The 144179-nt window shown below is 34.5% G+C and overlaps 8 protein-coding genes, 1 long non-coding RNA gene and 1 pseudogene across 9 annotated transcripts; 3 read left to right on the forward strand and 7 right to left on the reverse strand.

Annotated features, from left to right (window-relative positions):
• Positions 1–10238: 10238 nt before the first annotated feature.
• Positions 10239–14505, reverse strand: LOC126708689 (uncharacterized). Its single transcript, XM_050408556.1, has one exon. It carries the CDS (start codon positions 14302–14304, stop codon positions 10474–10476), a length of 3831 nt encoding a protein of 1276 aa, XP_050264513.1. The 5' UTR covers positions 14305–14505; the 3' UTR covers positions 10239–10473.
• Positions 14506–24625: 10120 nt separating this feature from the next.
• Positions 24626–30045, forward strand: LOC126708691 (probable apyrase 7). The gene is made up of 4 exons (XM_050408557.1): positions 24626–24902; positions 25095–27177; positions 28560–28884; positions 29645–30045. The coding sequence occupies exons 2-3, from the start codon at positions 25179–25181 to the stop codon at positions 28859–28861; spliced, it is 2301 nt and encodes a 766-aa protein (XP_050264514.1). The 5' UTR covers positions 24626–24902; positions 25095–25178; the 3' UTR covers positions 28862–28884; positions 29645–30045.
• Positions 30046–33216: 3171 nt separating this feature from the next.
• LOC126709436 (uncharacterized) lies at positions 33217–34394 on the reverse strand. The gene is made up of 3 exons (XR_007649393.1): positions 34290–34394; positions 33613–33705; positions 33217–33481 (listed from the first exon to the last, which is right to left on the reverse strand). It is a non-coding gene; the product is annotated as an uncharacterized LOC126709436 (long non-coding RNA).
• Positions 34395–41489: 7095 nt separating this feature from the next.
• On the reverse strand, positions 41490–44894 carry LOC126708664 (probable carotenoid cleavage dioxygenase 4, chloroplastic). Its single transcript, XM_050408518.1, has 2 exons — positions 43344–44894; positions 41490–42238 (listed from the first exon to the last, which is right to left on the reverse strand). Exons 1-2 carry the CDS (start codon positions 44720–44722, stop codon positions 41809–41811), a joined length of 1809 nt encoding a protein of 602 aa, XP_050264475.1. The 5' UTR covers positions 44723–44894; the 3' UTR covers positions 41490–41808.
• An 11708-nt stretch (positions 44895–56602) lies between these two features.
• LOC126709564 (pentatricopeptide repeat-containing protein At1g31790) lies at positions 56603–61358 on the reverse strand. The gene is made up of 2 exons (XM_050409857.1): positions 59596–61358; positions 56603–57041 (listed from the first exon to the last, which is right to left on the reverse strand). Exon 1 carries the CDS (start codon positions 60909–60911, stop codon positions 59604–59606), a length of 1308 nt encoding a protein of 435 aa, XP_050265814.1. The 5' UTR covers positions 60912–61358; the 3' UTR covers positions 56603–57041; positions 59596–59603.
• Positions 61359–64104: 2746 nt separating this feature from the next.
• On the reverse strand, positions 64105–67380 carry LOC126709899 (pentatricopeptide repeat-containing protein At4g19220, mitochondrial). Its single transcript, XM_050410268.1, has one exon. It carries the CDS (start codon positions 67157–67159, stop codon positions 64337–64339), a length of 2823 nt encoding a protein of 940 aa, XP_050266225.1. The 5' UTR covers positions 67160–67380; the 3' UTR covers positions 64105–64336.
• A 2801-nt stretch (positions 67381–70181) lies between these two features.
• On the reverse strand, positions 70182–89255 carry LOC126710603 (arabinosyltransferase XEG113). Its single transcript, XM_050411151.1, has 13 exons — positions 88804–89255; positions 87090–87374; positions 86733–86938; positions 85950–86055; positions 84866–85122; positions 84091–84226; positions 79736–79830; positions 79520–79573; positions 75771–75884; positions 73194–73292; positions 72983–73102; positions 70788–70874; positions 70182–70669 (listed from the first exon to the last, which is right to left on the reverse strand). Exons 1-13 carry the CDS (start codon positions 88994–88996, stop codon positions 70502–70504), a joined length of 1920 nt encoding a protein of 639 aa, XP_050267108.1. The 5' UTR covers positions 88997–89255; the 3' UTR covers positions 70182–70501.
• A 2470-nt stretch (positions 89256–91725) lies between these two features.
• Positions 91726–92484, reverse strand: LOC126708508 (UDP-glucuronate 4-epimerase 3-like; annotated as a pseudogene).
• An 11390-nt stretch (positions 92485–103874) lies between these two features.
• Positions 103875–105744, forward strand: LOC126709539 (probable receptor-like protein kinase At1g49730). Its single transcript, XM_050409827.1, is given in 4 exon segments — positions 103875–104164; positions 104203–104465; positions 104936–105162; positions 105165–105744. Coding segments are annotated over 4 exon segments (1083 nt in total). The 5' UTR covers positions 103875–104015; the 3' UTR covers positions 105609–105744.
• A 28857-nt stretch (positions 105745–134601) lies between these two features.
• LOC126709100 (abscisic acid 8'-hydroxylase CYP707A2) lies at positions 134602–137503 on the forward strand. The gene is made up of 7 exons (XM_050409187.1): positions 134602–134990; positions 135104–135422; positions 135662–136048; positions 136199–136373; positions 136485–136591; positions 136685–136803; positions 136940–137503. The coding sequence occupies exons 1-7, from the start codon at positions 134791–134793 to the stop codon at positions 137070–137072; spliced, it is 1440 nt and encodes a 479-aa protein (XP_050265144.1). The 5' UTR covers positions 134602–134790; the 3' UTR covers positions 137073–137503.
• Positions 137504–144179: the final 6676 nt, after the last annotated feature.

Genomic DNA, 144179 nt, shown 5'->3' on the forward strand with positions numbered 1-144179 from the left:
ACGACAAGAGATTTTATTAGTTGAGCAAACCGGATATATATACCTATAAACATTTTCAGCAGTTTGAACCTTTTGAACTGATTTTGGAGCCACCGCAACTGCACTTTGCTATCGATTGCAATAAAGATTCTTCTTTCAAATTGATTAACAATGAGATGAGCACAGGTGAAATATCAATCCCAAGAAAGCAAGCATCTCCAGTAAGGGGCGTAAAATATCAAAAAGATTATTTGGCATAATTACTTCTAATATCTTTTCAAGAAAAAAAAAAAAAAAAAAAAAAAAAAAAAAAAAAAAAAAGATCACAGTAACGGATAAACAATAATAGGTGAATAGTGATAGATGAATAGTAAAAAGTGAAATTTTCCACTTTTGACTCCAATTTTTGGGGAATCATACGGAGAATATGTAGAGATAATTGTTGTCCTTTTGTGCCAAATAATACCAAATGAGCACCATTATTAGGAATCTTCAGAGGCATCGTATTGGTGGAAAACAGGCTTTTAGCAATGGTAAATATTGAAGTGTTTTGGCCGTTGTGCAGGCCAGACAAATAGGAGAATCAATACCAATCTTCCGCCAAATCCGGGGTATCTTCAAACAATTCTAGATTGTAAGGGTTTTCAACAACATATTTTCAAAAATATTGTAGCATTTTGGTCTTTGTGCAAGCCAAACAAACAAGGGAATCAATAGTAGCAATAATAGTAGCCTAGGGAAGCTACTCATCAATCAATGGAATGAGCATCGGATGGATAACCATCATAAGCATCTGATGAGAATGCAAATTGTCATATTTTTCTCCCTTAATGTTTAGTCTTTTATATTTATTTGGTGCCTAAATGTGCTCATTACTCTTATATTTTGATTTAGGATGCAAATGGAGGCGTTGAGTGGAAAACGTAGCTAATTGGGTGATTCTGGACAGCTTTGACATCGCTTCGTAATCTGGGAATAACTCTTTCATCCAAGCTCCGATTGAAATGATTCAAGATGCTATGGAACGCCAAGACAAAGCTCTACAACTTTCATGTTTTGAGTTTTGAGATATACGGGCTGCATCAAGGTCGAAATCGGGCTTGAATTTGCTGCACCTGCACTGCTGACGTTCTGGAATGTTCCTTTGCCTGCAATTCTAATACGCAGATCTGATGAGGTTTATTTTTGAAAGCTTCAAGATCTGGTGCACGAAATTTCCAGCTGAAAAAACACCACTTTCCTAGTTATATTAGGACTTTGTTTTAATTTTAATATTTTTCCTTAATTAGTTAAATTTGGATATTATTATTGATAATATTTTTAGGAGATTTTGTAGGCTTCGGAAAGGGGGAATTAACGTGTAAAAGGGGGAGGAGAAATCAGAATTGGACACACGCGCCTCTCTCTCCCCTCTTTTTTGATTTTTTCCTTTGAGTTTTTATCATGGCCCTACTTAGCTAAACTTTTATACTTGGTCGAAGAGAACTAAAGCCTAGGAATCAATAAAATTGTGAGATCTAATTTGTTTTTATTGTTCAATTTATGCTTTGAATATCGGATGTTCGTCTATGCCTATTTTCATGATTGTCTCATTTAATTACTAGGAGGCCTACTAGTTTATTATTCGTTGCAATTTACTGCTAGGTTAGATATTAAATCCGTAATTGTTTGATCTCTCTAACTTGTGAAGCAACCAAGATTTAATGATTTGCTGTGTTAGAAATTATTAGATCTAAGGAAGAATGCTCAACTAAATTAAATTTAACCGCTTGTGCTTGTGTTGTTTAGTTTCATCGATCTCTCTAATTCTTAAGACTGCTACTAGATTAAACCTTTAGCGCTTGTCTTGGGTTGTTTAGTAGTTAGGGTTTATTAGATCGCTTATTTTCTAATTAACTACGACTAAGGAGAGATAGGAAAATTGTTCCAATGGTGAATATTCAAAGTGTGAATTGATATATACTTGCATCGATGATCAGTTGTAAAATTCCGATGGTGAATGTTGACTTAGACCAAGGTTTGTTCTTTTTATTAATTTCGATACTTTAATTTGAATTGTTCCTTAGTTGTTTTTTTTTTTTTTTTTTCCTTAAAATTGTTTTCATTATACTCCATCCCCTCCCCCCTCCTTGTTCACGTAGCATAAAATTAGGCTAGATACTCTCCGTGGGAATGATCCTTACTCGCACTACTACATATATTTTTAGGAGTATAGGTTTTATTTTTGGTTGCCTGCAACAGCACACCAGGATCTCTTGGAGAATCACATTCATGTTCGTGATGAACAGCATACTGGTTGCAAAATCCACAATATAAAATTGGCTCATAAACAGGACTTTTTCCTGGTGTAAGGAACTTTCTTGCATCATCATGACCAGTTCATTCTAAATGGCGGGCTGCAGAGATATAAGGTTTAATACCAGTTTCTTCAAAGCTTATAGTTGATTTTAGTTTTTTACTAGTTTCATCTTTTATCAAATTTTTCTTAAACTTATCCAAATATTCTTTTTGTAATTCAGAGTTTTGAATTTGATTTATCAATTGAATTATTAATTTTTCATTCTCTTCACTCTTAGTGAGAGTATTAACAAATTTAATAACATTACAACAGGAATCTCTACAACCAATTTTAATATTAGGTGAATCAGAAATAGATTGATAGCAAGAATCAGAAGAAGAAGAAAAATCATCTTCCAAAGAATCAAACGATTCGTTTGATTCAAGGATTCTGAATAATTCTTTTTTATTTTTATCATCAATATTTAACATGTTAAACTTGTTTTTCAACTTACCAGGTGTTGAGGACAAATTTTTCACACCACATGGCTTCATTTCATTGCGACTCACACCACATCAATATTATCATAGATTTTGGGAGAATCTATTTTAAAGCCCAAAAGAGTCCTTATTCACAAAAATGATGCTGAAGCCCATAGTCCAAAACTCATGGCGATATAATCTCATCAAAGCCCATAGTTCGAGCTCATGGCACAACATCTCATTTTTGGCTCATGATCCAAGCTCATGAGTCTCATCAGGGGAATTTTGGGAGTTGTGGTTTGGAGAGCCAAGAAGTATGTTCAGTAAAGTTCCAGTGGTTCAAAGTTGATAAAGGAAAGCATGTTGCTTGGCGTGTATTCCCCAATTCCCTGAACTCTGACGGGTCAGTGTGCAATAGGTAACATTTGGGTAAACCTCTCATATCATATAACACTTAAAATGATAAAACTCCTCATGCTCTTTATATAAAAATTAATATCCATCATATAATATAAGTTTAAGGATGTAATTATAGTATTTCATATAAATTATATTATTATCATCTAAATCAATTCCAAGCACATGGCTAAATATATATTAATATCTCATATCTAGCATTAAATGCTCTCTTTACTCTCCAAGATTTGGTTAAAATGCAAAAGGACCATGATTACATCTCTAAAACTTCACCAAATATTTTCCAAAAGGGAAAACTTAGCTGAAAACACCAAAAACGGCTCCAGCGAAAGCTGCAACAGCTTCTGCAGAAGCTGAAACAGCTCCAGCGGAAGCTGCAAACAGCTTCTGCAGAAGCTGTAATAGCTCCAACTAAGCTGCAGAAGCTCTAGTAGGTTGACACATGTCCTAAAAATGACATCACTTGCTCATTAATGCCTAATCTCAACAGTTTGCTGTCATACCCAAAGAAATAGAAGGATCTCATAAAGATTATTTTACCATTTTTAGCTCAGCCATGAATTTAATGCTAAGTATTGTCCTCCAAGCAAAGGATGTCATCCACATGACATCATCCAGCTGTGTCACCAGCATTAAGTCTCAAACTTTCTTCTTTTGGTTAAAAAACAAAAGACCATTTACTTTGTCAAAGACCTTTCCTCATTTGCTATTTTTTCCTTTAACTAAGTTCTGATCTAGTTACAAAGCTTGGCTCTATATAAAGAGGGCCAAGCTACACACTTAAGGAGGATTGATCCCTCTCTTATCTCCCATAATCTGAAACTCTCTTCATTTTGCTGCCATATCTCCATATTTTTCATCTCTCTTACAAAGTCCTTCTTCATAAATAACAACACAACACACATGTTACAAAACATACCATTATCCATTACCCATCTTTCTCACACTCCATTATTCTGAAACTTCATCATTTTTGTTACCCAAAACACATCTCCATCTCATTCTTTATTTCTCATACACAATATCCCTTCTTAGAAAGCAACATAATCAATGTCATAACACAAAAAACAACTCCAGCAACAGCTCTTGCTACATTTAAGCTTCATATTATTTATCTCACACTTCCATATATTTTCCAAACACATTCCCCACAAAATACCCATACATACTTCTCATACATCTTTAAATTCCCTGTCTCTTAAAGTGTATATATATATATATATAAGATCCATGTCCAACAAAGTATTTACATATAATTCTCATACATATTACAAACACCATATCTCACAATATATACATATTTCTTACCATCTCCACACATCTTAAAATATATCAAACACTCTTTCAAGAACTTATTACTAAAAGTCATTTCTTATGAAATGCAAAAACTTATAAAAATCAAAAGTCCTTCTTATGGAAGGCAATATCACTTATATTTGACTAAAAACTAAAAGAGTATTACATGGGGAAAGTCATTTAAGTGTATGATGAAAGGGGATAAACTTAACCAACCTATGCACACGGCTGGACATACAATCTCTCCCTCCAGTTGCACCAATTTTTCCCCTTCAATCATGAAGTCACCATGGAAGGACTCATAATATCATATTGTATCGCTGGACTAATTCTATCACGCTGCTGAAATGTCTAAGTCCACTGCTGTCCTACGGCTGGAGCCCCAAACTATGAAGATAAGTCATTATATTTTCCCCTCAAACTTATATTATTAAGTATATTTTATTCATTGTCATCATACCACTCGACTAATGTTATTTTGCTGCTGGACTCCTTTTCTCATGCTGCTGAAATGCTAAGTCCACTGATGTTACGGTTGGAGCTGCAAAATATGAAGATAAGTCATTATATTTTATCTTCAAATTTATATTATTAAATATATTTTATTCATTATCATTTTACCGCTGGATGCAAGTCATTTTAATATCATCTCACTATCTAATAATCATGAATTCACTAATACTTCATTAATGAACATACATATTAATAAATCAATGAACTACCATTGGACATATATTATTTGGAAATGAATTACCCTTGGACATATATTATTTGGACATGGACCATTGCCGGACATACCTTATCATGTTGAACACGAACCTTGAACCGCAACTAAACATGGACTATTGGACTCATCCCCTTGTTGGACATTGGATACCTAATTAAACACTTTCTAATATTGGACATCACTTAATAAACATAATAATAACGTATCAACTCACTATTTAATCAAGTTATCATGCTAAGCATATTATTTATTTATCGACACCAGGTTTTTGCTTACAGTCTTTACTAAAGTGTCCAGGTTTTCCACAGTTAAAGCATTTACCTTTACCTGACCTTTGTGTATCATATTTTTTAGAAACATTTTTCTTCTTAGCATAGAAATCATTAGGTTTAATAAAATTGGTTTTGTATTTTTTATATTTTTTTATGACCATAACTTTTATCATGTTTTTTACCCTTTTGTTTGGAAGGGGTAATAGGGGGCAAACCATATTATTTACAAAAATTACTCATTTCATATTTAGCTTTTCTTTTATTATTTAATTAGTGTTTTAACAGTTTTTCATCATTGCACATATTAATACCAAGTTTTTTAATAGTGCTTAAAATATCACCATAAGTTAAATTATCTTAATCAATAGAATTATTTTTACCCATTAACTCTTGTTTTACCTTATGAGCAAAGATAGAAGGCAGACCGTCAATAAAATTTTCTTTCCAATAAGACTTGTGGTAATCTTTCCGGAGCATCACTCTGGAAATAAAAACATCTTGATACCATCTGTAATCAAACATAGTAGGACATCTCAAATTATTCAAATAATCAGAAACTCGAGATGAAATATTAGATGGAGTACCAACAAAATGTTTTAGAATAGTATGGATCAGGGTATTAACACCATCAGGAATACCGTGACCAATACTTTCATCAAAAATAGACAAACCTTCATCATTCTTTTTAACAGCATATTTAATAGAGTCTCTGGATTCTTTTGTGAGATAAGAATCCCACCATCCACGAAGAGTACCAGAAAAACCAGTAACAAGTAAATTAACAATTTTAGGTTGATCAAGATCATTGTTATTTTGATAAGCAATACCAACCATAGAAATATGACCCATTTTATTAATGATTTCTTGTTCAGACAAACCATCAATATTCCATTCATAAAGCTTATCAACAGAAACAAAAAATTGTGTTTGAAAAAATCTTTCTTCAAACTTCATATCAGGAGGAGTGGGTTTTGAATACCAGTTCTTTGTAAAAGACATGGGTTTGGAATTTCCAACAAATCTTTTTATTTCTAGTAGATCATCATCAAAAATCTTTTTAGCAGAAACAAAAGATATAGTATCAGAATCTGTATCAGAAACAATTTCTTTTTCATTTCTTGAAATAGTGCAAGCTGTACTTCTAGAAGTACCCTCAGTTTTAACTTTTAAATTAGAAAGTATTTTTTCAACAATTTCAAGAGTTTTAGACTTAGAAGTTTTGAAATTCACTTTTTCTCTTTGACTGGGTAAATCAATCAAAAGTTTCTCAGTTTTGACAAAAACAAATTTTTCAGAAACAGGTCTTTCAACAGAAACAGTTTTTTCAACAATTTTTTCTTCAATATGATCAAACTGTTGACCAATAACATGTAAGGCGGAAGCACAGTTGCACAGTAATAATATATGTTGAAAATAATATGAAAGCAAAGTAAAACCAGCCAAGAAGGTAGTATTGCAAATATAATCAAAGTAATTTAAAAGTAGTAGTAAGGCGATAGAACCAGCCAAGCAATATATATGAAAGCAATAAAAATTTAGAACCGTCCAAGATGGCGGTAGCAATAAGTAGTATAATGAACAGAAAACTGAAAATACTTGCTATTGAAAGTAGAACAAACACTTACAGTAGTAATAGTAGTTACAAGATCTCAACAGTATAGGTTAACAGTTACAATGCTTGAACTAGTCCTAGTTACAAGGATTGTAGGAAAATAGTGGTAATGGAAACAATGAATTTTCTTTCTAAGAAGGCTTCTAAGGGAAGAAGTTCTAAGGCAAGAAAATTCTGAAGAAAAACTTAAGGGATAACCCCCCTTAAATAGGCAAAATTCAGAGTGAACAGTATCATGAATAGTAACAAGTGAACCGTAACGGATGAACAGTAACATGTGAATAGTGACAGATGAATAGTAAAAAGTGAATTTTTCCACTTTTGACTCCAATTTTTGAGGAATCATACAGAGGATATGTAGAGATAATTGTTATCCTTTTGTGCCAACCACAACTAAAAAGAAAAGTATTATGAAAAAGAAGTGTTATATCCACAATAATTTTCACAACACTTTCATAACAAATCAAAAGTAGTAAATTGTTATTGGTTCTAATTTAAACTTACCAATAAAACTATTTTTTTACCCACCAATAACAACTTGTAGTAATCTACTACTTATAATTTGTTGTGAAAATGTCATGGATATAACATTTTTTTGTGTGAAAAATGTTAAGACATCTTGATGTCGTCACAATATTTTCAAAACTGTTGAACTGTCAATTCTTTACAAGTTAAAATAAAACATAACAAAATTATAAAGGTATTTTGAAAATATTGCGTCATTCTGTTGTGTTTTTAGAAATTTTTTGTTGGTTTAATCAATTTTGTTAAACCAAAATTCACTATTCCACATACAATTTTCTTGGGTTGACTTTTTGTATATTTTTTTCTTTACACACCATTTTAAGTAAAAACACATAGTTTTACACACAAAAACTTAGGGAAAAAAAACACTTTTCATCCTTTATGTTTGAGGTAGTTTACAATTATTCCTTAAACTTTAAAATCAAGCAATTTTTTCCTTAATATTTTGAAAAATAGCAAATATGTCATATTGTTATTTTCTCAATTATACCCTAATGATAACTTATAATTCTTAAAATATTTTATTGTGTAATGTCTAAATTACTCCCGCTAAATTTTAACATCCCAAAAATTTTCTTTACATATTTTGAGTTTTAAATGGTAGAAATTTTTAGAAAGTTGGAATGATGATATAAAATACTTTATTTGTTATTTAAAGAATGTTGATTTTCTAGGTTTAATTTTTCAAAACTTATAATTTATCTAATGAAAAATTCCTTGACATGTCTTTTGTTATCTTATCTTTTTTTTATTTTTTATAATTTATTAGCAAAACTAAGTTGTTTATCGTTGGAAGATAATGATATTCCTTATCATTCTTAGAAGTTTTTAGAGAGTAGATATATTGCTTTTAGCAAATAGGGACTAAAAAACTATTATATTAAAATAAATATTTGTGTTAAATAGCTACTCTAACTTTATGGTTGATCCAAATTCTTATATAAATAAGATTAACTTTTTACGATATAATTATCAAAATTTTTAAAATTAATGTCTTTTTTGATTTATGTAAATCTCTATATACTTTAAAAATCAAATGATTTATATTTTTGTCTTGTGATACAAATAAAATTTAGAATTGACCTTAATCACTACTTTTTTTCCATAGCAAGCATATGCCTTGCACGTGCTGTCCTAACTAGTATTCATAGAAATATACCAATGACTTTCTTATAGAAATCAGGTCCTCATCTTTGTAAGTGTTCATGGGGATGAACAAGATTCACCATTGAATAAACCACAAACAATGCACCACTGATCATTTGATTATTGATGCTAATGTGACGGGTTTTTGGCATGTGATCTAACTTCAAAGAAAATAAAATTGTATTAGACAAGCTCCAACTTTTAGAGAAACCTAACTTCAAGCATCTAACCTTAATAGAAAATCTGGATTCACATCAACAACAACACCAAAGATTATTGACAAATGCCAAAAAACGAAAGATTCAAACAGTTGCCTTTTTCACATTTATCAACAACTAGCGTGTTTGGTCTGCGAAATCATGGGGCCAAATAGACAAGTTATGCTCTTACAAAGACCTCATTCAGGCCAAAGCTTTATATACAAAATTTTCTTTTCCCCCTTCTAGACCCCCTTCCTATAGAGCACCACACAGCTAAAACAATACAGTGATGCACCATAAATGATACCACCGTTTATCCATCAACAAGAAGCAACAGCATAAGCTAATAGAGAAATGCCAGGCAAACAATCATTCTAATAAACACCTTACAGGCAATCCTTCAAAAGGTCAATCATATGGACTATGCTTTATCAATTTGAACTTCCATTAACAATTTTACACAAATTCAGTGAAGCAGCGACATCAAATTCATGAAATTACTAATTACAATATGTGCTACTACTTAATTACAATATGCTTGGACTCGCAGTTTGGTAAAAAAAAAAAAACTATAGATTCAAGAATCTTGACAGTTCAATCAGGACAAAGAAAGGAATTTCTTTCTTTATGATAGTAGCACATAATATAGCCAACTAAACTTCAGTGGTGCATGAATCACTTCTAAAATTAGTTATCCTATGAGAGAGAGTAACAATGACACATAAATATAAGAGTAAACAGCATACAAATGATGAAAGCAATTAAAGCATAACTTGTTATAGCAGATTTTTTTTATTTTTTATTTTAAAGAGCTATAACAGAAATAATGTAAACCTGGCTAACTTTTCTTCCCTTTGTGATATACAATTTAGAGCTTCAGACCAGGTTAACCACATGGAATCCTAGTCCAATATCCACAAATATGCAGTGTATCCAGCCTGTAAAAATACAGAGAACCCCAAATAGATTTCTAGAAAAGAAACAAGAACCAAAAGTATATATTTGAAACAAAAAGAAATAGAAACTGCAATTAAAATCCAATGCTAACTCCCAATTTATTAATCCAACTCTTACTGAAACAGAAACCTTAACCCTAACTCCCAAATGATTAATCTCTCTGTCTCTCTCTCAGACCTTAACTTTACAAGGTCTTTCTCTAAATTCAATGAGGTTGCAGATTGTTGATACTAGATTCTAATACCACACACACACACACAAAAACAAACAACACCACCACCACCATCACTACCACAGAAAGGAAATCTAAGAGTGAGTATAGAAAAACATACTTCAAACGCAAGAAGTAACATGAGAAGTATGAGAATCAATAACAATTAGTTGGAATACTCCTACATACATAACAGATAATTTAAGAAGCAAACGAGGTGGAAGTACCCACAGAGACATAATAGAGAGTCAATATAGTTTAATTAACATAATGATTTAAAGAAACTACATCAGCCAGGAGAAGTAAATTGCCTATCATGATAACATCGGTCCCGATGTGATCTGCTCTCTAAGGTACAATGAAGCTGCACTTTAGACAAACATCATTAACTCAGGCCTACTGTATACGTTGTTCTGCTCGTCCTCCAGTGTAGGATAAGCCGCCACAAGCGCATCTTGTGCTCCAATATATAGTGAGTTATAAATCTTCCAGTAGACCTCCCTAACCTTACGGGCAGGATGGAATAGCCCTTGGAGGCAGTAATTTAGAACAACAGCAGCACCCAAGGCCACCCTCATTCCTTCAATGGCTTCCATGACAGCATTAATCACGTGAGGGGAAGTCTCAAATATGTTTGGCCACACGTAGTTCAGCAAATGGACTAAAGCATCCTCACAACCCAAACCAGCAACCCCCAAAGCCATATGCTTGACGGCAGAAGCTGCAGTCTGCCTGTGCACCAAATCCCTATCCATGAGGGCATCTTCAAGTAATGGGGTCACAGCATAGATGTAGTCTTTTCCCATTTCACCAATGTACTCAAATAGAAAAGAGAGGGATTTCAAGACACCATTCTGCACATTAAGCTCTGGTACACGATACTCATTCATCAAGGCTGGCAGCACCGTAAAGGGAGAGCAGGTTTCTGCAACTATGGCAATTGCCACAGTTGTGCACACACGGTTCTGCCGCTCTTGCACCTTGAGATTATTCAACAGGGTAGCCAGGACATCTTGTGGTCCAATGGCTTTGGCAATGTATCCGAAGGTGTTCACCGTGGCTCGCCGAATACCCTTCTTGTGGGCTTTAAGCATCTCAAGAAGCTCAAAGCAAATCCTCATCCACTCCCTCGCCGGAACAAACTCAGCACCGCGGTCAGCAATTCGTCCAACAAGGTCAATGCAGTTCTCCTGGACTTTCTCATGCCTATTCTTCAAAATTGGTGTCAATCTAGGAAGCAAATCCTTTATAGGAGGAGTCATCTTTGTCATACCAATAACATTGACAATTGCTTTCAGAGCTCCCAGAATCGATCCCAGAACTTCAGGATATTCTTCTCCCAGATACTCATACAAGACAACACCAAGATGACCCATCAGTTGTTCCTCTTGACACTGCTTCATGACAACAGCGATCCTTGAAATGAGATCAGCTGCTTGCTGTCTCACCTTTGCACTCTTGTTATTCAACCGCCATTTAATGGTACCACAAATCTGGGGTAGGTAAGGCTTCACTCTCTGCCCAAGTGCATTCACAACTGCACCAAACCCATTAAGCATAACATTGGCATCATCACTGGTCTGCTCTTGGAAGGCGTAAAGGATTCCATCAATAAGAAGCTCCTCTAACCGAGCATCAATATCAGATGCACCCAAGTTTGTAACCACTTTTTCTATGGTTTCCATAACCATTCGTCTGTAAGGTTCACTCTCATCTTTAAGATCCTCAACAATTCTCCCTACTATATCGGCAACACCAGTTTTATTTGCAATCTCCACCGTTGTGTCCACAAGTTGCCTATAGTTTCTCCTATCCAAAGCCATCCTCCTGACCCAGAAATTCCTAAAGAATTCAGGAAGTATATCACTGCGAATGTAATCAGCCTCCACACCCTCTGTACTCACACACTGCTTCACCACCTTCAGAACAATCTTCTTCATTTCTTCATCTGGTGACTGGAACTCACGAATCAGAATGACCATCACCTCCTTAGTATAGTAACTTGCATACAGCGCATCCATAAGCGGAATAATAAAACCAATTGCCTTCAAGAATGCAGCCAACACTTTCCCACGGTGAGACCTGATCCCCTTCCACAAAGGCTTCAACACCGAGTCAAAGCTCTCAATACCATATGGGGCAGCAGCCTCAGCAAGAGCAGCCAAAGACAACGCAGTGATTGTCCTCACCTTCTGATTCTCATCAAGCAAACCATGCTCTATGATTTCCACGAGGGACCTCAGATGAGGAAGCACGGCACAACCAATCAAAATGGCAATCTGCTGAACAATCTTAATCCCAGTGTGCCTAGCTTGCCACGATTTCTTACTTTGACAGACAGCCTTCAAGAAGGGCAAGAGAGCAGGAATCCCAAGAGCAGAAGCAACCACACTGAAAGCTCTTGCAGTGGTGTTCCTAACATATTCATCTATATTATCAATATCCGGGCGCATAGCAGCAATCATAGTAGCCAAACCAGCAGCTTTACTAAGATTAGAAATAATCTCTCTACCCTCGACACGCGCATAGTAATCCTCATCAATTAATAAAGGCTCAATCACAACAAGAATCTTATGAACATAAGGGCGTACCAATTCATCAAGTTTGTAAAGCACTCTGTCAATAACCTTCACCAAAAGATGCCTCTCCTGGTCCTCCAAAGTGGGCTGCATAAGCAATGGCAGAATCCGGTTAAACAACGGGCCAGCCCCAAACTCTCTTGCCTTATCGGTAAGCTGCCTCAATGCCGTTTTTCTCTGCGGTGGTGTCCCATTCTTAACCTTAAGCAGAAGCTTCATAATCTTCCTCTCTTTCAGCTCGTCAGAAGTCATTTTCTCTTCCTCCTCCTCATTCAACAATGCCCCAAAGTACTGGTAATCCTCAGGCTTCATGAATGGCAACCCACCAGGCGCTTCCTTGGGCACATCAAACTGCTGCCCACGATTCTCCTCCGGAATGGCATACAGAGGAGTCCCCATCGGGGTTGGTGTAGCAAGCAGCTTCCTCGCCGGAGTCCTAATTGGCACATAGGATGCCGGCGGGTCCAAAATCTTATACCCATCTTGCGGAAACATTGCATCCAACTCCTCATCTGTCAACGGCCTATTCCTGTCCTCAATATCCTTCTCCCACCTCAACAAATTATACTGCTCCGGCGTGATTGCTCCACGCAAATTAATTGCCCCGGGAGTCGGGGTTGCAAGATCAAGCCCGCCAACCGGAGTAACACCGGGCGTAACTGCAGCCGGCGTAGCCCCAGCCATTGGGGTTGCACTGCCCATAGTAGCAGGCGTTTCATCCCACCTCGACCTCTGCTTTTTTGGCGTCGGCGTGGCAAGACCCGATAGCTTTGGTGTGGCATCCCAAGTCATACCTGCCGGTGTTGCCCCCGGGGTAACACCGCCTGCAGCCGGTGTTGCATCCGAATCCACCACTCTCCCCGGCGTCGGAGTCTCATCCCACCTATTCCTCCTCCCCACGGAAGCAGACGGCGTAGCATCGCCTAATCTCCCGGGAGTCGGCGTCGCATCCCACCGCCCGGGAGTGGTATCCGGCAAGTCCCAATCCGACGTAGATGCAGTCTTGGCCTTCTTAGCAGCACCGGCACCGCCATCATCCTGCGATTGGTCCCACCGGTTCCTTCTCTTGGGCGCCGCCGCCGCCGCCGCAGAAGAATCCGCAGGCGGCTTTTCGGGGGCGGTTTCCTCTTCCTCTTGCTGCTGCTTCTTCTTCTTAGCGATGAGTTTCAAAGTCTCCTCCTTCTCTCTCTTCAACGCCTCCTCTCTCATGACATCGGCGTAAGTCCTAACCAAAGGGTCCGGAGTCTTCTCGCCGGCGGCGAAAGCGTCGTGTCTCTCCGGCGAGATGACGCGATTCAATCTCCGCTTCCGATAATCGTCCTCGCGGTCGATGATTCGCTGTGGCTTCTTGAAGCCCGAAACGTCGTCGTTCTCGTCGGAACCCCTGGGCATCTCTTTGAGGAGGGATTTGGGAGCAGTATAGGAGGCCAATTTGCGAGCGACCTCGTTGTCCATGAGGGAATCGAGGTTGTCCTCGTCCTCGTTGACGGGGATGGAGGTGACGTAGGAGTCGCGGTCGTTTCCGCCGTAGAGATCGGTGTCGAAGGTGAGGGAATTCATGGAGGCTAATTGCTGCTCCATTTTCCTCCGCTCCTCCTGAGTCTTGGCGATCTCTGGGTCCATTTCTTTGGACTGAGATGAAAGCTAGGGCTAAGCGAGAGAATGAAGAAAATTAGGGTTTTAGAGACTGAGGTAGTGAGGTTATTGTGTTTGTTGGGATTTCGAATTGGATTTTGGATTTGGAAGAAAGAAACCGTACGTAACCCTAGGTCGGTCTAAACTCTAGAGAAGAGAGACTAGAAACCGTCTGTAAATTTCTTTTTTTTTTTTTTAAGAAAAGATAAATCAATTTTAATGTATAGTACATGGCAAAACGGGCCGAAATTCACTGACCCAACTTGAACCCGATTATTTTGATTCAATCCAAACATACTCGTTTTGACTTGATTGGAACCCGCCCGTTTTGCCTGGCTCAAACCCGATTTTCTTGGCCCAAATTAAATATGAGCCAACTTGTTGTTTGCCCATTTTTTACGAGCCCACCCAACCTGACCTAACCCGTAGCCCATCCATTTTTTAACCTTTTTTCCCTAAAAAATATTTAAAATTACATGGCAAGGTGTGCTATTTATTAAAAAAAGTAAATAGTTAAATGAAAGCGAGGAAAAAAAAAAAAAAAAAAAAAAAACAACAACAACAACAACAACAAAAGGGAAGCTGAAGCCTAAAGCATCTAGTGTCCATTGTCTATACAGACTACACTACTAAGCAGCACTAACTACTAACTACTAAGCTCTACTTCTAATTGTAACATTCATTAACTAAGACTACTAACTACTATGAAACTAGGTTCTACTTCAAAGACTACTAAAAGTTCTTATAAAAAAAAAAAAAGTACTAAAAGTTGGTTATATAGATTTGAAGGTATTTTAATTTATCAATAGAGTTATAGAAATTATACATTTTTAACACTTTATTGATAAGGTTTGATTTGTTTTCATTATAAACTTAAGTTATATTAAGATATTGTATTGTAAATGAAGATACTGATGAATTTGGCCAACTTGAACTACAATTCGCAAGTATAAACATTTGTAGTGCTGAAGTACTACCAATGTTGAGTAGATTGAGATATGATTCTTATAAAATATTTACTTGTTCTTTTTTACTTAAATTGTTATGTTTATTTTTAAAGGTTTTTTTTTTTATATTTACTTTATCTTTCTATATAATCTAACTATATTATTATTTTCGATACAACGGGAATTTGTGCACTTAAGAAGGCTGATAACTTGATATAGTCCATGACATTTAGTTTTGTATATATATATATATATATTGGATCTGAAGTATGTAAATAATTTTAGTTATGCTCAAAAGTCAAAACTGTCTGAATTGCAAGGATATGGAAATCTTTGTGTTTTTTGGTTTGTTTGTTTTTTTCCCTTTACACGTGTAATAGTAAATTAGTAACAAATAATCTAATTTGATTCATTCTCTCTACAAAATTGGCACTTATTTGTTTTTTTTTTTTAATGTGAAAAATATGGGCCTAATCAACCCGCCGGACCCTTCCCGACCCATTTTCAATCCTTTTAAAATGTCCCATAACCCAAATGACCCAACTCGAATCTGACTGAATGTCATATATATGTATTTTATAGGAATTTACACTCATATTAAAATCACTTGTGACTTTTTTTTAAGGAAATATTTTTAGGAAAAACTTGTTTTTATGGAAATAATGTCTAAGGACACCATTAATTGTACCCATAATTAAATTCAATTTAATCAAACAAATTAATTTTTTCTAACTGAATGATGAACATGAATGCTATTGAAATTTAGAGATTTCTTTTGAAAAAAAGTTTAAATTTTAATTTCTTAATTTCATGTGAGCTCATAGTTTTATTGTTTTTTAAACCTTTTTAAAAATTTTTTTTTTTGAGAAAAAAAATGGGGTGTTTATGGTTATATTAAACCCCCGAGTAAAGCAGACACGCTTAGGGATGTGATGCCCACCAACGGACTCCTGCTGGTAGCGGGAATCGAACATGAGCATGTTAGGCAGAGCGAACGAACCATACCCAGCTGAGCCAAGCCCCTGTTGGCTTTAAAGCTAAATTTTAGTTATGGATATCTCATTTATTCTTTTACTCTAATCTCTATATATTAAGAGGATTCAGAAAATTAGTTATGACTTCAGAAAATGTCAAAAATACCCCTAATTTAATTAAATAATCTTTATTCTTAAAAAAATAAAAATGGGGTTAAAATTGTAATTCAACAAAATTTAAAAAAAAACCACCAAAGAAACTTTTTTCCTAAAAATTAGCACACTCTCTATTTAAATATATCTCACGTACATTTGATGCATTTCTTTTTAAAAACTAGCAAACACTAAATCAGCGATTTACTCCATTTCAAATCTTAAATTTTAGTTTCTTAAAAATTCCTTCCTATGTAACCTTACTGACAATAGATAAATTCAAATTGAAAAATTACATTAAACTTAAAATAATAAAAAAAGCCTTATCCCACGTGCAAAGTGCGTGTGATGAGGCTAGTTAGTATTATGATCGTGAACGGTTTATTCAAAAATCATATATAAATTAAAAAATATATTTCAAATTTCTTCAAGCTTAGATAATAGAGTTTTATATAAACTAGTATGTAGCATCGTGCTACCGCACGGGAATGGATATATTATTAATCATGAGTTTATTCATATTTAAAAGGCTCAGTTAAGTCTAAATTCATATTATTAACCAGAAAATTTCATTAACAAAACTTAGCAGTATATATATTTTACATAGAAAGATTAACCTTGGTGACAATGTTTATCCAAAAGATCCATTCACGCTTTTGAATCTTCAATCTCTACTGGTGATTGAAATTTTCGCAGCTTAAAAAATTTAAAATTAAAAAAAAAAAAATCCTCAGAGTTGTACTCATTTTGTAGTTTTACGATGGGTCATTTTATAACATGATGCGCATTTGTGTGAAGAAAAAACCTCTGAAGTTCCATGGCTGATAAAAGAAATTCTCTTCAATCTCTTTTTATAGAGAGAGGGGTTTGTGCGTATTTTTATACATCCTTCATAGTTGTATTATCACGAAGCAGGTCCAATGGATTTAGATTTGTACTACCGATTCCCAAAGCATGAGTGTTTAATGTGTTATTAATTTCATCTTATTGGTTTCTACACATGACAGCAAAATTAAAAATAATTAGATTGTACACATGTATAGTAAAATTGGACTCCAATTTTAGATTCTAATTGAACAATTAGAATGATAATATATGATAGTAACAACAATAGGAAAATTCAAATAAAATTTCGAATTAAATTGTAACAATCTGAATAAAAAATTCTAGTAGAAAGACAGGGTGGAGTGATCCACTCCAAGAAGGCGACCAAACTTGTGTAAATATAGAATAATAAATCTCTCTCCTGAAAATTTACATTATTCATAACCTTTACCTTCACTGAACATTTTAAAAACATAGTGACTCACATCTGCCATCTAGACATCTACAGCTGGGTCCTCTCCAATTCGCGTGAGATTCCATTGATCACTAAGTTCCTTTGCAGCCTGTAAAAAGTATCATCCATTGGTCCACAGCAATGCTTTCTTCATTGTTATAAGTGCCAAACCTGAACAAAAAGTCAAATATAAGGATAGTGAATTTTAGGCATAATGTGCATCTAATCACATATTAGCAATTTATAACAAATGTAAAGATGCAAACTTTGTAAGTGAATAGTAAACAAAACTCAGTGTCAGAACTAAGAAGAAAACACTTTAATCCGAAACTCAGTGCAAATGTAAAGATGCAAACTTTGTAAGCAATTTATAACAAAGATGCAAACTCTGACTTTGCTATCTTTTTGGAAATTATGCAATGTACCCAAACCAAGTTCTTATCACCGATATTAATCTCTTTGGTTTTCACGTTTGACTAAAAAATCAAGAAAAAACTTAATTAGCACAGTAACTCACTTGACCCGATATATAGAAGTGGTTTTAATGAGAATGAGCTCACATACATTTAACCACATGATGCAAAATTCAACTTCAATTTCAGATTCTAGACACATGGCACAAAATTAGAGTTCTAATTCGGAATTCAATTTCACACTCTCTCTACTTCACCTATTATTTTATATATAGATTAAACTAGGCTTTAAGTCTTACTTATTGAAGTAAGCTCAAATGTAATAATGTATTAAGTCATGCTCACAAATATTCTCAAATTAGAGAAAATACACTACGTATCTGGTATATATTTCCTCTCGCTCACATGGAGGTGTAGGGTCCTCCTCCATGTGAGAGGAGGGATACATGCACTGGAAGCATGGTATACCTCATCCTCAAATTGACATTGAAAAATTTTTAAAATGTATATTGTGGTGAGCCCATGTGTGAGATAGTAGACTAATTTAAGAATGTTGTGAAATTTTTTATGCCACTAACTTTATTGAATAATGTGTTGTTTAAAAATTTTGTGAGTGTAAGACTTGATTTAAATATATATTTTTAGACTGGTATATATAATATATAATATATAATATTATATGTATATGAATATATTTATTTATATAGATTTATATTAGATTTTATAAATAAGTTACCTCCCATGAGGGTATCTGAGTGATGGAATCCTTAATTTAGACAATGACATTCAATCTAGCATTTTATATTTTTATCGGTCCATAGGATTTCTGGGTGTTTCATTGATTATTATATGAAAAAAAATTATAATAAATCCATAAATTACAAATCACTGATTATATATGTCTAAAAAAAATCAATTTCATAATAAGCTGGACATTTGGGCTCCAAAAGTCTCTTGGGCTCATTGAAACTTATCAAAAAAATAATAATAAAACATTTGATTGAAGAGTTTGATTTTTTGAGTTTGGACTAATCTCTTTTTCTTGTTAGCAGGCAAATGAAGTTGTGAAGGCAAATGGTTTAGCTAGCATAGTTAAGGGAGTGCACAGATCAGGTTAGGCAGGTGGAGAGGGCAATATATTTAACCAACCCACCAATCTATAAATCCACTAATCCAGTTAGAACTAGCTTATTTAAAAATTTAAGAAACTAAATTAATTATACAAAAAAATGAAATTAATAGTATTAATAATTGAGGGCTAAATTAAACATTAAGTTATAATTAAAAGACTTAATAGAGTCTATTTGGCATCAATTTTAGCTTTTATATATAGCTTTTTTAAAACCTCAATTTTTTACTAGCATTTTCTTACTTTTTCAAATTTTTTCAAGGCCAGTAGCTTTAGCATCATTGGGCTTGGTCTGAGAAGTATGAAAGCCCAACTATCAACTTATTTGACCCAAGTAAGCCTAAGCAAAATGTGAGATTAAACCAAAGAGTCCTTTAAGTTGAGGGAGACGCTCGGACAAGGACCGCATAAAGAAAGCAAGATGAAGACTACCTAGGGCCAAAGCATATGATTCGAAGAAGACAATAGTGACTAGTGTGAATAAGGATAAAGGGAAACTTCCTAGAAAAGCTCTCATCACCTCTACATTGAATGCACTGCACTAACCATGCCTACTGCATTAATGATTGAATGACACCTAAGCAGTGCCAACACAGCCTGTAACCTACTCAACATGGCCTCAAAAAGAAGGATTGGACAAGTATCCTAAGATCAACAACCCTCCATATGGAAGGCCAGGATCAACAGGAACACTATAAAGGAGAAGAGATCCCCAGTGAATAAGGATCAAGTTCAAAACATTAGGTAGAAAACTACTTACTTTTGTAATCCTATATAGGCTCCTCGACTATTCCAAGGAAGATAAATTTAACTCATTATCTTGAATAACCTGTTTAAACCCAATCCTTCTAACTTTATTCTTTACTTTCTTTTTTTAACATAATCTATCATTTAGGAGACCAAGTTTTGGTCCGTGAACTCATTTCTACAAATTAATTATAATGGGCCTTAATCCAAACTCAATCTTCCTTTGAGCCTTGGATTTCTACCCCATACAGGTGATATAAACAGTACACATGATATTATGTAGCCAGAGTGTAAACGTTGAAAATATGGGATGAGCCAAAAAAAATTTATTTAGAGTATAGATTTTTGTTTGGGTGTGTATTTTTAAAAATTTTTTTTTATATACCATGGTTTTTTTTAAAAACACAATTACCGTGATGTTTGAGTTGTAGGATATACGACATATGCTGATATGTTTAAGAGGCGTTTGAATAGTTTTAAAAAATGCTTTTTTTTTTTTTTCTAAAATATATCCAGGTTCAACTTTTGTCCTTGAAATTTAAATATATTTGTAGTTTCATCCATAAAATAGGGGACAGTTACATAAAAGTACCCAAAGTTTATATATTATTTTAGATCGGAGTTCAAAATTTGAATTTTGGCCATTAGAATCCCAATTATGAAGCAATTGTTTCAATTTGATATCCCTATCCATCTATGTCACTAAATATTGTTATTTTATGTGGTAACTAAATAGAGAAAAATGGAAGATTGTTCATAAAACTTTGTGTTTCACTTAGGTAAACAACTTCAATCTTTCCTAAAAAAAAATTTCAATTTTTGGGAATCACCTTCTCACTTTATGCAAAACTTTTTCTTTCTAAATGAAGCTTTCTCTCTTTACTCTCTTTATTCAATAGTTATTGTGGGGGCAGAGAATTCGCGGGCCAGGCCCACTCTGCATTAGGGCCCAGGGCCCAAGCCGAGGAGAGCCATTGCCGAGGACGACCTCATGCTCGGCACCTCACGAAATGTCTGAAGAAAGGGGCAAACTGAATGTAGGGGTAGGGCAAGGGAAAAAGCTGCCAACATCATAATACAAAACCCTGTATCTGACAAGTCCATACTCTAAACCATACCCTTTAACTTTCCCAACGACCCCAAACCACTCTAGGTATGGGTTGACAGGACAGGTCTGCACCCCAGAAAAGTGAAACTTACACGTGGACTCTAAAGGGGGAAACAAACACTAGTATAAAAAGAAAAACCCCCCAGAAGAAAAAGAGGACTCCCTCCCCCGGTAAAAGGGAGAAAGGGAAGGATATAAGGTTCCTTGGACAGCGTCCAAGGACTGAAGTCCTACAACCCGTACTAATGGAGGGCTTAGCTAGTCAAGCCAGGCCCGCCCATATAAGGACTTCCATAGACGCCACGATTAAACCGTCCGCCTGTGCCCAAGGTCATGCCTTTCAAGCTCACTCTCTACAAATCATATTGTTGGGGCCCTTTGCATGCGAGCCCAACGTCACTCATGGGTTGTTAAATAAATCGTGTCCCTATAATTGGCGCCGTCTGTGGGGAGGCTTGCGCGTTGGCTCAAGCAGCGGCGGAGTTGAGCCTTTGTCAAGCAAGGGTCTACGAGGGTGCCTTCATTTTCAGCGACATGTTGTTGTTGTTCTAACATAAGTTCCCACTAGGAGCTATGCCTGGCAGTGCCAAGGGCACGGGCAATTCTAGGGGCTTCCAACATCAAGCTAACCCCACCCACCTGGGTCAAGGGGCTAACCTTTGGAAATTAAATCAATAAATAAGTAAAAAAAAAAATAATACAAGTTTTGGACAGAATCAAGGCCTTGTATGGTCCTCGGACTCAAGCCTCTGGGGAAACCAACTACTTAGAAGAAAACTACAAGTTTTGGACAGAACCAAGGCCTTGTATGGTCCTCGGACTCAGTCTCTGGGGAAACCAACTACTTAGAAGAAAACTACAAGTTTTGGACAGAACCAAGGCCTTGTATGGTCCTCGGACTCAAGCCTCTGGGGAAACCAACTACTTAGAAGAAAACTACAAGTTTTGGACAGAACCAAGGCCTTGTATGGTCCTCGGACTCAAGCCTCTGGGGAAACCAACTACTTAGAAGAGACAATACGGGGTTTGGACACAACCTGGACGTTAGATGGCCTTTAGAATCTACCCCGAGAAAGAATTCCCCATTTGATAGTTGGGCTAATCCCAGGACTGCATGGATTCCCCACCCTACCCTTGGATTCTTAGTACCAAGGGAATTGGTGCAACTGCAATATAGGGCCATACGTTGTCAAAACATAGTTAAAGTCCCTCGCTGCTCGGCTACCCTCTCGGATGAAACATTTAGTATTTATCGTTCTCGGACGGTCGCCGCGCATGCATTACGGGGCATTAAGCCGTTATCTCAATTGGTAAGGTTCTGTTTCAAGGTTTCCTGCTTTAAGCATCACTAAAGGAAGGTACATACATAGCGCACCCGTTCACAAAGTAGTTGCTGCCGAAAGGAAAAGTATTTACAAAGAAATAAATTCATCTTTTATTAAGACAAAGAAATAGTACAGCGTACAATGAAAAACTGGAATAAGCTTATACTAAAGCTAACTACATAAGCGAAAAGAAAGATACAAGAGAATAAAGAGAAAGCCAAGGAAGAAGTGCAGAAGAGAGGTTGGCTGCTGTTCCAAGACGTTGTTCAAGGAAACCATTCCTCAACACTTTTACATGCCTATAACTCAGGCAGCCAAAGAGCCCAACTCGGGGCTTGCACCGTTGAAGAAAAGGCGCAGAGAGCCCGACTTCGGGCTAGCGCAGCTGAAAAAAAGGTGCAGGGAACCCAACTTGAGGCCAGCACTGTTGAAGAAAAGGTGCAGGCAGCCGGAAGTTGGTGGGCCTCCACGTAACCACGCCTGCGATATAGCAGACGACGCTGATGGCGGAAAACTTTACTTCTAACGCACCAAGAATCTGGTGCGACCAGTACCTGCTTCTGATTTTGACTAAAAGAAGGAGAAATACCATTTCCCCCTTTGTCAAAACGGAAGATTTTCTTGAATCTGTGCCTCCCTTGCCCAGACCACGCTACCTTGAGTCTCGGAAGGACCCGGCGCCTCTGTGGCGGATGGAGTTCCTTTACCCCTGTCCGTGTCTCAAACATATTGCACAAAGGGCGTATAGCACTGAAGACGAAAACTGTGATTATAACTGAAGGGTTATGATTTTGAAGAGAATCGAAGGGTTTGTGTGTAAGGAAAATAACCTCTTATCCTACTTATATAAGAGGTAAGGTGGGGGCATTCAATTCACGCAGCTTTCCAAGGAATGCTACGGACAAGGTAAAGTTGGCTCAATTTCCAATGCCATTCGCAACCGTGGGATCTGAAGATTCTCGTGAAGGCGCGCCTTGAGTATTGAAGCGTCAAAGGACTCCACGTGAGTGGGTAAAGGAATGCCTCTAATATGGCACGTCTCCCATATAAATGGAAAAACACAAATCTTAGTAGAGTACAGGATCTGAACAAGCTATGATGTAAGCCCAACATTACCAAAACCCTCCTCCCCAACTAAAAGTCGGGCAGCAGGATTTTGAGGGGCTATTGTGGGGGCAGAGAATTCGCGGGCCAGGCCCACTCTGCATTAAGGCCCAGGGCCCAAGCCGAGGAGAGCCATTGCCGAGGACGACCTCATGCTCGGCACCTCACGAAATGTTTGAAGAAAGGGGCAAACTGAATGTAGGGGCAGGGCAAGGGAAAAAGCTGCCAACATCATAATACAAAACCCTGTATCTGACAAGTCCATACTCTAAACCATACCCTTTAACTTTCCTAACGACCCCAAACCACTCTAGGTATGGGTTGATAGGACAGGTCTGCACTCTAGAAAAGTGAAACTTACACATGGACTCTAAAGGGGGAAACAAACACTAGTATAAAAAGAAAAACCCCCCAGAAGAAAAAGAGGACTCCCTCCCCCGGTAAAAGGGAGAAAGGGAAGGATATAAGGTTCCTTGGACAGCGTCCAAGGACTGAAGTCCTACAACCCGTACTAATAGAGGGCTTAGCTAGTCAAGCCAGGCCCGCCCATATAAGGACTTCCATAGACGCCACGATTAAACCGTCCGCTTGTGCCCAAGGTCATGCCTTTCAAGCCCACTCTCTACAAATCATATTGTTGGGGCCCTTTGCATGCGAGCCCAACGTCACTCATGGGCTGTTAAATAAATCGTATCCCTACAGTTATCAAAACTTATTTATGTATAAACTTTAAGTAAAACACATTGTTTAATTAATAATTTCCCACCTTTGGCTACTCCATTACTGCCCAAAATAAACACCCCCCCCCCCCCCCCCAAAAAAAAATGCAGATAGAATAGAAGTAAATTTAAATTGAAATGTGTCCATAAATTTGGGACTTTAGACATAATCAGAAACAGAAAATAGAATTGATAACTTTTACATAAATTTTCCAAATATTTAAATATATCAAACATGTTATTTTGTTTATTTCATCTAAAATTTATTCAAGAGAAGAAAATGAATTATATATAATTTATAAATAAAGGGAACAGAAATGTATTTGAGGAAAATGTGGGGAATGAAAAGAAATAGATAGATAAAAAAAAAAAACGTAAATAGAAAGTAGAAACGGAACGGTTCCAAGTCAGTACTAAGGAATTTACAAATGAGGGTCTTTTCTTTCTATCATTCTCTTGCTGTCGAAAAAGACCATTTCATGTCAGACTCATTGTTTGTTGGATCTGAATCTCTCTCTCTCTCTCTCTAAACAAACACATACAAATACCCAAAAATCATAGTCTTTCAACAACTTACCTACTCATTACAACTTAGTACTTACAAAGAAGATCAAGAGTTTTGTAATTCCTACAACACAACAAATTGTTAATCAAAGCAAAGAACGAAGACCCATTCTCCTCCACCCAGGTAACCCTAATTTTATTTTGAAAATTATTTCAATTTAGTTATTATAATTTCTGATCTGTTTTTGGGTTTTTCTTTTTTTCATTTCTTGCACTATAAATTTCAAAAAAAAAAAAAAAAATGCCACTCTCTGATCTTTACTTTTGTGTTTGTTAATGTTTTAATTTGTGGGTGTTTTTATTTATATTTGATCAGGATTGTAGAAAATGTGTGTTGCAATCACAAATACAAACCATAGGCCAAGAAGTTAAAGATAGAAACCTCAAAAAACAATCTAAGATGTTGGGTAGAATTGCTGATGTTGTAACAAGTCATTTGTCGGGGCAACAGTCATCATCATCATCGATGGCAGCCACGTCTTCTTCTTCTTCTTCATCGTCGAGTAGTGTTGCCTATATGTATGCTCAGATGCCTTTTAGTCATAACAAGAACAACCTCAGATTATCTTCGTCTCTCCAGGATTTAACAGCTTATCGTCCGCTTGATAATAATGATGTTGCCACTGCGAATGGTGATAATAGGGCTGCTGCCCATATAAAGTATCCCCATTTGTTGCATAGAGACAATGCTGCTGTCGCGAGTTTTTCAAAGGAGAAGGGAGTGGGAGGAGGAACCCCGTCCAAGCGTAGCAAGTTTTTGCGGCTTTTCATGCTCATTTTGTGCTTAGTCTTGTTGGGTGTTTTAATTTATATGATTTCTGTTTATGTTTATTCGTATTGGTCTCGAGGGGAATCGAAGTTTTATGTTGTGCTCGATTGTGGAAGTACTGGAACTAGAGTTTATGTGTATCAGGCATCTTTTGATCACAACAATGCAGGCACGCTTCCTATTGCATTGAAATCGTTTACGGAAGGTATTCGTAAGAAGCCTAGCTCGCAGATTGGACGGGCTTACGATAGAATGGAGACTGAGCCTGGGTTTCATAAGTTAGTGCACAATGTGACTGGCTTGAACGGTGCAATTAAACCGCTTATTCGGTGGGCAGAGAAGCAAATCCCCAGGAATGCACATAAGTCCACCTCTCTCTTCCTTTATGCTACAGCAGGGGTTCGCAGGCTGCCCAAAGCTGATTCAGAATGGCTTCTAGACAAGGCACGGTCCATACTGAAAACTTCACCCTTCCAGTGTGAGAAAAACTGTGTTAAAATTATCAGTGGGGCAGAGGAGGCTTATTTTGGATGGATAGCACTTAATCATCGCACGGGTACATTAGGGGTCACGCCAAAAAAACCAACATTTGGTGCACTTGACTTGGGCGGCTCATCATTGCAGGTTACATATGAGAGCAAGGGACCTGTACATAACGAGAATAGCTTAAAACTTAGAATAGGAGCTGTTAATCATCATCTCACTGCCTATTCTCTTGCGGGTTATGGTTTGAATGATGCATTTGACAAGTCTGTGGTTCAACTTTTTAAGAGGCTTCCGGAAGTCACTAAGGGAGATCTAGTTAACAAGAAAATAGAAATAAAGCATCCTTGCTTGCATTCTGGGTACAGGGAGCAATACATCTGCTCTCAGTGTGCTTCGCATTACAAGGAAACTGGGAGCCCTGTGATTGCAGGGAAAAATTTGGGTAAAGGAGGAAAGTCAGGCATTGCCGTGCAACTTGTTGGTGCTCCAAACTGGGATGAATGTAGTGCGCTGGCAAAAGTTGCTGTTAATTTGTCTGAATGGTCAAATAAAAATCCAGGCATTGACTGTAATTTGCAGCCTTGTGCTCTTCCTGATAGTTTTCCTCGCCCTTATGGCGAGTTCTATGGGATGTCTGGCTTTTTTGTGGTGTATCGATTTTTTAATTTGACCTCAAAAGCCGCTCTTGATGATGTTTTGGAAAAGGGTCAGGAGTTCTGTGAAAAGACCTGGGAAGTCGCAAGAAAAAGTGTTGCACCTCAGCCCTTCATTGAACAGTACTGCTTTAGGGCTCCGTATATTGTGTCACTGTTAAGAGAGGGCTTGCACATTACAGATAAAAAAATCATTATTGGTTCTGGAAGTATTACTTGGACTCTTGGAGTTGCCCTGTTGGAAGCTGGCAAGGCATTTTCATCAAGAATGCGGCTACGTAGTTATGAGATATTTCAAGTGAAGATAAACCCGATAATTCTTATTACCATTTTGTTTATTTCATTGGTTCTCCTAGTTTGTGCGTTATCATGTGTTGGCAATTGGATGCCAAGATTTTCCCGGAGGTCATATCTCCCACTTTTCAGGCATAATAGTGCATCGAATATTTCATCTCCTTTCGGATTCCAGCGTTGGAGTCCCATCAGTTCTGGTAAGCTCCTCTACAAGATTTTTGATCTGTGCATAGTTCTGTAATGTTTTAAAATTAATACTGTTTCATATATCCTGCACATTTTGAAGTATGTCTTATTCTTTATGACTATTGATTGCAATTGTTGTGTTTTGCTTTGGATGAGAAAAGTTATGTTCTAACTCTCCAGCTTTTGGTAATCTTTCATTTGGAATAATCTTTTTGTACTTGACATTATGGACAATGCCATGGCACAATCAATTGATGTAGGATGACAACTACATGAAAGGATTTTTAGAGGTTGCTCAAATTATTTTAAAACTTGTGCATGTCTCAAGATTCATTATGAAAGAAATCTTTTAGGCATGGATAATTATAAGAGTATATCTTGTTGGTTACATCATTTTGTTCTAACTTTCGAGTGTATACTAATATGACAAACTATTTTTGATCTGATAGTATCTCTTGGATACGAAGATCATCCCAACTCCTTAGAGAAAATTTTTACTTATTAAAAAAAAAAAAAAAACTCCTTAGAGAAATTTAAACAAGAATATGGTTAAGATATTAATTGTATGCTAATATAATTCTGCATTAAACAGGACACTGTAAGCTTTTGCATGAAATAGGATTTTCTTTCTTCTATTTTTTATTGGGTGGCCTACTATCCCTCCAAATTTCTTTGCACTCTGCTGGTCATGGATGAAAATTTATATTTGATTGTTCACAATTTGAGGGAAAATCAGAGAAAAGCCCACCTTTGTAGTATTGAGTTTTAATTGATTTAAAGTTTCTGCTAGATTGCGATGCAATTCTATTGATCAACTATCTATGTGTGCAGTTACCTTAAGGGGAGAGGCTTACTGCAACTTGATTCATTAATTTTACGCTAAAATTGGCACCAAGTATTTGACAAACATGACTATATTTTAATGGACGAACTGTGCTTGCCATTTTTACATGACTTTTTAAGAATTTATTGGAAACAAGAGAAATTGAGGGCTGTCCAAGAAGAATATTCTATGGTGAACTGATTACACACATTACATATATTTACTTGTAAGGGAGGATAAAACGAAATTTGAAAGCTAGGCTCAGTATAGTTTCCTGGTTTTGAAGTCTTTGCTATCTTTTTCCATTTAACATATAGTTTTTCACTTTCTTAACTCTTCCGACTGGCCTAACCTTGTTATACATTTCTGCAACGCATTGTTAAGCATACTTAATTATGGTCTTACTCTATATTTTTTTATACATACTTCTTGTCATTTCCATGTATTTTATTTTCAGTTGATTTGGCCATTCATCTTTGACAGTTTTTTAACTATTAAATTTATTTTTATGTTATGTTCTTGTAGATTATTTATCTCTTATTTATTTTATGTTATGTTGTGTTCTTGTAGATGGAAGAAAGATGCCGCTGAGTCCAACAGCCCAAGAAAGACCATTTGGCTTTGGACATGGTCTCAGTGGCAGCGGTGGTGGCAGCAGCAGCAGCATCCAGCTCATAGAGTCCTCCTTGTACCCATCAAGTAGCAGTGTTTTACATAGTTACTCCTCAAGTAATTTGGGCCAGATTGATGGTAGTATCATGGCTTCCTTCCGGCCCCCTCACAGAAGTCAGATGCATCTTCAAAGTCGGAGATCACAATCTCGAGAAGACCTTAATTCTTCTCTAGCCGAAGCACACATGGTGAAGGTCTAGGGCATGCTTATCCAGAAATTCTGGTATGGTCACTTAAATTTTTTTCTTTCTCAAATTACATTTCTTTTAATAGAAACCAGTTTATCAAAATCTCCTTAGAAAGTCTTGCTTTACCTATTCAATTCTAGCCATTCTTTTGTACCATATAAAAAAACCCACTTCAGCTGAGAATTAGTTTGACACAGTTATTTTCTTTTGTTACATGCTTTTCTCTAACATGCTCGCTATGTCAAGAGCCTTGTATGTCAACTGACACTTCTTGCTGTTTCCAACGGAGATGTTTAGAGTCTAAATCCCCCCTCCCCCATTATAATTATCCAAAGAAAAAAAAAATGCTTGAAATATATAATAAATGAAATGGTCTGCTTGAACCTCTCATCTAGTAATAAATTGCTCTTGCGTATGAGAAACATATCTATTAGCTCAGTCATATCAATTAAAAGAGAGCTTCCAAAAATGAAAACTCACTGTCCAAGGTTTAAAAAATTCCATTTTCAATTCACACCATGAATGTTGCTTCAGTTGCATCGAGATTTCTTTAAATATATATATATATATATATATATTTTTTTATAAACAAAGATAGTGCCTCTCATAAACCTTAACTAACAAAAAAAATTTAAATTTAATTTCTTTAATGGGTTAATTCATCTTGAATTCTTGATCCTTAAAGCATTCCCTTATGTGTGTGTGTATATTCTACATGCTACGAGCATGTAGAGGATTTTTCCAAGGATTATTGTAGGGCTAATGATGTGCTGGTCTGATCACTGACTCTAACAGATTCTGCTCAGCAGAGATTTTGGCACTCGTTAATCAGATATTCTTTCACAAATTACCCAGTTTAAACAAGCTAGCTCTTTGGGATTCTGGGTCATGGTTTTCACTCACTCCATGTTGTGCCACTCCTGTCAGTTAAGTTTATGAAGCCCCTCCAAATCCAATTGTATTCACCTTCGATCAGGGAAAGCCATTGACAATTATTGGGTGAAACATTTGTTTGATGGGACCAAAGATGAATGGTTTTATTCCTCATATCATGGTAGACTAGACTCGAGTTAGCTGTCACTTGCTAGTACTTCTCCCCTTCTTTGATTGAAGAGATGAATCCTGGGGAGTAATCATAAAATGATATACACAAATCACCTCTTATACATGAAATATATGTACATTGTTCAATTTCATTACGATGCAGGTTCTTCCTAACCTTTTCTTGGAGAAGTAAGTATTTATCCAAAAGATAATTAATCATATTACAATTTCTCTTCTTATACTCTCTTTGGGCTAAAAGTAGTTATCCAAAAGATAATGAAAAAAAAATAAGTAAAATACACTTTTGACCCTTAAAATTTGGGGTGATTTTCATTTTGGTCTTTTATGTTTCAATTTTTTTATCATTAGCCCTTCATGTTTGATTTGTTTTTATATTGGCTGTTTGTGTTTAACCCTACATATTTGGTTTAATTTTTCTGTTTGACCTTTTACGTTTCAAAATTTTTATTTTTATGTAGAGCTAGAATGAAGGTCGATGAAAATTTTAAGGGCCAAAGTGTTCCTTAGTTATATACATATATATTATTTTTACTTCTGGAACCATGTGCAGACTTTATTTGCTTTTAGTTCAGGTTTTGGCATCCAGGATGCTAATGCTCTGAGTATGTCATATTTAATGACTCAATTTTGGTTAACATAATATTGGTACATATTATGCAAAGCCCATTTGTGCAATTTGTACAAAAGGAGGTTAAACTACTGTAAAATTTACTACAAAGAACAAATCCAACGGCTAACCGCACGAGTTTGGGTGCTTGCTTTACCATTTTGTTTTGGGTACCAATGGAAATAGAACCACACTAGCTATAAACGGTAGGGTACATACAGATTGTTTGAGCAATCAAACTCTAATGCTCTTAGAACATGTTTTGGAGGAGTTAAATAAAGATGTGCTGTACTGGGAACAAAATACAGTAATGCTACCAACACAATTTTTTTCATCACAAATTTCACAATTGTTAAATTGGTTAGTTGTGAGCGGTGGACAATACTTAACGTTCATGGATCCACCAATATTTTTCCTGTCATAGTTGATTAACACAGCAATTATGAAATTTGTTGTGGAAAGAGTTATCCGTAGGAAAAAAAAGAAAAGAAAAGAAAAGAAAAGAAGAAGCTTAATAGTTAAAAGGGATTCGGTTTCAATAATCTATAAACAGGTGACACCCCTATATCCAAGGCCAATGGATTAACTTTTTAAAAAAATAAAAAAAATAATTCAGCTGTAAAAGCTGGTCGAAATGCCAGTTGCCCTTGAAAATGCTCTCAACCATGTGCAATTGGAGCCTCTAATGAGCCCCCTCCTCCTGCCAAACTCAGACTTCCTATCACTGAAAAGGAGTGATTCAATATATATATACACACATATATGAGATGGGTTCAAGTTACACCTTTTTTAAGCCGTAGATTTATGAGAAATTCAACGGATAAAAACAAAATACCATTATCCATTACAACATTAAATACTTACTTAATTAATAGTCTCTTCATTATCTCTCTCCTCATTAAATATTTCTTTTGTTTATTTTTTTCTCTCCTTATTAAGTCTTTCTTTACAATTTCTCCAACAAATCATCCCTGAATACAACTTCATCGTAGATTTATGTCTCTTTTTCTCTCTCCTTGATAGTATGTTTAGAAAATTACTGAAAAAAACAAAATAAAATTTTCAAGGAGTAAGTACTATTGTATCTAAATTCCTAACAAATATTTAAAAAAAAAAAAATGAATTACGTTCAAGGATGCCAGAAAGTGCAGAAATAAGGAGAAATTAAAAAACATTCATAGAGAAAAATGGATGAAGACAGTAAACCAAATTTTATCAGATTGTATAGATTACAATAAGATAGAAATTAACTATCCAAATTTGATACAATTAGAATTTGTTTGTAATTCAAATTCATCCTAATGTTTACCCTCATCGTATGACAATAGTGTGGCTAGAGGCCTATAAGTTCTTACAATCTTAAGTATCTTTCTCTTTATTAAACGTCTCTAGATGTGGAAGAGAGAGAAACTCAAGATAGGCCCAATTATTTAACTCTACTACCGCTGACTTTCCATTTTATTCCGAAGAAGTTTTTATTTTTATTTTTTTGAGAGTCTATTCAGAAGATGTTAAATTATTCATATTTTTACAAATATTGAAATTAGTAGAATGACACTCAATACAAACAAAACTTGTGTTTGGCTTCTCAAGAAAAAGAAAAAAAAAACATAAAAAAAAACTTGTGTTTGCAAATTTATTATCATACCAACAGAAAGAAAAAACCAAAAAAAAAAAAAAAAAACCAAGCAGTTTCACAAATTTATTACTAAGAGCATAACAAGATGATATAATTGGAATACATTCAATAAAACATGGAAGCTTTTGACTTCCTTTATTTTAGTTCACGACAGAAGCTAAAGAAGAAACTGCTAAACAATTTTGCAGTGTGGCCATTCAGTTCACGGCAGAAGCTTTTGACTAAGAAAGTAGAAACGTAGGAGAAATTGTAAAGAAAATGGAAAGAAAGACTTAATAAGGAGAGAGAAAAAGAGACATAAGAAATATTTAATGAGAAGAGAGATAATGAAGAGACTATTAATTAGGTAAGTATTTAATGTTGTAATAGATATTGGTGTTTTCTTTGTATCCGTTGGATCTCTCATAAATCTACAGCTTAAAAATGGTGTAATACTTGTAGAGTTACACCAGGTGTAACTTGAACTCAACTCCACATATATATATATATATATATATATATATATATATATATATATATGTATGTATATATATTAGTCGCTAACCCGTGCGATGCACGGAAAAATTAATAACTAAGTTCTAAAATAGTGTTATTTATTTATTTTTAAGAATGTTAAATAATACATGAGTATTTATAGAAGTTCAAATCTCTTAAAATACTATACCAATATGAGAAATTCGATTGCTTTGTTCTACTCAAGTACGAAGTTAAAAACAACATATAACTTTGTATAACTTATTTGTACCTTTAGTTAACAACCTCAAACTATTGGTAGGCATCCTATGTCTATTATCAATTGCATCATTTCTTTCATGAACTTTAAGGTCTCTATCATTTTTTTTAACATAATCCCTTCTATTATTCAGTCTATTTGCAAAATCCTGGTAATCCTAGTTGTTTATTCCTTGTTCTTGTCATCATCAATGTTGCTTAAAAAAATCACATTTAGGACTATCATTTGAAAAGTCATATATGGTGCAATTAGTAAACAGTAGAAAGGGAGCACAACATGCAAACACAAGAATACTTAACATATCTTTATATAAACTACGTCCATTTAAATAAATAAAAAAAACATATTAAAAGAAAAACATTGAGGACCTTGAACTTGGTGAACTAAGGTTATAATGTTATTACATATGATGATATTCATCAGCCCTGTCTCAGTCTTGTGTGCACTGCAAGCATCTAATTGTTCATTAGTAGAAACTCCATCTCATGTAGACCAGGCATTATAAAAGTATACATCCTCAGTCTCGTGCCCTTTGAAAGGCAAGAGAAATACAAAAGAAGCTCACCAATGCAACCCTTTTCACCTTAACTATCAAATGAATAAAAGTTAGCCAACCTTAAGCTAAACTCTCTCAATCAAAAAAGGGGAAACATCAATGTGATATTCCTTTTTGTTAAAAAGAGAATAAAAAAAATAAATATTCCAAAGTAAAAACTAACCTCAAAGATTCCATGCCATTGGTGAGTAGTATAATTAGTCCAATTCATCACCGGTCAAAATGAAAAGCCATCTTTCTCCTTAAAATTCATAAGCTGCAATAAAGAAGTTGTTATACATTCTCTAAACCCTGCATATTATAATCCATTGTAAATTGGAAAGAGATTCAAGATATGATGAGAGGGAAAACTATTATCAAATTTGATGGAAATGAAAAAGAATATCATATCATTCTTAGGTAAAACTAAAACATACAGTTTTTTGGATAGAAATTTCATGGTGTAAGCCTAAGAAGGGACCATCATGTATAATTTTACATGATAAGCTACAACTTGAATATGAAGAAAATAGTCCTCTTGCTAATGCTAATTAGCCAAGAAGATCATATCATCATATTTTAAATAACCCCTCCTTAGTCCTAACAAATCCAATTCTTAAGGCCTTTGTGCACAATAAAGCATTTTGAACTCTAAATGTAGGTTGTAGCTTCACTTCAAGTGAGAACTTGAGTTTAATATTGATCTTCAATAGCTTCTCTTCTTTAATTATTGTCATAATTATGTAATTTATTTTTCTGTTTTTTTTTTTTTTTAATCTTAATTTCATAAAATAGAGTAGCCACTGGGAGAACCCATGGTCTTGAAGAGACAGTGCAAAAATAGAAGAGAGTATATTATACCTTTTTTATACAATGCATATGCAAATTTGAGTAAGCATTGAGTATATATGTCCACTTATTAAACTTGAAAAAGGGACATTGTACAAAATCAAATTGTGGAAAAAGAACAAAAAACTAATGTAATTCATCAAACAAATTGCATTTTTTTTTTATTTACATATAGGGTTTGAATCAACAACAAATTCAAACCAAAAACCCTGTAGATGATGGGAATAAAGTTGAGAATAACAATGTGTTAAGAGAGTTATAAATTGGATTAATTGAGCAAACAAATTCCAAAAAGAAAATTTAAAAAGAAAAGAGAAGAACATATTAGAATCTGTGTAGGGAAGACTTCCTATTGTAGGCTTTCGTGAGAAAAGACCTATGTTTCTTGAAAACCAAAAAAGAAAGAAATTCTGAAATAAAGAAAACATGGAAAACATATAGGGTTTCAAAATGAAGTACAAGAATGCCTTCATTTTGTTCCATTAACACAGTAGTAAACTAATCGGAAAAGCCATTCTGAAGCTTCCATAGACATAAAACCATATTTATTAATTCAATTGACATCTGTAAGGTACAAAGTATGTGTTCTTAGATAAATTAATTAGTATCAATATGCTATTAATAGTTCCCAAAACCATTCTTTGTTCTTAAAGGGAACAAATATAACAAAGAAATTGGACTTGAATAAAACAGGGACACGAAATTTTAAAAATCAATTAAATCTCTGAATCAATTTCAATGCTTCATTACACATCACTAAAACTATCAAAGTTCATAGTTTAATGCATAACTTAATAGGAGATTAGGAGAAAGAGAAACAATAAAATTTGATAAAACAATACCTACAGTTGTGTTAAGACGTATATCATTAATTGAAAAGTAGCCTTCCTCATCTGCTTTGCTCCATAATTGGTATTCCTAATAATTGGGAATTGACATGCAAAAGTAAAATCTCTTTCAAATTTGGTTTAAATTTGATTTTTTTAATATTCGAATGGTGGATGAAGGAAGTTTAAAATTATGTCCTTGAAAATTGCAAGCCATATAGGGGGCGAGAGTGCAAGGGACAGTAAAGATAATTGGCATTGATACAAATGAGAGGAAAAAAAACAAAGGGAACAGCTTTTGGAATGACTGATTTTATAAACCCTAATGATAATAATAAATCTATTTCCTAGTTAATCAAAGAGTTAACAGGGGATTTTATAACCCCTCCAAGCCACAAAAATGGTTCGTATCTAAATTCAAATTTACATGTTCCACTAACCCATGCTAAGCTAAATTAGATGTGCTAAAAAACCTAGATAGCAAAATAAAGCAAAACTTGAAGGTAAAGTAAAACCTGTAGGATTGTTGTCAAATTTTGACGGTTGGGAGGCTCTTCAATACTATCTCCACTTTCTTACAAAACCTGTAGAATTTGATTTTCTATGAGTGTTTTCCTGACTTCAACAAAAAAGAATAGAGAGAAAAGGAGGTTAGGAATTGAAATCCCTAAATTGATAGAAAAACCTAATTAAAAAAGAAATCTTTAAATTGACAGAAAAACCTAATTAAAGACAATAGGAAAAGAGATTATTCATAGATTAATACAAAGATACGGATAGAGAATGCTCTGATATGGGGGTTGAGTCGGAGATTGAAAACGTTGGCTCCCATCATCGTGCCCTTGCAAGCTTTCTGTGAAATAGTTGGATCTGCGTTTGAGAGAGTGTAGAGGTCTGCGTTTGGTGAGTAATGTTGAGAGGAGAGGTGTTGACTTCGGTTTTGTTGAAAGGAGAGGTTCTGTTTAGTTTCAGAATTATATCAAGTTTGCTTGGAAGAACTGAGGGTGAGAGAGAAGGGAATAGTATTTGGTTTGAGAGAGGAGAGTATATATATTTAAAAAAAAAATCAAATTAAAAAATTAAAAAAATGATGATGTGGAAAATTGTGGAGAGGTCTAAGGCTTCGGTTTTATATATATATATATTGATTAGAGTTTCATCTTATAGCGTCCGTTCTAATGATAGCTCTTTTTTATTAGACCAAGATACCAATCGAGTTTTGGTATAGAGAAGAATTGAACCTCAAATATTTTATTTAACAGATTTTACTAATAGTAATCCAATTAAAGGAATAGAATTTTGTGAGGCACAGTTGGGCTTTGAGTAGTTAGGTTTGGTGGGTTATTTTTTAATAACCACTTTGCGTAGAAAGTATTAACCATATAGTTCCATAGGCCTAAGGAGAAGACTTTGGGCAATGAACAATGTGCTCTAATCCAATTGACAAAAGGTCAAAGAAAACGAACTGAGACACTTGTTGGTCTGCTCCAGATTTTCCCACTCCGGAAATTGACTGGTTCGGTTTTCAAAAAATATGGTCTAAATTACTAGCTTTATTTATCATGACATTCTTTTGTGGGAACTTATCATGCCAATTTGTGATTGAACTTTAGGAATTTTTTAAAATTATTTTTGTACTTGTAAATGTCAATTATATTTATATATATTACTATTTTGCCAATTACATCATTAGGTTTGTAAGGTTTCTTTTCTTTATTAAGCTTATTATATGCCAAACTTTATATCAATTGAATTTATTCTCCAACTCATAAAATTGTGTATATAGAGTTTTTTTTTAATAAATAAATAAGCTAAAATTATGAAAATTTTACAAATAAAATGGTTATTAATATATTTTAATATAAACAGGTGGTATCCACATTCCTATAGCCTTTTATTTATTTTAAAGTGATACTAATAATCCTAATTTAATATCTTTGACTTAATTTTTTTTTTTTTGGAGAAGCACCTTTGACTAATTTTAGAGTTATTTTAATAAAGTGATCATGCTATCGTGGAGGGTGGGGGGTAGGTGTCTCCTTCACGTGGATTGTGGGCCGAAAAAGGACTATTGGAGTAGCAACTTAGGAGGGTGGGATTGGGTCCAAGCCTCAACATCATAAGCCCAAAGGCCGAAGAAGAGCAGAATGACCTGAGCTACTAGCCGAAGTAATCCGAGGATCCCTTAGCCCAAAAAAACTTCAGCAGTATTGCAGAGAATGAGACCTCGGCCTAGAATTCTCGTCAAGGACACAAAGAAAACGACACAAAACCCAAAGCAATAGTCACCTCCACATTAATTTGAAGAAAAATATAGAGCTCTTTGTAATAGCTAGAATTCAACTTGTAATCCTCATCTAAGGCCATTTTTAGTAAATCACGGTAAGTTAATCGATCTTGATCTTCAATTTTTCTGTCAAATCTTCCTATTGTGGATTACCTTCTCTTTTCTTACAAATTAGTTGTGTCGATCATTTCTCATCAACTTGTGCTTCATTCTTGGTGTTTTTGGATCCCCACAACTATGTATTCAACTCTTTTTTTTTTCTTTTTTCTTTTTTTTTTTATTATAAATTTTATATATATTATAGATTATTATTTTTACACTGATTTTTATCTACTATATGGAATTGTTTGTCTTTAAAGAATTATAAATAACTTTTTGACATGGCTTGATGTCCTCATAAACTATTTCTTTAAAAAAAAATACTGATTTACTTTGTGTATTTGTTAATGTTAAACTATTACATTTTAGAAAATTTAACCCAATTCATTACGGACAATACACTTTAGATTGTAGTTATAAACCTAAGAATATTTGAGGAAGAATATATAACTCTTATAAAATTGATAAGAATAAATGAAACAGAAGATTTCATATTTTCGAAAATTTTATAAAATTCCTAATAAAACCCACTACATATGGTATATAGACAGTCGGGCCTCTTGATTCTCATGTATCCCATATTTGAGAATTTAGACTTCCATGGAATATTATTCCTTTAAAACAAACGCCACCTTAAAAATTAAAATTAAGAAATGTAAAACCGAATTTATGATATTAAAGGTTCGTTTGGATACAACTTATTTTTGCTGAAACTGAAAACTGAAAACATGGTAACAAAATAATTTTTTAATGTGTGAATAGTGTCGTAGGACCCGTGAACAGTGTGTGAACAGTGCATGAACAGTGCATTTTGTCTCTGCACAGTGAACCCATGTGATGTTACTGTTCACGCACTGGGAAAAAAAAAAAAGTCAGAAAACGCAAACTTTAAACGCAAACGTGTATTCAAACCCTCACTAAATAAGCAATGTGAATACTATCAATGTGTGCATGTTTAAATTGATTAATTTATAAGATTGAGATTTGTGTTTACAGGTGAGTTTCAGTTAGTTCATTAGTAAGCCATTTTAGTAAATTATGGGAAAAAAAAAAAAAAAAAACTTTTTTGCTTGTTTTTTTCGATTTTTCATAAAACATTTTTTAAAATAAGACATACATTAACCAGACAAGTAATACTACAATTACAAACTATTTTATAACTTAATGTGTTCAACTCTTTATTGGTTTTTATCTAAGTCTACTATGAATATTATTTTTTATTTACCAATAATTACTCACCACATTAGCAGTTTGTAAGTTTTTTTATAAAGAAAATTTGTATGTTTATTATTATTCAGAAATAAAACTGATTGGTACGTTGATATTATAATAAAGAGAGCACGTTTATAGGAAACTTTGTCAAAAAAATATTTGTATTCATAAATCATATCAGGGAACATCAAATACTGCTCTGTGTGGTGCCAGGAATTTGCGTCCCCACTGTATTGCAAGTTTGCAACCATAACCTGGAGACATGTGATCACAGAGGGGAATCGTTATAATAAAGTCAAGAAGATATTATTTTGGGCAACCAGACTCACCACTCCTTCACTAGTGTTCTTGTATTATTGGCAATGTGGGAATCGTTATCATAAAGTCAAGAAGATATTATTTTGGGCAACCAGACTCACCACTCCTTCACTTGTGTTCTTGTATTATTGGCAATGTGGGAATCGTTATCATAAAGTCAAGAAGATATTATTTTGGGCAACCAGACTCACCACTCCTTCACTTGTGTTCTTGTATTATTGGCAATGTACTTAATGTTATGGCGACAGGATGCGACCCCAATTTTTTTAAAGAGAATTTTAATTTATAGTGTTAGATCTTGATGATAGATAAAGAGAGTTTCAACTTATGGTATCTATTTTTAATAATAATTACTCACTAAGATACTAATTGATTTTTGATGTAGGTAAAAATTGAACAAAAATTGAACACCAAGTTTCTTATTCGACTATCAAATATTTTACTAGTTGAGTTAAAAAAAAAAAAAAAATCAATACAGCCCTTCGTGTCAGTCAAGGGAAACATGATGTGAAGTTACACCAACTTTTGGTGAAAAGTAAAAGTAGAAGTGATGTTGTTTCTAAAATAGAAAAGAAAAGTGATATTAATTATGATTTATGTGAGTTGTATAAATAAAAGTGATATTAACAATGTTTTATTTGAAAATAGTTATTTATTGCACACAAATACAATAAAGCTACTTAATTACATCCAAGTTGTTAAAGTTAAATTTTTTAACAAGTTGCTAGAATATGAATAAGTTGACTTGCTACTTATTTTTATTCCCTCTCTCTCTCATAGTTTTTATTTTTTTATTTTTGGAGAATCTCTCTCTCATAGTTAAATGAATTTTTTATTGTATTGCTTATACTATTTTATTGAGTTTTTTATATTATTTTATTGGATTTGCATGTTAAAATAGAACATGAAATTTATGGTGTATTGTTAAGTGAGATGTTAAAATAAATAAAGTAGTTTTTTTTTTTTGGGTACTAAAAGCTAATTTTTTATAACCTCATATGTGAATACTCTAATGAATTAAGCATAAGCATAAAGTTGTAACATTTTTCACAAATACTCAAGAACTATGAAGGTGATATTTTTCTTGATGACTAAGTTGACAAATTTTATGAGTTTTTGTCATAGTTTTAAAAACCAAACTAGATCGATTGATTCAATCAGGAATTGGGTACCAGTCCAGTCTGATAAAACCCCCTAAAATTGGGACCACTAACATCACATTATTATCTAATGACAATTGTATAGTTATGAAATATTTTGTAAAAATTATTGTGATAATAACAGAGAATAAAGTGATGTTATTTGTAAATCATATGAAAATCAAAAAAAATTTGATAATTCTGTAGTATGAAAAAACAACAAGGATTTTGTTAATTGATCATAGTTAAGAAGGCTTATAATGGGTCCCACCTATATTTAAAAATAGAAAAAGTTAATAAAAATGACTTTTGGTTGAAAGTTTTTTAATAAAGTTTCCATTAACAGGACCTAAAAAAACAATACTAAAAACAAAATAAATTTCACCAAATTTTTCCCAATTGGTTGATGTGACAGTTTATTACAATATCACTTTCATTGTAGAAAAATTATTAGGTACTTTTGAAATACAGTGAAATGATGATTTCTTTTCTCACATTTATGGTGGACCACATCATAAATTTAACGAGTGGATCCCGCTATGAATGTGAGAGGAAAGAACACTATTTTTCATGTTCCGAGAGTACTTAAGAATTACTCTTCATTGTAATCACCACTAACATTGATCTAACACCTCAAGCCTACGAAAATATTGTAAAATTTATTATGTTGTGTCATAAGTCATAAGTGAGAAATAATGTAAAATATGTATCTCATTAGTATTTTATTATTATTTCTATTTTATTATTTCTAACTCTTGGAACTTGGGGGTGGGAAGTTACTAGTTTCTACTTGCTACTTACAACTTACCAGGCTTTATTTTTTGCCAAATAACATAATTTTATGAAAGATTTAGGAGAAATACATTCGGCAAAACTTATTTAGTAATGTAGCACTAAGTGCTACATTACTAAAAGTACTTTTTCGGAACTTGAGTTTGACAAACTTGATTTAGCAAACTTGAATTCCAAGCATTACGGGTTAACATGGCAATTTGATTAAATATAATACTTAGAAATCTAGTTTGACAAATTTAAGTTTCAAAAAAAGTGCTACATGACTAAATAAATTTATCCGGATACATTTCTCCTAATTTTTTCTTAAAATTACTCTATTTGGCAAAATTACACCAACTTACTAGAGCTTGTTGAGGTCGTTTTCATTTCCAGGACAAACCATCCATGTTACCCATATATAAGAAACCTTGCGTGGCAGCTTCACAGTGGCCACGCAAGGTTTCTTCAAGATTGGGAGATCAAATCATCCATCTCACAAAAAACCTCGACTCTTCTGCCATCACATCATGCACAAACAACCCCACTTGTTAGACTCTTATTGAAACAATAAATCTCATAATCATTTATGGTTGTAACTGGTATATTACAATAATGATATAAGTAATTAATATAATTTGTTGTGAAAGATGTTATACTAATCATAACTTACAATCTCGATTAGTGAAATTTATTATGTGTATAACATTGTCAAACTTCTTCTTCTCATATTATAATAAAACTTATAATATGAATAGTGAATCTCATTAATAAAAATTAAATTTTTTTTTGGAGAATCTAATAAAAATTAAATTAAATCAATGAGATTCACTATTCATATAAGATGGTTTGACATTATTGTACTCTCTATAATTTTGCTATATCTTGTTGAGGTCGCTTTCCGCGACAAATAATCCATGGAACCCATAGGGAACCCTGCGTGGGAGCTTCACGGTGGCAACAAGATCAAGATTGGGAGATTTGGCATCCATCACCAAGAACCTTGACTCTCCTGTATTCTCATCATGCACATAAGACACAACATACCCATCATCCTCTTCTGCATCCAAATTCTCTGCAGCCTCTCTTGCCACAAAAAAAGGCTCTCCCCCATAACACCCTTCCCCATACATTCTACTTGCCACAGTGCAATCTTCACGTTGATCTCCTTTAGACAAGTCCAACTTCACCACCCCAGATATCTTTGGCATTGGATCACCCACCCCCGCGTACACATACTTGTTCTTCTTCCCCACATATGCCTGATTTATCACCGCAAAATCTAGATTCCTCGCTGATATGGGATACCTTTAGTGATAGAATCAGGATTTTAGTTCAAGGGATAATATTGAGAGCAAAATTAATTGACAATAATAAAAACTAGCCTCTAAGTATGTGCGTACTTAGAGACTTTTCTATTTTTTTCAAAAGTTAATCATTTTCATTCATCATAATTCGGCGGTTGTTGATTTTTGTTTGTGGGTCAAATAAATATTTTGTATATTTTATTAGAAAAAAAATGTTTTGAAGAAATGAATATATTATAATTTAAACATCATACAAAACGTAATATATTATAATAAAATTTATTTTTCACATCATACTTTTAAAAGTTTTTTTTTTTTGGTTGTTTATAATTTGATAATTACAACTGGATGAGAGATTTGAATTTTATATGTCATAGATATATCAAGAAATACCAACCGGTTGACTTATAAAGCTTTTAGTAAGAAAAAATATATTAATAGAGGAATTGAGATGTTAAGTATTTAACGCGGTAGAAAAATAGGACATAAATAACTTTTTTATTGTTATTATTTTATTTTTAACCGATTACTTTGAGTTTAATTGACAAGAAAAAATTGTCAAAAAAAAAAATGTCATGACAAAGATTAATTTTATTTTTAACTTAGTTTAAAGGTGACGTGAAAAATCCATTAAAAAAAAAAAAAGGTGATATGAAAAGGGACATGACATGAGAAAGTTGAATTTTCCTTTAATTATTAAAAAAACCAAGAATAATACTTGTGCCATAATTCGTCAATGTGACGTGTTGTGACACTAGGTGAGCGTTTGGTTTCAGCTGAAACCAACGTTCATGTTTTTATTTTCACGTTTCCGTCCTTTTTTTTTTTTTTTTTCCAATGCATGAATAGTAAATTTACTGTGCAGAGAAAAAATTATTGTTTGTACACTGTAGCAGTACTGTTCACGTACTGTAGCAATACTGTTCACGCATTAAAAATATTAAAAATGAGTCCCACGACACTTTTCACACATTTAAAAATTATTTTGCTACAATGTTTTCAGTTTTCAGTTTTCAATTTCAGTAACAATAAGTTCAATCCAAACGGAACCTAGAACTGCCTGGCAGAAAATATTGAAAGAAAATACTATGTTAGTTTTGACTTACCTTTTTACAATCCCTGTGTTGAGGTCGATCCTCACTTTCTCCACCAACGCATGAATAAGTTCCATTCTCTCCAAGGTGTGTTCCACAGACAATATGTTGGGTGCAACCATCTCTATTACATTGCCATCTTCTTCATCCCATGCATTTATAGCATGTATAATATTGAACCCAGGCACATCAAACCATTTCATCTCAGACTCGTCCTTTGCATATCGAGGTATCACTCCAATTCTCGACACTTTCGACGGGTCTGATCCCACAGGAGACCCTCCTGCTATCATTTCCAATGGGTTCATCCCAATTTGTATGTCAGCAAATATCGCGTACTTCTTTGTTATAGCAAAGTCATGCAAAAAAGAAGGACGGGTCATGGAGAATATGGGCACATCTGGTTGTTTCACTCCATTTTTATCGAACCTGAAGTAGGTCAAAAATGGAGGAACCGGGCCGTATCGAAACGCAAAGGCTTCACCGGTGTCGGAGTCGATTTTAGGATGAGCAGTCATGCTCATAAAAAGTTTCCCATCAAAATCGTAGCGTCCCAAAGTTTCTATATCTCCATTTGAGCTCAGTTTCACCGAGTAAGGCAAATCCGACTCGCCTAGCGCAAGCAAACGATTCGCAAAGAAAACCAAACTCGTATTCGCCAGGCCAAAGCCATTGGAAAGATCAACTTGACCTGTAAGGATTCGAGCAGCAGATAAAGCACCACGTGCTGCTGAGGCAGTCAGGCCATTGAAACCAGAGAAAACATTGGGAAATAGTGGAAACCCTGCCTCGCGTTCCAACGTGTACTTGTTTGTCTTCACGTATCGGCTGCAAAGCGAGGCTTTGCCTTGCGAGATGCGTAAAGAGTGAAGCATGCCGTCACCATCGAAGAGGTGATAAGGGCCCCGAGGGAGGAACTGAGGGTTCGGGCCATTGCGAATGTATGCACCGTTCAAAGATGGTGGGAGTGAGCCTTGTATTACTTTACATTCTGTTGGGGGAAGCTCGTTGAGTACAGGAGCAAAGTTTTGGGAGAGAACATGTTTTGGATCCACTGATGGTTTGACAGGAGGGTCTATGAAGGTGTTGATTATGTCGTCTAATGCATTGAAAATCAGTGCTGGCACTGATGGCTCTACTTTTGAAGATGATGATGATGATGATGATCTTATGGAGGATGGGGTTTGGGACGTTGTTTTTGGAGGTGGGGTGGTTGAAGTGGAAATGGGTTGTGTAGTTTTTTTTGTTGTGGTTTGTTGGGGCTTTTCTTCAATCCTAACATTGAGGATAGGAGATGATGATGGTGGTGGTGGTGGTGGTGGTGGTGTTGTTCGGTAGAGAAGCTTCTGGGTGGAGAAAGTAGAGAGGAAAGAAGAAGATAAGGCATCCATGTTGTTGTGGTCCTCTCCGAAAGAAATGTACAAGTACAACTACCCCACTAAATGGGTAAACACAACAAATGTTATGAGGAAGCCAGGGAGGATTGGGTTAGAGATTTCTGTTAATTGGGGTTATTTATGAGCCTTTAAAGGAAAGTAAGCCAGTGAGCCATAGCCACACACTTTGATGCTTACACTATTGGTTGCATTTTGAGTATGCAAGATCTATAAAATTAGGAGAAGAATTCTATCCAATCGAAATGGACCCATGTCTTTGTTTCATAAAAATAGGGACCAATCACGCGATCCATTAAAGAGATCTTTTACACCATAAGAGCCTCAACACTTGGAATAATTATCTTATGAGTTTAACTCAAACACAAACTATTTTACACGCAATTTTAAAAGCAACTGAAATCGTGCCTCAATTACTTTTGGGGTATGTATAAAATTGTTTGTGTAAATAAACACTACTCTTATTATATATATATTAATTGCATGCAACCGAGACATAGTTGATAAAAATCATACATCCATATACTTCACACAAGTTATGAGACATTGATTACATATAACCATTACACAAGATAGTATCTTCACCCTATGAATCTGATAGGTTCTTTAGGAAACCTTCATCCCAACCACTTGTAAAATCTATTTATACTTTCTTAGAATAATACTTACTCTCCTAATGTGTATATATATATATATATATATATATATATATATTCTATTATTATTCCCCAAAACACTTTTCTCTCAGCCTCTCTCTCAACTCTAATAATTACCCATTCTTTTTCTCTCACCTTTATCTTGTTGGTGTCAAAACCAACCCGCTTTGGCTTGACCTATCCACTTGAGTCTAGCATGGGTTTTTCTTGCCTTTAAAAAGTGAACTAGACAGCATGATTCAGACCCATCATGCCCTCTTATCATCCCTATAATAAAAATTGATGGCTTGGCTTTAACTGTTGGCGCTTAACAAGTAGGGCTCCTTGCCGAACGTGTTGTTGCTGCAGTTTCCTTCCAACTTCCAAACTGTTCACAAAATCCATGCCATGATTGCGTCCTGAATGGGCATTTAAATGGTGGGGTAATGGGCTTCAATTCAGGAGTGAATACTTAGTGAATTATTTTTTCACTAGAAAGTGACAGATCTTCGGAAAGCGTACATTGCAGGATAATCAAGCTTAAGCATCCAATGAACTATGAATAGGATAACCTAAGTACACATAAATATTGGCTGCAGTTTTTCATCAATTGGGTTGGTAAGCTTGTACTGAATTTCATTTAGACCCACTTTTGACTTGTCTTTTTTTTTTTTTTTTTTTTTTAATCTACTATTAACAATTTATCACATCAACAAGTGTTAAATTTTTGTGCTTATAAACTTTCTCACATAGATGCCATTTTGTAATGCAAGTTTGTAACACCTTCAACATTCTTTGGGCAATACTGCATCAGAAATTACCGTGGCATTATCATGTTTCTTTCAATCATAGTTTGGGGTAGTGATTTAGAAAATTTTGGTAACCAGTAGATTTTATTGACAAGAGTAAAGTAGTGGTGCAAATTATTTAAAAAAAAAAAAATTTTTCAGAAATTTTTTCATTTAAAGCAGTTTTAAGCCTGACTTTTCTTATATAGTATATATTTGAGTAATGCTATATACACAAACTATTTTACAACATTCTTACAAACAACTAATGTGGGTTTAGCATTTTCCAAATAGTTATTGTAAGTAAAAATGTGATGTTAGAACAAGTAAAAATTTTCACATCAATAGTTTGTAAAAATATTATAAAATAGTCTGTGGCTGTAGCATTAATCTATATATTTTGGTTATATTTATTGTCATATCAGTTTGCAAATAAATTTTTTTAAAATTAAAATTTATAGTAATTTTAATGTTTTCCTTAGTGAAAAAAGAAAAGAAAAATGAAAGCAGAAATTCCATAAAACTATACTATTCCTATCCTATATAATAGAGTAAAAATTAAGAAACGCAAGATGAAGCGTGAGGCAGGAGCAAATATTTTGGACCACAATTTTGAAAACACACAACTTCCATGGTAAGACAAACTATCCTATCCATATATGAAATACAACCATACAAGATAAAGCGGGCCCCTGATCTATTACTCTACATGAATATAAAATGGGCCATGGCAATGGGAAAACCCATACATGCCTCTAATTTTAGTAAGTAATATCCATTTTCAAAAGGGTTGTTAAAGTCACAATTTCAAATTTTAAAACTTGACTCAAAGAGTTATGATTTTGGTGGATTTATTCTGATGTGGATGCATACATGTGTAATAGACATAGTCATTACATATTTTGCCACAATTATTTTATGTGACAGACGGTTATTAGTTGTCTATTACTATCATATGTGATGATGCCGAAAATAATACCACCAGTGAGTCACACGTTCCTCGTACGTCGCAAATGACACCTGCACAACGAAAGGGAAGAACCTAGCAGAGAGTACCGGTGTGGTACCGGCCAAACACCCTCCGAAAGTTAAGTCAGAACTATTCTCATTGCTCTAGAGTGCTAGAGAGGGTAAATTATGCGTACCTTGGGTTGTGAGGGTGCTTGGGTTTTTATAGTAGCGAGGGTTGCCCCTCTTTTCCTTGGAGTAGAAGTCTTTTCCTTATAGGAGTCTTCTTGAGCGTATTTTACGGGATCTTTTCCTTATAAGGATCCCTTGAATATTATCTAGCGTGGGAAGCAAGACAATTCCTTATACGTAACGTGGGTAGCAAGTAAACTTATGCTCGGTCCGTCAGCTTCAATTTACTTCCTTCAGCTATTTGGGCGTTGGTCTAGTAGTTCCGTCAGCCTTGGAGCCAGCTGACCTATGACCGTCAGCCATAACACCATCGTCTGCTTATGTCCGAAGGATTGCACTAAACCCGTCAGCTTTATGTTCCGCGTGGCTAGGCTCATCTTTTATCCTCATCAGCTGCCCCCTACTCTACGTGCTCGACGCCTCACACCATCAGCATGTGGAGTCTATGACTTAACTATCTTTTTGTTCTTAGAGGCGAGAAAACCAATTATGAACGATTCCTTGATCTGCGGGCTATTAAATGCAAGGATACGTGGCGCGCTTTCGTTGGCCTCGTTTCTGGGCACGGGCGTTGCCTCGCCTTCCGTGCGTTTTCCCTCTTATATATATACCATGTCCCTTGTCTCATTTCTCTATTTCAACCTCGCTGACTTTTCAAGAGAAAACCCGTCGCCCTTATTTCCGATTTGATCCGTCAGCTGTTATCAACACCGTCACTTCCAAGGTTGTTTTATCCATTCAAGATCTGTTTTACCTGTAAGTTCTTCTTCTTTTTCTTTGCTTTTTTACTTTTGCCTGAAATTTTTTTTTTTATTGAGGACGTCAGTCTAGGCACTTAGAGTGGATCCGTCACTTGTAGGTAGTCAGATGTCAAGTGACGCGTCGAGTGATCAGTCGTCAGTCTGCGATGGAGCGGGCTACGACGAATTTTTTGGCTCAGGTCAAGAGTCCGACGGCTTTTCTGAGTCGTCAGGAAAAGAAACGTCAGCCCAATCCCCTAGTATTGACGTAGAAGACCATGTTGAGGGAGTTAGGGAGAAAGTGTTAAGTGAGGTTGAGGTCGAGGGGGGAGATGAGGAGATTGTTAGTGACGAAGGTGACGAGGAGGTTGATAGTGACGGGAATGGGGATGAAGGTGACGAAGAGTCCTGTGAGGGCACGTTCTTCTCTGTAATCGTGGCCAAAGCTTCAGCTTCCACTCATTTCGTGAAATAGTCGATGCCCACTACTAGGAATTTCAGCTGTCGTACGGCTGTAGGGAATGGTCCCATAATATCTAATCCCCATTGTGCGAACGGCCATGGGGCCGTCATCGGGGTCGGCTCTTCGGTTGGTTGTCTAATAATATTGCTGAACCTTTGGCATTTGTCGCAGGCCTTGACATAGGCTTCGGCGTCCTTCTGCATGGTGGGCCAATAGTACCCTGCTCGCACAAGCTTGTGTACCAACGATCTGGACCCTGAGTGGTTTCCGCAGATTCCTTCATGTACCTCTCTCATGACGTAATCCGCCTCTTCCGTACCCAAGCATCTCAAATATGGTTGGGAGAAACCTCTTTTGTACAGGACGTCTTTTATCAGGACGAACCTCGCCGCCTGGACCTTAAATTTCCTTGAGGCTTCCTTTTCATCTGGTAAGACCCCATCTTTTAGGTATGAAACTAACGGCGTTGTCCAGCTACTGTCGGAGCATATTTACTGCATGTTGCTGAGATCTATTAGCGAAGAAAGCTGCACGAAAGAGAGTACATTACCAGGGATGACCATTTGTTCTGCTGAAGCGGCCTTCACGAGGCGGTCGGCTCGCTCGTTTTCTCCTCTAGGAATTTGGACGACTTTGGCTTCTAGGTCATCCACTCTCGCCCTTACTTCATCAAGGTACTTCTTTATCTTTTCGCCCTTGCACTCGTAGTCTCCATTTATTTGGTTAGTGATGACCTGTGAATCGCAGTAGATGACTACCCTCGCGGCTCCTGCTGCTTTGGCGAGGTCGAGCCCTGCTATCAGAGCCTCATACTCTGATTCATTGTTGGTGGCAGGGAAGTCAAGACGGACCATACATTCAATGGTGTCTCCTTCGGGCGATAGTAGCACAATGCAGGCCCCTGCGGCTTGTCTGTTGGACGATCCGTCTGTATATATGCTCCATTGAGGGGACTTTGCTGCCCCCTTGTCTTCGTCATGAGTGAATTCAGCTATAAAGTCGGCGACGATCTGTCCCTTGATGGCAGTCCGCGGGCGGTACTGAATATCAAATTCGCTTAGTTCTATAGCCCATAACGCCAATCGTCCCGCGGCCTCGGGACTGCTCATTGCCCGCCGTAAGGGCTTGTCAGTCAGGACGTTCATCGTATGAGCTTGGAAGTACGGTTTGAGCTTGCGGGCTACCGTAACTAATGCAAAGGCAAGTTTTTCCATAGGCAGGTATCTTTCTTCGGCATTGTGAAGCGCTCGACTTGCGTAGTACACGGGCTTTTGCACTTTCTCTTCTTCTCTGACCAAGGCCGCGCTAAAGGCTGCGGGGGAGACGGCTAGATAGAGAAAAAGCTCTTCTCCTGGCTGCGACGGGCTCAGCAATGGTGGGGAGGAGAGGTAAGCCTTCAATTCTTCGAATGCTTGCTGGCATTCGTCAGTCCACTCGAAGGATTTCTTCAATGTTCGGAAGAAGGGCAAACACTTGTCCGTTGCCTTTGACACGAACCTATTTAGTGTCGCTATCTTTCCACTGAGGCTTTGCACCTCCTTCGCATTTCTTGGTGGTGCCATGTCCATAATGGCCCGGATCTTGTCCGGGTTTGCCTCGATTCCCCTCTGAGACACCATGAATCCTAAGAATTTTCCTGCCGTTACTCCAAAGGCACATTTTCCTGGATTGAGCTTCATGTTGTAGGAGCGAAGTGTGTTGAATGTTTCTTTGAGATCTCCTAGATGATCTTCCTCCCTCCGGCTTTTTACTAGCATGTTGTCCACGTAGACCTGGACATTCCTCCCAATCTGTTGCGCGAACATTTTGTTCATGAGTCTTTTGCGCCTGCGTTCTTCAGGCCGAAGGGCATCACCTTGTAACAGAAGAGGCCTTAGCTGGTCACGAACGACGTTTTTTCCTGATCGGCTTCGTGCATTCGGATTTGGTTGTACCCCGAGAAAGCGTCCATGAAGCTCAGAAACTGGTGTCGGGCCGTAGAGTCTACTAGGACATCGACCCTCGGGAGGGGGTAGCTATCCTTGGGGTAGGCCCTGTTAAGGTCGGTGAAGTCCACACACATCCGCCATTTCCCACTTGCTTTTTTGACCATCACTACATTTGCTAACCAGTCGGGATAGTATACTTCCCTAATGAAGCTCGCTTCCTGTAACTTTCTGACTTCTTCTGCTATGGCTCGGTCTCGCTCGGGGGCAAACACTCTCTTCTTTTGTCTGATAGGTGGAAAGGCGGGCGATACATTCAACCTGTGCACCATGACTGAAGGATCTATTCCCGACATATCTTCATGACCCCACGCGAATACGTCTCGATTGCATCTGAGGAAGGTTATGAGCTCCCGACGGATCGTGGGGTTAGCGAGCGTTCCAATTTTGGTCGTTCGGCCAGGATCAGAACTGTCAAGGGTATCTCTTCTAACTTCTCAACCGGCTCCGTTACCGTCCGGTGCTCTTCTATGCTTAAAGCCTGAACCTGATCCTCCATTTCCATCATGGCTATGTAGCATTCGCGCGCGGCCATCTGACTTCTGCGCAGCTCCCCTACTCCGTAGTCAGTCGGGAACTTTATCATCAGGTGGTAGGTGGAAGTTACCGCCTTCCATGAGTTGAGCGTGGGTCGCCCGAGGATGGCGTTGTAGGCTGACGAGCAATCGACTACCAAGAATGTCACGTCCTTGGCTATCTGTTGAGGGTAATCGCCCACAATTACGGATAATGTGACCGCGCCCAGTGGGAATACCCGGCTCCCGCCGAAGCCAACAAGCGGAGCATTTGTTGGGATCAATCGCTCCCTGTCGATCCTCATCTGCTGGAATGCTATGTAGTATAAAATATCTGCTGAACTGCCATTGTCGATCAGCACCCGAGCGCATCGTCATGTGGATGGTGAAGGCGTCGCGCGTCTTCTTCTGAGAATCCGATTACGGGACCTTCTCTCCGTGCTATCTTCGGCACGACTCCCGTCAGCTGAACATTTTGTACCATCCGGAGATAGGTCTTGCAGGCTTTCTTGGATGACCCGGCGGCAGCCGTTCCTCCTACGATCATCCTTATGTCCCCAATCGGGGGCCTCGGTCGCTCATTGTCCCGTCGGGGGTGTTGGTCTTGTGCGGGGGGATCCGTTTTCTCCTTGCTAAGGAATCTCTGCAGCTTTCCTTGCCTGATAAGGGCCTCAATCTGCTGCTTGAGGTCATAGCAATCAGCCGTGTCGTGGCCATGGTCGCGGTGGAAACGGCAATACTTATCCCGGGAACGTTTGTTGGGATCACTCTTCAGCTTTCCCGGGAACGTTAGAGCCTTTTCGTCCTTTATTTGCATAAGGACTTGATCTATCGGGGTTGTCAGCGGAGTGAAGCTCGTGAATTTTCCCCCCAGGGGCTTAGGGCGCCTCTCGTCCCTTCGGTCTCCTGTTCTTGCCTTCTTTCGGCCTTGGTCCTACCGAGTGTCTTCCTGCCTTTCTCTTTTCCTGGGCCTCTCTTCCCGAGCTAACAGCGCATCTTCAGCGTTCATATACTTTGTGGCGCGATAAAGTACTTCAGACATGGTCTTTGGGTCGTTTTTGTATAGGGAGAACAAAAACTTACCCTTCTTCAAGCCATTCGTGAATGCCGCAACAAGTATCTTATCGTCGGCTTCGTCGATCGAGAGTGCCTCTTTGTTGAAGCGGGAGATGTAGGCTCTTAAAGTTTCATCTTCTCGCTGCTTCATACTCATCAAGCAAGCCGTAGACTTCTTGTATCGATGGCCTCCAATGAAGTGTGCGGTAAACTGAGCGCTGAGTTCTTTGAAGGTGCTGATGGAGTTTGGTGTCAGTCGGCTGAACCAAATTCTCGCTGCGCCCTTCAGCGTTGTAGGGAAGGCCCTACACATGATGGCGTCCGCTACTCCTTGAAGGTGCATTAGGGTCTTGAAGGTCTCCAGGTGGTCCAGTGGGTCCTTGACCCCGTCATAACTGTCTATCTGCGGCATGCGGAACTTACTCGGTAAAGGGTAGGAGTTGACGGTGGCGGTGAACGGCGAGTCAGTTCGGTTGACAAGGTCGTCAGGGTCGCTTGATACTCGCCCCTTAAGAGCATTCATCATAACCTCCATTTGTTCCTTCATGGCCTGCATCTCCGCGATAACAAGTGGCGGAGTGGTTTCTGCGAGGGAGGGGATGCTTATGTTCTGTCGTTCTGGTTTGCTCGGGGTGTTACTGGCCTGGGGTCCCTCCTGGTTTCTTCTGTCGGCGCTGGTTCCTTCTTGATCTGCTCCTTGGTCATTGGGAGCCGCATTTTTCTATTTCAGTTGCTCTTCTAGGTCGTGGTTTTGTTTGGTGAGGCGCTCCACGGCTGTGGCGAGTGTCCTGACCTGTCTTTCAAGTGCAGTCGTAGGGGCTTCTTCCTCTTGAACGTCGTTAGTGGTCGCCATTGAGCGAGTGAGTACCATGTAACTCTTTTGTCTAGGAAGCGATAATGTGCTACGTTTCCCATAGACGGCGCCAACTGATGATGCTGAAAATAATACCACCAGTGAGTCACACGTTCCTCGCACGTCGCAAATGGCACCTGCACAACGAAAGGGAAGAACCTAGCAGAGAGTACTGGTGTGGTACCGGCCAAACACCCTCCGAAGGTTAAGTCAGAACTATTCTCACTGCTCTAGAGTGCTAGAGAGGGTAAATTATGCGTACCTTGGGTTATGAGGGTGCTTGGGTTTTTATAGTAGCGAGGGTTGCCCCTCTTTTCCTTGGAGTAGAAGTCTTTTCCTTATAGGAATCTTCTTAAGCGTATTTTACGGGATCTTTTCCTTATAAGGATCCCTTGAATATTATCTAGCGTGGGAAGCAAGACAATTCCTTATACGTAACGTGGGTAGCAAGTAAACTTATGCTCGGTCCGTCAGCTTCAATTTACTTCCTTCAGCTATTTGGGCGTCGATCTAGTAGTTCCGTCAGCCTTAGAGCCAGTTGACCTATGACCGTCAGCCATAACACCATCGTCTGCTTATGTCCGAAGGATTGCACTAAACCCGTCAGCTTTATGTTCTGCGTGGCTAGGCTCATCTTTTATCCTCATCAATATGAATTTATTATTTTTTCTCCATCACTCACAGTTTACCACGCAGAATAGTTGTGAATTTATAAAGTGTGAAAAATATGATACTCTAGTATTATTGTATCAAAATTCATGTCTCGTTGGTTAGGTGGGCCAATCAGGGATAGGTATTGTGAGGTGGAAAAAAGATGCTCAAAGTTGATATTTCTTGCCAAAAGTCTAGAGATATAGACTGAAACTCACTCTCTCTCTCTCTCTCTCTCTCTCTCTCTCTCTCTCTCTCTCTCTCTCTCTCTCTCTCTCTCTCTCTCACTCATTGATATTTATTATTTTGCACAATTGTTGTATGCAATGTCCCATTCCATGTGAGAAGGAGATGAATTATGAGTGTATGAAATTTTTGGTGTCTATAGCAACGTGGGCAAAATGGCCCATTACCATTAATTATTGAAATATTTTGCCCAGAAACACTGTTTCGGAACAATACAGCGATCTACCACTTTTTGTGGTACTCGACCTTGGTGAGCTCGAGTACCCCATTTTTCTATTCCACCGTGGCCTGCTGACATGGAAAGTTTAATTAAAAAAAAAAAATTTGGCCATTTAGTACTCGAGCTTGGTGGGCTCGAGTACTGTTCATGATACCCGAGTCCATCAAGCTCGGGTACCATTCTGTACATTGGATAAATTTTTATTTTTTTATTTTTTATTTTTTTATTTTTTATTTTTTTTTTGGGATTGATGAGAATTAATGAATGCTTGGTCTTTTATTTTTATTTTATTTTTTCGGTATTTTCGACGACAAAAGTCTTATAATTTAACTCGTTTACACTTTTGGTGTGTCTATCAAAATTATTGGGAAAAAAAAGTTATCCTTTTTTTTTTTGGGTGGTCTTTTGGATTATGCTTAATAGGCCTTATACACCCCTCTCCCTTTTTTCAAGTTACTTAGAAAAAAGATAATGCACTAAAGGACTCAATTAACATTTTACGATAAAGATATGGAAGTAGGAATGTCACAACCAAAATTTTACTTTGAATACTATGTTAAGATTGACAGAACCATAGGTTTGAGCTATAAAGAGGAGGCAAGGAAAGGTAGATCTTCCATCAGTCAGTAATTACCCATGAAATGGATCTTTAAATATAAAAAATAAAAATAAAAATAAATCCTTCTTTCTTATATTGATTATTAATATAAGAATCAGCTCATTCACTAGAGCATTAATAATCTCAGATCGGGTTGAGATCATTGACTGTTGTTAGTGTTTCTCTACTTGATGAGACCATTTCAAACGAAAAACATCTCCATACACAAACATGCCATAATTACTTAACCATGCCATTTCTGCAAGGTTGTCCGACTAATAATTGGATATATATTCCACTCATCAAATTGAGGGCCATAGCTTGCAAAAGCAGGACCAAGAATGGCAAAGGAAATTGTGATAGTAAATAGAAGATGAAGAATTCTTTAATGATTAAACATCAAGCCAAACAATTATACCTGCCTATTCTAAATTAATATGTTTTCAAGACTAGAAAAATAAAATAAAGCTTACTCACTTCAATAATTTCTCTGATGCAATTCTAGCCGCTCTAATTGTGCCACGGCTTGGTACCCATTTTACAACACGGTTTGGATCAGCCCGGATGGGAGAATGGATTTTGATAAGCATAACAAGCAGGCAGATTGTTACCCGAGTTTGTTGGGCTCGGGTACCAATCTGCCTAATTTATTAAAACAGGCAGATTTGTACATTGGGTAAATTCTTTTTTTTTGTATTGACGAGAATTTGAGAATTAATAAAAAACGTTGAATATGTGTGTAATTTACCAAAAAACAAAAAAAAAAAATTTACCTTCTACCAAAATTAGGCAGGCTTGCCTAATTTTTTGAATTTAGGCAGATTGGTACCCGAGCCCAGGAAACTCGGGTACCAATCTGCCTAATTTCATAATTAGGACAGCTTGGGCCTAACTAATTTTGAAATTAGGCAGATTGGTACCTTGAAAAAAGGGAGAGGGTGTATAAGGCCTATTAAGCATAATCCAAAAGACCACCCAAAAAAAAAAGGATAACTTTTTTTTCCCAATAATTTTGATAGACACACCAAAAGTGTAAACGAGTTAAATTATAAGACTTTTGTCATCGAAAATACCGAAAAAAAAAAAAAAAAAAAAGACCAAGCATTCATTAATTCTCGTCAATCCCAAAAAAAAAAAAAAAAAAAAAAAAAAAAAAAAAAAAAAAAAGAATTTACCCAATGTACAGAATGGTACCCGAGCTTGATGGACTCGGGTATCATGAACAGTACTCGAGCCCACCAAACTCGAGTACTAAATGGCCAAATTTTTTATTTTTTATTTTTTTAATTAAACTTTCCATGTCAGCAGGCCACGGTGGAATATAAAAATGGGGTACTCGAGCTCACCAAGCTCGAGTACCACAAAAAGTGGTAGATCGCTATATTGTTCCGAAACAGTGTTTCTAGACAAAATATTTCAATAATTAATGGTAATGGGCCATTTTGCCCATAGCAACGTTCTATTTCTTTGGTATCGATAAATGTGCTAGGGGACCATCCCATATTCCCAAACCGAACCCTCACTCACAATCACATCACAAAATAGAAAAAGAAAAAAAATCATTTTCAACCAAGGGAGGGTAACATGAACATCCCAATTATAGGGTAACATGAACATCCCAATTATGATAATATATTTATTCTTCCTTAATACAGAGTTTTTATATTAATAAAATTATTTCCAAACAAACAATTGCAAAGAATAAATAAAAAAAATTTATAAAAAAAATATTGTATCCCGGACATTACTATTTTTTGAGATCAAGATAATTAAGTGAGTGATTTTTAGCCTGAGTCTTAAAGTTCTATCGTCTAATTCCACTCTTTCTAGTTTGACCCAACCTAGGTTGAAAGATTAATATACCAAACAAATTGAACAACCAATTAGTCAATCTTATCTTATAAAAAAAAAGGTCAATAATCTTAAAAACCAGATATTCATTTTCCATTTAAGAAAAAAAAAAAAAAAAAAAAACCAGATATTCATATGTAGTGACTAGTGCGGATGTGTTTTCATTGCTAATCCTTTTCAATGAGCAAGCAATTAAATCCTCATTACTTGCCTTATCTGGTCCAAATATCACAGTGCTAATACATCCACATGCAATTCAGGAGAAGAAAAAAAAACACATATATCCAGATGCAAGGGGGACCCGATGTTGAAAGCAAGAATCTCATTAACAAAGGATCTGTCAAGAAATTATGCAATGCACAAAAAATCTTACAAATGGAGTTGAGATAATCTCTACCTTCGTTTTCAGAACATTAATCCTCCCATCAAGAATAAGGTTGGAGATGCTTACAATACATTACATCCACTGACATTTCATCCCCGTCTGGCATGGACAAAGCTCATATATGCCTCATTGTTCATTATCATTGGCCCCTCCCCCTCCTCTCTGAAAACAATTGTCTGCATCCGTCACCCTGCATATTGTTAAAGATCATCACAGCCACAGGTTACGTAAATTCAACATCAACAGGCACTATTAATGTCTGACTGATACTCCATTTAGAATCTAATAAAAAATGTATGAACCTTATATTATGTGACCAAGAATGATAATTTGTTTTTTTTTCTAAGACACCTGATATTTGTGAGAACCGAACCCGTGGAAGAAAATACTTTAGATTCTTCTCTCCAATGGACAAATAGAAGGAATATATCCCACAACAGGATGTAGGTCTGTCTTATGACAATTTTACAGATCTGTCCAATGAAATATTTGCTAAGAAAGACATGTTCTCAAAGTATGATAGAGATCTTCCCAAAAGAATTTTACTAAGGAAGACCTATTCTCACAGCATGCTTGAGATCATCTTGTAGCAATCTTAATCATGAGATATTTTCTACAGAGATCTTTCCAAGGAAAGTTTGAGTAACGTCTGGGGTCGATTAACTTGTATTTTCTATGAAACCAATAAATAAGCCTAACTTGTATTTGTCAGTAAGTAGTAAAACAAGGGGTTCATTTAAATTTCAAGTATCCATGGCATGAAAAGTCAAGTGCATGCACATGTTCGCCAAAAAAATACAGATTGTAACAACACCAGGACTTAAGACAATTTTACAATAATGTGTAGCATTAAAACGCATGACATAACCTTTTTTTTTTTTTTTCTTTCTGAAAGATGATAATGAATTTTATCATGAAGTGCAATTTTGCCACTCACCGCAACTGCTTGGTGAATTCTGGAACCAACAATTACAGTTTATAGCTCAAACACTACTAAAATCCATCTTAGTATCCTTGTGTATTAATTAGGAATGTGATGCAGGGGATGTGATGGGCTGATTGTCTATGGTTTAGAAACAATGAAAGGCTGAGTTGCTAAGAACACATTGATAGGTAGATAAGTACCTCTGCAACAAACACAGTTCCAAATAGAACACAAAGGCTAACAATTCATTCAATTACCAAAAACTGATTTACAAAGAACTTACATTCTCCTACTTATACTAGTTGTTTGGCATTGGCAGCCTCTAGATAGTTGACAAGTGTCTAAATCCTATAGGCTAATGCTTAAGAAATGGTCTAACTAACTAACTAACTAACTAATTAGTTACAAGTGGATTAGGATATAGGCATATAGTTACTTGAAATGCCTTGCATCAGAATGCTAATTCACCCATTGGATATGTATGCCACTATGCCTCCCATCATAAAGATTGCAAGAAATCTCCCATTTTCATCGAGGGGTATTGTAAAATGGCTGCTTCTGAATACATAATATAAAAGATCAAAATTAAACTACTGGAAATATTGCCCATGCATCTACCCTTGCTATTATTGAAGTTGTGCTGATATGTGTGTGTGTGTGTGAGAGAGAGAGAGAGAGAGAGAGTAGGACTTACTGCTCAGTAATCTATTGCACAATAAAGCAAGAAGCTCCCTAGGTCTCACCAAAACGGATCAGTGTCAGCAATAATAAGAAATCCTCTTTTATTTTTTCATCTTCTTTGGGTTGGAATAAGATAGGAGGGATGGGAGGGGGGGGTGTGCAGAAGTGTTACTGACAAGAATATTGACCAACATCCAACATCCAGAATAAAGAAAATTAAATAACTTCATCAAATAATGAAGATTGTCAGTGTGCCTACCCCATTGGATGTGTTGATCCCTCCCCCCCCCCCCCCCCCCCCCACCACCACTCTTTTGATTGTGGCTGACTTGCATGATGCTATTTGTTCAAAGCACTGTTGGTAGTAAAAAAAGAGTCCTGTCTAAACTGAAACCAATTTTGGCTTTCCATTGTTGCCTTTTGAGTAGATCCTTCAGAATGTGTTCCTACAGAATAAATAAATGCTCTAGAACCAAAAACTATCAAACCTTGCTTGGTATTGAGCAAAAAATAGTATATTTGAGAATTGACTTTTGCAAAGGAAGGATAATCTTTTGAATAGAAATTGATGCAGAAAATAAAAACTAATCCTAACTCAGCTTATGCAGATATGCCATACTATCAGCACCTCCACCAGTGGTTAAACATACCTGTTCAACATCATCATCATCATCATCATCATAAATTCCAAGGGAAAACAAAGCCAACAGAACAACTGCAAACCCCTACCCCTACCCCTACCCCTCCTTCCCCAAGTCATTCAAACCTTCAAGGTAAACAGTGACACCAATGATTTTGAACCTGGATATCTTGGACAGCAAATGCAAAAATCTCCAGATCAATAGTTCAGATGGGTGGCCCAAGATGAATAAATACCTTATACTAAAATATGTTGTATGTTTTATTTACAGTAGCTAAAAGCTGATTTTAGGTTCTATTGCAGATTATACAAGCACAAACTTATAGAGGGGGGGGGGGGGGTGTAAAAAAAATATTCCAGTTATGGTTTGTTTCAGTGGTGCTATGCAAGGTCGTCCACTCAATGCTGTTAGATGGACAAAAATGTCATGCGCAAATGATGGTGAGTCACAGAAGAAAACTATAAGAGCATGTCATCTGCCTCAAGTATATATTCCACCTGTCCGTTTAGATCTTGCTTTCAGTAGCGTTACTACCACAAGCTAGCCTCAGTTGGTTGAGCAGAGATTCTGGGGGCTGCACTCCAGCTGCCTTGATCTGATACAGAAACTTGACGGCTTCAATGTAAAAGCCATTGCGCATGTACCCGGTAACCATTGCATTCAAACATGCAGTGTTTCTCTTGTTGTCACCATTCATCTCAAACACCAGTTTTGCATCTGGCAGTAGCCCACTTCTTCCATACATGTCAATTAACCCGCACTGCACAAAAGTATCTGTATCCAGCCCAAGCTTGATGGCATGGGCATGGACCTGTCGACCGCAATGCCCATGGTCGTGAATCCCACCACATGCCTTGAGAACACTAGAAAATGTGAACTTGTTTTTCTTAATTCCTGCCCTTCCCATCTCCCTAAAGTAAGTAAAAACATCATGGAAATGCTCTTCCCTGCAGCTGCTAATGATTCTGGCCGTCCATGTCAGAGTATTATGACGTGGGAGTTGATTAAAGACAAAGTCAGCACCTTCTAGGCATTTGAATTTCCCATAAAATTCGATTAGGGAACTGTTGAGAAAGAAATCATTAGCAATACCCAACTTCAGTAAGCTGCCATGGAGTTGCTTTCCGAGTTCCATATCCATAGTGTACAGACATGCCTTGAGAACACAAACTATGAGCCATGTGGGTAATTCGAAAAAATTGAATTGGGATTGGGATTGCATTTTCCCAAACAAAGTTACAGCTTCATGGTAGTCTTCATTGCTGGCATAAGCAACAATCATGGTGGCCCAAGTGAGGATGTCCTTACGGAACATTTGTTCAAACAAATGCCTGGCAGTGTCAAATAGACCGCATGATACATGCATGAGAAGGAGTCGGTTAAGCAAAGGCAATGGAAGTTCGAGCCTCGGGGTGATGCGGGCATGCAACTCCATAGCTCTTGCAGAGTCCGCAGTGAGAGTGCATTCTTGGATAAGGGAGGCATACATATCATAGGGTATGGGGAGGCCAAGCCCATCCATCAATCGCAAAATATCAGAGCTTGTGCACCTGCTGCTGCCTCTCTTCTTATTAGGAGTAGTAGTAGTTTTTATTGCCATTTCCATTGGTTTTGAAGTATCGGTTTTGTCATTATTATTATCATCATTAATGATGAAAACATTTTGTTTGGGGCTGCGTAGAGGCTGCCGAATCTGAAGTGCACACTTACTTTTACTTAAACTAGTACTACTAGGGAATATGGATACAGTATGAGCATGAACACAACTTAGTCCTACTGCTTTCAACTGAGGGGCTGCTACGACTACTTCCATTGTAGTTATCTCATGATTGGGATTTTGAGATGTTGGCAATGAGAGTATGGCTGTATAAGAGAGCTATACAGTTGATGCAATCTGGGCTTTGCTCTCTGTTAAAGCTCCAAGGGTGGTTTTTGTTGAGGCTTTAGCAATGCCACGACAATTCCAATGCGGGGATAACTATGTTGCTTTTTGGTTTAGACAAAACGTCAAACAGGTTCAGGGCATAAAAAGAAAGGTAGTGAAAAGTGAGGTCTACCTTAGCCAAATCCCAAGCCGGAACTTCAGCAACAGCTACGCAGACTAGTCCAACCCAAGAGGTTGAAAGGTGGTGAATGGAAACAAATATAGAAAATTCATGAAAACACAAACCTACTGTGTGGGCTGATAAGTTAACACAAACGAGAGAAGCAGAAGTACCCACTGATGCTCGCGCCCACGTTATTGGTAGGTACTAGCAAAATCGAGCTTTAAATGGATTTTTTTTTTTTTTTTTTTTTTTTTTATATTAAAATTTTTCTTAATAAATTTATTAAAGGTGTAGAAATCAAATGTGATTTAAAATTTTATATTATAATAGGGTGTGCATGAGTCGGTTGGGTCAAATTAAGGACATTTTTTGACTCAATCCACTATGGTAGGTTAAAAAAAATTCCACCTAATTCAACCCATCATATAAGTTCAATCCAACCCAATCCAACTCACATGGGTCGGGTTGAACCCCATGAGTTGGACAATTTTATTTATTTATTATTATTATTAAATTGAGCAAAAAAAAAAAAAAAATCACATATGCCACCTAAGTTGATAAACAAAATATACATTAATATATAAACTAATATTTCAACTAAGTTATACATTAATATATATATTTTTTGATAGATGCTCAATTATACATTAATATATATAGTAATGATTTGACTGGTATATAAACAAAGAATATGTTTTTTTTAACCCTTTTTTTTCATCAGTTTACTCACATATGAATTTTTTTTAACATTAAGAATATGTTTATTTTTTTAATTTACTCATATATAACATGTTAGCTTGTAAGTTGTTACTTGTTCTAATCTGGACCTACTATTGACATCACTTTTTTACCCACTAATAATAGCTTGTCACCTAAAATTTGTTGTGACATTATTATAAAAATGTTGCGGAAGTATTAAATTAATAATTTGATATGATAAAACATTATGCAATGAAGATTATGAATATTTATTTTGTAATATATATATATATATATATGAAACCAAATTGAGAAATTTATTTGTAGCTTAAGTGACATATCTTGTTGTTTTGACGTTTAGTTCAAATCCCTTTTCTCCCAACTATTGAATTATCATAATTTTTTTTTATTATAAAAAACCTGTGAAATTAAAAGAATTTTCATGCCGTCTAGAGTTAGATATCTATGCTAGGTTGGTACTTGGTAGGGCAACATTAATAAAATCAATGGTTCAAGCACTAATGAATTATATGCAATATTGATCACATTTTGGTCCATCTAAATGGTTAGAATAAAAAATATTTCAGTATGAAGGATATGAATAGGATAAGATCTCTAATTCCCTTTTATTTTATTTAGATGTAAGACATGTGACATTTTAAAAAATCAAATAAATGCTACGTGCCGCACATTAGATTAAGGAATTGGAGGGGATCTTTTTCTAGTTGGGATTTAGGAAAATCAAGGATAGGCTTATTACACTATGGGATCAAAAAGTAAAAATATTTTAGCCTTTATAAAAAGAAAATTAATTCTTAAACCCCTTTCATGCTCATGTCACGTTGAGGTATTACAAAAGAAAAAACTGTGAATGAACTCTCCCTAAAAATCAGATTTTCTTGATCCGGCACAATTGGTAACTACAAAAGGGACCCTAAAAATCTTTAACAATTTGCCGCACACCACCATATAGGGACACCACTTAAATCCAAATTATAAGACCTATGAATTTAAGCCAACCTATTTTATATTTACCACTCACTATTATTATTATTATTATTACTCAATGCATAACTTCATTCACAAGTGCATACCTGATGTAGACAAAGAATCAAGGAAAATAAGGCAACATGCTCTTTGTAGTGGTAAATTTAAAAACCAAGAAACAAGCAAATTGGATATCCAGAAGTAGGGAAAATGGGCATTTGCTCTTAATTTATAAACTATACAACAAAATGCCCATGTTTTGAAACTATTTAACATAATGTCCCTATTTTTGAAACATGATTTTGACAAAATTGAGTTCTATGTAAAACTCGATATCCTCAAAATCGAACTATATGTATATTTTTAAGTGAAACTTGACATTGCTAATGTTGAGTTTCACTTAAATTTTCAAAAAAATTGAAAATTTAAGTGGCAAAATATGCATAAAACTCGATTTTGTTAAAATATGCATAAATGTCGAGTTTCACCTGTAACTCAATTTTGTTAAAAAACAAGGGCATTTTGCTGCATAGTTAATGTCCATTTTTCCCATCCAAAGCTACATATGTTCTTTTGATAAAAAAAAAATTTCAGCTATTTAAAAATTCATATTCCAAATAGACGAACTACATACAAGATTCTAAGGATGTACGAAAAGTCTAGGAATTTTATTACCAAATCAAGGTTTTGGGTGGAACAATGGGAAAATTTTTACGGAAGCTTCTTTGGGGCAGTAAAATTCATAAAAAGACTGAAGGTATTTCTATGGAGAATAGCAATAAGGCCTTATCAAAGAGGAATGGGGTGGTCAATAGGTTTGGGGGTGCTGAAAGCTCTTATGTTTCTGTTTAATCTCCTCTTGTTGTTCAATAAAAATTTTCCTTTAGCAAAAAGTACCAACAAAATCGTCAATGTGAAGAAAATTTTATTTCACCTTTCAACTTTTCTTTCTTCTCCTAACTGTCTCTCCAAGCAAACACTTATCCCAAAATAAAAAAATGTATCTCCAAGCAAACAGAGCATGTCTTCAACTTTTTCCTTTCAATGTTCATACTGAGCATAAATTTCTTTAGCAATGTACTTAATATGTTATTCAAGAATTCACAAATTCATGAAGATGTCATCTTATTAACTACTCTCCCATAATTTTTCAAAGACTACAGGGTTTACAAAAAATGAAAAAGTGTAAGTTTCAGAGATTTCAATATTTCATGTCATTTTCTAAACTATATAATGCCAAATATTTCATATTTGAACAACAATAGCAATAACAAATCCATAGTCCCAAAAAACTCTGGTCTCATTGATATCATTTTTTAAGTTATTTTACATAGCTTCTTCGTATTGAATTTGAAGCAGTGAGATTGGTGGATAGAAATAATCAAAGAATATAATTACATTAGATAATTCATCCATGATATTTTCTTCATTTACAAAAAAGAAAAAAAGAAAAAAAAACAAAAGACACTATGTTGCCAAACTCAACACATTGATGAACTCTCACTCACCCGAAACCAACATCAATTAGGCTGTAACCTGCTGGCTTTGTCAACCTTTGATCCTGAATTGTTTTTCTTAACTCCACAGCTTCTTTCCATCTTCCAGAAAAAACGTACATATTGGACAGTGAAATGTAATATGCAACATTGTCAGGTTCCAATTCAAAAAGAAGTTTTGCCACTTTTCTTCCCATCTCAAGGTCTCCATGATAGTTGCAAGCACTAAGCAGTGCCCCCCAAACACCTGGTTCAGGTTGGCTCTGCATTTGCTTGATAAATTCATAAGCCTCATTGAGTTTACCACATCGACCCAGCATATCAACCATGCAGACGTGATGCTCAGGGACAGGCTCCACTCCATATTCCTTCAACATATGATCATAATACCAGATACCTTCATTGACAAGCCCAGAGTGACTGCAAGCCGATAAAAGGCTTATAAATGTACTTTTAGTTGCCATAGTTCCAGCCTTGTACATTTCATGGAATAGTTCAATTGCTTTCTTACCATTGCCATGATACCCATATGCAGAAATCATAGAATTCCAAGCTGCTACAGACTTTTCCTGTGTATTTCTAAATATTTGGATAGCAATGTCCAATCTTCCACAATTGCTATACATATCCAGAAGAGCTGCAGATATAAAAGGATTTTCCTGAAATCCAAGCCAAAATACATGACCATGAATCTCCCTTCCATATCTTAGAAGTCCAAGTTGAGTACAAGCCGAGAGGATGCCATTAAAGGTGATCTCGTTAGGTCCATATTGAAGACAACGAAATAGTTCTAGTGCTTTTCTAGCATCCTTATTCTGAGAAAAAACAGAGATCATGCAATTCCATGAACATAAATTGCGATTTGAACAGGAATCAAATACTGATCTTGCACTCTCAGTATCCCCACATCTGCCATACATACTAATCAATGCATTCTGCACACGGGTATCTGATCCCATTAAAGTTTTAAAAGCAAGCCCATGAATAGATTTTCCTTCGGAAACTAACTCTAGATTCCCACAAGCTGATATGGCATTAACAAGAGTAACAGAATCATGGCTGATATTGGGTTCCTGCCTCATTAAATTGAAAGTGTTTATAGCCTCATGAAAATGGCCTTTCTGTGAGCAGCCTGCAATTACTGTGTTCCAACTAGTAATATCCGCCACAACATCAATTCTCTGCAGCAATGAGAAAGCGGCTTTCAAGTCTCCACAATTAATATACATGTACATGAGGGAATTAACTGCAAGAATTTCATTTGAAAGTCCCAATTTCAACTGCCAAGAGTGAATGGATTTACCAAACTGGAGAGACTCATGGGAATCACAGGAAGGAAGTATAGCTAAAAGCGTTGACAAGCTGCATTTTGAGTATAAATGGAGTAGTTCCCTAAATAAATTTTGAGCTTCTTCAGAATGCCCATTCTGAGAATATCCAGATATCATTATATTCCATGACACCAGGTCTCTATCTAGCATAGTATTGAACAAGAGTTCAGCCTTTGTTAGTCTATAGCATTTTGAATACATGTCCATGAGGCAGTTTTTTACTGATAAATCTGATTCCATTTGCCTGCGAATGGTGAATCCATGAATGGCTCTTCCTTCTCTCAACAACATTTTTTCTGCACATGATGGAATTATGGTAACTATGGTCACTTTATCAGGTTGAACAGACCATGTTATTTGCATTTCATGCAGTAGATCAAATGCTTCAGAAATCTTTCCACTCGAGGAAAATCCTTCAATCATTGCATTCCATGAAACAGCATCCTTGTGTTTCATTTCTTTGAATATGGTTTCTGCAGCCTTAGTGTCTCCACATTGTGAATACAAAGAAATGAGAGAGTTGGAAACCGAAATGTGAGAGCTGTCCTCATAACCCAGTTTAATACCGCAACCGTGAATGACTTCACCAAAAATCAGCTCTCCTAGACTAGTAGATGCTGAAATAACACTAGACAGAGTTACATTATCCGCTTGTTCTCCAAAAAAAGCCATCTCTTTGAAGTACCATAAGGACTTCTCGGGGTAACTGTTATAGACACATCCACTGATCATTGAATTCCACGAAACAATGTCTCTCCATTCCATCCCTGCAAACATAAGCTCCGAAGAGCTCAAATCACCGCATTTTGAGTACATGTCCAAGAGAGCATTGCATAGAATAGAATCAAAAAGCAACCCAGATTTCAAACTCAACCCATGTATTACTTTTCCTTGTTTCAAGTGATTTGCATGAGATGAAGCCGACACGACCACCAAAAGAGTCGTTGAATCAAACCCAGTTCCTTCTTCAGTCATCTCCACAAAAAGTTTCATTGCTGCACTAAAGTATCCATTTTCAACAGATGCAGTAATCATAGAATTCCAAATGATCACATCTCTATTATGAATTTCATCAAACAAGGCGAATGAAGAACCAAAATGTCTAGCTCTAGAGTACACAGTGAGAAGAGATGTGGAAGTGGGCAAGTGAGCTAGACCACCTATCTTGAGAGCAATGCAATGGCCAATACTGGCAGTTACAATGTTGGGTCTTACGGTGCAGGATTTGACGAGATGAAGAGCATGGTAATATCGGTTATCATGTGCATGGCAATCTCTTTGTGACATTTCATCGAACAGTTGCAAAGCAGTGGAAAAATAAGAAGAATGAAATAGGGGGCTTGTTTTTGGGATAGGAACATTGTAAATATGGAAATGGAAGTGAGGAAACAAAGCAGAGGAAGCTGATGATGAAAGTCTAAGTAGCAAGGCCAAGGAGGTGTTTGATATTTGTTCAACTGTTCCTCTTATTGTGGCCTTCACTGCCCACCCCGCGCACATGCCCTTTGTTTAGCTTACCGTTGTTAGTGTTACTAGTGGAGTGGAATAAAACTAAACTTAAATAAATAAATTTACTTTTTTATTTTTATAAAATAATGGGAAAATATACTGCTTTATGGATTTTTTTTTTTCTTCATAATTTGAGATTTACAAAGGGGGGAGAGAGATTTGAATCAAGATGTCCTGTTGAAAATATGAGGTGTTAGTCGAGCAACACCTTTTGGCCCTTTATAGATTTATTGGTTAGCTAGAAAATAACATATACATCATGTGCAATGTGATCTTTTATTTTTGGAAGACCTAAAACACGATTTTTCTTTGGAAGCATCAAGTGGACATTTTTATTTAAAATGATGTTTATTTTTTTAATCAATTGACAAATACATAGGATCATAGGGTTTGAAACTTTGAATTTACGATGTCCATTTATGAAAATTACGACATCATTTTTTTAATCAATTGACAAATACACAAGATCATAGGGTTTGAAACTTTGAATTTATTGTGTCTATTTATGAAATTACTTTTTAGGTAGAATTCAAACTTAAATATCTTATTTGAGTACAAAAAACTTACTAATTGAACTAATTGAAATTTGATTTGTACTAAAATTGATACTTGTCAAATAAATGGGTCTTGAAATGGTTGTTTAAGATGTGTTACAAAAGCTCATTTTTTTTGTGAGTAGGGCCAACTAAAGGTACGAGGCAAATGGGCAACCATCTAAGGCCTCTTAATGAAAAAAGACCCCAAAATTTTATCCAATAGAGATATTTATGTATTAATGGGAGTATTAATTAAGTCCCAAATATTTTTTAGTCAATAAATAAAAAGTAATTTCTTTTATCAAAGAAAAACTAGAGCGTAGAACTCATTAATGTCCTACCCACCCACCCACAAATGCTGAAAAGTGATTTTTTTAAGCTACTTAATTGTACTTCAAACCATCTTCTGCATTGCAATGAGTCTACTCCTTCATTTTAGTTTTGACAATTCTATAAAACCTCTAGTTCTTGCCTTACTTTTCCATTTGTTTTATTCTTGAAACTTAGCTCTTAGTTTTTAATTTTTTTTTTTTTTAAAAGAGAAAAATTTCACCTTCGCTTTCTTTGTTTTTGTCCATGTCAACACTTCTATGTAATAAAAAAATTGAAAAAACAAACTAAATAAATATATAACTAATTACTAGTAAATAAATTAATCCTACACGTACTAAATAATTGCAATTTACAAGAAGGAATCTCTTGGAAATGGCACTCTGAAATGCTACCTAGGAATACCCAAAGATCTCTTCAAGCAAATAACCACTAGACCAACACTTTAGGATTCACTCACTTCCTATGTTAAGTTGGTAGACTTCCACCCGACATCTTTTTTTTTTTTAAGGCCGAAACGTGGAAATGAAACATTGAAATTCAAGCTCAATGAGCTTAAAAATGTTCGCGTGCACCTGATAAATAGTAAAATTTTCATGCTTTTACCAAGGGCAACTTTATCTAGTAGACTTGTACCTTTTTCCATTGTTGTGTGCACTGCTACACCTAAGAATTTGCACTACTTTTTTTTTTCTTTTTTTTTTTTGGTTAAGAGATGATACCATTAAAAACTAACCAACAAAACAAGGATCAAGACATATCCTATAGGAATACGTCCCATTGAGATCTCCCTCAAAAACATCTAAAATGTCCACAGGAGGACTATCATAAATAAAGAAATCAGCAGTCATCCTAAAGCTCTTCCTAGCTAAACCATTAGCACATTGATTTGCTTGCCAAAAACAATGCTTTATACGAACTTGGTGGAACCTGATTATCAATTGTCTGCAATCATCCAAAATAGGGGAGATTATGTTATTAACATAGTCTGAATTCCTTACAACATCAACAATGGCCTTGACATCCATCTCAATTTCAAGAAAATTAATATTTAAATTGCAGCAAAACTGAAGGCCTTCACGTAGCCTCCCACAGCTCAACAGCAAAACTGGAAGTGACCCCAATCCACTTGCTGAACCCAACAACCCACTGCCCATTAGCACTCCTTACCCATCCCCCACACCCACCCAGCCCGTGAAGCCCCATGCATGACCCATCCATGTTTAACTTCTTCCACCCTTGCTCAAGTCTCTCCCACTGAATGCACCTAATAACTCTACAATTTTCCAACCTTGGAGTTGCCACACAGTGAAGAAAGTCCTTAGCTTGGTATTCAATATCCACAGCCAGATTTGGACTCCTAGCTTTCCCATTGAAAATGAAATCATTCCTACTCTTCCAAAAGTTCCAAATAGCAAAAGGAAAAACCATTTTCCAAAGAAGACCCGTATCATGCAGCTTATCATTGGATCTTGCAATAAGGGACAACTTTTCAGTATTTGACATATTTGCATTGGGTTTACTTTTCCAGACAAAAGAAAAAGACAACTTTTTCTTTTTTGGCAAAACAAGGATTGTGTTTATTGACATAATCAACACCACCATAAGAAAAAAGTACTTTTTTTTAGAACATTCACATCTCAAAATTCTATTCCATTCTATTTTACCATTTAAAAAAAATTACTTTATCAATTATACCATACCATTTTACAATACTCTTAACATCCTAACTTTTATTTTACAATAAAACATATTAAAATAATATTTTTACACAATAAAATAACATATCCCAAAACCCAAATAAAAACAAAAACCCGGAGAGAGAGAGAGAGAGGAATTGAAAAAGTAAATAAAATATTTGATTTTTTTTTTTTTTTAAGAATTGAGCTATAGTGTAGTTCAACCTTTAGAATTGCACTATAGCACTATTGCAAATTTTTTTGCAGTAGTTGGTTTTTACTAGTCCAGATATATGGGGTTTTAGACTTTCTTGCTAAATTTTCTCTACATATTACATATGTCATTCTCAATATGAATACTCTTACCTCTAAGATAGCAATGGGCATTTATAAACTCACTCATTTTACTCTTTACGAATGTGGAACAAAACCCGAAAGTTGGCGGACACTTAATCAAAAGCAAACGAATTATCATAATGTTGTGAAGAAGCAAACAAATTATCGCTCTCCCTCCTTCGAATCATTTGCTCCTGTTTCCTTTATTTGCACTGTGAAAAAGTGAATATAAATCATCTATTGTTACATAAGATACAGCTCATCTCATCTCTATGTTTAATTAGTTTTTCTATTTGGATACAACATCTCTTCTTCTAAAAATGTGCATACGGGCCAGCTTAGTTTCAACAATGAGTCAGGAAGTAATCCAGCGCTGGAATTTTTCTTTTCTTCTTATTCCTTTCTCCATTGCTCTTGTAGTATTGTGACCAACATAAGCCTAAGGTTGTGCCTCACAAAGGTGGGTGATCATCTGCTGGAGTTTGAGGTGCTTTCGGTTTCCAACCAGGTTTCTCATCCCAATACATATCATAATATATGTGTCCAGGAGTGTGATCAGTCACACAACACCATATACCAACATACCGCTTCACACGGTTCCTGAATTTCTGTTCCCTTGTCTAAACATAAAAATTAACATTCTCTCAGCGAAACATAATCAAGTGCAAGTTTTCTTTTTTAATGCAACATTGGAGATTTAAAATATTACATGAGGAAAAATATTTAAAAAATACTTGCCTTATCACTAAAACCTAGGAAAGCATCTTGCATCGAAGAGAATTGAATGACCTTAACGTCCTTGAATGAAGAGAATACCGCCTTGAACTGTACAAGTAAATATCCAACATGTTCAGTGAATTTTATGGGTAAATGAGCATCTCAAAATATTCAGCTTATGGGCACACACCAGTCCAATAGAAGTTACTGTAAGAATCTACAATTTATTTAACAAAGGTTTTTCAAATAACTATATATTTATTTTATTTTTAAAGTTACACAAACCAAATGGGTCTTGAACAGGACCTTACCTTCCAATCCTTAAAGTGAGAAATGCCATTTAGTGTTCAATGACTTTCAAACAAAAACACATATGAAATGTGCACTGCTCATACATTATCACACCCAAAATTTCACTTCTAAATAATTCAAAAGTACTCAAACACAAGAAACTTTTTTTTGAAAGTGTTATTGAATTTACATAGAAATTCCATTGAAAATCCTTTTCTCAATTTAGCCATGACAATGTCACTAGAAGCTAAACCCTCACTAAAAGGAAGAGTGAAATAGCAAATTGGCAACATTATGATGTAAAAGCCAGCATAGAAGCTACGTCTGTTTATCATTTAAGAATTTCGAGTTGGTTTGAATTTATTTAATAAACTACTTTGGCTCACCATTTGGAAAAATTACAGCATGACTTTTTGTGGGGTGGTTATGGTGATGAAGTTCAAATGCATTTGGTTAATTGGAAGTCTGTATGTCTGCCATTACAATCAAGTGATTTGGGTATTTGAAATTTGCTGTGGAGAATTGTAATAGCTAGCAAATATGGCAATGATGGGGTGGTTGGTGCTCTAGAGTTTCAAATAAACCTCATGGGGTTTCTTTGTGGAAGTACATTAGAGGTGGTTGGGGAAGGTTTTCTCAAAATATCATATTCGAGGTGGGAACGGGTTTTCGAATCTGTTTTTGGGACGATTTGTGGTGTGGGGAGTTACCTCTCAAGGAAGCGTTTCCAACATTGTATCACATATCAAGGAATAAGGATGTGTTTGTGGCGTAGCATTTGTGTTGGCAAAATGGGATTGTGCACTGGTATGCGCTTTTTGTTAGACTGATACAAGATTGAGAATTGGAGAGCTTGGATTCTTTCTTTGCTCTTTTCTAATCTAATAAGGTGGGTCAGAATGAGGAAGATGAAGTTTTGGGGTTTCTTTCTTTGCTCTTCTCTAATCTAATAAGGTGGGTCAGAATGAGGAAGATGAAGTTTTGTGGTTAGTGACCCTGGATAACCTTTGCAACCTGGAGGCCTTTCTGGAGTGGTTCTTTTGAAGTGAAAGCTCCTTCTAAAGTAGCTTTTTTCACTTGGACAGCAGTGAAGTGGAGGATTTTAACATTTGGGTAATTTGAGGAATAGAAATATTTGTGTTGCTAACAGGTGTTGATGTGTAAAAATGATTGGGAATCGGTGGAACACCTGCTCATTCATTGTCCTTATGCCTCTGATTTATGGTCCTTTGTGTTTATCTTGTTTGGTATCTCCTGGGTATGCCTAAACAAAGGATTCAGATCCTCTAGATTTCCTTAAATCTTAACCATTTTTTAATGATTTAATGGTCTAGATTTTGTTGTGTCAGCATTCCACTAACAATAATCTTAATTGTTTTGTTTGGAGAATTGTTTTATTATTTTAAGAGTATTGTTAGTAGAATGCTGACATGGCAAAATCTAGACCCTTAAATAATAAAAAATGGTTCGGATTTAAGGAAATCTATTAGTACAATACCCTAAGAAATCTAGAGGATATTAATCCCTAAACAAGTGGTTGAGTTGCTTGCTTGTTGGTTTGGAGGTCTTGGGTGACATAGGACAGCCTCTATTTGGGGTGTTATTCCACGGTATATTATGTGGTACATATGGAGAGAGCGGAACAATAAAATCTTTGAAGGGGAGGAGCATTCTATCATCGAGTTGAAGAGACATTTCCTTCTGTCTTTATTTGAATGGAGGACTGCATTGAGTGGTCTTGTCATACCCTCTGTTTTAGATTTCTTAGATTTATGTAACTTTGGGTAGACTTTTGCTTCCTTGTACACTTCCTGTATATCAAGGATTTTTTTTTTTTTTTTTTTTTTTTTTTTTTGGGGTACTTTTCTTCATATTTTCAATTAAAAAAAAATTATTTACTGATTAAAAAATAAAAATCTAGATACCGTTTCTTCATTGCTGCGCTTTGGAAATCTGAGTACGCCTTGTGGACTGGTACCATTAGATGCATGACAATCTTTACTTCCTTCTTGACAAAGCTTAACATCAAGCCATGAATCTTTCACCTGTCACAAGCAGCAAAAGAGAATATGTTTCTAGTAAGTTACAGGTCAAGAAAAGTGACTCTGTGATCTAATGCAACTCATACTCATTTACCTGTCTTGGTAATGATGGATTGTCAAAGAAAGAGTACTCCTTAATATCGATCTGGGGGCCAAACTCGTCCTCTGGCAGTTCTTTCAACATTACATTTACCTGCAGGCAGTGCATATTCCTTAGTACCATAAATGATAAAGCTGACAGGAAATACAACAAAGTTGACATGAACAATGAGATCATTTAACAACCCTATCTTCAATTTAAATAATCTGTTGGAAACTTGCAACTAAGCAAATACATTTTGTAATAGACTATGGATCAGAATAGATTTCTGAACCATCCAAAACCCTTTATTCACTCCAACTATAATATATTCCAACTTCTCACATTTCCCAAAACAAGGAAATTTCTTTGCAACTTTTCACTTTCTATCACTCGATAATTATAGGCAAAAAAGAATACATGCATGTGACCCTAATCAATTTGTTGAAGATCCATAGCTGACCCCAAAATGTTGGGATTAAGGCTTGGCTGTCTTTGTTATCAATCAATAATTATAAAGAAGATAAAGTCAACAAGTACTGATAAGGTCACCTAAGGTGAACCCAAAGAAACTTTAAGTTTAACCAAATTTAAGATTTATCCTTGTTTCCAAGTGATTATTCTCCTCTTCCACCACTTATGCGCGGATGGATGAAAAAGAGGCCTTAAAAAAAATTATTCAAGGTAAATTGCAGGCTGATTTTCTATGCAAATCCAATATACTCAGTAAAATGAAAATGTTTGGATCATCTCATTTCCATAGAACTTTTTAATGCAATCTCTCAATCCAAAGACACTCAAAAGTATTCAAGTGTTACAAAAGGATTAAAAATTCAAACCAACTCCAAGTCACACAAGATTGTACTTCTAATGTTACATTCAAAAAAATGACATCAGACTTAAAAAATGTTATTAAATGTACCAACTCCAAATTCCTGACTACAATAAGACTAAGATAAATGACATTAAAATTAAAGGCAACATTAGAAGTACACTTGTTATGTATGTAATGACCATAAAACATAGGCAGAATTTCCTACGCTGCCCAATGTAAACGTGAATTCCCCGAAAATCCTCTAATTCTTCACCAAAACAAAGAGATTCTGGACATTATTTACTCATCTGGACACCTAGTTTGTGACACTTCACATTATGCATTGTGAAAAACACGATCCTCTAATTTACCACGACAAAGACTAGACAATTCCAGACATTATGTACTCATTGAGACTACTGGTTTGTGACAGTTCACACTAAGTGCTGTGAAAAACACCCAAAATAATAATGGCAAGCAACATGAGACACAAAATTTATGTAGTTCAATAAACTCTAAACCTACATCCATGGGCAATGCCTACCATAAAATCGACTATCAATGTTAACGATAACAATACTCACAAACATAAATTAACCCAAATCTCCAATACAGCTGAAGCTGCTCTAACACAACTACAAAAGACAAAATAGACAACTTTTTCTTCGCACTCTCTCACACAAAGGCTACACCACCACTCTACTTATTAGGGACTATTAAACCCCTTTTTCTTTTCTTATCAATGTGAGACTAACACTTTTAATGGGATTCTAAAACCAACTCAGAAACCTCCAAACTTATCAATCTGCTGAGCCAAAACCTCCATGGACCTTTGATGGTGCTCCTGCTACTGTTCCATCCAGCAAAAGACTGCCAATCAAGAGAATCTTGTACCTTCAGCCATTCTGGATCAAGGCTTTGATACCAATTGTAATGAATCTAGTTGTGGTCTGAAGGTCCAAAAAAAAAAAAAAATCATGGTCTAAAGGTTTGGGGAAATGAGATGGTTGGGTGCAATAGGGAATATAAGTGAATTGACTTGGTTTGAGGTAGTCATACTTCAAGAGAAGAATGAGGATTAAGAAGAGACCTTAGAAAGAGAAGTAAAAAATTTGCATAAACTTTCATAATGAGGATGAGTACATGGTCGCCTAGTATTTATATTAGGACTTTTACAAAGCTAGCATCAAGAAAAGCTCAAGATTGGTTCTTTAACCAACTAACAACTTGTACAACTCCTTGTACAAACTAAGTAACTATTCTTGGTTAGACTTCACAGGGTTCTTGCCTAGTCTTATCCCTGGTTCCCCACACATATTGTACACTGATGGGCTGGACTTGGTGGGTCTTGATGGGTTTTGGGCAGGCTTAGGGCTGAGTATAAAAAATTTATTTGTACATATAGGTTTACATTCACAAATTGAAAACTAAAGAGAATATAAAGGCCCACTTAGAAGGTGAGAATTGATATAACCATTGCAAGAATGCGAAACTTAAAAATCTGGTCACTACTTGTGTCTGATAAAATAGTATTATCAAGGGTAACTTGATAATGTAATGACTAAGTGTGTCTAACAAAATACTATTAGGTGATTACTTCTAAAGAGAAACTCTAGTCAGAAAGGTCATGGCTCCACTGGTTTCTAATTCAAGAGGGCATGTAAAATCTATTTGATTTTACCACCATGAGCTGCTTCAATAATCAATATCAAAGAATGCCAATAGAATCTTCCAACAGATCACAACAAAAACCTTAAGCTGCAACAAAAAGGAAATACCTCAAATACATGGTCCAGAGGACAAATAAAAGGTTGTCTAGTCACAGAGCCTTCCAAAACTCCCGGGTGCGCAAACCACAGCCTATCCAACCTGCACCATAGTGGAGGCATGACCTAAAATCACACAATAAAAACACAAAAGAGATCAAAATATACACTTTAATATTACCAGCAAATGCAATTTCTAATTTTAGCAATTTGATATTTATGTTCTAAAAACTCAACCAAACAAACTTGTCTCCTTAGTTTCACGATATTTTCAACGTAAGTAGATATTTAAACAGACCAAATCATTTGGCGCAATGTTGGTAGGTCAATTTAAAAGGAAAGATTTTTTCAGTGGCTCACTCTGAAAAAGATTTCTAGATCAAGGATTTTTGAATTGTCAGCCATTACAGTTACAATTTAAAGAGCAATCAGCTTCATAATTCACGTTAACACTTCTCAACAGAATGAGCTCGCTGACCACCACATTTAATATTCCTTTTGACTTTATTTTTTTTGGGTTTCAGTACCACAGTTAAAAAGTAAATAAAATTTGCAAATTAGCTCTAACTCAATTGGCACCTCCTCCCCTTAAGTCCACAGCAGAGGGCAAGGTTGTAGGTTCAAGACCCATCAGTTGCATGTGTTACTAATAAAAACAAAGTAAAAGAAATTCAGTATTGGTGACCCTAACATATAAATTGAAGCTTGTAAACTCGAGCTGCCAGCCGCATAATTCTGTGTAGTAAAGACACTATCTAATATCTTATGTGTGTGTTGGACATGTGTGTGTGTAGACATGTATGCAAATACACTAGACATGCATAACTGATAAATTAACACTAATATCAAAAGTTTAAATTGTAATAAAATGGTGAATTTAATCATCTTGACCATTAACACTTCCCTCACATGTGGGACCTAGATATCCCCTGATGTAGATTGGTTAAGGAAGAATAAAATATTTTAATATTTTATGTTGTTTGCTTTTTTCTAGTTGAATTAGGATTCTAATTGTTTTTCTTTTCCTAGTTAAATTGTTTTTCCTTTCTCAAGTAGAAGTAGGTTTATTATTTCTTTTCCTAAAAGGAGTAGGAGAAATTCTATTCTTATAAATACTCTTTATAAAAGAGTTGATTATTGATGTTATGTGTGTTTTTGAATAAAAGTTTGATAGAGAGGTTTTCTCTATTATTTTGCCTATTAGCCTAGTGTTCTTGTAGAACTTAGGTATAGTGGAAAAGTTGTAGTATTTGTGTGTTATAGATTCTGCTTCTACACGCCTACACTACATTAGTTGGTATCAGAGCCAGGCTAGGTTCCTACTATGGTGCAAAGAGGAGTACATGGGGGAAAACTTGTTGCCATAGATGACGTGTATGAATGCGATGAGGTTGCACACGATGCGAAATTAGAGGCGTTCTTTCAACGAATAGAGGAGTGGTTTGATGCGCTTTCAAAGCAGCCCACTGCCTTAGCCGTTGGAAGTCAACCTCAAAACTACCATCCAAATCCATGTTTTGTGGAGGAGGAGGAGGATCTTGATATCGAGCAGGAGGGCTGCAATATCAAAGAGGATGATGAATATATTGAAAGAGTTTGTCTAATAGATTGAGATTCTCCACCAATTTATGATGACTATCCTGAAGATTTTAATCAAGGAAAAAAGATTGAGCTTGATAAAAATAAAGTCATATACATACGAGATGAGCCCATAACTCACATCGTTGATGAGACTTTCGACATTCAAAAACAAAAGGTTATTAATCCCTTCTGGGAGGATTTTATTGAACAAGAATTGATAGAGGTCAACCAGAGGCGTGAACGAATGATTTTAAGTAATCTTTGTCGAAGAGGAAATATGAAGTTTTTAGATGTGTGCATGGATTCTTTTTTAGTACTTGCTTCATATATCCTGCCGTGGCAAAAGAGATCAAGAATAAAAATCCGTACATCAAGATTTATTATGAGTGAGAAAAGATTGATAAGTAGCATACTGATTCGTCTTGTCTTGCATAGAAGAATAGGATGGAAATGATTATTCGGGGTTCCAATTGATCGTGGAAGATTGCCACAAAACTCGAGGACAAGTTTTCCCCAACCCCAAGAGAATGATGCAAATTGGTTAAGGAAGAATAAAATATTTTAATATTTTATGTTGTTTTCTTTTTTCTAATTGAATTAGGATTCTATTTGTTTTTCTTTTCCTAGTTAAATTGTTTTTCCTTTTTCAAGTAGAAGTAGGTTTATTATTTCTTTTCCTAAAAGGAGTAGGAGAAATTCTATTTTTATAAATACTCTTTATAGAGGGGTTGATTATTGATGTTATGTGTGTTTTTGAATAAAAGTTTGCTAGAGAGGTTTTCTCTATTATTTTGCCTATTAACCTAGTGTTCTTGTAGAACTTAGGTATAGTGGAAGAGTTATAATATTTGTGTGTTATAGATTCTGTTTCTACACACTTACGCTGCATCATCCCCTCAATATATAAGAGGTAGAGTAGAGATAAGGGTTTTAAAAGACTTATTTAAAAAAACGAAAAAGAAAAAAAAAGAATGGGACCCATCATGTGGAACTTTTAAATGTCTTCATAGGAGGTAGACTAGAGATAGGGTTCAAACTTAGGACCACGTACTTTGATACCATAATAAATAATAAAAGTTGGACTCTTGTATGTGCCGACACAGAAGGAAAACAGTGGATCATCTATTGGACTATTGGTAAATTGCTCTAAAGCTCATGCTTTGTGGGGTTATGTTTTTAATTCCTTCGGGATTCAATGGGTGTTACCAAAGACGATGATGGATCTTTTGTTTGGTAGGAGGTATTGGTTTAGAAAACACTATTCGGATATTAGAAATCTTGTCCCTTGATGTAAACTTTAGGGAGAGAACAAAATCGCCATACTTATGAAGATACAGAAAGTTCGGTGACTCAATTGCAAACATTGTTGCTTAGAGTTTTGTTTGACCGGTCCCACATGTGAGGTTTTACCACTAGCATTTCTAATTTTGTACATGACAACTTATTTTTTGTAAATCTTTAGTCTTTTTTCAATAAAATCTCATTATCAAAAACCTAATAATAATAAGAGTTGGACTCAGGCTTTCACTGTTAAGCCCAAGCTAAATAACTAAACTCAAATAAAACCCAATAGTCCAATAGCACAGCCCATGATAATAAATAAATAAATAATAATAAATTTTTTAAAAAAAAAACCCTAGACAATTACAGAATATCCCCTTACAATTAAAACAAAATTTTTTAAAAAAAATTGGCTTCTTGCTGCCTGCTCTTTTTTTTTTGGATAAGTAATAAATTTTGGTATCAAAAAGAGTCACCCAAGTATACAGGAAGTATATGGGGACAAACAATCAATTACAAAAGTTACATAAATCTGGCTTGTTGCCTGCTTAAAAAGTTGTAATTAATAATAATAGCAACAATGATGTGACAGTATTAAATAACATTCTGTTGATAAAACAAGATAAGCATATTCTGCACGCTGCACCTAATTTTGATACTCACTTCATCCAAGTTCAAAAATACATATCAGCAAATTTAACATTGTGACATTCAGTATGCCTTCCTCTCTAATATATTATTATTGCAGATTTGATATGTGATAGCACATTTGTGCCAAAAAAGAAAAAAGATACACTATGGTAGTGGTTATGAGGGACAAATACTTCCAAATGCACTAATGTAGGAATATATATATTACTATAAACTACCACAAAATGTAGAAATTTAGCTATCCTCACCAGTGTACGATCCAACAATGAAGCTATCGCAAGTGCTGTCCTTATTTGTTTCATCTGAAAGAATTATTCACAAAATACTTCATGAGATGAAATCAAAAGAATACAATTCTATTTTCGATGAATAAAATAAATAAATAAATAATTCATGAGATGCAATATTGCAATATCCAAAAATCGAAGGTGTTAGCTGGATTAGGTTAGTACATACACACATACTTGGTAATTAACTAGAGAAAAGTGTGATTCAATAGTATGTTGCCCATCTAGTAACAAGCTCTTGGGAATAGATGGCTTAAATGATAAGAATCCTCCTGCATAACCACAAAGAAGTTATGCTACAGTGAATTAGTGATAATGTCATATTCACCAAAGATAAAGGACCCATGCAGCACTTCATTAACTATAAGTAGACACCATAGAGCATGCGCCCATATATTCAAAGTTTGCTTTTCCTGTCTTCAGTTTGGTGCAATTTAGGTTCCTGATGAGGCAGATATATCTAAGGGAAATGAGCTCCATTTGGTTAGGATGGGGGAAATAATTAAAATTGAAAAATGTGGTTCTAAGGAAAAGACAATAAAATTGCCCAATCTTGCATCCCATGAGTAACTTTCAACTCTCATGATATTGGATCACAAGAAAAGGGACAGATCATAAAACAAACTTGCACTTTTTAAACTCTCTAGCAGTCTCATCCAAACCAATTCAAGCCAAAGGTACATAAGAAGCAAGGGATCACATAATCATGGGGACTAATTAAAAGTTGAAAAACATGTAACCATGTAGTCTAACTAATTATACTTTTTTAAGTTCAAAACAAGCCTGTAGCAAAGAAAGCAATAAAATTTTGAAACTAAAAATAATGAAGATAGATTAGAAATGAATGAAAATAAGTTCAAATGCATGTTTACAACTCCAAAAATTTACCTACATACAGAAAATAAGGGAGAAAAAAGTTCTTGGAACTATTCTAAAACACTCAAACAGTCAGGCCAGGACAAATATAAATAACACATACTTCCATTAACCAAGTTATGATATTACAGATTTACAGTCTCTCAATATAAGTAAAAAAGTAGTGTAAACTTTGACAGTTTGACTTCTAAGTCTAAAATACCCAAAATATTAACAATTAAATGTTGAAGAAAGCTATTTTGACCCATAAAATATATCAGCCCAATGACAACAACTTAAACAATTAAGTCAATAGCTTCATAATTATAAAAACAGGAATTTGAATATAATAGAACCATTTGGAGAATTCTTGCATGGATATTTTGACAATAGACTCCCAGCTGATAGGTAAGCAAGAGAAATGGCTTAACATTTGCAGATCCCACTTTCCAGTTAAGGTTTTTAAGGTTTTGACTGTCCAAAAGGGTAAGTTGCAGATTGTTAAAACCAAAACATAGAGTATGGCCACACGTAGGGACACAAGGTTATCAAAGTTCATATCTAAAATAGACAAAGGGAAAATTGGGGGAATTTTTCTAAATGTGGTTGTGGTTGGTTAAGGTTAGGAGAACTCGTAGATCTAGGTTTAAAATTATTGAAGTGTTATGAGGTTTTGATAGGAATTAAAAGGTGGTTTAATGAGTTATTTGATGGTTATTTGATAGAAGAAAGTATGTGGGGATATCGGGTTTCAATAGGTAAAGGAAAGGGGGTTGATTTGTAGTTGTAAGGAAGAAGAAAATGACATGTTTTATGATGTTTAGGGGTTGTATGAACAGTACCTCTGAACAACAACTGTGAGAGAGAGAGAGAGAGAAGAAGAAGAAGAAGAAGAAGAACAGGAAAGAAGAAGAAGAAAGAAAGAACAGGAAAGGAGGAAGAAAAGAACCCACAAAGGCTTAAAACACTCAATAACTTTATTATTCAACTCTCTCCTTCGAATCCATTGAGCACAATGATAGATAAAGACTCTTCCTTGTCCTAGTAGTGTTAGGACTCTTAATGAATAGTAAACTAAAAACCTAACAAAAGACTAACTTGGACCCAAGGAAAATAAAACCTAAGATATATAGGATCCCATAGAAGATTCTAGACTCAATTAAAGTACCAATTACCTTAATTTGCATAAATTGCTTAAAAAATTACAGATTTTCCCCTGCAAATAAAATTGACCATAACTAATAAAATAAACATCGAAATAAAAATTGTCTTAACCCTAAAAGACTCATACTTAGAACATTAAAACTACATGACTTTCACTTCAATTGGACTTCACAAGTGGACCCCATAAAATAATTTTTGAATAGGTGAATTTGAAAAGTAATAGCAAATTAATCTTCCATGACTGCATAAAAAATACAATATAAAACAGGATTTTCTAGAAACTTGGGGTTAAAGTTAATGACTCTAGGAGCACAATTTGAGTTTTCAAAGTTCAGGAAGATTAGAACCCAGTGGGAGGTGGACTTTTTGCCTATTTTTGTCTTAAAACAACTTAAGTACACTGAAAATAGACATTGGTTAACATCATAAAGCAAGAAAAGTGTTTGTTGAACCTTAAATTCCATCCCAAAGATTCTTAGCAATCAAACATATTATGATATTTTTAGAAGAATATTATCATTGGTTAGCAATTGTGCCCCAGGCAAAGAGCAAAGGAAAAGCAATTGATGACATCTACAACAGTTCGTGTGTGTGTGCACGCGTGCACACATGAGAGAGTGAGAGAGAGAGAGAGAGAGAGAGAGTCTTCTCTAACAAACAAATTCACAATCCTGTATCCCATTAAACCTATGTCATTCCTCACTTCGCCTTGGGATAGAAAAATGGCCTCCCAAAACCCACAAGGGACTAAGGGTTGAGAATCATTTATAGATGTTCAAAACACAATGATGAATCAGACTAGATAAATTTGTTCAATTTCATTCCACTGAATATGGTTAATACATTGTGTCACATTCTCCCTCTCCCTCTCTCATTACTTCATTGGTTGGGGAAGCATTCATCTCACATTTGGAATTTAGTTCCATTGGGTTTGATGTGGTGTATTTGGAGGGAACAAAATCGGCAGACGTTTGAGGATTTGGATAGATCCGATGACCAACTGCTTGCTCTCTTTTCTAGTTCCCTTTTGATTGGGCTAGGGCTTGGGGACTCACATCTAGTGATTCTCCTCCTTTATTCCTTAGCTCTCTTCTTCTTTGTGATTAGTGCTTTTTTATGTTTTTTCTTTTCCATCTTTTTTTGTACTTTTGATATGCTGGTGCTACTTTGTGTTTAGCAGTTTTTTGAATATACATTTTTCTTACCTATCCAAAAAAAAAAAAAACCAACTATGCTCTGTGATGCCAAGAGTGCAACCAGAGTTAATGTTGGCAGACTTTATTTGGTTTGAGATAACAGATTTCATTTGTCGTTAAGGATTTCATGTGATGTAATGGTGCTTATTGATGTAATCCTTAAGCCTATTTAAAAGAGGCTATGGCAATAGTTTGAACAGTGCAATTAGAATTAAAAACTTTCTGAGTCAGTTTTCTCTAAACCTTTGTGGTGATTCCAAGCACCCTATTTGTGAAGCCTATGGTTTTCTGTTTTTCCTTTTCTTTCGTATTCTTGCAAAACAATTTGAATAAAAACATTTTGGGTTAACAGTTTTCTCTACATCTTGCTGGTGATTCCAAGCACCCTTAGGTGGTGAAGCCTGAGGTTCTCTGCTTTTCCATTTCTTTCTTATTCTTGCAAACCTGTTCTACATTACCCACCCCTGCTTTTCCATTTCTTTCTTATTCTTGCAAACCTGCTTTTCCATTTCTCTACATCTTGCTGGTGATTCCAAGCACCCTTAGGTGGTGAAGCCTGAGGTTCTCTGCTTTTCCATTTCTTTCTTATTCTTGCAAACCTGTTCTACATTACCCACCCCTTGCAGAGTGGAATCATGCATTACCATATGAGAAATATCAAGAACGGAGCAAATACAAAATGCTCTTCATTTTGGCATTTTACATCTCATTGTAGCTCCCTCACCTTAAGAGATATAGTATATTGTTCTATCCTACTACTTCAATGATGGAATTAAGATGGACAAACAACATGGGCAGTGGTGATACAAAAAGTCCCACAATCTCCCAAATCCAACATGGATCAGCCCTGAAATTCCCATCCCTGCTCCCTGCTTAAGTTAAGGGTGTACTACCAAACCTGTTCCAGCAGGGAAGGGCAGTTTATGCATGAACTCATTCCATTCTGATAATGGTCAAGTTGTCAAGATTATTAATTGAAACACCATAACTCATTCCATTCTGATAGTAGTAATTATACTATGCAGTAGTGCATTCCTCAAAGGCTAAAAAACTAATGTTTAAAGAAGGCATATTTGTAGATTTTTAGGCCCCTTCATCAGGATAATCTGCAAAGGTGAAGGGTCCTTTTTTTATACTTGGTCTGAGATGCAGATACAAAGGATAAAAGACAATCAACAAGCCATGCAGATCACTGAATCAAAGACCCTGCAACACCTTGAGAGACTCATGTCCACAGAATAACGAATTATGATATAGAATAAGCATATGCAACCTAAGATAAATTGGTGAGACATGCAACGTGTGGCACAGAATTACCTGGTGAATCATAGTATTCTGGTGGATCATAGAAAACCATGGCTTCCCGAAGCCGGTGCCGCTTTCCTTCAGTACCTGCAAACTGAAATGTGGTATGCACTGCATATGGCTCCAATCTGAATTGCTGATACGTGGCCTGCGATTATAGCATAGGGTTTAGGGCATGCTTGATATACAGTTTGTTCAGCTATATTAACCAGGTCAATTAAAATTCTTACAAGCTCAGCGGCAATAGTTGCCTAAAATAAAATTAGCAAAGTAAGTGAATGTCTAGCATTTTGAGGTAGAACAAAAATTTGATGCAACATGTAAACTGAATAGAAAAATAAAAATACCCTAGAAATCAGCACCTAGAGTTGCTTGGAAATAACACCAAGTGGGATAGAAAATCACCTATGGTTGGCTGGAATCAACACCAAGCCATTTGAAAAGGTTCCAACTGAAATTTATTCATCTTAGCTTGTCTCCATAGGAGAACAATAACACAATTATATAGACTACTAAAACTAAAACCCTAATTCTAGTTGACTTAGGAAAGCATTTATTGAATTACAAATATAACCTCGACTTTAGGAAAATAAATAAAATACTAATCATTTAATTAACTAATAAGACCTAAAATAAATCTCACTGAGCAAAAATACAGTTGACTTCTAAAATTAAATAAAACAAAATTGAAATGAAATTGTCTACAAACTTCCCACATCACATCAATGTAGAGACAGAGAGAGAGGAAGACTGCTCATTCTACAAAGAGCAATTCCACATATCCTACCTGGACAAAATAAGTATGTCCACTACAAAATATACTAGCTGGCAGGATTCCCAGCTTGAGATTTCCATCAAAAGCATATACAAGTCCACTCTCCTCGTCCACAGGTGGTCCTAACTGCTTGTGTAAAAGATCATTAAACCCATTTTGATCCCATATTTTGTCATCAGCTATAAGCATTTCTTTCCATGCCTTTGCCAGTTTTTTTGCAGAATCTGTTGGCCGCCAGTGGAATATTCCTATATTGTAGGCTCCACTAACTGTTGAAGATGAAGAAGTAAAATTGTGAGTGCGGTGCTTGTTAGAATTATGGTTAAATGATTAAATTCACAATTTCCTAATAGCTTAAGCTTTAGAGAGAATTGGTAATTTAATATGATATTAGAGCAGGAGATCCTGAGTTTAAATTTAAAAGTGCTTATTAAACCATGGAGTTCAAAAGGATAAAAGTTTATAAAGTTCCAAGTTGATAATTAAAAAGTAATGATTTGATAATGAGCCTATAACTAGAAAGAGTGACTGGGACTTGTCCTAGAAAACAAAGCATCTGGGACTTTCTAAACATCAAAGAATGAGAAAGGGTGCAAATAAGGTCATCCTAAGAGGTTCCTGGTAAGAGTTTGTACTTTAAACATTTTCCTAAGTTCACCTTTTTTATAATTGAGACTACTTGTACACATACGTGAAGCACCATGTGGCAGAAAATTGAAAAAAAGTAACAAACTGTAATGGGTTCTATAGCAAAAAAACATACTGCACTAGTTCCGTACTTCTTAATGTAATCAAAATTAACATTCTTGCCAATCCATTGCAGCATAGTATTAAATTTTTATTGTGTTTTGGTTCCAAGCTAGTACATTAAAAAATGTTGACCCTTTCCAAGTATCCATTCTCTGGCAGACACATTTTCACATCAGTTCATGAGATTTCAACTAGTATTTCACACACCAATCATTAAGAGAACTCTTAATGCAAAAGGGGTAACAACGCATGCTTGCACAGAGATAAATGAGGTTATTATGAACAATAAAGTAAACGAAGGAAAGACAAACACGAACAGTAAATCTTGTTTTACTACAAACTTCACCTTGTTGCCAAATGTCTAGCCTGTCATCAACAACTGTTGGTATGACTTGATCACTAGAAGTTAAGACATCTGCTTCAGGAAAACGAGCAAAATATGGCAGCGGGTTCTGTTTCAAGACATAGCAGATAAGGTAAAGTGAGTTTGATTAATAGTAATCTTCAGAAGGAATATAATAGATGTATAAAAGAAAAAAACCTTAAAGATACTGATTATAACAAATAAATACTGATCTTAGAGCGTCCTTGATGAAATAGCATTGATCACACAACAAACAAAATATGAGAGTGAGAAAGACAAACAGGAAAGAAATAAAATAAATAAGGGAAAATATACAGGATATCTTACTGGGAATAGAAAAAGTTAAAGAAAATTAAACAATAAAGACAGAAATCACTACTGAACAGGTTCACCAGGAAAGTGGAATAGTTCTGGGGTCACAAATCATACCGTTGGAACAAAAACATAATAAATGCTTTTGCTGCTCAGCACTTCTAATCAACAAATCTATAACCAAGGAAAGCAAAAGAATATAATATAGATAATTTTGGGGGGGGGGGGGGGGGGGGGGAAGGGAATTCTAATTCTATTTATTATTAAATATCAGGTTCTAACCATTATCCCCCCTTCCCACCAGACCCTAGCCTGCCCAATATGGATTAAAATACTCATCAGTAGATATTTATTTGTTTAGTAAAAATACACACACAAAAAAAAATAATAATAAATAAAAAACAATACTCTGATCGTGCAGAAGATCAAATAGGACTTGAGCTGAAACCGTACCTTCAACCAAACCATGTCTGTATCACACATCAACAGTTCGAAACCATAGGGAAGGAATGAATCTATCATAACAACTTTTTGTCTCCCCATCTTATGAAATGTTGGAGAGCCCCAGCCAACATCAACTGTGCTCATATGGCTGCCCATATCAAAAACAGGAATACCTTTCCAATACAAAGCCTCCAACAATTTGGTATCCATCGCACCTAAAACAACAATTTTGAACTCCTTTAAGAGGTGTACACTTAAGTAAAATATACATGGATATGATTTTTCAAGAAAAAAAAAATCAAATATCTAAGGAAAGTGAGTGCAACTGCAAAAAAGCTATGAAGCTAAAATTTAGATTTAGCTTACCAACAAGAAGGTTAGAGAGCCCCAAATCTGTCAAGTGTTTAACCCAAGTCAGGATAAAATCCATGAATGCGTAGTTACCAAAGGTCACTATTATGACGTTATCTTTCACCCTTTGCTGAACCAGTTCTTTAGTCAGTTGAAAAGCCTTCAAAGGTGGCATTTTTTTGGTTTGTGAGGGAACTTGCCAAATAGGGGGCATCAACACGCTTTGAGGCCCTGTAGTTAGACCCACTGTTGCTGATCGAGAAAAATTGAGTGCTGGCTCTGTTGGATGAGAATCCACATCTGGAGAGAGCATGTGCGTCAAGAAAAGTGAATTGCATACTCAAACATAGAGTATAGAGAACTTGATGAACCACTGAGAATAGAAATTCTAGGGAACAAGTATTAACAATAATGCTCAGGAACATGAGCTTTTCAAATCTATCCTAGCAATTCATGCAATATTGCATCATTAACAGAAAGGAAACAGTTCAAAAAACTTCTCCAGTTCCCCCTTGAAACTAATAATCAAGGAAACAGTCCTCTTAAGAAGTCTATTATTAGCTCATTCCAAAATAGGTCCCATGTTAACTGGTCAGTCCTAAGATCTGAGCTTATACGCAACACTTATAACAAAAATTTTGGAGAAAAAGTAAAAAGGTGCAGATGATACCAAAGAGGCCAATGCCCAAACCAAAAAAAATGAAGTAGAAGAGCCCAAATTCCAAATGAATGAAAACGTGACTGAATCAGTCCTAGTTACTCTTCTAGGCGGAGTGGAAGAAGGGAGGAGGAACATACTGATTAATATTAGAAATGGAATCTAATTACATTAGAATCATATTCTACACATTCTAATTTTACTTATTTATTCTAATTCTAGATAGATTCTAATTTGAAATAATTCTAATTCTAAATAATTAGATCAATTAGAAATATCCAACAAGTGACTGAAATGGGGTTTTTTTTTTTTTTTTTTTTTTTTTTACCAACCAAATCAGCAAAATTGTTTAACAACAAAATTTAAAATGAAAAACCCATCACAGCCCAAGTAAAATATAAATGAGATTAACTCCATAGTCGTCTTAAAACCCAAAGGGTGTGCATAAATAGATACAAAACACAAACAAAGCACGAAACCCGATTATCATAGTTCCTATTGAAATGCACAAAACGCATAAGTTCTAAAGAGAAATCTTTTACCCCAACACTCCAACACAGAACTCAAATGGGTTTAGTTCTTACCAATCAAATCAGCAAAAATGCTTAATAGCAAAGCTTAAAAATATGAAAAACCCATCACAACCCAAATAAAACATAAACGAGATTAACCCTCCAGTCGTCCTAAAACCCAAATGGGTGTGCTTAAAAGTGAAAGCAAAATAGATATACATAGAGATTGGTAAGTAATGACATAAAAAGCGCAAAACACAAACAAGCACCAAACTTGATTACCATAGTCCCTACTTGAAATGTACACAACATTGAGGTTCTAAAAAGAATTCTCTACCTTAACACTCCCATCACACAGAACTCAAATGGTTTTAGTTTATACCAACCAAATCAGCAAAAATTTTAACAAACAAAAACATAATAATATGGAAAACCCATCACAGCCTAAGTAAAATGCAAACGAGATTAACCCTCCAATCGTCCTAAAACCCAAATGGGTGTGCATAAAAGTGAAGGCAAAATAAAATTCATATAGAGATTAGAAAAGAGAAAAACATACTGTGAGAGGAAATAGCTGAAGGTGGAGAGGAGAGCCATGAGATGGAGGAGTCAACTAAAGGCTTGGAATATATAGCCGAGAAGACATAGAAAGAGGAGAAGATTACACCAATGACGACGGTGGCGTAAATTGTCAAGAACAGAGGCCTTGTATTCGCCACTTCTTGAAACCCATTTCTCCAATTCCAACCCATGTTTCCTCTTTTCTCTTCTCAACCAATCTATGCGTCTATCGAACTAATAACAAGACCCCATGGCCATTTTGATTGGTTGAGTTTGGTTGTTTCTTCGCTTTGATTTCTTTAATGTTTAAGATTCGAATTCAGATCAGTTAAAAGTTTTTGTATTCCTCTTCTGACACTTAAGTCACATGCCGAAGCCGCCAAAGGTCAACCCCCCCATGTTTGTCTTAAATCTTAATTTCGTTTCAATAATAAAGAAGGCCCAATCTTCTATGGAACGGGTTTTTAGTACATATATATGGAAAGGTTGAGAGATTGGATATGAACGAAAATTTGTCTTGAGTTTGGGTTTTTTTTTTTTTTTTTTTTTTAATAAACAATGAAGTTATGTTTAAATAATGGGATAAATTTAACTTAATCGGTAAAGTCTCTTTCATCATAAGACAGTTTAAAACTCTATAAAAAAAGTTATGCTTAAATACTCTATTAACTTATAAATAAAAAGTTCTTTTATACACATTTTGATTTGAAATAAAATAAATTAATTAAGAGGAAATGAATAAGAGATTATTATTATGATTTAATAGGACATACACCAATCTAGTTAATAGTTAGGGGCATTGAGAGTGGTTGAATTTGTGTTTGGAATATTGCCAAGGGTTGGATGCGATTGGCTGTTGTGGTTTGTGTCCTCCCCAACAAGGCAACAACAGATCAGCAATACCCTCGCCCTTTGGGTTTAAACTTTAAAGAGCAACACTCACCCACCATGGGTAGGTAGCCATCTTTGAAATAAAAATAAATAAATAATCAGCAATTTGTGCTAAGAGTAGTGTTACAGCGTGCAGAGCTAGGATTTGACACTTATGATCAATCTAAACAATAAAAAACAATTTATTTGAATAATAAACAATATTTTTTATATTAAAAAACGGTTTTGTGCTTATTAGTTAGATTTTTTGTGTGGAGAAACTATTGGTTAGAGGTTGTGTATACCAGTATAACTGTATAAGTCATTTTGTGAATTTTTTTTTTTTTTTTAAATCAAGATTCCACTTACCCCTATTAAAAAAAATTCATTTACTAGTAAGTTCTAATTAGTTAAATTAGTAAAATTTTTTGTTGTCAAATAAGAAATTCGGGATTCAAGCTCTACCTACACCGAAAATCAGTTGGTATATTTAGGCTGATAATGAAAAGTAATCATTGTGGAATAAACATCATAAGTTGAAATTATATTGTATCTATATATAAAATTTAAAAAAAAAAAAAAAAAAAAAAAAACTAGCTATTTGTATGAAAGGGTTTGTTAATAGTTTACCTATAAAAAAAAAGGATTTGTTAATAGTTAGATAATGAAAAGTAATCATTATGGAATTAATATCATAAGATGAAATTATATTGCATCTATATGTCAAATAAATAAAAAACTATTTATATGAAAGGGGTTGTTAATAGTTAGACTAATCTCGGGTGTAACTAATGTGAATTCTTCAACTTTGCTTTGGTAAATTTATTTTTCCTTCTTTTCAAGACCTTTTGTTGTTGTGCCTGCAATTCTTGGGCTTATATAGTTATTTGTAACTATTGGGTAGTTTGCTTTCTTTATAAGCTAAAAAGTTATTTCATTAATTTCTTACCAAGTCAGGGTCTTACGTACCAACAACCAAACCAAAATAAAAGCACCAGCATCAACTATGTTAAGCCAAATGCAATTTTAACACATCAAAACCTACTTTATCTATTTTATTATAGATTTTAATAATACACCTTACATCACATTTTCTATTTTAACATTCATCACATTAAAATAATATAATCAATCCATTAAAATAATATAAATAACCCAATAAAAATATGCATTCATTTAAAGCCTTGTCTTTTTACATCTGAACTTTAAAGCCTTCTCTCTCTCTCTCTCTCTCTCTCTCTCTCTCTCTCTCTCTTCAATCCCAAGGAAAAAAACACCACCACCATTGCAAGAATGAAAAAAAAAAATCATACTTGTTCTTTATCACCCTAGGCCAAACTCAACTAATAACCACTAAACCCAACCACCGTGATCAACACTAGATCAAGCGAAACCCAAAATCAACCCAAGCTTCACATTCACAATGACCACAACCCAATTGAGAGAGAGAGAGTCATCGCTGTCAATTGACCCAAAGTAAAGCTTTGGTTCTGAGATAAGAAACAAAAAAACAACCGCTAGAGATACCGAGAGATCAGAAGGGAGAAGAAGGGGAACATAAAGGAGAGAGAGTGAAAAGATGAATGTGAGAGAGAGAGAGAGAGTGCAATCCCCAAGCTTTCAAATAAGAGAGGTTCTAAACATGTGTAGAAAAGGATCAGCCAACCCAAATTTCTACTGACATATGTATGACACTTACAATCCCACCTTGTCATTTGACACGTAGCATGGAAGACTTAAATTGGGGCTCTTCAGAATTCAGACTAGAAACAAAAAATAAGGTGAAACTACACTATTGGTCCTTGAAGTTTGCTTTGTGTGCGCAATTGGTCCCTCAAGTTTGAAGCGAGCACAATTAGTCCCTTAAGTTTTAAAACTGAGTTGTATTGGTCCTTTTACTAACTGTTGTTAACGGTGTTACTTACGTAGCTAACGAAACAATGACTTGGCAATTTTTTTAATGACGAGGCATGATTTTAATTAAAAAATTAAAAAAATAGTTTCCACGTTAGATGAAATTGAAATCATATTGACCCGATTAAAAACAAATCTAAGATTTTTTTAACAAAGGCACGACAGAGAGAGAAGGGGAAGAGAAAGATTTGCCAATTTCTTCACCAGCTTTCTTAGTAGTAGTATACAAACTAGCAAGCCGGTCTGTTTGATCTTTTTCCGAAAAGGGTACCTTAGTATTAAGTCCATAAACTGAACTAGACGAAGCCCACACAATTGCAGGTTTTAGATTCACAGATTTACAAACTTCTAACAAGCTAACAAAACCAGCAAGATTACTATGCATATAAGATAGAGGATTTTCCATAGCATACCTCACTCCAACTTGAGCTACCAAATGCAACACATGGGTAAAAGTCATAAGCTCAAAAAGCTTCTTCAAAAGCGTCATGTCATTGATATCTCCTTCTACAATGAAAACTCCCGAACGCTCCAAAAGCGCTTGCCTTGATCGCTTCAACGTTGGGTCATAATAGTCATTGAAATTGTTGATGCCCACCACACCGTCTCCGCACCGCTTGAATGTGGGGAGACATGGGTTCCGACAAATCCGACAGCTCCGGTAACAACCATGGACTTGCCACCTTTGCTGGAGCGGACCCGAGCAGAGGTTCGGACCCGTTTTTCCCAAGTGGGTCCTCCCCAATTGTTAGTTCCGAGAGCTCGGCAAGTTGGGTCATCGGATTTGGACTGAAGACGAAGATCGGAAAAAGACAAAGAGGAAGATTAAGCCGAAGAAAACTAAGGCACAATTTTTAACTTGGCAAATCTCTTTCTTCCCCTTCTTTCTCTCCATCGTGCCTTTGTTAAAAAAATCTCAGATTTGTTTTTAATTTGGTCAATATGATTTCAATTTCATCTAATGTGGAAACTATTTTTTTAATTAAAAACATGCCACATCATTAAAAAAATGTCAAGTTATTGTTCCGTTAGCCATGTAAGTAACACTGTTAACAGCAGTTAGTAAAAGGACCAATACAACTCAATTTTAAAACTTAAGAGACTAATTGTGCTCGCTTCAAACTTGAGGGACCAATTGCGCACACAGGGCAAACTTTAGGGACTAATAATGTACAAAAAATAACAATAGGCATTTATGAAAGTAGAAGAGAATAAGTACTCACAACAATTATATTCATTTGTGTGTTTGTCAACTCAGAAGTAGGATATGATAACCAGCTTTGAGGCAGGAAAGGAAGTAGACATAATTTTTGGGTACTGTTGTGCACATTACCTTCTCGGGTACTGTTCATAGGTATTGTTCACACAGCCCGTGAACAGTGAATGTTGCCACTAGATGATGAATGTTGGCCCAGCAAATTTTGTCTAGTGGTTTTATGTAGTATTTAGTTCCTTCAGTGTTTTATGTGTACTAACATTTCATGAAGAACTTGCATTGTTTTGAGGTTTCTTTGAGATTATTATAGCACTAGAGATCAATATCATTACTATGATCATTGTAGAAGTTTTGGATGGGTTATTAGATATTGTTGTGGTATGGACTATATTCTTTAGGTGACTGCTAAATATGTGTGTATTGGCTTTCCACAGACATAAAAAGAAAGAAATCTCAAGGTATTCAAAATGATGGATTTGCTAAACAACTTATCTGATTTCCAGCACTAGTAAGTTTCTATACTAATAACTTGCTTTTAGCCTAGATATTATAGTATCACTCCAGATTTTGTACATGTAATTAAAGTTGGTAACATATGCAGGGACACAGACTTTCAGATTAACGAGGACATTGTACTTGCAGCATATATAGCTAGGTGTGCAAGTGTCGTAGCTTACATAGAGACCTATATGACCAAAGTACCAATGCATACGAATATACAAACAGGGTATGAATGGGTACAGTATACATTAAATGGAAATGAGAAGAAATGTCACAATGTGTTTAGAATGTCAAGCCATGTGTTTCGACAATTGTGTAATACATTGCGCACTCGATATGGATATGACGGTACCAAAAGAGTTAGCTTGGAGGAGTCAGTGGCAATGGCATTGGTGGTACTTGGTACTGCCATGGGTAACAGAATGATGCAGGATAGATTTCAACATTCCGGTGAGATAGTGCATCGACATGTGGCCACGGTAATTACTTTGTTAGCCACGGTTATGGCACCAGACATTATCAGTCCTGCTGATCCTACATTTCGTACCGTGCCATCACATATTCAGGGGTTAGATCAATATTGGCCACATTTCAAGGTACTTTATGAATTTGGTATCTTGACTTAATTGTATTCCTATTATCTTTATGGTCATACCACGTATTTCATTTTCACATGACATTTTTATGGCAATTGTTAGGGTTGTATTGGTACGATTGATGGGGTTCACGTTCTCGTGGTCTTACCAGAAGAGGAGCAACACCTATATAGAGGAAGGAAAGGGGCCACAACAGTAAACTGCATGTGCGCATGTGATTTTGACATGAAATTCACATTCGCGTGTGTGGGATGGGAAGGGTCAGCGTACGACACCAGGATCTTTTTAAATTGCCTTAATAATGAGAGTGATAACTTCCCAAAACCTTCATCTAATTTGTAAATATGCAGTTTAATTACAGTATTAAAGTATATATTACGTATTGAAAATGCTAATATAATAAACGTGTTCGTTTGTAAGAAAATATTATCTTGTTGATTCAAGGTACCCGATGAAGACAGGGTTCCTTGCACCATATAAGGGGGAGCGGTGCTACATCCCCGATTTTCAAAGAAGTTCACAGTTGCATCGTCCAGAGGAGAGATTTAATTATCTCCATTCCTCACTTCGTTCGGTCATAGAACGAACTTTTGGAGTTTAGAAGAATAGATGTAAAATTTTGAGATGTATGCCAGGCTTCCATATACGCACTCAAAATTACATCATTGTTGCTACAATAGTTCTTCACAACTTTATTAGAGCACATGACCACAATGACGTTCCACATTCGCGTTCTGCACGGGGCATATATGGAGGTAGTGAGGGAGGTCATTACGATGGAGTGGCAGATGTTGTCTCTTACTTGGATTCAGATGAGATGAAAGAGGTTCGGAATTATATTACAACATCAATATGTATGGACCATAACTGATGGTTCACAAACTTCAATGTAATACCATTTTGTATTATGGTTCTTTTTTGTTGTCAAGCAGAACTAATAGCTCACAAAATTTGATTGTAAAGCCTTCGATTTATGAAGTTGTATATATCGTTACATGTGAAACTCATCAGTATTGCAACAGTAGATTTCTTGGTTACAAGGGACTTCTGAATAGAGTCCAATCTAATCTGAATATTACAGTAAACTCAATGGATTTTAAGATTGCAACAGTAAACTACGAGGAATTTATAAAAAAAAAAAAAAACACAAAATCTGCTCTCAATTTTTTTAAGACACCAAGAACCCAATCTATCAATGGCTGACAAATTGTGTATATATATATAGACAAACATATACAACAACAGAATTTACAATCTTCTTTAAACTTAGCAATAACATTATCTCCATCAAACATCTCCACATTGTTTTAAAAAGTACAACTACAGACATATCATAAACTGACTTGCAATAGTACAATTAACATACAAAACAAATGTAATAATACAACTTGCAGTTATTACATACATACACATCCCATTATGGCAGACACATCTGCCTAATTTTGACTTCCCTAAACCTAGTAGACAAGATAAGCAATACTAGAAACATGACTCCCAAGACTACTAGAGCTATTGTCAACTTCTTTGCTTTCTCTTCAGAGATCATGCATATAACCTTGGCTCTTTCAAACTCTCATTTTGCAACTCTCTCCCTTTCTAATGTTATGACTATTAGGGCGTGTGCTTGCTTTGACTCTTCACTTAACTTCCACCGCATGCTCCAATCGGTTGAATTTGGCAATAACTATAGGTGTTATTGCTGCACCACGCGTACAACAAATGCTAGTGTCTAACCATTTGAAGAATTTGCATGCACGGTCATCATCCTGCACAATACAATACAACACATAAACAGGAATACAACGAATTGGTTCTTTAACGCACAGCACAAATATTTTGTTAATACTTGGATATGGTACTTACTAGTGACCAATAGCAATAACTATAAAACCTCCTACCAAATGTATGAAGTTTTAGGAACATCCTAATTCTGCAGTTCTCAACGTCACAAAAATGACCATCAAAACTGGAGAGATAGTTACTTGTTTCCGACATTTGTAATTCTTGACAGTAGATATTACGTTGGCTTAGAATAGTGAACAGTACACCAAACTCACTTTATACCATCACGTAAATAAGTCTACAAGACCGCCAAAAATTACACATTAGATAATTATCATAAGTTGAGCACTTTTACAAGTAACGACCTATGAAACACCAATAAAGTTACTGATTTCTACACATGTGAAAATAAAAATCTTCTTTAAACTATAGTGCAAGAGGCATTTATATTTAAGACTTGAAACTATAGAAACTATCTCCCCACATGTAACTCAAGAGTTTTTATGTAAACATGTTGGTGTAACTAGATTTATAGAAATAAAATGCAAATGATGTAAAAAGCTAAAGGGTGCATCACCAGCTGCTACACCAGTGTAGCTCAACTTGCCTCATAGTGCAACAGCTAGTGCACCAGGTGATGCAACATCAGCTGCCACACTGGTGTAGCATAGCATGCCACCCAGTGTAGTAGCTCGTGCATAAGAGCTGCCCAGACATGCACAAGTTATTGCCAAATATTATGGTACTTGTATCATTGAGAATGCATTGACATACACAAAACATTATGGTACTTGTACTCTTGTAGTGCCAAATATACATTTATTAATCATTTTAGTTGCTATTCTATACCGCATTGGTGTAATTTATCAAATGTTTATCTGTATTATTTATGGTTGACATGTAAAGTCAGATGGCAGTAGAAATATTCAAAAATATGAAGTCATGTGGTATCCCCCCAGATGCTACAACTTATAACATAATGATTGATTGTTGTACTATTTCAAGATGCTTCAAATCTGCATGTGCATTGGTTTCTATGATGGTGCGTGATGGGTTTTATCCATAAACATTAACTTGCACTGCTCTCATAAAGGTAATTCTTACTTCTTACTTCTTACTTCTTAGTACTCTCTGGTCCCAGCAATATGTGGTCTGAAATATTATGCATCTAACAAAACTGTGGCCTTCGAATGTATGTAACAAGAAAGAGGTCGGTTCTAATTAGCTCAATTATGAACACACTTCATTTGAAGCTGAACCATGGTTGCATGTTAGCTCTACCATGCACAATGTTATAGTCATGACTCATAACTGAATTTGGAAATATTACAAATTTGATTCAAATATTTTATCATTATATCAGGATTGCCCTTCAGATTCAAATTGCCATAGTAGAATTGCAGACCCCAACTAAAATTAATGATTTGACATTATATGTGCACAATTGGGGGATTTGGCAAAATACTATATTCAGTTCAAAAAATGTAAAACTCAACTTTTACTTCTATATGTTTCCCTTGCCAAGAAACATTTCTTATTGAAATAAATGGCAGATAACTTTATAAGTTGGCTTAACAACACTTAATCCTAAACAAAACATGTTTCTTTTCTTTTTTGTTCACAAGCAATTCCAACTACAAGATTCAGTAATCTCCACATTTTCCAAACCACACACACTAGAGATACACAAGCAGAGAAGAATTCCTAAAATAACCAATGCTAAGTTTAGATGAGTACCTGCAATTGTTCAGCATAAGATAGGTAATTGAATGGTAGAATGGAATCTGAATAGGAATGAAGATTCATTACTTCACCAAACTGTTTAGCATCAAAATTCAATTTGCAAATCTGATTCCCACAGAGCAATGGTTAGTGTTTATACTAAATAAATATAATTGAAAATGAGCATATTAGTGAACTTTCTTGCTGAAAGAGAAAAGAAGATATATACACTCAAAATTATATACACTTACATTTACAATCGTCCTTAAAATATCCATGGAACTATCAATCCTCTCTTCTTGATTATCAATTTTTGCTGCAAAAAAAATAAAATAAAATAAAACTCCAAATTTTCTGCCTATGGGAGGTACCAAAGGGTTTACTGAACATAAAATTCCACTCTGCTTCATCATCTTCATTCATGTAACACTTCCAATGAAAAGTAAATCAAATGCCAATAGGTTTTTCTGACTAGCTCAACTAAACCTTGATCAATGCTGTCAGATTTTTCTAAACACAGCTCCCAATATATTTAGCAGATCTGCTAATATATTTTAAAAATTACACATGGTTGACACCATGATATTACTCTTTATTGTCAAAACCAAACTACCACTCATTCAAAAAGTTAAAAACTAGCATGTATGGCCAATGATGCCTTCAAGACATTGTGATCATAAACATGAACCCATAATAAAATCTTTTTTTAGTTATGACCACAAACTCTATAATGGCTTCAGTATATATAGGAGCAAGAATCTGATTTAAAAGAAACCCATTAACCCATTAACAAGATCAAAACTTTGTAAAAAGAAATCAAATGAACCCATTAACAGGAACTGAAATTCTAGCAAATGAATATAGAGGACTGAACTTGCATTTTATCAAATCAAATGAAGTAAATTCCAGCAAATGAAAAGAAACCCATTAACAAGAATTGAAATTCGAACAAGACAGGATAGAAAATAGTGAAAAAAATTTGAGAACACTCACCTTAGGGAAGTGGGATTCGTTTGTGTTTTGCTTCTGGTTTTTGAGCTCAGGCTAATTCAGCTTCAAGTTTCAAGGAGCACTGTCATGGGTGGGAGAGGAGTGAAATTAGGGAAGAGGGTGAAATGGGTTTATGAAAGGACTGGGTTGTCTTTGCCAGCGTCGGACTGGGTGACGTTCCTCGTGGATTTCTCTTCTGAGCTCTTCGCCGACGTTGGACCTCGTCGCTTTCTCTGGTTGGCGTGGAACTCTCTTCTCTGGTGGGTGAGGAGTGAATAGCAAAGAGAGAAAAAAAAAGGGTGTTTTCAACTGAGCTATAGTAAAACGCAACCCTTATATGTTTTCAGCTGCGCTATAGTACTCACGTTTTGCTACAATAATTTTCAGCTTTCAGTTTTCAGTTTTCAGCTGTATCCAAACGGATCCTAAGTTAACACTTTAATAGCTGTTTTTCATCCTAAACCAACTTCTTCACTAAGCTAAACAGTGGAACTTTAGAAAATTAAAAAATTGTGACCTGATAAAATTAAAATTCAATTTTCTATTCTTTTCCTAGGTTTTTCTCTGCAACCATACAAAAACTTGAGAGAGAGAGAGATATTAGGGTTTTGGTGAAATGGATTTGTTTGTAATGTTTTGATATTAGTTTTTTTTTTTTTTTTTTTGAGCTAATTTTCCTTCCCAAAAGTTAAAAAAGCAGAGTTGAGCTCAGAGCTTGTAGTTGTAGTACCAAAAACGAAAACGATGTGTTTTCCTTTTTTTTTTTTTTTTTTGAAACAATGTTTTTTTTTTTAAATGAAAAAGGAACTTTTATTTATTTATTTTATTTTGAAACCCTAAAACCTATTTCCAAATTCAAATTTGATTTTGGAAAGAGTATTGGTGGAAATGACCAAAACACCCTCTTCCCACTCTGTTTTGGTCAGCTACTTCGCTATCACTTACATAGCTTTTGCCTTACAATTATAAAAGGTATAGGTAAGTATAAATAGTATTCTAGCTTGGCATTAGGGGTTATAAAACCCCCAAATTGTAAATATATAACATCAAAACCATAAAAGTGTGCATTATCCGGAACTCTAATTGTAAAAAAATTTACAATTGTGCTACAAATGGTACTATAGCAAGATGGTATTTAAAAAAAAAAAAAAAATTTATTGGATTTTGGGTTTAATTTGGGTATTGGCTTATATTATATTTTATTGTGTAGATATATTATTTTAAGGCCAAAATGCAAAACTCACCTTTCAAGTTTCACTATTTTTCATTTCAGTCCTCTAAGTTTGGGTTTTGTCATTTCAGTCCTCTAAGTTTCATTTTTCCTCAATTAAGTCTTCTGTTAACAACCCCTTAATGGCTATCGTTATCTACAGCAAAACGACATTGTTTTGTATTTTTTTTAATTTAAAATTTTAATTTAGTATTAATTTATTAATTTTAAGAAAACGTTAATTTTAAATTTGAAAAAAGAAAAAGAAAAAAAGAGAAATAAGCTAAAGAAAGGGCGTTGTATTTGGAGAACAATAACGAATAACAAAATTCAATCCCCACCTGATACTGAGAATTAAGAGGGAGAAAGAGGGGGAAAGGGAGAGAAAGAGAGATCGAGAAGGGGAAAGAGGGAGAAGAGAGATTGAGGGGTGGAAAGAGGGAGAAGAGAGGTGGAATTGTAGCTGGAGAAATAGATCAGATGAATGGTGGCAATAGCTAGGCCTTGCGGTGGATGCTTGCCTCTATGGCATTGTTCTATCGCAGAGTGAAGCCATTTTATTAATTATGGTTGTTGTTGTAGGATTTGTGGACCAAGAGGTTATGACGGACAACTCTAGTTTTTTTTTTTCCTGGAGGATCAATGATGATGTGTGATGGGTGTGGGTTTAGGTGGTTTGATACTATGATAATGACGATTAGGTTTTCTGTTTGGCTTAGAGACTTGGGTTTTCTTGTGGGTATGAAATTTTCTGGCGAGTTAATGATAAGTACTGGCGAGGTTTTCAAAGCCAACAAAGTGGGTTTGGTTGTTTTTTTGCTATATACAAATTGGACCCAGTTTAGGCTCAAACATAAAACCAAGTTGATGTAGAAGTTGTAGGTGATTTTTTTTTTTTTTTTTTGAAAGAGCTGTAGGTGAAAACTGAAAAGTTATAAAGAGTCACAAAAAATAATAACGGCAACAGCTAACGGCTGGTTAACAGAGAACTTAATTGAGAAAAAATAAAACTTAGAGGACTAAAATGATAAAACCAAAACTTAAATGACTAAAATGACAAATGGTGAAACTTAGAGGGTGACTTTTGCATTTTGGCCTTATTTTAATGTGTTATATGGTAAAATAAAAGTTGGGATGTTGGATGTATTATAAAATAATATGGTATAATAGATAAAATAGCTTTTGAGATGGTAGAATGATATATTTTTTAGATACTGGATGCTAATGCTTTTACAACGTTTCAATAATAACTAGTTAGGGTGGCACGTGCAACGTGCTACCTCTTGAGTGAAAAAATTAAGATAAAATTTCTATTTGAAGAAGTATGAAACTACATATATAAAAAATTTATGTCACATACAGAGTTGGGGTAGCTATTTAACATATGAATATCTATTTTACTATAATAGTTACTTAGTACTTATTTACTAAAGGCAATATCGACTCATTAAAAACTTCTAAGAATGATAACGAATATCATTATCTTTCAACAATAAGCAACTGAGTTTTGCTAAGATATTGTCGCAATATTTAAATTTTCATAATGAATGATGTCATATACTACAATTGAAAATTTTCATCAAATACCTTCAACCATACACAATAAAAATTTTTCATTCATACTTTCTTCTCTGTCATTCTATTTGACTCTAGGTGCAATGTTTAGCTTACATAGTTTTTAATGAACACCCATTTTAGGCAAGAAAAGAAAAGAAAAGAAAAGATAACAAAAGACATGTGTCATCAAATATAAATTATAAGTTTTGAAGATTTAAACCTAGAAAATCAATGTTCTTTAGGTAATAAATAAAACACCTTGTATCACCATTCCAACTTTCTAAGCATTACTACCATCTAAAACTCAAAATAAGTATAGAAATAAAATTTTGAAATGTTAAAATTTAGTGGGAGTATTTTAGACATTACACAATGTAATATTTTAAGAATCATAAGTTTTCATTAGGGTTTAACTAAGAGAATAACAATATGACATATTAGCTCATTTCCAAAATATTAAGGGGAGAATTGCTTGATTTTAAAGTTGAAGTAAGAATTGTGAACTACCCGAAAATAAAGAATAAAATGTGATTTTATCTTAAGTTTTTGCTTCTTTTGTGTGTGTGTGTAAAACTATGTATTTTTACTTAAAATGGTGCGTAAATAAAAATATAATAAAAAATACAAAAAGTCAATCCAAAAAAACTATATGTAAAATAGTGAATTTTAGCTCAACAAAGTTAACGAAACAAAAATTTTTTCTAGAAACACAACATAATGGTACAACATTTTTGTAATGCCTTTATAATTTTGCTATATTTTATTTTGACTCATAAAGAATTGACACTTTAGTAGTTGTGAAAATATTATGACGATAATAAAATGTCTTAATATTTTTCACAAGAGAAATGCTATGTCTATAACATTTTTACAACAAATTATAAAGTAGTAGGTTGTTACGAATTGTTATTGTTGGACAAAAATAAAGCAGAGACGGAGCCACTGTTGGACTAGGGGGGGCAATGGCTCCCCCTTTCTAAAAAAAAAAATATATATATTATATATGTTTGTACTAATTTTAGCAATTTTATTTTATAAAATTACATTTTACTCTCCTTAAACAATATCATTGATTCTTTTAAGAGTAATGCTATACTCACAAACTTTTTTACAAACTGTTTTTGTAGCAAATTCTTATTGGTTCGCATATGGGCTCACTACTTACATTATTTTTTTACTTGCTAATAACTACTTTTTTATCTCAACGATTTTTAAATAAGTTTGTAACTCTAGCATTTTCTTCATTTTAGTGACCATAAAAAAATTTATAGATCTAAAATCTAAAGCAAAATATACAAGCCAAAAAAAAATTAGCTCAACGACAAAAATTACCAATAGTAAAACTAAAAAAAAAATTAAGCCCAATCAGCAAATTTTATCCAAAATATACAACCATACCGTTTAAAACATTATAAACAAAAATAATTTTGTTCTTATCCACAAAAAAAAAAAAAAAAAAAAAAAAAAAAAGCCTCAGCAGTTAAGTAGTAGCAGAGTCAGAGGTAGAAACCACCGCACACAGCTAAAAGTAAAACCGCCCCTTTTAACTCAAAGTTTTGACTCCGTCCTTGGCAAAAAGTAATTTCATTGGTAAGTTTAAATTAGAATTAGTAACAATTTACCACCTATGATTTGCTATGAAAGTATTATGAAAAATGTTATACATGTCGCATTTTTTTTTTAACAATACCTTTATTTTTAGTTATAATTGGTTCCAGTATGATATCTTATTATTTTATTTTAGCCTATAAAGAATTAATACCTCAATAATTGTGAAAATATTGTAACAATTTGTTGTGTTGATATTTTATTTATTTAGAGTAATAACTCATATGTAGATAAAAAAAATAAAAAATAAAAAGTGTGTTCAATATGCGATATTTCCAAAAAAAAAAAAAAAAAAAGGAAAAGGAACCCAATGAAAGAGTGCGGATTGAATAAACCAAAATTACTGTTGCTTTGCAGATTGGCTCTTTTTATATATAGAGAAATTTGTTTCTTTCTTAAAGATCTTTTGCATCCTCAGTAAACATTTTAGCACTACACAAGAGTAATATTTAGGCAAAAATGTAATTTACACTGGTTAATTCATTTTAGTCTTTTACTTAAAGTTTGACATTTTAGTCCAGTATCTTTACCCAAAAATCATTTTAGTCATTTAATTAAGTTTGAAGTTGTTCATTTTAATTCGGTAACTTTACTTAAAAATCATATTAGTCATTTAAGGACTAAAGGACTAATATGTACAACTTTAAACTTAAATAACCTAAATGATTTATAAGCAAATTTATCGGACTAAAAATGACCAACTTTAAACTTAAATGACTAAAATAATTTTTGGGCAAATTTATCGGACTAAAAATGACCAACTTCAAACTTAAAGGATTAAAATAATTTTTGGACAACTTTATCAAACTAAAAATGACCAATTTCAAATTTAAATGATTAAAACGATTTTTTAGCAAAATTAGCCGGTATAAATTGCATTTTGGCCTAATATTTATTATCTAAGAAATCTTGTATGGGTAATAATCCTATGACCTTGTGTTCTACTCTGTATTTGACAAGAAATGGACAAATTAACGAAAACGTCAAAGTTAAGACCCTTAAGATTATTCCATGCATAAGAAAGTCTTCGGTAATTTCAAGCTTAGTCATGCGACGCTCCAAATCAATGAATCTTCAAAGCATTTCTGTACACCAACATAATTTCCTTCCTTGATCCTTCTTAGCACTTCCATTTCTAGCTCTCTCTTCCTCCCTCACAAACAGGAGAATGATATAGGGCACAAGTTGATATAAAGAAAAGAAAGGTACACGAGCACTAGTAAAGGCAAATTAATAATAGCATCATGTGGCTCTTTGGTTTCTCCACCAGCCATCCAAGAAACCGATGGATAATCGGTGCTATTCTGCTGGTGGTTCTTCTAACCATAGTCTTAAAGAAGTGGGCAGTCTACGTAGAAGACCAAGAAAACAAATGGTCAGAAAGAGAGAGAGTGTTCAGAAACAACACCATGGAACTTCAAGGACTGCAAGTAGTTTGTGTTGCCCAGGTGTTATAAGGACATATGCGCTCCAAGAATTGAAAACGGCGACAGCGGATTTCAAGTTTCGAATCGGGGTCGGAGCCACTTCTTTCGTGTATCTTGCGGAGCTTGGAGACGGAAGATTTGGTGCAGTGAAGCGGGTGATGGAGGAGAGGGGTGGCAGCAGGAAGATGTTCTTGGATGAAGTTTCAGTTTTGCTAAGAATTTCTCATCCAAATTTGGTGGGCTTATTGGGCTTTTGCTTGGACAAAGGTAAGCCCAAACAAAGAACCACATCTTGCTCAGCCTATTTTCATTTTTAATTTCAGGGCCCAGCCCAGGTAAGTCACCTAACAGCTAAGCCTTCTGCATTTGTTAGAAAATATTTTTAACGGGCCTAGCTACATGCTTCATCTATATTAAGCCCGAGTATATTGGGCTTAAAGTCCTAATTGGGCCTTTCAAATGTTTTTTCATTGGGACCAATGTTCTTTGCATAAAATGGATTCATCTTCAATAGTTAGTGACGTATGCTTCTTGCTGCTTGTTTCAAAATCATAAAATTTTTTTTTATGACCAAGTTTTAACTCAAATAAGAGTAAATTGGGCCTTTTCTGTTCACAATTTAAAGGGCCTATGCAAAAACTCTTCACCAAAATATGCTCACACATTTGTTGCCAAATGGTAATGTGGTTGCAATGACAAACCCTTTATGCAGCTAATTTTAAGTCGTAATTAAGCAGGTGAACAACTTCTACTACTGGAGTACATCCCAAACAAGAGCCTTTTTGATAAAATGCACACATACCATGGCCAATCCTCAGGGATATTGACATGGTCTAACCGGTTGAACATTGCTCTTGACATTGCTCGAGCCCTTGAGTACCTTCACTCACAAGCCGACCCACCCATCATTCACAGAGATGTCAAGTCCTCTAACATTCTCTTAGTTGACAATAACCATGCCAAGCTTGCTGACTTCTTGCTGACTTTGGCCTTTGCAAGTTGGGCTATGGCACAGAACATGGCTCACAAACTCCAACTAGTGTAAAAGGTTCATTTGGTTACATTGACACTATTTATCTTAGTACAGGCCTAGTCTCGCCTAAGAGTGATCTTTATGGTTTTGGGGTCTTATTGCTTGAGTTAATAACGGGCCTGAAATCCACACAAGGCTCACTAACACTTGTGGAATGGACTGAGGAGTGCCGGAAGAGCAATGATTTTGAGGCCTTGGCTAGAATGTTGGATCCAAAACTAAATGATGATGCAAATTTAGAGCAACTACTATCTTTGATTAGTGTAGCCAACTTGGCCTTACTTGAGAATTTAGAAGGGAGACCTGATATGAGCCAGATTGTGGATGTGATTTTGAGTTCTATAGAACCCCAACTCCAATTAGAGCTGTCGGTATAAAATTGTACAGAATGTAGCGAAACATAGGTACAATTCCTTAAATATTATATCTTAAAATTTTCAATCAAATTCAACCATATGGTTACATCGAAGTATTGAATAATATAGCACAAAATGTGTTATCTTTTTTCAAGAAAATACGCAGTCGTACAGTTGAATTTAATTGGACAAACTAAGGTACAATACTTAAGAAATTGTAAGTATGTTTTGTTCTTGTTAATACTTGCTAATAATGTATTATTTGTAAATCTAATATTAGATTGATTCTTTAAACTCATGGTAAAATATTTTTTTTTACTTATTAATTGACCATTTTCCATTTTCTTTCTTAATTTATAAAATTCAGAAATTGTAGTTTTTTTTTGATGGACAGAAATTGTAGTTTTACATCATCACATGTTTTAGATGATATACTAGCTAGAATCCATTTTGCTGGCGTGCATGGACTGGGTCTATCATAAAGGACAGTTATATCCATCTTCTTTTAGAGTCCCTTTCCGTGTGGAATTTCTGACAATCAATTATCTCACATGCAATACAAGTCCAAAGTCTATTCTTGTTTGAGCTCCAGTTATTTTCATCACTTTGTCAAAGGAATTGGCATGAGTGGAAAATTCAATTCTTGGATCGCCACTTGTTTTTGGTTCTCACATAGGGAACTAACAATTAATGATTCCTGTGGCAAAACCGCGTAGCTCCTCATTATTATTATTGGAAAAAAAGAATTTATAATTTCCATCAATTTCTGTTTGTTGGATTTTTTTTTGGATCATGGTTACCTGTTCTCCACCCACATTAGAAGGTTGTAGTCACGTTTTGCAAATTTTTACTATAGTGGATTCAGAAAATTTGGACCCTAAATTTTCATTAAATTAACTTAATTATAGGGTTATAGCAAGTAGGTCAGAGTCTTTTGTTTTGAAAATCAGTAGGTCAGAGTCTATGACAGACAATAGAAATTATTCTTAATTAATTGCTTAAACATGCATACTGTACAAGCAGACCCTTTCTTTTTTTTTCTTTTTTTTTTGACAGCACAAGCAGACCCTTTCATCATTCTTATTAATTAGACATCGAATTCACAAAATTAATTGGTATAAACATTATTATATGTAGAAAGGTCAAATCAGCCTACTGGGATCCAATACCATTGCACTTGATCCTAGGTTCAGCCCTAAATTTCTAATAGTATATGTTCATTTATAAATACCCGATGTGCTTCTCAAAAAAACAAAAAAAATACCCGATGTTCTTTCCTGGACGCTGCCCCGTGGATTGGATAGCATAGATGTAATTCATAAGCAAAAATACAAGAATGAGTAGTTGATAAGTTAGAATATAGGTTTCAAAATAAAAAAATAAGAGGAAGAAGATAAGTTAAAATATAGAGAATAATGCTTAGCGGCATAAATACAGTTTTCAAAAAAATGTTTTTCCCATTTTGGTTACTAGCTTATAAACCCTCTATATGTAGGAGTGTAATACACACAAATAATATATTGTACATATTCGTAAAAAAAAAACATATTCTACATATTTATAATATTAGATAGAACTCATAGAAGGGATAATAAATTCGAAATGAGTTATTTTATATTTTCTAAGTTTAGATACTTGAATTTGCATGTAAACATAATTGACATATAATTAGTATCATTGGAATGACACTTGACATGAAATTGGAATATATTTAAAATATAGGGACACTAGACATCAAATAATAAGACAATTAGAATGACACTTGACATAAACTTCGAGTACAATTAAAATCTAATTTGGATTTGTGATTGAGCTTAATCTTATCTCTTGCTTTTATATATTATATATAAAATAAGATTTGAAACGCTTGAAGATTTTGGTCAAATTGAACATGGTTTCAATTGGTTAAAGATAAAAGAAAATTAAAAAACGGTTGATGTAATTTATAAAGGTCCTAAAACATTTCTCTCAGCTAGCTTCTTCGTTTATATATTATACATGGTAAGATTTGAGACACTTGAATATTTTGGCCAAATTAAAAATGATTTTAATTGATTTGAGAAAAAAAAAAAAAAAAAACTTAAAATAGGTTGAAGTAATTCACAGTAGATTTAAAAAAGTTCTCTCAGCTTCTGCTTTTATATATCATACAAGATAAGATTTAGGACACTTGAAGATTTTGGTCAAACTGAAAATGATTTCATTTGATAAGATCAGAGAAAAACTTAAAACGATTGATGTAATTCATAACAGACCTAAAACAATTTCAGCACATACTCACCCTGTAATGGTCTACTAAAACATTTTTAACTAATGCCCTTCCACTGAGGTTTCCTCAACCACCAGAGACAAACTTCCCCACAACTGCCCCCCTTTACGACCCAACTGCCCCCAATCCACACTCCACCCACTCTATAACAAAACTTGTTCCTCAATTGTGACCAATCTGAGGCTCTTTAAGACATGCCCTAGTCATCGGAGAAAAATTTTCTGTCTAGATATGTCCTGTTTGTATCTTTTTTTTTTTTTCCCTCTATTTTTTAAAAATTAATTCACCTACTACTTTAGTATCACTATCTCTCTCTCTCTCTCTCTCTCTCCAAAGTCATTGAGTGCTATTCTACGAAACAAAAAATTTCAATTAGACTTCCTTTATTGGTAAGAAAAATGAGATAGTTGAAATGATAAAAAAAAAATTTTAAAGAAAGGAAATATATATATATATATATATATATATGTAAGATTTTTTTTGTGATTTTTGTAAAAACCAATTGAATTTTTTTTGAAGTATTTTCAAAAATATAACAAAACACGAAAAATAGTCGATTGTCTTGAAAATATTTTTCATTATTAAACATATTACATCAAGATAACCAGAGGTTTTGTTTGTCTTTATTTTTATTTTAGTGTTTAGATTAAATTCTAGGGTCTAGTACTCTACTTATATCTAGCCACCGGTGGACTTTGTTTAAAAGTCAACCATGGCTCCCAATCAAATCGTTCATTCCTTAGTTAACTATTGTTTTGAAAATAGTAAAATATCTAATACACCTAATTATTATTGTTTGAAAACACATTATTGGTCTAAAATATCTAAAATATCTAATATATACATTATTGTTTTTGGCAAAGCATCATGATCAATTAAGAAATTATTTCTTATTAGTAGGGACTGTCGAAGCACTAAACACAACTGGCTTTGTCTGGTTTTGGACTCACATATGTATAGAATTAATTATCTCTGTAGTATGTGCCCTAGGGCATGGATGCTTCATTGAATGCCACTCGTAAAGTATGATCCATTGTTTATTATTTCTCGTTAAAACTTTATACAATGACCTTTAAAAAAATTATTCTACATATGTACATATTAGTACGTACGTGCATGTGTACTTCAAATCAAATGGAAGCACGTGTCTACAGTTGCATGAATTAGCACACCACTCATTATTTAATAGGTCAAAGGATGTTTATAAATTGTTAAGACTATGACAGATGAGTGAATGTATATGCATTATTATGTCAGTGACCTACTTTTCTTCTTAAAATAATAGTTAATTAGGTGTGCCATGAACACTTTGAGAAGAACAGCAACGCCTTATCTGTAAAGTCAGAGAATGACTCGTACAGAAAGTGATTATATACATAAAATAATAACTATACTTATTGTTGCACACGTTCAATTACACATAACTTGTGAATACACAATTTCATTTGTGGTTGAAAAATGGTAAAATCATGTTTTTAACCAAAACCGTGTATTTTAGTTATTTTTCCCGTACGTATAGTGTGTAACTATCACCACCCATATAATAAATATATAATAAAAACATTTTAAAGGAGCACTTTGGGGTTTGAGAAAACGAAAATCATCAAAAGTTGGTATTAAATTAGGAGTGGTTTCCACCCCAGAAAGTTGCTGAAACACCAAAGAAATAGTATCCATGTGGGGTAGGAGAGGTTGATTTGTATTTTGTTTCCATATCCCAATCCCATCCCATATTGTCTCATTCAAGAACAAAGAATATAATAATAAGCAAGAAGAAGCCTCTAGAGAGAGAGAGTAGCTTAGGGAGAAGAATGATACCTTAATAAATTGTTGAAATCTGGTATGCATAATTATTATTATTATTTAGCAAAGAGACCAGTTTTGAGTAAGAGGGATTATGGGCCCACATGCAAGGATGCCCCTATTTGGGCGTCAAAAAGTTGAAACTTATCTGATATATTCATCAACAAACTCTTCCAAGTTGCACGCAGCAAACTGAGACTGACCCCTGGTTTCTATTCTTAGTGGTTTTTCACATACTGGGACTCTCCCTGGTTTTGTTTAGGCCCTAAGTAAGCGGTGGCATATTCTTTGCCGTTTAAAGTAGGCCAATGATTGTCTCTTATTCCTCTTCTAATATCTCTAGAACATTATTTTACAAAATATGAACATCGTGTATCTACTTTTTTTTTTTTCAAATTTTTGGTATGTACGGAGTATGGTCTTTGGGAGGTAGAGCAATGCCATGTACGTACATTGCAATACTAATAATTAAGTCTAATATACCAATAAATTTCATTACTGTTGATGAGTTGACATTTTGTGATTGGTGTTGTGATGTTCCAAGTTGTATAAATTTGATTGGATTATATGAATTTGTGTTGTACATATACATAGTGATGAGTTTTACATTAAGTGTTTACTAAGTGAATTTTAGATATATAAATGATTATAATGAACCTCAGCTGTAACTCAACAAGCCTTTATGGGGGTATAAGGTATATGTAATTAACGCTTTTCTTATGGCACACCGTACCATTTATTTTGCCTATTATTATCTAGATTCTAACTCTTGACTAGCTAGGAGTAATGTGGTCCATCCTTTGATAGTGGCTAGTGTTGGGAATACGCAATGTTCCTCGAGGTGTGAATTCAGTTTTTGAGGGCTTGGTTGCCTGGCTAGGTGTTTAAGGCACTTCTAGGTTCGGCTAGGGCTCAGCATTATAATAGGTTAAGCGTTCAAGAACAGTTCTCGATGAGAAATGAAGAGAGAGTTTGTGGGAAATGAGATTAGGGTTGAGAGTTTACAACGAAAAATGGTTTCAGGTTTACCAAGATTTTATAATAAAACAAACACAGAAAAATAAAATGCTAAAAATATTTTCTTATATTTTACAATGAAACAAATGGAGCTTTATATTTTCACTTTAAGGTAAAGAAAGTATAACTAAAAAAAAGTGTATAACTAATTAACTATAGTAATTACGAAGAAAGATCAAATATACTCAAGAATTCATTCTCAAAAAAAAAAATATACTCAAGAATTGTCGGCTACAAAAATAGCATCCACTCAAGACAATAACACGTTTTGAAACAGCGGTGGCGCTTTGAATAAGAGTCAAACTACTTGACTCCTTAAGAGTCCTTGCTTTGTATCTAGTCAATCTATGTATACACAAATTATTTGTATCGATAAGTGGTGGAATTGATACCAGTTCTTTTTTGGCTAAATATCATGATGATAGAATTGATATGTTAGCCCATCTTTCAAGCTAAAGATTGTGATCTGATTTCCCCCAAGTGTCTTTGTTGGTATGTTTTTTTGTTAGTTTGGTTAGTGTACAAGTTGTGCAATTTGATAGACTTTGTTTGTGGGGTTTACATGACCATTCCTATAGCAGCAGCTGCTACAGGAAACTGATTTTGTTAGACAAAAAAGGCAAGCTAAGCTGCTAATGTCAATTTCTATGAAAAGGATGGGACCTTTTTTCTGTCTTTGGTGGATTCAAGGTCATTGTAATGAGAGAATATATATATATATATATATATATATATATATATTGTTTATGATCATTATCTTAAACTTTATAATATCAGTATGAATTGGAAAAACCTACAGAGCAAAATCCAACACCTTTTTTTTTTAACACCATCAAGGTGAATGTCCACTTATAAAGGCACATTGGTACGAGTGGGAGATCCCTCCCATCCCTTTCTTCATGTCTCTCTCACTCTCTAAAGACAAGTGATAGCTGTAACCAAGTACTCTTTGAAAAGGGAAAAGATACAAACAATCCAATTCAAATCATTCATTACAGACTTTGTCCAATTTATCTATATTTAAATCTTTTAAAAATTATATGAGGTCCTATTGCTTTGGTATTATGTACCTTAATTTATGACCAATAATTAATAACTTACATTTAGTGCTAGTGAAGAAAGATTTGAGTTAAAAAAAAAATCTATAGCCACTAGTTTTATATATCACTTATCAAGCATTAACAATCCATTAACCATCACATAATTTTAAATTTATTCAAAAACTAAACTCAGAAAGAAAAAATAAACATAAAAAATGTGAACATAGTTGCATTAGATTCGATTAATCTTGCTTAGAAGGTCTTTGTCTTGTTATCTGTAGATTTTGTCCACTATCAATTAAAACCGAATATATATAAAAAACTTTCTTACTTATAATGTTGATGTACAATAAGAAATTGATATATATCGATAGTGGAACTTATAAGAATCCAGATGTGTTGGTTCTTAACCCAAAAAAAAGAAAGATGTGTTGGTTCTGTTTTTCAAAAATTAATACAATAATTCATATTAAAATAATAAAATTGCAATAAATAATATGGATTTTCACTATTCATTTCAATACATTTATATGAAAAATCACACATGCATGATTGGTAAATAAATCTATAATATATAGTAGGGTTGAGAGGATATACATAACTTGGTTGAGTCACTGCTAAAGGTGTTTCATGCCGCAAAATAATATTATACATACATATTTTTCAATCGGTGTCGTGTGTTTTCGAAATTGTTGGAAAAAGTTTAGCTTTTTATTATTATTATTTTTGTCTCAGTTGTTTTTTTATTTATTTAAATAATCTATTTATTTATTTATAAATAAATCAGCTTTTAATTTTTTTAAAACATTTAATATAAAAGTTACCAAAAACTATAACAGTTAATAATCATTATGCAAATAAGTTATTAAAAATAAGTAATTTTCAAACAGATATGCGTTGTGTTCATAATGTGTGTTTCTAGATACAATAGCCTAGCCACATACACTATAATATATAAATGAATTCCTTATCTATCTTTGTAACTTAGTCCCTAATCTTAGATCACTGGTTCTAAAGGGTGTTTGGGAAAAGTCAAAAATCATTTTGCTTTTTGGTTTTTTTTTGTCTCATTTGAAAATAATCTAATAATCTAACTTGTAGCTTATTTTTGAAAAATCTAAAAGTTATATTATTTGTAAATAAGCTAGTTTTTAGCTTTTTGTTACACATTCAATATAAAAGTTAACAAAAAATGATATCGTTTCCTAAATACTATGCAAATAAACTATCAAAAATTGTGGAGTACCTTTTTTTTTTTTTTTTGAGAAACCAGACCCAGAGGCCTGCTATGATAAAAGAAAAGATTACAAAGCATCAATAAAAACAAAAGGAGCTATGTCCTCAGGTACGGATTCCATCCACACTTGGAGCTCGTTGCCAGACTTGGAGCTTCTGGCCAGTAAATGGGCGACTGTATTACCCAGTCGTTTTACATGCGAAAAATTACAAAAACGAAAAGCAGTAGCTAGCCTAAGGGAATCGTTTATAACCAAACCAAAATCCGGATGGTTTGAAACACCTTCATGCAGAGCTTTTGTAACAATCTCAGCGTCACCTTCAAAAATAGCATCAAAAACACTAAGTTCCAAAGCGAATTGAATAGCACGCCTACAAGCCAGAGCTTCCACCGTAGCGACTGAGGAAGGGAGAGAGATCCGTTTCGCGAGAGCACCTATCACACAGCCATCAGAGTCCCGAATTATAACACCCAGACCAGCAGCACCTAAATCGTTGAATAAAGCCCCATCGTAATTCACTTTGTAATGAGGAGAGATTGGCGGGATCCACCTGACCCTTTGAGCTGGACTAGAGGCATGCTGATGACGAGTAGCTAATTGGGCAGTAGCAAACTCCTGTAGAAAATGCATAGCCCTTGACCGTATGTCATGAAGACTTGACACACAGCCCCTCTCTCGATCTATGTTTCTCTTTTCCCATATCGACCAAAACAGCACAACAAGGAGATTCAAGTCCATTTCTTCTTTAAACCTGAAAGACAAGACCAGCAAGTCCGCAAAAGAGGAAAATTTATATTTCAAAAATTTTCTTGTTAATTCCCCTGTCTCCCATACCGGCCTAAGAACAGGGCAGCTCTAAAGGGCATGGATAGTATCTTCACATTCAGAGTCACAGCTAGGACAGACCACAGTCTTGACCACATTCCTTTTCCAGAGATTGAATAATGTAGGAATCGCATTGTTTGCTGCCTTCCACAACATGTGTTTGATTTTCTGAGGAACCTGTAAAGACCAAATGCCTTTCCACATGTGTTTACGTTTGCTTGGATCCGAGCAATTAGGGAGAGACCCTCTATTCGAAGAGGATAATAATCTATAGGCGCTTCTAGTAGTATAAGCACCTTTGTTGGAAGGGAACCAAACCTGCCTGTCCGGGGGGTTGTGGATGCTTAAGGGGATACCCAATATAATTTTAGCTTCATGAGATAGGAATTCACGCTGAATTAGATCCGAATTCCAAGAGTGGGAATCAACATCAATCAAGGCACTCACCATAGAGTCCGGGCTTAGCAAAGAAAGAGGCGAGACAATACAAATAAATTGTACCTAAACAAATAAATTTTGTTATTTTAAGAATGTAACCAAGATATCAAAGTTTTGTAATTTTCTTAAATTGTAACTAGAGAATGAAGCTATGAATTTTTTTTCTTTTGCATTCAATAATAATATAATTTTTTTTAATGTAAAAAAATAATTTAGTTTCATTTTCAATGTTAATTTTTTTTTTTATTCAATAAAATAAGTGATGACTCTATGTAAAACTCTTGAACTAAGAGGACATTAGTAAAACCGCTTACTAGAGACAATAGTTTTAACCACATATATTATAAGCTTAATGTGTTTGTACAATACCATAAAGCAAAAAATCCAACAAAGATATACTCTGTCTTATCAACAAAATAATATATACAAAATCTCCATTTTATACATGAATTCCTTATTTATCTCTATAACTTAGCTTCCAATCTTAGATTAATGGTTCTAGACTAGGTCTTATCTTGTAAAAAATTTCATTATTATTAAATGTAACTAGGAAATCAAATCTATGTAATTTTCCTATATTGTAACTAGAAAATTAAGCTACATATTCTTCCCTTTGCATTCAATTATAATGTAAATTTTGTTTTTTAATTTAAAATGAAATAAAAAGGTGTTGTTTCATTTGCAAGATTTTCTCGTTTAATAATGTAAGTGATGACTTCATGTAAAACCTTTGATCTAAGGAGACAATATCTTGGAAATATATTCTTGGAGAAAACCCTCAGAAAAGATACTTTGAGGAAAACCTTAATTGGACTTTTTTGTTTTGTTTTTTGTTTTAAAGCAAAAAGTCTTTTCGATCACATAAGACACTTTCTTTATGAAAAATCTTTTTTTTTTTTTTTTGGTCTTTTGAGAAAGACAGCCCTTAAGGCTTTTAGAAAGATATTTTTCCAAGGAAAATCATTCTTTGATATTTTCAAAGAAAAGGGTTTTCATGGAAATTACATTTCTCAAGGAAAGTAATTTATTAGGATTTTGGAAGGAAAAAAAAATGTTTCGAATGTATCAAAAGATTCAAAACCATCCTTTATGAGTTTTTCCAACAAAAACAAAATCATTTTAGGAAGGAATCTTTGGAAACACACCCATAATTGGATAGTTTCCAATAAACCATAGTTTGATAATCTAAAGGATAAAATATTTATATAAAATTAAAGGAGTTCAAAAGATCTGCAGGCCACATATAATATGCTGGTTAAGTGGGTTTTACATAACTAATTAATTAGGAATTTAGTGTGTAAAACCTTGTCCATCTAAGAAATTAAGCTAAATACAAAGAAAGTGCGCGCATGCAAGAAATCATGCATCCAAATAAAAATAAAATAAAATCCAATCTACACATCCATAATACTGTTTATTCAATAACTAAAAATGTAGCTTGTTGTTAAGAAGAAATTGGGTAAGAACAGTTCAAGAGTACAAGCGATGAAGCGTAAGCGACTAGCTAGTAGGGTCCCCATGTCAGCTCGATGCTTGAATATTAATTGGTCCCCATGTCACCTCTATCCTCTGTTGTGAATGAATAGGGTCCTTACTAGAGATGACCTCATGTCTATGTAATATTATATCCCTCTTATTTTGTTTTGTGAGTAATGCTAAGACCACAATTTTTCCTACATCATTCACAGTTTACTATGTGAATAAGTTGTAACAAAAGTTATGGTTTTAGCATTTTCCTTTGTTAAATGAATACGACGATTATCCAGAAAAAAAGGAGAGTTTAGAAACCTTATAAATTTTTTGTTATATTTTCTTCTGTTTTTATTTGATAGAACAAAGGTTTTTTTTTGGGTGTGTGTGTGGAAATAGCATCTATGGGAGGACTTTCGTCTCAGTTCGCAATCAGATATTGTTCACTTTGGGATGGGCAAAAATTGACCTACATCCCACCCACACGAATTTGCTCAATTCCACATCGGGGAGAGACGCCTCCCACTCATGCCTTATAAGCCTTTGGCCTAAGGATGAGTGTATCCCTACTACACATTGTAGGAGGACTTTCATCTCGGCCCCCAATCAGGTATTGTTCGCTTTGGGACAGAAAAGGATCGACCTACGTCCCACGCGCATGAATCTACTGAATAGTAGTGGTACACTCATCTTTAGGCTAAAGGCTTATAAGGCAAGGGTGGGAGGCGTCTCTCCCTGATGTGGGATTGAGTAGATTCGTGCAGATGGGACGTAGGTCGATCCTTACCCATCCCAAATCGAATAATACCTGATTGGAGGCCGAGACGAAAGTCCTCCCACAACACCCATTAAAAAGGTCAACTAAAATGCTTTATTTATGGCCGAATTAGAGAAGACCTAATTTTTAAGTAAATGTATATATATTGTATAAATTTGCCAACTTGTACAACCTAGTAAAGACTGCCTACCTTCTCAAAAAAAAAAAGAAAAAAAGAAAAAAGAAAAAGAAGTAAAAACTGCCTACATTTTCAACAAACTCGTTGGTTTTCATTTCAAAGGTCGGTAGGTTATTGATAGAAGACTGAAAATTTTCAACCCACCAATGATGGTTTAATCAAGAATATTTTAGTCTTGACTTGCCAGCCTGACTTGTATACAGTCCTATTAGAGCCTGATAAAATTGAATGAACTACATATATTTTTTTTTCATTCAAATATACCATCATTCCAACCCTAATTAAAGTTGGCAAGTTGGGGCTTTTGTATTCGGTTTGGGCTGGTGCCCATCCCAACTTTGCAAATTGTTATGAATAAGGCCCTTACTATGAATGACCTTATGCCTATACCGTATTATATCTCTCTTCCTTTTTGAAAAAAACCCATCTTCTAACTTTTTTTGGGAATTCATTTCAACCGTTTAATTTTTTTTTCATTCATTTTGGTTATTTAAGTTTCAGGTTTATTCAATTAAAGCATTTCTGACAACTTCTGTTATTTTTTAAAAATTTGGAAAATATTTTTCAATCAATAATTGAATTTTTTTTATTTAAAAATTTTGAAGTAAAAATTAAAGAAATTGGATAATTAACCACAACATATAATAATATTTGATGGAAAAACTTTAATTGAATAAACTTAAGTTAAAGGATTGAAATGAAGTTTGATGAAACATAGAAGGTGAGTTTTACATCTTAACCCCAAAAAAAAAAAAAAAAATAGAAACCTTAAAGATGTATCCCTTGCCGCCTCCTTCCTAGTTAAAAAAAATAAAATTAAATGTATGATTTTTTTTTTTAATTCATTGAAATAAATCAACCTTCCAACCTTATTTAATTAGATTCTTAAGGTTAATATTGAAGTCTTAAGCCCTTTTTTATGAATGGTTGAAATTAATAGTTGTAAAAAGTAACTTTCAATTTCAACCATTGATTCAAAAAAAGTTAAGAGAAGTAAAAAATTAGAGTAAAAAAAATGTAAAAAGTGAAAAAAAAAAAGTTAATGAGATGAAATGGGTGAATTGCAAGTTGCACCGGATCCTATTTCCAAAATTCAAATGAATAAAATGTACGGCAAGTGGTACGCGCTTACAGAAAGGCAGTGGACAAAGATAGCTGAATGAATGAAAACTATGAAAGTCAAGTGAGTGATGGGTTAACAAAATGAATTTTGGGTCCCACCCTGAAGTGGACATCAAATTAATCAAAGCCAGCGAACTCTTGCGTGGCACGTGGGCCCCATCCCGAAGCTCAAGCTCCTCTCGTGATCAGAAGAAGAATTACAATCTCAAAGTTAAAGGCATTGACTACCTTGAAAAGGTCCACACAACAACCAAAAAAAAAAAAAGTAGCAAATTAATTAAGCATATTTTTATAAGTATTAGAGTATTCAAAATAATTGTGTCAAACCCACTCATAAGCTATTTTTAAAGTATCTTAAATTATAAAAATTATACTTCATTAAAGATGTCATATCTAAAAAGATTTAACATTTTGCTATAGTGAACTGACTATTATTTTTTAATGAATTTGTAGTGATTGGTTTTTATGGTGATTATTTTTTATTATTTTAATGAGTTGTTTATATTATCATAAATGAAATGGTAAAAAAATAAAAATTTTGATGTGGGATGAATTATAAAGTGAGTTATTAAAATTAAAAAAATAAATTTTTAAGTGGCTAAATACTATATATTTTTTGAGATCCTTGAGGTGAATACTCTTACAAAACACACATAGTTACACACCATCTCTGCGAGTATTCTTGTTTATTTTTTTACTACCCATAATAGTATAATATACAATTTCTATTTCTTTATCTATTTTGAACATGCACACATAAAAAAATAAAAGAATATAAAATATTGAGATAATTGTGTAATAATAATGGCATGGGGATGCCCAACTGTACGTGCATGCATTTCCCAAATCTTACTTTTCTTCTGTCTTTCTATTTTTATATACATTCTCTATGAAAAAGTATGGCTGGAGCCTGGAGAATTATCGTACGTACATGTGTCTTGCTGTTGTATGGGTTGTTCTTTTAATCTTCAGTGTAACTACAAATTTATAGATTCTTTCTGTACATCTAGACAAAAAGCGTCTACATCTAGTAATCTTCCCCAATAGTTTAAGTACATGTGGGGAAGTTAGAGCCATAGAAATTCTTAGTTTATCATACATGTTAGGTTTAGCACATGTTAATATCCTAAATGAACTAGTGATTCTCCTAACTCAATTTTACTTCCTATATATACACCTTATTTAAGATTCGCTTTAAACAACAATTCTGAGTAGTTAAGATAGGGAAGTTAATACCATACCAATATCGGCCATACCAATACTCCTCTATAATGTACAAATAAAAAAAAAAAAAAAAAAAAGGGGTTGTATTTGCCTATATCGACTATACCAGGCATAATATTATTATTGTTTCGACTGATATTACTGTTTTGGTTGATACAATGAAAAAAATAAAAAACTAATTTTTTTATATAAAAAAAACATTTTATTTAAGCAAATATATTGGTTAATGTGCTTAAACTAATATTTAGGTTTATAAAACATGTGGATTTAAAATTTTATATTGATAAATATAAATATTAATAAATTCATACTCTATATACATATATATTTAAAGTAGCAATAATTCGAAATGGTACACCGATATTAATTAGTACCGAAATATTTCGTTCATTTAACCAAACCAAAACAGTCTTTAGTATGAAATTTAATAGAGAAGACAATTAATTGACATATAAGTTGTTAAGCCAAATCATATACATCTTAACAGAGAAGAAATTTTTGGAATTCCCTACAAAGTTGGTTGGATGGCTGTGGGAATGACTAAGTGAAGTTGAACTTTCAAACTAAATAATATTTTAGATAAATTATAGCTATCTATATTTTAGATAAAAGTATTAAACCCAATGAACGCAAATGACTGAAAATTTTGTCTCATATAAGCGCGTGTTACTATGTTATTGGACAAATGCATTAGCCCAACAAAAGCATACATAATTGATTATGTAAAAAATAAATAAATCTTATATGTGGATAATCTCAAATTTTTAACCCCAAAAAAAGCTGCCTATGATGTGTTTTAGATTCTTTTTGAATCTATATTTTTTTCTTTTAGTTTATCTTAAGCTTACATGTGTGCCTACTGCCTACCTTAAAACTTTTAGTCTAACTATATTTATCAACAATTGCGCTAACAAGCACCAACCTTTTAAAAAGGAATCCCATGGTTGTCAAAGGTATATAGGCTTCTAGAAAAAAAAAAAAAATGTTGCCAATACTTTATTACAATTTTCTAGAGTTATTAGAATAATTCAATTCTTTAATTCTTAATTAAAAAAATTCACTCAATTTATTAATGAGTATGTTAGATTTTTCCAAATCATCAATAATATTCAATATATAATAAAATATATATAGTGTTAGTCAATGTTTGTTTATTAAATGATGATGACACCTGGATGGTTTTTCAAGCTAAATATTACATTAACATGTGTTTACTACTAAGGCTTTTACAGGAAAAATATATATAAATAAGAAAAATATTTATATTCGAAGGATCAATTTCCAAACTAAAAATTGGAAATTCTTTAATAAAATATCAAGGTTTTATCTAGGAATTTGCATTTAGTTATACCTTTTCCTACAAATTTGATCAGTGTTAGAATTGTGTGTTAGAGACATATTTTATGTGATTGGCTAATCCTTTGACAAAATGCACTTTACTTGTAATTGGATAGATCTTGAATGAGTTTAGTACTTTAAGAATATGTTGTTCAAGCCAAGTATTAAAGTCATAAAGATTGGACCAAGAAACAAGTGAAGAAAAGTTGTCCATTAAAGCTCTATAGATACCTCGACAGAAACAGTATCTATCGAGACTTAAGAACGAAGCTCGACAGAAACTGAATCTGTCAAGATCCATGAAATCATAATTTCCAGATCTGATTTTTGGCTCATGCTGACATGTATGTGTAAGATTTCTTTTCTCACAATCCTAGACATATATAAGACTTATTTTAAAGATCGTTATACATGGAGAACACATGCAAAAAGTGACCTAGTGCCTTATTCTCTCTGCAAGAAGTTGCTGCATCTTTTGTGCCATAGGATTTTGTAACCAAGTACTTCTTGATCTTCGTTGTTGATGAAGTGGAGAACTTTGCAACCAACAACATCTTCAATTTGCTAGAGTTAGTCACATACTGGGATCTGTACGTCATTGGTTAGTCACGTACTGGGATCCATGCAAAAGGGTGGCGTTCATATATTGAAGAGTTTAGAGGTTCTAAAGTGGTAGAAGGTTTCTGCTGTAAGTTCATCTACGGGGATTGTAGAGTCTAGGGACAAAGGTTTTGTACTAGATCTAAAATTTCTCTTTACTATAGTGAATTGCTTTTCGAGAAGGTTTCCTTCCAAGTTTTTTACTGTGAAACTAGTTTGTTTCATTGGTTTTCCTGGGTTATCATATCTTGTCTTATTTATTATTTCGATGTGCATGATATTGACCTGATATTGATGTTTGCTTGTTTTAACAAGTTTTATTCATAATAAATCTAATTAACAACTTGGGTTTAAAACTTGTTAATTCTATCAACCGGAGTCCAAATTTCCCAACAGTGTGGTTAAATGATTAATTAAATTTACCATATCGGGACAATCGGTAATTTAAAATAAAATTAGAGCATGAGATCTTGAGTTTGATCCTTGCCTCCTCCACTCTGCCTCCCATTTAAATTCTCACATGTTGGGCCACACCTATTAAAAGGTAGTTTCGGCCCACATGTGAGGGAGAGTATTAGAATTGTGGGGTTAAATTAATGAATAAATTTACTATATCCCAAAAGCTTAAATTTTTAGGACAATCACTAATTTAACAATAAAAAGTTATATGATTTTTAAAGTAAATTGCTCTATACCATTTTACAAGTAAAAAATGGTTGGGGGGGGGGGGGGGGTGAGCCTCATGCTACCCCTAATTTGAGCTATTTAAGATGTACTTTCTTCCTTTTTATCATTTCTTATTTGCTTCTAATAAAAAATTTTGAAAAAATCATGTTGCATGCTTATCATGATACTTGCCTTAAAATGGGGAAAAAGTATTTTTTTTTTTTAAATAAAAAAGGTTTTTTTTTTTTTAAGTATTTTTTTAGAAAACCCTTTTTGAGTGACATTATGGATGTTACAAATTTTACTATGTAAGCTTAACACACTCATGTATCAACTTTTAAACACAAAACAAAACAAATAATAAAAAAAATGAATTTATATATTGTTAATATGACACCAATCTCATTCATTGATACATGAGTTTTTAAATATTTTCTAATAAACTGATAGTAGCTTTAGAATTTTCTAATCACTTTTTGTACACTTTTATGCATTTGAAGGAGTGATTTAAAGTGCAGAATGATAGAAAATTCCACACTGTACCGAAGGATCATTGGTAAGGAGAGAAAAAAATAGGGATAACAATTTTGCTCTACCCTACCTTAACCTGTTCCTCCCACCCTGTGAGAGTTTTCCCCACCCCGCGCAGAGGTGGTGGGACAGGGATGGATTAGGATTTTTAGCCTCGTCCCACCTATATTGTTATGTGTAAGACTATTAGTGTATGGGAAAGGAAGAAAATTTGTTTTTCTAATTAGACACTTAGTGTTAAAGACTTGATTTGTATTACTAAGTATTTAAATGCAAGGATATTAAGACTCTTGTTTTTGTTGTGATATTGTCTTGTTAAAAATAATATTATTAAGCCCTTAATAAAATTTAGTTTGATTTGATGTGATAAATTTATTTATAATTGTATATTTTTATGAATGAAACATGTTTTATAAAGATTAAAAAAAAAAGTAATTGGTGTGACTTGTGTGGCAGATCGAATTAACACAAAATAGAGTTTTGAGGGAGTAGGGATGGTGCAAGATAGTTTACCCTATTATGGAAGATAAGTGAGAAGAAAACAAGATAAAACTATGCAAGGTGGGAATGAAGACTCCATCATTTAGTCCCACATTGCCCCATTGTCATCATTAAAAAAAAGTGATAATTAACTTGAAAACGGCAAAAATCTAGCCATAACAAGTATGGAGACTTGAGAGAGACATTAATTTAAAAGCCTCAAACTAGTCTTATGTATGACATTCAACATAATACAAAGATAATTAATGAAATACGTCTGCCTTCTTCTATATAAAATGCGTTGACATTTGGTTGCTGTATTATCTTCTCACTGATAATCTCAAACTACATTTATTAAATGGAGTTATCTTTTCCTTTATAAGTTAATTATAACCTCTATGATTATAGTCTTTGTTAGGGACATATTTTTATGTAATTGGCATATCCTTTGACAAAACGTACTTTACTTGTATTTGGGTAAATCTAAGTAGGTTCAAGATGATCATTACAAGTGGTTAAATTGAAGATATGAAGATTACTCAAGAACTGTTCAAGAAAAGTGCAATCTGCAGGTCTCGATACCTCTTCGACAGAAGCTCGATTTGTCGAGATTCATTAAAGCTCGACAGATGTCTCGATCTATCGAGCTTACGGGATTCAGATTATAGCCAGCAACGTTTTTATTCTAAAAGGCTATTTGTTTATAGGTTTTGTAAAATCTTTATAGGACTAGGAAAACCTAAGGTTTGTGGGTTTGTATAATCCTTATTGGACTAGGAAAGCCCAAGATTTGTATAAACCTATTTGGAATAGGAGAGCCCATTAAGCTCCTATTTAAAGGAGGTGGAAAAAGAAAAACCTAACCCTAGAAAGCTTCATAAGGTTTTCTTTTTGAAACCCTAGTCTCCTCCTACAGAAGAAAGAGTTCTTGTTGCGTTTTTTGTATGCCTTTGGGTTCTGTAACCAAGCAAAGTCTCTTGCACCAAAATTGAAGATCTTATTGGTGTTTCTATGTGAAGTTGCTGCAAATCAACTACAACAATCAAGGGGTTGCTGTGGTGTTAGTCACGTACTTGGGTTCATGCAAAGGAGTAAACCGCGTACTGGGATCCGCGCATCAAATTGGTTAGTCACGTACTTGGGAACCGTGCATCAAAAGGAGAAATTGTCACTACAGAACAAGTCCAATTGGGTATTGGGGTAAGGATTCAACTGTAAGTTGGTATAAGGTACTGAGATTCTTTTACTTATAACCGCTTGTTGTGATAATAGTGAAGTTTCGGCAAAAGGAGAAATTGTCACTACAGAACAAGTCCAATTGGGTATTGGGGTAAGGATTCAACTGTAAGTTGGTATAAGGTACTGGGATTCTTTTACTTGTAACCACTTGTTGTGATAATAGTGAAGTTTCGGGAGTGATGACCTTAAGATCACCCGGTGGGGTTTTTGCCGTGTAAGTTTTCCCCATTAGTAAACAAATCACCGTGTCAATTTATTTTCCACTGCATACTTTAGTTATTGATGATTTGTTTGTACTACCACGCGTTTGCATGTTAATTTGATTAATTAATAAACTTGACTAATTAATTAATTAATTAATCACAAGAGGTCAATTCCTTTTTGGCTTATCAGTCTTTTTAACTTAAATAAATCGCATGACTTCATGAAACTTAAACTTTTGTGCATGTGGAACATCCTAAATGGATAGTGTCATCAGGATGCTCACCACCCAGCCATTACAAAGAGGCCAGGCGCCATGGCTGAATTTGACAGGTTTTTCAATAAATTATTTAAAAAAAAGTTCATATCTCACAGTAAAATATAAAAAAGAAAATTTCAAACTACATAAAAAATAAATAAAAAACAAAAAAAAACAGAATAATGGGTTAGGTGAGTTGCATTAGGTTGAGGCTATATGTAAGTGTTTCTAAGGTTTTTTTACTTGTAAAAATATTGCTAGGCAATCAATTGAGTTTAAAGATTAAACAAGTGAAAGTGAACCAATAACAAAAACACACGTGTGTATTTTTTTGGCTAACGTGGGTATCCAGAACTTTTCGTACAATTGACCATTCCCTCATTTTTACATATACCAAATGCTAATTACGTAGAGGAATTTTCTTCTCAAAAAAATAAAAAAAATTACATAGAGGAATTTATTGAGGTGATTCCAAGATTAAATTAGGAGTTTTGAACTCAAAACTTCATAAATCTCATTAGATCTTGGAAATAACTAGATCAAGCTCTGAGGTTATGTTTGTGTATATACACACACTAACTCTCATAAAATTTTTGTGCATTAGTTAACTAAAGGCTTGGGATGAATGCCACTCACAGAGAGGAGTTTGACTATTGTTCATAATAATAATAAAAAATCTTTTAACCTATTTCTTTGAGAAAAATCACTTTTTTGTATAATCTTCAATTAAATTGAAATGATTAACCAAAATCCAGTTGAACTAGGTGCACAAGAAAAAATTTGTATTGGTTCACAAATTGACATGACAATCTAGGTGTTTAATGCCACATCAACAGTTTAATAACTAATTACCATAATGATATAATTTTTTTTTAATTATTGCATGTGTTAGATGTTTCTTGATGACTATCTAATGGCCAAAAAATTCAACAATGGCACTGGGGAAAAGAAAATTGTTGCGGGTGGAAGAAAAGTAAAGGCGGTAGACATTTATTTCCTCAAAAAAAAAAAAAAAGGTTGTCAAGCGCTACATCGAGTCTTTTATAGAAAAGGAAAAATCAACCTATTTTAAGGGACTAAACTAGAGGGGCTTAGTTACAGGTTCCTTCCTTGCAAATGAGGCTCTGTTTCATATCCTCAATGCCCTGCATGATTCTAAGAAACAGAAATGCCGAACTCTATATGATCAGAGAATTCTATTAATATGGCATGAAGAAGCGAAACAAGGCAAATAAGGCCAAACATGGGTGAATAAAAGACAGGGTCTGAGCTCCAAGCACTAGGTTAGGCTTGGAGATCCAGTGCAAAACTACCATAGGAGTCTATCTGAATGGAAATGCCTCATTCGAAAATCGAAATAAGGACTTCCATAATTAGTATCCCTTCTTCACTTTAGCCTGTTCAACTTAGAGATTCTTATATTTTCTCCCGTTTTCATTTTGAAGCCCTTTCTTAATAAGGAATTATTTCTATTTATAGGTCAAAGTTGTAACTTGTAAGGAACATAGGCCCTCTTTCTTAAGGATCTTCTGATTGATGTAATCATTAGATCTGAAGAGATTGGTGTCATATGGTACAATTATCATCCTTTCATTGGATCATTTGGTGCCTAGGGTGCCTATCAAGGTGTGGATTGCTTGCCAAGGTACACATCCATTGCTTCCATAATTCCTCCAAGCCACTATCCTCATGTTATTCCCTTACACACCACACCAATCAACTAGGCACCGTTGATAAAATCAAGTTAAAAAAAATTAAAAAAAAATATTTTGCTAAATAGTTTCAAAACATGAGCATTTTATTGCATAGCTTATAAATTATGTGCACATGCCCATTTCCTCCTTATATTATTTAGGTAAAATGTTTGATACATTCCAAGCCTAAAACTTTAGCTAGCAAGGGCATATACATCACGCGCTGGAAATTGGAGTTGGTAAGACAAGCAAGAAGCTACATATACGTACAAATGTATGAATTTCACTCATACAAGCAAATACTATACTATACACATAGTCGTCTCCATTTCTTGCTTTGGCAACGTGTACTTACACAAGTATGACATATTGCATGCAATAATTCATCACCCTCTTAATTTCTCCAACTTTCAAGCCCATCTCTTTTTACTCTCTTTGTCGGCTGTGGCTCTCGGTGTGTCTTTGCTGTGGGCCTAATACAGTACAAGGTGAGCGTTGTCTGTTTGTTTCCTCCATAAATACATAAAGCTGCATTAGTTTGACAATATTATCTTGAATTCTTCTTCCTTTCCTCATTTTTCAGGACACATTATTTTATATTGTGTATTGGTTTCAGACATGTTGGTGAGATACAGGGCCTTACCTAGTATCTACTTCTTTTATGGAAAGTCACATACATGTAATAAAGTCTGCCTTGCCTTGGTCTATCAAAAGAAGTCTTGTTTTGCTCAAATGCTCATTAAAAGTCTAAACACCATGCACTGTGCCAAGATAAGCGTTGAATGGATAAACTTTTATGGATTATTAGGTGGGTCAATCATTGGTATCAATTTTTTTACTTATTATTATTAAAAACTTACTTTCTTAACAGCTAAAAAAAAAAATTGTCTCTAAAGTTTTTGAAAAATATTTAGACTCCTATTTGATTTATACAGGAATTTAAAAAAAAAAAAAAAAAAAAAAAAAAAAAAAAAAAACTCATTTTAATCAGATTTTAACTATTTCATCTTTAAGAAACTTCTAATCCAAACTCGATGCTAACGCAATTTTATTGATATAATCCAATTTTGATATGTTTTGACACTAGGATTTGCCAACACATTTTTAAACCCTAAATCTAACCCAAACTCATTGCCACAGTGCCACCGTATAACTTACTTCCAATAGTCAGATAATGATTTGGAAATACACACACATATGGATGGGTTCAACTTATACCTAGTGTAACCTTAACCAATGTTACATCACCTAATAAATTTTTATTTGATTAATATTTTGCAAAATTCTACAATTTGAATACATATTCTTTATGTTCTTAACATTCATGAAATTTTTGGTATTAATCAGATGTTATTTATTATTGATCCAAAACCTCATCTTTTATGCATAGTTTATACCTTTGTTTGTGGGTTGATAGAGCATTTATGAAATTTTTGTCAGTGGCAATACACCATCTCTATAGTTTTGCTAAGGGAATGTGTATCTAAGGTGCTCCCCCAATACAATAGAGTAACTACATATTTTGATTGTTGCTGTTAGGTTCTAAGGATTAGGAATTAATATATTAGAACTCTAATTTGTATTGTTGGCAAACCATGATCAAAACAGGTTTTAAGTCTTGTTTAGACTTGCTCAAAGTGTATGCGTTTTATGTAAAGTTGGAATCGAGTTACTGCAGAACTTATAGTGCAATTCTATCTGGTTCGATCGATTGAGAATTAGACTCAATCGATCAAAAGTCGTGCAGATTATTTTTTCTGCAGAATTTCCAACTCAGTCCTAAACCCGTTTGACGTGTAGGGTTTTATGTTTTGTCTTAAATATAAAAGGGAAAACCCTAGCCATATTTTAGGTTACTCCTTATGCTGTGTGTGTGAATCTTCTGCGAGATCAAGAGGTGGTTGCCTTCACACATACTTAGGGTTTCCAAGATTCAAGATTATGTCAAGAACTTGGTGATCATTCAGTTGCTGCATTCAAGAAGCTTAAAGATATACAAGTTGGAGTGCTTGTACTTGCTATGAATCCAAAAAAGAAGTAGTCCGTAGACTCGGAGCTGTCACGTGGTCGTGATAGTAAGTTTCCTACTCAAAGTAGCAATAGGATGTTAGTGGTTTAAATCGCTATTGTGTAAACTTCAATTCTTTCATAGTGGATTCAGGTTTACCCTGAGGATAGCTAGGTTAAATCATCTCTAGGTTTTTACCGGTTTGGTATCCTCCCTAGGTTTTTACCGATTTGATTTCCTAGGTCATCATATCTTTGTGTTCTTTATTTTTCACACTTTACATTGATATAATATATTTGTGTTAACCTAGATCTGATAATTTGACTAAGTAATCACTTGGCTAAATAACTAGGTTAATTTGGTTGTATTTTAAGGGATCTAAAAACAAACAGTTGCATTTAATCCAAAAGGGGGAGAGAGGACTCCTCTCATAGGAGTGAATAATTTCTTGAGGGAATGGAGGATTGGTAAGAGTAATTAAGGGGTTGTTTGGTAGGGTGTTTTGAGCAACAGTTTTCAATGTTTAAACAATATTACACTTATTTCCACAGACTTTTTCACCCACATGATTTTCAAAAAATACAAACAACATTACTAAAACAACATTAACAAGCGGCCCCTAATACTAACATGATGGGTTGAGTGACATTTCTTAGGCATTTTTTTAAGCTGAGGAGGTGCTTGGTTACCAAGCTCTCGGCATTCTTGACCAGTTTGGAGCTTCGCCCTTCTAGGTGTTTGGCCCCCTGCATCATGTGTTTCATGGCTGAGAGAACCTTGCTTGGGTATTGACCAATGCACAAAGTATGTAGGTCACTAGGATGAAGTAGGGTCACCAAGTGGACGTGGTCTCAGGCTGGACCGCTTAGGCCAAACTTAACCTTTATAATTTTTAACATAAATATGTAGTGAATTGGCTTCGAGTTAGTAAACCTTAAACCAAATTTAACCAAATTCTAAACTAACCTGAACCCCGCAAACACCTCTAAGCACGTTTAGTTTCTGTATACAGTTTGCAATTTAGCAGGAGCATGACTTGACAATGTATAAGCAATAAATGAATTAAAAAAGAAGAAGAAAGCAAACAAACAGAGGACATAGTAAGTATAAGTGGCATCTTTATTCTTTAACCGTTAATTAATCTTCTTGTAGAAAGAAAAGTATAAAAAATTAATATACTAAAGCATCTATGCATAGCTCATCCAACACTTACCGCAATTTAACTTAACAAAGGTTCAATGGACACACCAGTTTACTTGAATCAAACTAACTGTATTTTGCTTCCTTTTTTTGACCAAAAAAAAGGGGTGGGGGGCGGCCAAGATACAAATATAATAATATAAATAAACTAGATTCATTTGAAAAAAAGAAGAAGAGAGAAATGAAGTCCAAAACCCTGTTTCATAATTGATAGATGCCTTTGTCAATGCTCCAAGAACTTGGGCATCTATTCTACTCAATTTCGTTTCAATATAACCTTATTATATATGTCTTTGTAGTTATTATAATCATGATTTTGTAGAGTTTGAGTTGAATCCCGTTTTGTATCAAATAGCAAGTTGGCATTTTTTTTTTAAATGCAAGCAATGTCATTTTCAGAATCTGCCCCATTCGATAGAAAATATGTGATATCTAAAACCAACACTAGGCAAAAAATGAGAAGCCAATATAGTAAAATAAGGTTTTAAATGTTATGAGCTTAGAGGTGATGAAAATATTGGCCCCCCTCCAAAAGTCAACTATTAGTTTAGTTTAGTTTAGTTGATTGGTGATAACAACATTCAATTTGTAATTAGCATCATGTTCAAGCTCCTTACCAAATTGACCAAGGTAGTGTTATGTTGTATCATTATGCACGTGAACATGCACCCAAAATGTTATATTTATATGTTGAAAGAAAGAGGATTACAAGGAAAAGGGAAAATTTGCAATATCAATAATATATTCACTCTCTCTCTCCCTCCCTCCTTCTTTGTTTTTTGGTTTTGGAAAGAACAGATCAATAATATCTTTTACATGCACAATTTACAAGCATATGGTTACGGAATTAGCATGATAATTAATCCCAATATTTAAATTTTTATTTTTTCGGAATTTGATAGTTAGAGGATGAGATATTTGAACACTAGATGTCTCCATTAAAAATGCGAAATGTAAGTTGAGTTACAAGACTATTAAAAATATTTAATTATCACCGTGTGTAAACTAAAAATTTCAATAGGCTGTTTATGGGGGACCAAAAAGAAGAAGAAGGAGAGGGTGTCTAATAGCCTTGTTGGAAATAAATTTTAAACCTCTTAAAATTTATTATTATTATTTATTATCTAAAAAAAGTTGAAATTTAAAGTTTTTACCAAAAAAAAAAAAAAACTCTACAATTACTGTTTAGACTTTATAAATTTATAATTTTAAATTACTATTGAAAATAATTTATTAAACGTTAAAGATTTTTTTTCCTCAAGAATGAATAGAGTAGTTGATCATTTGAAATCTTGGTGTAATCAACAAAATACTAATTGTGGGGGTTCGAGGACTGAGGAGGATCAGACCAAGGAATAATTTGCATAGTCCAAGCCCAAAAAGATAAATATGCTCCGAGAATTTCACCCACCCGAGGATGGAAATAGAATCAGGGCAATTGGTGTCTTGTGGTGTTCTAGGGAAAGAAGAAGGGATAGCGATGAAGGCAAGGATGGTGGGAGGAAGTTTCCTGGAGGGTACACTTCCCCCCTCCGCATTGAATGCCATACACCAACCTTATCAGTTGCATTAATATGGAAATGACTCCTGAATAGTAACTTCATAGCTAGCAGCCCCTTCCACCACCTTCAGCAAAGTTTTGATGGAACAAGTATCTTTAGAAATGCCTAGAGGCATACAGGTGGAGGGTTAGGATCCAAAGAATGGGGATATAAAAGGAAGTGAATCTCCAAGACACATTTTCTCTAAGAATAGAAAAAGAAGGAAGCGAACAGTATGGGCCCGTTTGGTACATGTATTTAAAAACTGAAAATTGTTGTTTGAAAACATTAGTGAAAATACGTGTGGGTGAAAAAGTGTGTGGAAATACGTGTAATGTTGTTTAAAAACTAAAAATTGTTGTTTGAAAACACAAACCAAACACCCTCTATATTATCTAGTGTAAAACCTAAACCAAATATATATAAGAGACTAATCCTCGGACCAACCCGAGGAGAACATTATTCTTAATTGCTACTCAAATTTCACTTATCTATTACTCTGGGTTCTTCGGCCTTAGACTTGAACTTAGCTTGGAATTGCACTTGAAGTATTTTCTTACTCTCTTCAAAAATTCTATTATTTGGACTTGGTTCGAAAGACAAGGTACCACTGTTCTTAGTGGACTTGGGCCTTTATTTTCCAAGTATCTACACTAATCAACCTGGAGTAATAAAGAAAAAAAAAAGTTATAATTACAAAGCCACATTGTATAATCAAGTAATCATGCATTGATCAAGAGGACACAACGTGTTTCTTTTTCTCGCGACACACACTAAAAATGGGTGTAACTAACACCAAAATGTTGCCTGGATGAGTGGCAACTAATAAGATGTGAGATAAGAAGAAGATAAAACTCAAGGCATATTGGAATTGTATCAAAGAAATGGTTCTTCCACCTTTCCGTTTTTATCTTTCCTAAATGACGATTGCAGAAGCAAAAGAGTGAAAGAGCGAAGACTATCCACATTTGGTTATTAAAAAATAAAAATACTTTTTCAAAATTTTCATCATTTTTTAGAAAATAAGAATCCATGTAAAAATATCTTTAGTTGATTGACAATGAAATGAAATAAAGTTGATGAAAATCCGAAAGTGAAAACAACAATTATTTAAGGAAATTTTTTTTTACTCACTTTCGGCAAAAATGAGTTACAATGCGAACCGCATATTCTTTAAAAGGTGAAATACTCCCAAATGAAGCACAAATATTTTTTTTTCCCAGATACCCCACTAAAACTTTTTAGAACAAAATTTCTTTTCAAACTAGTTTGAAGAGAAATTCTTCAAACTTTTCATATACTTCTTTTTGGGGTATGAATTTTGAAAATCTAACCGTTGATTTTCATATTCCTTATATTATTAACATACATATCAAATTTCATTCAAATTAGATGTTATTTACTATTTGATCAATTAACTTATTTTTTATATATAATTTTAAATCACAAAAACTTGAAATTATAACATTTATTTGATGCCATAGCAATTCATCTTTGATTTTCTTGAAATTTTGTAAGTATTAAGAATGGAATAAGAACATGCAATCTAATAGTTAATGTGGGGCCGGGGAGCTTACGATCCGACCCACGCTCTATCCGGGCTCAAGGCCCGTGCCGAGGAGGCCGTGTGCCGAGGACGAATGATCGAAAGCCGAGGTGTCAAGGGGAACAGCTGAGGACGACCCTATCCTCGGCACTCCAAGACTTCGATGGGAAGAGCAACGTCTTGATGAAGGCTATCCCCAAACAGCCCCCTGAAGGGGATGTGAGTGGAATGGGGCCCATGTGGAGGTACGGTGCAAAATTGGTTCAAGGAAAATACGTCCCCTCCGCATTAAATGCACCTGCCAGCGTCCTGATCATGTTAATGAGAAAAGACGTTTGGGCGGTGTAAACTTCGATCATCGCAACTAACAGAAAGTAAGAGGGGACAGCTGATAGGACGGATACAGAAGTAAGCACCTGTCTGACCAACAAGTGGAGGGCTAAGATCAACCAAGAAGGACTATATAATGTAAAAGAGAGTGCACCAAAAGGCTGGCTGGGAAAAATAGCCAAAAACCAGAGCCTCCCAGCCCGCAACCAGAGCCTCCCAGCCCGCCTCCAGGAGAAAGACTCCTAGGGCGAAAACGTCTTAACCATGTATGAACACCACGAAAACCCACCGTCTGGTGACTAGGGCCTAGCCTTTCAAATCCACGCTCTATAAGTGATATTGTTTGGGCCTTTTTATGTGCGAACCCAACATTGTTACGGGTCATTACAAATCGTGTCCTTACAGTTAAATTTTCAAAATTCACACTCAATATAAAAATAATGAGTTTGTAGGGTTTGGAGAGAAACTTTGTGAGCGTTTGGATACAAATGATTTCCCTCAACGTTTGCGTTTGGCGTCTGTCAGTGGGTCCCGTGCACTGTTCATGGGACCCACAAACCTCTTTTTTTAACAAAAGTTTTATTGAAAATGGATCCCACGGCACTATTCACACATTTAAAAATTATTTTGTTACAGTATTTTCAATTTTCAATTTTTAATTTTTAATAATAACAGACCCTTTGTTCAACTTTTTATTTTTATTTTTAGAAGCCCCACTAAAACTATTTAAAAATGGGAAAATCAATCCAAATAAAGAAATTTGAAAACCATTTCTTTTTGGTGGTAGGGGACAACTTTTTTTATTTATTTAAATAGCACCTAGTTTGAGATTCATAAATGCGGCCTCAGTAGCTCCATTGAAATTTTTGACATCATTCAAAAATAAGAAAACACATGTTATGAAATAATGCCATTTGGAGTAGAAAAATTCCCACATTTTGAATAATGAATGAATTATTCCAAGGTGGGTGGCAACCTCATCGAATAAAGAGTTCCAACTCTTATCTTCCAACAGCTACCACATGATTTGAATGTGGTTTGTAGTTGAATTGATACATACTCATATACAAAATGTTAAGAGTTTAGAGAAGAAAAAAGAGTTCGAGCTTCAGGCTTCAAAAAACTGGAAAAGTCTAATTTATTTTATTTTATGGCATGTCAAAGATTATAAGACAAAATCTGAAAACATATAGGTAAAATATTGGATAGAATTTGGGTCATCCATTTCTGTATTAATATAAAATACTAAATACAAAATAGTGTAAGATGATATTTTCATTATTGAGCATTATCTGAGATGGCAACTAAAAGCTAATAGTAACAAATAATTCTGTGGGTGTGGCAGAAAGTTGGAGTGAGAGTGCTGAGTAAAGGGGATTACTAAATAGGAAGTGAAGGGTAATGGTTTTCTAGCCGACTCCAAGCAGAAAGTACGGACAGAGCTATATTAAAAGGTTCTTCACTCTAACCCCCCCCTTTGTCTTACTCAAAGGCCACTTTCTTTTTTCGGTTCTGGTTCTTTGTGATGCCAAAAACGCACCCCGTCTTCGTCACTAGCGCCACTCATATTACTCTTAATGACAAGTAATGCTATAAATACAACATAATACTTAGTAGTCGAGTTAATAAATTTTTACTTACTATTGTCTTGACTTATTGTAGATATATATATATATATATATATATATATTTTTTTTTTTTTTATTTACCTTTTAACTTACCAATAACAATTTTCTATCAAAAGTTGTAAATTTTTTTATGAAAGTTGTGAGAACTCATTTCTCCCTCGCTCACACGGTCAACCTACGCTGTGTACTCCTCACACGATCTTTTACCAACTCTTGTGACACGTGCTCTCTCTCTCTCTCTCTCTCCAAGAATTAGTAAGATCCAAAAGAGAAGAGGGGAAAAAAAAAAGATAAAGGAAAAAAAGAATGAGCTGGAGGGAGATTCCGTGTAATGAGGATTCTAGCTGTAATTGATAGAATGATAGGCTCCTTTCGCCATTCCCTCTTTCTACCTCTCTTCCCATGGGCATGGGCCAAAATAAAGCCTATATATATCCCTTAGTTCCTTCACTTCTTTGCTCACACTTCCTTTCATCTTCCTATCTACCATTACTCTACTCCTCCTCATACAAATAATACTACCCCACCTCAAAAACCTACATGGATTTCATCACCTCCATGTTTTACTTATTTTCTTCCATTTTCTTCATCTTTCTCCTTCATTCCCTCATCAAGTTCTTCACTTCAAGTCGCCCGAAATTGCCACTTCCACCCGGTACCTTAGGATGGCCTTACATAGGGGAAACCTTTCAACTCTACTCTCAAAACCCAAATGTATTCTTTGCCTCAAAAGTAAAAAGGTTCATACCCTTTTGCCCTTTTATCCTTAAATTTGCTAACTACTTACTAATAATGTTTATGTAAAGTATATACTAATTTATATGAGATGGGATTGTTGGTTTTTGACTTATAGGTATGGCTCTATCTTCAAGTCCCACATATTGGGGTGTCCTTGTGTGATGATTTCAAGCCCGGAAGCCGTGAAATTTGTGTTGGTGACCAGAGCTCATCTGTTTAAGCCAACATTCCCAGCAAGTAAAGAGAGGATGTTGGGGAAAGAAGCTATCTTCTTTAACCAAGGAGCCTACCATGCCAAACTTAGAAAGCTTGTTCTCCGCGCCTTCACGCCCGAAGGAATTAAAAACAAAGTCTCCAACATCGAATCCATTGCCAACGATTCTCTCCAATCCTTGGAAGGGCGGTTGGTGAACACCTACCAGGAAATGAAGACAGTGAGCTCTCTCTTCCCTAAACATTTCCTACCTACTTTTCCTTAAATAAAAGAAAAACAGATTAAAACAGAGGAAAACAGAGCAAAGTAAGACTCTGCGATGTCCGAGCAGACTGCTGAGATTGAAATATCTAAGGAAAAATAATAATAATAATAATGAGCTTAAAACTCAATGAATTAAAATGGGTTCGTGGTTTTTCATCAAAATATCCAAACACTAAACTTTGTTTGCATTTGCAGTACACATTCAACATTGCACTGCTTTCCATATTTGGAGAGGATGGAGTTTTGTACCGAGAGGATCTGAAGCGGTGCTACTACATTCTTGAGAAGGGTTACAATTCAATGCCCATTAACCTTCCTGGAACACTCTTCAACAAATCCATGAAAGCAAGAAAGGAGCTAGCTGAAATCGTAGCCAAAATCCTCTTAAGCAGGAGGCAAATGAAGAAGGACCACAACGACTTGCTGGGATCTTTCATGGGTGACAAAGAAGGCCTAACTGACCAACAGATTGCCGATAACATCATAGGTGTCATCTTCGCGGCTCGTGACACCACCGCCAGTGTCCTCACCTGGATCTTCAAGTACCTCAGCGAGAACCCCAGTGTTCTTCAGGCAGTCACTGTAAGATATCTTAAATACTCATAATTACTTTATAAGTAACAGCTAGTTTTGAAAATAATTTCTTTATGTAAATTATTTTTTCACAAATCAAGAAAAGTTGGTAATTGTTGCTGCAGTGACTAATGATTTTGAGTGATTTTGGATTTACAGGAAGAGCAAGAGGCCATTGTGAGGAGTAAAGAGGAATGTGGTGAGGAGAAAGTTCTCACTTGGGCAGACACCAAGAAGATGCCAATAACTTCAAAGGTGATTCAGGAGACACTTAGAGTTGCCAGTATTTTATCTTTTACTTTCAGAGAAGCTGTGGAAGACGTTGAATATGAAGGTCAGTCAATTACTTAGAAATCTGATAAAAGTTTATATATATATAACCCATTAACCTTAGAATGAGTTTCATGCATTATTCTTATGCTAATACTTGGAAATTCTTCTTCAGGGTATCTTATACCAAAGGGGTGGAAAGTTTTGCCACTTTTCAGAAATATTCACCACAGCCCAGAGAATTTCCCAGACCCTGAGAAGTTTGACCCCTCAAGATTTGAGGTAAATTTTCATTTGCTAGTATTCTCTCTTAAAAAAAAATAGTTTTACACCCTGTAGCTAAATTTTTAATTAATTTTCTTTAATGATCCACAGGTTGCTCCAAAAGCCAATACTTTTATTCCATTTGGCAATGGGACCCACTCCTGTCCTGGGAATGAATTAGCTAAACTTGAAATATCGGTCCTTCTCCATCATCTGACCACAAAGTACAGGTAACAGAATGAGTAAACCTTTTTAACTTGTTTTTTTTCACTAGTGGTTATGACTTATAGAAGGCCAACTTCTAGAAATAGAATGTTTTTTTGTAAGGAGTGTGCTGACATGAATTTTGTCTGTTACATTATGCAGGTGGTCTGTGGTGGGTGCACAGAATGGGATACAGTATGGTCCTTTTGCTCTTCCCCAGAATGGATTGCCCATCAGATTATTTCTGAAGAAAGAGGCTACACCAACACCAAAAAAGCTAGTCCCAACAGTTTAAGAAGAGGCACTTTCTAAATATAGAAATAATTGCATCACCAATTGGTTTCTACTTTCTCAAGATAATTATTTATGATGATGAAGAATAAGACCAAAAAGAAATTAAGTGGAGAGAGAGACACTGTCTTCATTTTTGGGCCAAGACACCCAGAGGAAGAAAGTTTAAGATTATACCAAGAAAAAAAGGTCAAGAACCAAGTGTACAGAAGAGTAGTCTACATACCAAAAACATTATAAAAAAAAAGATGTGCAAGAAAATTTTGCTCATTTTTCTTCTTTCTTCAAGAGACGAGGAGAAAGCTCCTCGGGTATGGGATTAATGTATTTAAGTAGGTTTATACAGATTTAGTAGTGTTCTTGTTATTGTTAACAAATATAATCTCTGCCGCAAGGTGAAATGAGAATTCAATGATCAACATTTTGATTCCAATATACTTTTTCTTGTTTATATTATTGTTGCCTTTCAATTAGTTACACCACAACTCATATCATCCCAGTGCACGTATGAGCCATGAGGATAATGCTTCCCAAAAGACTTCACAATAAACGGTGTAAATAGACCCCGTACATATTATTATAAGGAACAGCAAAACAGTGAAAATAGACCCCAATTATTGTATAAATTTATTTATAAAAAAAAAAAGGCAATACTTATCATTCACTGCACTTCCAGATCATTCTAATGATCATCTTGGCTTCCAGCTCTTCATAAAGGCATGATCTAAGTCAATTTTTTACCAAGGTTATAACTTTATATGATCGAATCATGACAATACATCACTGTCATGTCCGATATTAGATAACTTTAGTTGCATGCATAACTGAGAGTGTTACTGACAAAAATTTGTACTTAATATGTTTGTTCTCTCTCCCAATGATCGAGGTTGGAACATCTCATAACACTAACACGTTCCACCCAAGTCCTTCTAAGCAATACAGAATTAATTCAGTGATAGTTAAGAGGATAATAGCCACTTCTGGCAAAAGTCTGAAAGGAAGATTAGGAAGCTAACCAATCTTAAAGATTACAAGACTTGGCAATTGCTCCACTCATGTCAAGTTCAATCTAGCTAGTTCAAGCCAAAATATTTGAATATAAACGGGTCAACACTGATATGGGCAAAGGCCAACCCGCACACCAGTCACTTCTCTTTCCCCCCCCCCCCCCCCCAAAAAATTAGAAATATACTAATTATTACTAATTAGTAGCATTAAATTTGATAAAATATCATATATCTCAATTAGCATGTGATATATCTTAAGATTAATACAATTTACAATTACTCAAATTAAATAATTTTAACAATTTACAACCAAAATGAACGTAATGTGATGTGATATGTGTGTTCAAAAAAAATTTAAAAAAAGGTTGCAAAGCACACGTATATAATGAATCGATTTTTTAAAGGAAAGATTAGGAACTGAATCTAACTTAAGGATTATTTACTTGGCAATAGGTTGGGTCATATCAGGTTCAAGTTTGACCCAATTTAGTTCATACAAAAGTTATTCAAATTTAAACGTGTTCACTCGGATTCAGGCCACTGGCCTTTTGTTTATCGTATATTGTCTCATATATATCATGCATCATATACACATAATTACTATATAAAATTTATAAATATATATAAGGTGTATTTGTTACAAATTTGGGATATACTAGTTTAATAATTTATTTTATCATCACTTAATTATGCTATAATATTTCACATAGGTTAGAAATATATTTACAATATCTACACTATTTTTTTTTTTAAATACTAAGTATTTTAAGTTTTTAACACACACACGTGGAGAAATGAGAAAGTCTTATAAAAACTGACAGTGATGTATATCCAAAATAACCTAACTCTTGGATACACAGTACAGACTTTAAACCTTTTTAAAAAGTTTCCATAATTGTTATAGACTTAATAGTCCTATGATTATTATCAATAAAAACCATGAAAATTAGAGGAGAAGGAAGGATACAATTAAATAAAATGGATGAATAGAAAGAATACAAATGAATGAAGAGAACTATTATGTCTACAATATTTTCACAGCATTTTAATAACAAATCTTAAGTGGTAAGTTGTTATTAATTGTTATTGGTGAGCAAAAAAGTAATTTTAGTGGTAGGATCAAATTAGAACCAATAACAACATATCATCTAGGATTTATTGTGAAAATGTTATAAACATAGAAGTGGTCCTCACGCTAATCTATCTGGTGAAATGTGTGGTAGAGTGGGTGTATTTATATGGATGCTCATAACTAGTTTATGTTATGATCCTATCGTCCCAAATGAATTATATAAGTATAAATTTAACCATGTATTTATAAGTTCTTAGGCACCCTCATCTTGGAAGCTGGTTTTCAATGGTGAGTTCTACCCATGAGTTTGTAACATTTGGTATCAGAGCCAACCATCATGTCAAGTAATCGGACGTAATTCATTGAGTATGGGATCAAATAAGTTGCAGCTTTGTGGTCGGAACTCAGCGGAGGCAACCTAGAGGCTAGATTAAAATTAATGATAGGTGAGTGGAGCCACCAAAAAGAGAAATGACTACCATCAAGTCAGTGTCGCTAGAGTGAGCCATCGTGAACGTCAACTACGGAGCATGGTGATATGTTATAATCCTAATGTCCCACATGGATTAAGTATAAATTTAATCATGTGTTTATAAACTCTTGGACACTTTGCAAGCTTGTGTTTCATAGTTTTTATAAAATCTAGCATGTTGCATGCTATGAAACTTGGGGTTGTGAGGATGACAATTTAACCTTGAAGATGTTAACCCTTTTTATTTTTGTGCTCCATTTTTTTTGTTGGAGTGAAAAAGAGATAAGCAATTTAATCAAAACCAAGAATCTTATGATGTTGATTTGACTCATTTGAGGGTTTATTTTCTTATATTTAATGGGAAGATTCAACCAGATAAGTTCATTGCTTGCCTAATAAATGTGGTATCTAGAATGCAGTACTAGATGAGAAAAACGTAATTTGGAAAATTGTACACAATTTGAGCCTTTTATGTAATTTTTCCTAGTATAAATAGTGGTGAATGTATGATTCTAAAAATTGAAACAAACAAAGAGCTGGTTTAATTAGGTCTCAGTACTTGATTGAATGGGCTAAATGAATCAGTTGGTCTAGTTAGATTTTTAAAATTATGACTTTTGAAATTTTAAAATAAATAAGTAAAAAGGTCAAAACCGAACTAATTTTATATCCTAGTACATAGTCAGATCAAGACCGACCAGTCCAATCCAGTTTTTGAAACTATGGGTGTAACCGAACCTAAGGAAATCATCATTTCTTACGTTTCTCATATCAATGAAACCTCTTTCTTTCTTAATTTTTTTAAAGTTAATTCTTGCACTCTTCATCTGTTTTCTTCTTTCTTGATTATATAGATTCACTAGTCACAAATAAGGCTAGAGTTGTGTAGGTGAATATATTTATATCTTAGCCACATTTTCTTGCGTGCAATACATTAGATTCTCTAATTATTATTATTATTATTATTATTATTTTGCTAAGAATTCTCCAATTAATTTTTTAAACATATAGCTCCATTGAAATTTAATTATTCTTGTATAAATAATAATGTTTGAAATTTATTGATTAATATTGTTATGTATTTGAATTTAATAGGAAAATTTAATGTGTGCATCTAAATTACTATACCTAAATTTTGTACATTACAATTTTTTTATACAAGATAAAAATTCTATTATTGTATAATTTACGTGTATATGTGTATGAACCTCCCTTCTGGAGACTCGAACTTTAGCCCTTACCCTCCACATCCTACAAACATTTATACTTGTGGAGTAACCATCGCACCAACAATGCGCCGTGGTGTACATTACACTTAATTCTTCCAACATTTGGTAGCCACTGAACATAGCCATAATGTGTCATTGAACTTTCAAAACTACTAATGGTTTTCGTGAGAAGGCATATTCTGTGTGTGCCCATTACTTTTAAGGACAGAAAAGATAAGGAATATCAGAAAATCTACTTGTGAACGAGTAAAGTATAAATTTAGTTTGGCTGTAAAAGGTTTATAAATTAAAATAGCAATAATTGTGATTGGTGTTATTTTAACAAGATAAAAAAAATGTTAAATTAATTTTTTGTTGTTGATAACACAACATATTTGAGTGCGTTTGGCATTATATATAACTTTTAACTTTTAGTAGCTTTTATGTACAGTTTTTTAAAATCTCGTTTTTTTCTCATATTTTATTATTTTCTTAAGGTACAAATATATTTTAATACAATTTTAAAAAAATTCCGTAAAAACTAAATAAATTACAATTTTAAAAAAATTCCTTAAAAACTAAATAAATTGTTCTAAAAAACAAACAACATAAAGGTTTATGCAGTAAAATATATGTAGTATATACTCTTGTATAAATAATACCTTATGCAAACATGTGTGCAATTATGATTTGTCTTATAAAATTTTTGCTTTTAGAGTAGTCTATTGACTGAATGATATTATGATATGAATCAGTGATTAGTGACAGCTAGTGGTAGGTAGGGAAATAAAATTCACCGTAGGAAAGGCGATCATTAGTTAGGAAATTGTACATTAATCACATTAATTAGGGTGATGGTCTTCTAAAGCAAGGTAATATGGGACTGGATTGATTTTGACAAGTTAACAGGGTAAGACTTTTCTTATTTCCTTCAAATTCATTACTATTTTAATAATTTTTAGAGAAAACCTTTTTTGTGGGTTAATAGTTGATAGTAAAAGGTAAAAACTTTTTAAGAACTTTTTTTTTTCCTTCCGTTCTTTCACTTCTTAAGCAGATATGCAATGAACTCAAAGGTAACAGTACACGGAATACATGTTAAACATTCATAATAAATATATATATATATATATATATATATATATATATATATATATATATATTAATACATACAAGAGTTGTTTTAATATGAACTCGTAGTCAAGAGACTTGTAATTTAATTAACATTAGAGTTGGCAATGACACAGCTTGCAAACACGACACTAAAATGACACAGGTTTTTGAGGGTTAGGGTTTAATCTTAACGGATTTTAATCATAATCATGTCAACCTGTAATCAAACACGGTGAGAAACGTGTCAATTTCGAGTTGACCTTCTTAACCCTTAATTGACATGATTAGTATGGTTATTTAATTGTGTCTACACAAAATGACCAATTTTAACATGACCTATTTAACATGCATAACAATTAAATATTTGTTTTATTTTAGATGTTATAAATTAGGACTTCGTATAAAATTGTTATTTATTAAATTTAAAATAATATTAATCAAGTCGAACAAGTTGAAATGATTCGTGTTTGAAGTGGGTTAAAAAAGTTGTATTTGTGTCAATTAACACAACTTGTTTATTGAAATAATCCGTGTAGCATTCGTGTCAACTCAAAATAATTCATTTAAATATTGTGTTAAGTGGGTCGTGTCACGTCAACCTGCTTTATAAAAAAATTGAGTTAGGGTTGAAATGATTATTAATAGGTTGTGTTTGTGTAAACTCATTTACTCAAATAACTCTAACTCAACACAACACACCAACAAATAGATTATCAACTCATTTTTAAATTATTAAAAGGGTTGATTTAAATCTATTTAATTCTCAAATATTTTAAAGAATTAATCTCACTGCTTAGGGGCTTATCATGTTCTATATGTGTTGTTAAAGTAAAAGATCATAATGGAATGCCTTGAGATGTGCTGTTTTGGAAGCTATATACCAAAAACGAATGTAAGGCAATAAGCTTTGACGGAAATGCATAGATTGTAATTCTTGCCATACTATAATACGCAATGCATGGGAGGCTCAAACTTAGATATTTCGATACAAAACAAACTCAGCAGTCATAGATCAGTCGGACTTATCTTTGTAAGGAATTTACAGGTGCTAACAAGGCATGCACATGGGCGCAATAGGATTTTGAGACATTTTTTTTTCTTCTAATCTTCTTCAATTTAAATTTTTTATTCCCATAAAGTCCATGAAGCTTATTCCTAATTGACTAATTTGTTTCCTCTAGCCGACCTTCCTCTTTCCTTTGTTCTTTTTTTTTTTTTTTTTTTTTTTTTTAAATTATATATATATGTATGTATGTATGTATATATATCTGTGTGTGTGTTCTGGTTCTTAATTTGTTGTGTTTCTTGTGCCCTTGTGATTTTTTGTCTGTGTCTTTACAAAAGCCAAAAGAGAATAAAGAACAAAAAAAGGTTCAACAATGTTAATCTTGTCTTAAGATGACCTCTAAAGTCAGTGGTGTAGCCTGTAGGGTAAGTGTTGAAATATCACAACTAGCATAGAGGACTGGAATTAAAATATCTTTGAGTACCGATTACATGATTTAGTTATGTTTACTGCATATTCTTTTATTTCTCGAGGATAAACTAGTGTTTTCCTTCTAGCGGCCAGCAAAAATGGACTAACTTTTTACATTAAAAGAGGCGAGGGATGGGGGAAGAAAAGTCATACACAAGATTGAAGATAATTTTAAAGAAAACCCTGCTTATTTTGAAGGATATAATAAAATGACATAGCTTACCATGATCATATACATATATATATATATATATAAATATATTGTTTTCTTAAAGGATGCAACAAGAGCTCGCTTTTCATACTTATTGAGATTCTCCAAGTCATAGAATGAAATTCATGCAAATCCCACGCCCTTTTCCAATTTCACTACTTAATTTTGGCTATCACCTATATTTACAAGTAAAACGTTTACTTTCAAACTGGTTTAGAGGAAAGTTCTTTCAATTCACTCTATGATGATTAACTGATAAAATCATGTACGAGTAATTTAAATCATATAAACTATTTTATGAGGCGTGTGACTTGTTTAAAATTTTAAATAATACATATTAATGAGTTTATGAATCACCACGTAATGGAATGAAGGAAATTTATTCAAACTGATTTGGAGGAAAGCTTTGTTCGATCTGTTTATAACTTTCCTACACCAATTACTTGTTTGCCAAGTTTTTTCTTTTATGTGAAGGTCCTTTCTTTTTAATCTTTATACTTTTTAAGTGGTGATAGATATTTGAATCTTAAATATCTCCATTGAAAAGTACT

Source organism: Quercus robur, chromosome 12 (genome assembly GCF_932294415.1).
Source record: "Quercus robur chromosome 12, dhQueRobu3.1, whole genome shotgun sequence".
In the NCBI taxonomy this organism is placed as follows: domain Eukaryota; kingdom Viridiplantae; phylum Streptophyta; class Magnoliopsida; order Fagales; family Fagaceae; genus Quercus; species Quercus robur.

Excerpts from the sequence above, each read along its gene's own strand:
- LOC126709100 (XM_050409187.1), top strand. The coding sequence starts at position 134,791 with ATGGATTTCATCACCTCCATGTTTTACTTATTTTCTTCCATTTTCTTC. Across the intron at positions 135,423-135,661 it reads CCTACCAGGAAATGAAGACA|TACACATTCAACATTGCACT; the intron begins GTGAGCTCTCTC and ends TTGCATTTGCAG. Across the intron at positions 136,374-136,484 it reads GGAAGACGTTGAATATGAAG|GGTATCTTATACCAAAGGGG; the intron begins GTCAGTCAATTA and ends ATTCTTCTTCAG.
- LOC126709564 (XM_050409857.1), bottom strand. The coding sequence starts at position 60,911 with ATGGAAGTAGTCGTAGCAGCCCCTCAGTTGAAAGCAGTAGGACTAAGT.
- LOC126708689 (XM_050408556.1), bottom strand. The coding sequence starts at position 14,304 with ATGGACCCAGAGATCGCCAAGACTCAGGAGGAGCGGAGGAAAATGGAG.
- LOC126708664 (XM_050408518.1), bottom strand. The coding sequence starts at position 44,722 with ATGGATGCCTTATCTTCTTCTTTCCTCTCTACTTTCTCCACCCAGAAG. Across the intron at positions 42,239-43,343 it reads AACACAGGGATTGTAAAAAG|GTATCCCATATCAGCGAGGA; the intron begins GTAAGTCAAAAC and ends CTATCACTAAAG.
- LOC126709899 (XM_050410268.1), bottom strand. The coding sequence starts at position 67,159 with ATGTGCGCGGGGTGGGCAGTGAAGGCCACAATAAGAGGAACAGTTGAA.
- LOC126708691 (XM_050408557.1), top strand. The coding sequence starts at position 25,179 with ATGTTGGGTAGAATTGCTGATGTTGTAACAAGTCATTTGTCGGGGCAA. Across the intron at positions 27,178-28,559 it reads TTGGAGTCCCATCAGTTCTG|ATGGAAGAAAGATGCCGCTG; the intron begins GTAAGCTCCTCT and ends GTGTTCTTGTAG.
- LOC126710603 (XM_050411151.1), bottom strand. The coding sequence starts at position 88,996 with ATGGGTTGGAATTGGAGAAATGGGTTTCAAGAAGTGGCGAATACAAGG. Across the intron at positions 87,375-88,803 it reads TTCAGCTATTTCCTCTCACA|ATGTGGATTCTCATCCAACA; the intron begins GTATGTTTTTCT and ends TGCTCTCTCCAG. Across the intron at positions 73,293-75,770 it reads CTCTGGACCATGTATTTGAG|GTAAATGTAATGTTGAAAGA; the intron begins GTATTTCCTTTT and ends CACTGCCTGCAG.